Genomic DNA, 144179 nt, shown 5'->3' with positions numbered 1-144179 from the left:
CCACCTTCTCCTCGTCTTCTTCTTCCACCGTCTTCTCCTCCACCTTCTCCTCCTCTTCTTCTTCCACCGTCTTCTCCTCCACCTCCTCCTCCTCAGACTGGGTTTCTGGTGAGGAGCTGACAGGAGTGAGATGGACGGTGAAGGTCACGACCTCTGGTTTCTCTGTGGAGTCGATCGTCTGAACGTCTGCAGCTGAAGTGACATCAGTTTATATTTTTACACATTTTCATGTTTCACTTTGAGTTCAACGTAAACATTTTAGTGAAGTTACAGGCTTTTATGAGTGAAGTCCAACAAAAACCTGAAGAACATCAGAGGACATTTGTTTTCAGACTTTTCAGCTTCTTAAATGTGAATATTTTCATGTTTCTGTCATTTTTCAGCTTCTTAAATGTGAATATTTTCACGTTTCTGTCATTTTTCAGCTTCTTAAATGTGAATATTTTCATGTTTCTGTCACTTTTCAGCTTCTTAAATGTGAATATTTTCATGTTTCTGTCATTTTTCAGCTTCTTAAATGTGAATATTTTCATGTTTCTGTCATTTTTCAGCTTCTTAAATGTGAATATTTTCACGTTTCTGTCATTTTTCAGCTTCTTAAATGTGAATATTTTCATGTTTCTGTCACTTTTCAGCTTCTTAAATGTGAATATTTTCACGTTTCTGTCATTTTTCAGCTTCTTAAATGTGAATATTTTCACGTTTCTGTCATTTTTCAGCTTCTTAAATGTGAATATTTTCACGTTTCTGTCATTTTTCAGCTTCTTAAATGTGAATATTTTCATGTTTCTGTCACTTTTCAGCTTCTTAAATGTGAATATTTTCACGTTTCTATCATTTTTCAGCTTCTTAAATGTGAATATTTTCATGTTTCTGTCATTTTTCAGCTTCTTAAATGTGAATATTTTCATGTTTCTGTCATTTTTCAGCTTCTTAAATGTGAATATTTTCACGTTTCTGTCATTTTTCAGCTTCTTAAATGTGAATATTTTCACGTTTCTGTCATTTTTCAGCTTCTTAAATGTGAATATTTTCACGTTTCTGTCATTTTTCAGCTTCTTAAATGTGAATATTTTCATGTTTCTGTCATTTTTCAGCTTCTTAAATGTGAATATTTTCATTTTTCTGTCATTTTTCAGCTTCTTAAGGGTTAGGATTAGTAGTACAAATCTATTTTATGGATGTCTAGATGAGAAGATGACGTAGCTCATTTCTTCAGTACATGTTTAATAAAAAGTGATTTGTATTCACGTCACACCTGTGATGTCGGGGAGTTTCAGCGTCGCAGCCGGAGGAGACGCTGATTCGCTGCAGGAGAAAAATAACATTAATATCGGACTGAAACATAAAAGTCTGCATTTACAACGCGAGCACGGAGGCGTGTCTTACCGTGACGGCGGCCTCCGGTCTCTCAGTCGACTCATCCTCTGTGCACAAAAACACAAACAGCAGCAGTTTGTCTCTTGTTTGTTTGTTTATTTGTTTCTCCCACACCAAAGCCCATAGAGAAAACCAGCGATTTTAACATCACAGAGACACAGGAGTTCACAGGAGTTGTTGATCCACTGCTGCCTCCATCACTAACTTACAATGACTGATTTAGTGAATTCGGCTTTTGAAAATCTTAATTTAGATTAACTTCAGTGACACAAAGTGACCACACGAGGCAGCAGTAGACCAGCAGCTCCTGTGTCCACTGTGAGCTAAAATCACTGGTTTTCTCTATGGGCTTTGGTGTGGGAGAGTGAGTGGTTTACAAACTTGAGTTTCCTGTTGTCTAACAGTGAAGACAAAGACGTCTTTACCCTCTGGACTAATCTCACGTGCTCCTCAGAGCCGCTGAAGTTCTTGGCGATGTCGGAGATGCAGAGCGACTCGTGCTGACACGTGTGAACCCATCGCTGGTACTCGGCCGTGCCGGGAATCCTGTCCATGAAGATCCTGAAGGCCTCCCACACCGCCTCCTGACAAACTGAGCACACACACACACACACAGGGTAAATAAAGACACCAGAGTGTGTGTGTGTGTGTGTGTGTGTGTGTGTACCTCTGAGCTGGTAGTACGCCTGGTGGCTGGCGAGCACTTCGCTGAGGCTCTCCTCAGGACAGATCTTCACTCCGGGTTGAATGAATATCGACCTCTTGGCTCGAGGTTTCGCGACGTCGGAGTGCGAATTCTGGGCGTACGTCGACGCCCTCAGGAGCTCCACCAGGCGCGCGGAGGTGGAGGTGGCGGCGTCCGCCGGGACGGCCGAGCGCAGCCTCGCGCCGTTCTCTGAGCAGGAGAAACGAGAACCGTGTGGAGTCAACGTGGAAGCAGAAGAGAGTTAACTGTGTTTACAACGAAATATGACAACAAATATGACTACGATACACTGTAAGCCCCGCCCACCTTGCACAACAAGTGAACGAAAACAAACAGACCAAGGAGACAGAGAGAAAGTTAATAATTTTCATTGTGGCATGAGCGCCCCCTGCTGCCGACAACTATCCTGAGTCACCGAGGCTGAGGTTTTCAGTGAAAACATGGCTACCGGCAGAAAAATAAAGAAAAACATTGGTTTTAGCGCCAAAATAAAAGACCTCACCTTATTAAATCCGCGTCAGTTTAAGTCTACGATATCTTTAAGAAAGCGCTCCCTCTGCCACACCAAAGCCCATAGAGAAAATCAGTGATTTTAGCTCACGGGGGCCCAGGAGCTGCTGGTCTACTGCTGCCTCATGTGGTCACTTTGTGTCACTGAAATAAGTCTGAGTGAAAGAATTTAAATGATGAATAATACAAAATAAGACATTTGAGGTTAGTGATGGAGGCAGCAGTGGATCAACAACTCCTGTGTGATTAGGGTTAGCTGTGATGCTAAAATCACTGATTTTCTCTATGGACTTTGGTGTGGGAGAGTGAGTGGTTTATAAACTTCAGTTTTTAGCCACTTAGCGGAAATATATGCAATTAAATCTATGTCAGTTTAACTCTACGATATCTACAGAACACGCTCACGTCTTTATCTCACTGTTAGACTTTTCCAACAGGAAACTGAAGTTTGTAAACCACTCACTCTCCCACACCAAAGCCCATAGAGAAAATCAGTGATTTTAGCATCACAGCTAACCCCGACCACACAGGAGTTGTTGATCCACTGCTGCTTCCATCACTAACTTCAAATGTCTTATTTTGTACAATTCGGCTTTTGAAAACCTTCACTCAGATTAACCTCAGTGACACAAAGTGACCACACGAGGCAGCAGTAGACCAGCAGCTCCTGTGTCCTACTGTGAGCTAAAATCACTGATTTTCTCTATGGGCTTTGGTGTGGGAGAGTGAGTGGTTTACAAACTTGAGTTTCCCGTTGTTAAAGTGTGTCTTACAGTGAAGATAGAGACGTCGTAGACTTTGTCAGATTTTATTAGCTAGTTTTCCACTGACCCGCGGACGTGAGTTTGTCTAAATTTAGATCTTTCAGCAGCAGAAACTCTGTCACGTCCGCGAGCTTCACATCAGTTCCGCGCGTCACGACATTGACGTATCGACGGAACGAGTCGAGAGTCTGAGGAAAATCGCTTCACGTCCAGACTCAGAGTCAGGCGGTGCGACTGTAAAATCGACCGGACGTCTGCTGCCGGAGAACAAATCTGTTTGTTTGAGATGTTCCTGTTTGTGACGGCGGCTCCTCCTCCTCCTCCTCCTCCTCCTCCTCCTCCTCCTCCTCCTCATCTTCATCAGCAGCAGGTGTCCTCTCCCATTTACGCTGCACTTATTCAAACCGTCCTCTCCCTCACTGTGTTCTCTGAGAAAAGCTTCACGAGCAGAAGGACATTTAAAAAATAAATAAATAAATAAAAAATAAAAAAATGAAAAATCAAATGAATCAGGTGAGAAAAACCCAACAATATAGGGAACAGGAGCCGTCTCCATGGTAACTGCTTAACCTCAATTCACCCTGGCTTTTCAAAGAGATGGCTTTTTCAAGTGTGAGTGTGTGTGAGGTTCTGACAGACTGAGTGAGTGTGTGAGTGTGTGTGAGTGTGTGAGTACTGTCAGGATTAAACATTCAGATTTGACATCATCTAATAATCAGATCGTTATCAGTCAGGATTACGTTGGTGTTTGGACACGAGCGATTGGATTAGGACACGATTATCGATGCATCTCCGTGTATGGGATTAGATTTACAATATTTTCACGAAGCAAATAAAATATCAATTTAATCAAAATAAATATCGTATTTTATTGTTTGAAAACACTTGCTCTTAGGACTCCCTCATTTGTTTTTTACGCTCCCTCATTTGTTTTTTACACTCCATTTGTTTTTTACACTCAATTTGTTTTTTACGCTCCCTCACTTGTTCCTCACGCTCATTCACTTGTTCTTTGCTCTCCCTCACTTGTTCCTTACGCTCCCTCATTTGTTTTTTTGCGCTCCCTAACTTGTTCTTGGTGCTCCCTCATTTGTTTTAGCGCACCTTCACTTCTTCTTTGCGTTCCTTCACTTGTTCCTTACGCTCCCTAATTTGTTCCCGACGCTCCCTCATTTGTTCCTTACCCTCCCTCATTTGTTCCCGACTATCCCTCATTTGTTCCTGACGCTCCTTCACTTGTTCCTTACGCTCCCTCATTTGTTCCTTACGTTCCTTCACTTGTTCCTTATGCTCCCTCAGTTGTTCCTTACGCTCCCTTATTTGTTCCTTAAGCTCCCTCATTTGTTCCTTACGCTCCCTCATTTGTTCCTTACGTTCCTTCACTTGTTCTTTATGCTCCCTCATTTGTTCCTGACGCTCCTTCACTTGTTCCTTACGCTCCCTCATTTGTTCCTTACCCTCCCTCATTTGTTCCCGACTATCCCTCATTTGTTCCCGACGCTCCCTCATTTGTTCCTGACGCTCCTTCACTTGTTCCTTACGCTCCCTCATTTGTTCCTTACGTTCCTTCACTTGTTCCTTATGCTCCCTCAGTTGTTCCTTACGCTCCCTTATTTGTTCCTTATGCTCCCTCATTTGTTCCTTACGCTACCTCATTTGTTCCTTACGTTCCTTCACTTGTTCTTTATGCTCCCTCAGTTGTTCCTTACGCTCCCTTATTTGTTCCTTATGCTCCCTCATTTGTTCCTTACGCTACCTCATTTGTTCCTTACGTTCCTTCACTTGTTCTTTATGCTCCCTCATTTGTTCCTGACGCTCCTTCACTTGTTCCTTACGCTCCCTCATTTGTTCCTTACGCTCCTTCACTTGTTCCTTACACTCACTCACTTGTTCCTTACGCTCCTTCACTTGTTCCTTACGCTCCCTCATTTGTTCTTTGCACTCAGTAACTTGTTGTTGGTGCTCCCTCATTTTAGCGCTCCATCACTTGTTCTTTGCACTCCCTCATTTGTTCCTTACGCTCCCACACTTGTTCTTGGTGCTCCCTCATTTGTTTTAGCTCTCCATCACTTGTTCCTTACGCTCCCTCACTTGTTCCTTACGCTCCCTCATTTGTTCCTGACGCTCCATCACTTGTTCTTTGCGCTCGTTCACTTGTTCCTCACGCTCCCTCATTTGTTCTTTGCACTCCTTCACCTGTTCCTTACGCTCCCTCATTTGAAAAGACCGGGTTTAATCTGTGCTTCCTCAGGATTAAAAAATCACATACAAAGTTCATTGTGTCAGATTTAGAAAATCCTGACTTTAAACCTAAGTTGTTTTTTTGGCTCAGATGTCATTTTCCTCGTGTCCTGGCGTCGTCGTCATCCCTCTGATCCACGACTGCGAGGCTTAAGTCCATCTGGACGTCTGTCTGTCAGAGTTCAGAGTTCACGCTCCCTCCTTATTCCCCACTCACAGTAAAAATAAAAGCACTCAGTTGGCCTCGAAGTGCGGCTGGAATAAAAGCATCCAAACGGCGGCGTGCGCTCTGCGTTCGTGTTTCTTTGGTCGTCGCAGACGGCGGCGGGTTCTGAGTGGGAGGTGTAGCTCAGCGGGCAGCCCACTCACTCAGTGCTTTTAGAATAAATATATGTTAGACGAAATGTTTCTGAAGTGACGGTGAAGCTCAGCCACTCCGCGGCCACCTCAGACTTCTTGTTTTAGCCACAGATCTTTTTCTTTTTTAACCCCGACAGTCGTCGTCAGCTCGCCTCCGTCTGAAAGAAAGCTGTAATTCAACTTGTCAAGCTGCCATCACTTTGGCAGCAAATCCTCCAAAGTGTGCCATTATCCGCTTTTATTTTCTATTTCTATTGTTTGCATATGTTTGCACATATTCGGCGCCTCCATCTCTGAACCACTAATTTCAATTTGGCCGCGGGATCCGTAAAAGACTGAGAGAAAGTATTCGCCCAGCTCTTTGTTATCTGGGGGTGTTTTACATAATTCCACTGGCTCAGAGGGAAAGGGAAAACAACAAAATATGCTACTACTAAGGATGGAACAGATCACACTTTAAAAAGCCATTCAAAGTTCAAATGGTACAGCCTAAAAACACCATCACCCTGTCTGCAGTAATCACCATGTGGTCCAGCAGTAGTAGGACTAACATACCTGAATAATGTGATTCATAGTCTAATAACTAACTTAGTCAGACTAAGACAATAATTCATTTTTCTAAATGTTAAATAAACGCATTAGTCCGACTAAAATGGAGCTAGTCTTAGTCGGACTAACGTACCTGGATCATGCGATTCATAGTCCGATTACTCACTTAGTCAGACTAACACTAACCCTTAAATAAACGCATTAGTCTGACTAAAATGGAGGTAGTCTTAGTCAGACTAACTATCTGGATCATGTGATTCATAGTCCGATTACTCACTTAGTCAGACAAAGTCAGTAAATAATTTGACTGAATGTCAAATAAACGCATTTGTCCGACTAAAATGGAGCTAGTCTTAGTCGGACTAATGTACCTGGATCATGTGATTCATAGTCCGATTACTCCTGCATGTATACTTAGTCAGACTAAGACAATAGTTCAGTTTTCTTAATGTCATGTAAACGTGTTAGTCCGACTAAAATGGAGCAAGTCTTCGTCGGACTAATGTACCTGAATAATGTGATTCATAGTCTGATTACTCCTGCATGTTCACTTAGTCAGACTAAGACAATAATTCAGTTTTCTTAATGTCATGTAAATGCGTTAGTCTGACTAAAATAGAGCTAGACTTAGACTAATGTACCTGGATCATGTGATTCATAGTCCGATTAATCCCGATTCCCATACCTATGTTTTTTTGAGCTTTCGAAATAATTTGCAAAAACCTTTAGTTTTAGACTCTTTGTCTTTGGGTTTGCAGTCGTCCAACTTTACCAGGTGTTTTGGTCATATTTTTAACAGTAAATCACCGTGAGCTGCCACACAGACACATTAGCCGTGCTTTTAAAACGGCGACAGCGGCGCGTCCTCTTTAATCATTCTGCAGTCAAGTGCTTATGCAATCATAATAGGCTTTGGATTCCCCACTGCCAGCAACTTTACTTCATGTGTTCAGACACTTTTTTACCCTTTAAATCCTCATTCCTGAACGCTCCCGTTCACCCAGCGCCAACTTTATTCCCCCTGTGAGGAATAAAAATACAGAAACAGGGCTCACCTTTAATTCCAGCGGCGCGCGGAGCTAGCGTAGCGAGGAACAACACGAGTCCAGGGCCCCAGCAGAGCATCGTGGAGGAAGACTTTCCCCAAATGTGAAGGTCAAAGTCAATCCGGCAGGGGGACGGGGGGAGGTGGGAGGAGCTGGGAGGAACTGGGAGGAGCTGGGAGGACGTGGGCGTCGTCTCTCCGTCTCAGGTGGAGGCCATGACGTGGGTCGTCGGGGTGGTCTGGAGGACGGTGGATCCTTCAGGCCCGGCTCAAACACTCAAACACTGAACGATCGGCGGTGACGGCGTCGTCCTCGGTCCAGGGAGGCGCAGGTGAAGTGCGGTGTGAAGAGTGACGAGGTTAAAAAGGGCGTAATCTGATTACGCAGCGGTCAGACGTAATCCGTCTTTACCGCGCGGCCCTGGCAGCGCTGCTGCTGCTGCCGTCATCCTGTTAGTGGCTTTTTTTTGCGCCTCCTCCTCCTCCTCCTCCTCGTCGGTGAGGTGTGTGATGGTCTCAGCAGGCCTGCAGAGCAGCATGAAGAGGACGTGACCCCTCACCGTCACCCGGTCACTTGTTCCTGTTCGTTACACCGACACGTCCACCGCTGTGACAGCCCCTGCTGGTCGTCCATGAGCGGTGGACACGTCGCCCTGCGGGCAAAAACATGTCGGCAGTGTGACAGGACTGTTAAAGGCTCCACTTACACTTATTTATTTATATACCCCCCCCCCATCTGTCATTGTTGCTGTTTTTATTCCCCAACCTCTTATTTTGAAAATTTAATTTAATTTAATTTAATTTAATTTAATTTAATTTAATTTAATTTAATTTAATTTTATTTTATTTAATTTAATTTTATTTAATTTAATTTAATTTAATTTAATTTGTCGATTTTCTCTTTGATGTGGTGTGTTAAAAATTAGGATTTTAACCACTTAATTAAAGACTCATGGAATAAAATCTACGGAACAAGTTCACGTCTTTATCTCACTGTTAGAACAACAGGAAACTGAAGTTTGTAAACCACTCACTCTCCCACACCAAAGCCCATAGAGAAAATCAGTGATTTTAGCTCACAGGGACACAGGAGCTGCTGGTCTACTGCTGCCTCGTGTGGTCACTTTGTGTCACTGATTTAGATCCAAATGAAGTTTTTCAAAAGCCGAATTCACTAAAATCAGTCATTGTAAGTCAGTGATGGAGGCAGCAGTGGATCAACAACTCCTGTGAACTCCTGTGTGCTGTGATGTTAAAATCACTGGTTTTCTCTATGGACTTTGGTGTGGGAGAGTGAGTGACTTTGGTGTGGGAGAGCAAACTTTGCTCCGTTATAACTTTTTCCACCTACATTGAATTGTATTTTTAATTTCATTGGCTCTTTAAATATATATGATGTTTATTATCAGCTTCATTACTCAACGGTGTCATTGCTTTCACTTTTATATTATTTTATTGCCTTGTTATCTTCATTGTTGTCATCATTTTAACTTTCATTTAATTGCCTTTTCTGTAAACAGTCCTTCAGAGCCGTTCATTTATTTATAATTAGTGTTCTACTGTATCACTGCGTCAGACTTTAACAACTTAAATCCTCTGTTGTATTTAGTTTTTGTGCGTATGTTACTAATCCGACGAATGATTCCATCCCATGGGTTTGAGTCACAGTGAGATTCAGGCGGAGGATGAGAGGAAAATAATCATCTAAAGATGAATCTAATACAACAACAACACAATCTGTGATCACACAACAGGACATTTTCCCATTTTCCTACCTTTTAAAGAAATTATCTGATTAAATCACCAAAAATAACAGTTAAACAAATGTAAACAAATACATTTATCACATGAATGAAAACAAACCAGGTGCAATACTTACTTTGATTACTTTTTAATCATTAAAACTAAAAGATTCTGTGATTGTTCATCGTCTTCAGCAGATAAACTCGCTGATGATCTCTGTGGACTTTGGTGTGAGAGAGTGAGTGTTTCTGTCTCTGAGACAAAGACATCAACGCGTTCTTAAAGAGATCCTAGACTTTAACAGATGGAGATTTTAGCTTGTGGCTAGGTTTGAGTTGGACAGTGAGTGTCTCCTGCGTCTCTTGTGTCTCTTGTGTGTCTTATGTTTCTCTTTGTCTCTTGCGTCTCTTATGTCTCTTGCGTCTCTTGTGTCTCTCTTGCGTCTCATATGTCTCTCTTACATCTCTTGTGTGTCTTATGTTTCTCTTTGTCTCTTGTGTCTTTTGCATCTCTTGTGTCTCTTATGTCTCTCTTGCGTCTCTTGTGTGTCTTGCGTCTATTGTGTCTCTTATGTCTCTTGCATTTCTTTCGTGTCTCGTGTCTCTTTCATGTCTCTTGTGTCTCTTGTCTCGTGTCTTTTGTCTCTCTTGTGTCTCTTGCATCTCTTTTGTCTCCTGCATCTCTTGTGTCTTTTGTGTCTCTTGTGCCTCCTGCGTCTTTTGTCTCTCTTGCTTCTCTTGCGTCTCCTGCGTCTCTTGTGTCTCCTGCGTCTCTTGTGTCTTTTGTGTCTCTTGTGTCTCCTGCGTCTTTTGTCTCTCTTGCTTCTCTTGCGACTCCTGCCTCTCTTGTATCTTTTGTGTCTCTTGCGTTTCTTGTGTCTCTTGTGTCTCTCGCGTCTCTTATGTCTCTCGCGTCTCTTGTGTCTCCTACGTCTCTTGTGTCTCTTGCGTCTCTTGTGTCTCTCACGTCTCTCGCGTCTCTTGTGTCTCTTGCGTCTCTTGTGTCTCTTTTGCGTCTCTTGTGTCTCTTACGTCTCTTGTGTCTCTTTTGTGTCTCTCGCGTCTCTTATGTCTCTTGTGTCTCCTACGTCTCTTGTGTCTCTTGCGTCTCTTGTGTCTCTCACGTCTCTCGTGTCTCTTGCGTCTCTTGTGTCTCTTTTGCGTCTCTTACGTCTCTTGTGTCTCTTGCGTCTCTTATGTCTCTTGCGTCTCTCATGTCTCTCAGGTCTCTTGCGTCCCTCGCGTCTCTTATGTCTCTTGTGTCTCTTGTGTCTCTTGTGTCTCTTGCGTCTCTTGTGTCTCTTACGTCTCTTGCGTCTCTTGAGTCTCTTGCGTCTCTTGTGTCTCTTGCGTCTCTTGCGTCTCTTATGTCTCTTGCGTCTCTTGCGTCTCTCATGTCTCTCAGGTCTCTTGCATCCCTCGTGTCTCTTATGTCTCTCGCGTCTCTTGTGTCTCTTGCGTCTCTTGCGTCTCTTGCGTCTCTTATGTCTCTCGCGCCTCTTGCGTCTCTTATGTCTCTTGCGTCTCTCATGTCTCTCAGGTCTCTTGCGTCCCTCGTGTCTCTTATGTCTCTTGTGTCTCCACAGAAGCAGCTGCAGGTTAAACTGTGAACGTAAACATGTTCAGGGCTGATAATCTGTAAATAATCTCGTGATGAAGTTCACGTAATCAGTCACACTAACTGACACACACAGACGTGTGTGTGTGTGTATTTTAAGACAAAGGATTATCAGGATTAACAGCAGCACATGGAATAAATAAATAGTAGATTCCGGATTCTTGGATTTCCTCCGTAAACGTGCCGCGGCTGACCGTGTCGTTGCCGTGGGAGACGGAGCGTAAGGCGTAAGATTATTTTTAGCGGTTAAAGGTTAAACCGAGACACTCGACAGACCAAATTAACGGGATTATGTCTGAGACACAATCACCTGGTGTAAAAATAAGATTTATAGAAATGAGTTCTATCAGTGAGCCACAAAAAGTACTCCTGTAAAAGTAAAAGCACCACGTTACCACAAAGTAAAAAGTACTACAATAAAAATACCAGAGAAACTATTTTTCTTCTGTGTCCATGAACATTTATAATCTAAATTATTTTCCATCATTGCTACTTCTACTATTACTACTACTACTACTACTATTACTATTACTACGTTTACTATGAGTACTACCACCACTGCAAGTAGTTGTAGTAACTTAGCATCATAACCATCTTAGCATCTTTGACAACAACAGCTGCTCCTGCTACAGCAAGTAGTGCTTGGTACTACTTCTACTACTATTATACCACCACTACTACTTCTACTACTACTATTACTGTGACTTGTACCACTGTTACTAGTACTGTGATTACTGTCTACTGTATATCAACAAAAATACTGGTACATAGTTCAAATACCAGCTCAAATGTACTTCTACCATTGGCTAAGGCTGCTAATACTAAAAGTAGTAACAGTATACTGCTACTGTAGTGCTAGTACATGAATGACCACGTGTACTTCATTTTAAGATACAGTATACCTGTGATGACATTAGTAACATAATCACATTGTTTACTCCTTATAGTATTACAACAACTAACTACTACTAATCCTACTGCTGCTAATCCTGGTCATAGTACTACTCATACTACTACTACTGCTACTGCTACTGGTACTACTGTAGTTATCAGTACTTGTTTTTCCGAGGCAGCGGTAAAAACAAACGGAGGCTGCACAGAGAAACAGCCGCGGGATTAGAGATTAAAAGAAATGTCTAATCTGCTTTTCCTGGACTCTGAAACGTCCAAACTCACTGAAGTCTGAGCTTTAGCTGACCCACAATCTCTCATTCACTCATCAAAGAGAGACGTCATCGTCATCATCATCATCATCATCATCATCTTCATCATCATCATCATCATCATCACGTTCTTCTTCACCTCTCAAACAAACCAGACCCAGACTAAATGTCTGGATGTCTTTTTAATCCGTGAAACTGCAGCAGAGACGTCGCCGGCTGATCAAATCCACCGTCTAATCCTGCTCAGGCTTTTATTCTGGAGCTGTAACCCGACGATTATTCTCATCATCAATTTATCGGACAATTATTTACTACATTTGTAAACAAACAAAATCCACAAAAATGACAGAAACTTGAAAATATTCACATTTAAGAAGCTGAAAAATGACAGAAATGTGAAAATATTCACATTTAAGAAACTGAAAAATGACAGAAACATGAAAATATTCACATTTAAGAAACTGAAAAATGACAGAAACATGAAAATATTCACATTTAAGAAGCTGAAAAATGAAAGAAACATGAAAATATTCACATTTAAGAAGCTGAAAAATGACAGAAATGTGAAAATATTCACATTTAAGAAGCTGAAAAATGACAGAAACGTGAAAATATTCACATTTAAGAAGCTGAAAAATGACAGAAACATGAAAATATTCACATTTAAGAAGCTGAAAAATGACAAAAACGTGAAAATATTCACATTTATGAAGCTGAAAAATGACAGAAACATGAAAATATTCACATTTAAGAAGCTGAAAAATGAAAGAAACATGAAAATATTCACATTTAAGAAGCTGAAAAATGAAAGAAACATGAAAATATTCACATTTAAGAAACTGAAAAATGACAGAAACATGAAAATATTCACATTTAAGAAGCTGAAAAATGAAAGAAACATGAAAATATTCACATTTAAGAAGCTGAAAAATGAAAGAAACATGAAAATATTCACATTTAAGAAGCTGAAAAATGACAGAAATGTGAAAATATTCACATTTAAGAAGCTAAAAAATGACAAAAACATGAAAATATTCACATTTAAGAAGCTGAAAAATGACAGAAACATGAAAATATTCACATCAAAGAAGATGAAAAATGCATTTAAGAAGCTGAAAAATGACAAAAACGTGAAAATATTCACATTTAAGAAGCTGAAAAATGACAGAAACATGAAAATATTCACATTTAAGAAGCTGAAAAATGACAGAAACGTGAAAATATTCACATTTAGGAAGCTGAAAAATGACAGAAACATGAAAATATTCACATTTAAGAAGCGGAAAAATGACAGAAACATGAAAATATTCACATTTAAGAAGCTGAAAAATGAAAGAAACATGAAAATATTTACATTTAAGAAGCTGAAAAATGACAGAAACATGAAAATATTCACATTTAAGAAGCTGAAAAATGACAGAAACATGAAAATATTCACATTTAAGAAGCTGAAAAATGACAGAAACATGAAAATATTCACATTTAAGAAGCTGAAAAATTAAAGAAACATGAAAATATTTACATTTAAGAAGCTGAATAATGACAGAAACATGAAAATATTCACATTTAAGAAGCTGAAAAATGACAGCAATGTGAAAATATTCACATTTAAGAAGCTGAAAAATTACAGAAACGTGAAAATATTCACATTTAAGAAGCTGAAAAATGACAGAAACTTAAAAATATTCACATTTAAGAAGCTGAAAAATGACAGAAACATGAAAATATTCACATTTAAGAAGCTGAAAAATGACAGAAACATGTAAATATTCACATCAAAGAAGCTGAAAAATGCATTTAAGAAGGTGAAAAATGACAGAAACGTGAAAATATTCACATTTAAGAAGCTGAAAAATGACAGAAACATGAAAATATTCACATTTAAGAAGCTGAAAAATGACAGAAACATGAAAATATTCACATTTAAGAAGCTGAAAAATGAAAGAAACATGAAAATATTTACATTTAAGAAGCTGAAAAATGACAGAAACATGAAAATATTCACATTTAAGTAGCTGAAAAATGACATACACATGAAAATATTCACATTTAAGAAGCTGAAAAATTACAGAAAGTAGATTTAGTTCTTTAGCCGATTCACAAATGAATCCATGAGCTACTTCAAATAAATACAATTCTACAAAAAACAATTTTTAGGTGGAGATTAAAGTTTTCTTTAACTATTTCTAAGTAAATTTGAGATATTTTGACAGGTTTCATTAAAGAAATGATTATGTATAAATGACTTCTTTTAAACATCAGCTCATGGAGTTGTTTATTTGATATAAAAATGACTATATTGTAGTTGTGCACTAAAGTTTATAATCAATCAGATTAGAGACGGACGTTGTCCATCATGTGAGTCCACATTAGTTCACATTAGACCACATTAGTCCACATTAGTCCACGCTGCTGATAAATATCTCATATTAGAAAAGTGCTGAGGCGTCACTCTCTCACTCTGACCTCATTAAGACTTCATCATTTCTCATTGACACGCTGCATATTTACAGTCACGGTCATTAAGTTTCATTAAGAGGAAAATCAAGAAAATAAACAGTTTTTACAGCCAGAAATTTAACAAAAACAACAAGTGACAGACGATCGTCCTCTAACTTTAACTTTAACTTTAACTCATCAGTACTTCTTACTTAATTTCATATCCATGTATCTATCCATCTATCACAACGTAAAGCTCATCAATATGTACTTAGCATTACATAAATAATCTGTGTATTTTTATCCCTTAACATCAACACTTTTCCCTTAACGTCCCGTCCTTGTTTTCCCCTTAACTTCCGTTTTGTTTGGTGTCATTTTGGGATGGAGCTCATTATCATTATAATTTAAAGGCTTTAGCCACCATTTGACAGTCATTATGGTGTGTGTGTGTGTGTGTGTGTTAATATGCAGACATGGTCCCTAACGTCTCACACACTTTTTTCAACTCAAGCTCAATTAAAGCAAGAAAAAAAGAGAAGAAATCACCCAACAAGACGTGCTAACGCTAATGAGAGTCAGTTCCATTAGCACAAGATTAGAGCCTTTTATTACTGTGTTAAGTGTGATGAATGGACTCAGTGCATTAGTGATGACTGATAATAAACTCTTCTCCTGTGACATGGTTTTCACTTTAAATATGGAAGATTTTATAATTTCTCTGAGTTTTCAGCTTCTTAAATGTGAATATTTTCACGTTTCTGTCATTTTTCAGCTTCTTAAATGTGAATATTTTCACGTTTCTGTCATTTTTCAGCTTCTTAAATGTGAATATTTTCACGTTTCTGTCATTTTTCAGCTTCTTAAATGTGAATATTTTCACGTTTCTGTAATTTTTCAGCTTCTTAAATTTGAACATTTTCACGTTTCTGTCATTTTTCAGCTTCTTAAATGTGAATATTTTCACGTTTCTGTCATTTTTCAGCTTCTTAAATGTGAATATTTTCACGTTTCTGTAATTTTTCAGCTTCTCAAATGTGAATATTTTCACGTTTCTGTCATTTTTCAGCTTCTCAAATGTGAATATTTTCACGTTTCTGTCATTTTTCAGCTTCTCAAATGTGAATATTTTCAAATTTCTGTCATTTTCAGCTTCTTAAATGTGAATATTTCCACGTTTCTGTAATTTTTCAGCTTTTTAAATGTGAATATTTTCATGTTTCTGTCATTTTTCAGCTTCTTAAATGTGAATATTTTCACGTTTCTGTCATTTTTCAGCTTCTCAAATGTGAATATTTTCACGTTTCTGTCATTTTTCAGCTTCTCAAATGTGAACATTTTCACGTTTCTGTCATTTTTCAGCTTCTAAAATGTGAATATTTTCATGTTTCTGTCATTTTTCAGCTTCTTAAATGTGAATATTTTCATTTTTCAGCTTCTAAAATGTGAATATTTTCACGTTTCTGTCATTTTTCAACTTCTTAAATGTGAATATTTTCCAGTTAATGATGAAAAAGCAGCATGAAAGTCTAAAGGTTAATGTAATATATACTATATAAGTATATATGTACTTTAGATCAAACGTTATCCAGCATGAACTAGTTGTGGTTGAACTGCTAATCTTTACCTTTGTGCTGTTAATCTGATCTGGAATAATCCAGACAGTTACAGTATGTAAACATAACATATATTATTACACTATTAATTTTTTCTATGGATTTAACAAACATTCAGTGTAAATGATTGAACTTAAAACAACAACAACAACAGCTGAGACAAACAAACGATCAGTGAATAAATCAATGTTTACTTTTAAGCTAACTGTCGAATGAGAAGCTAACTTCCGAGACTTTACACACACATACATGCACACAGAGAGAGAGGTAAAATAAGACATTTTAAACTTCTACCTTCTGATAAAAGTCATAAAAACACACCAGCGACATGTTAGAGAGCGGTAACACCGCAAAAACAAGGTGAGAAAAACAAACTCACCGAGAGAAGAGGAGGAGAAGGAGGAGGAGAAGAAGACGGCGGCGGGAGACAAAATGGCGGCGGAAGAAAAACGAATAAACGTCCACAGGAAAAAAATAATAATCCATAAAAGAGAAGAAACTTCCAGTTGTTATAATCCAAACGTCCGCCATCTTGTCCACGAAAAGTAAACACACAAACAGAGTAAACCCGTGTTGCGCCACCTGTCGGTCATTAGGCTTGTTCAGGTGAACTGCAGGTGCTTTTAATGACTCGGTTTGTGACGTCATCGGGACGTCACGGTTGTCCCCGATCCAATCCAACTTTATTGATAAAAACAACAGCAGCTGAAACAACGTGCTGTACATCAGAGATGAATGAATAAATATATAAATAAATAAATAAATAAATAAATAAATAAATAAATAAATAAATAAATAAATAAATAAATAAATAAAGGGTATATCCTAATAGACCTAAGAATAAACAATAAAACAATAAAAAAAATACTGTAGAAAATATAAAAACAACACAAATAAACAGGTCATACAATAAAAAAAAGTGGGTTTTAAAGGTTTTTACACGTGATGCATAACGTTAACTGAATAATTCCATTTAATTGACAGCTCCAACAATATCTGCGCTGGATTAGGAAAATAATCTGAAAAACAAACGTGTGTGTATGTGTGTGTGTGCGCGTGTGTGTAAGATCATTGTTTCACACACAGTCTGCAGAGTGTTCTTTCGTCCTCATTCATATTCAGCGTCACATTCTTCGTCACCTTTTCAGAGAAGTTTCTGCTTGATTTATTCACTGATACATGAGTCAGGGATTATGGTATTGAAATGTGTTTTTATGAAGTATTTACATGAACTCTCACACGTGTGTAGGTACATGTTTTTAAGATATCACAGACATAAACTGATGTAGAGGGTTGTTTTAAGACCCAAATAACAGGAAAGTGAAGTTTGTAAACCACTCACTCTCCCACACCAAAGCCCATAGAGAAAACCAGTGATTTTGAGCTCACAGACACAGGAGCTGCTGGTCTACTGCTGCCTCGTGTGGTCACTTTGTGTCACTGAGGTCAATCTGAGTGAAGGTTTTCTAAAGCCGAATTGACAAAATAAGATTTTAGAACTTAGTGATGGAGGCAGCAGTGGATCAACAACTCCTGTGAACTCCTGTGTCTCTGTGATGTTAAAATCACTGGTTTTCTCTATGGGCTTTGGTGTGGGAGAGTGAGTGGTTTACAAACTTCAGTTTTTAGCCACTTAGCGGAAATATATCAAATTAAATCGATGTCAGTTTGAGTCTACGATGTCTTAAGAACATGTTTGCATATTTATTTCACTGTTAGACAGACTTTTCCTTGTGTAAACTGAAGTTTGTAAACCACTCACTCTCCCACACCAAAGCCCATAGAGTAAACCAGTGATTTTAACATCACAGCACACAGGAGTTCACAGGAGTTGTTGATCCACTGCTGCCTCCATCACTAACTTACAATGTCTTGTTTTGTCAATTCGGCTTTTGAAAACCTTCACTCATACTTTCTTTAGTGACACAAAGTGACCACACGAGGCAGCAGTAGACCAGCAGCTCCTGTGTCCCTGTGAGCTAAAATCACTGGTTTTCTCTATGGACTTTGGGGTGGGAGAGTGAGTGGTTTACAAACTTCACTTTCCTGTCTAACAGTGAAGATAAAGACGTGAACGTGTTCTTAAAGACTTAAACCGACGTAGATTTTATGAACTGATGCTTTTACTCAGTGGATGAATGAGTAAGTGAATGAGTGAGTTTTCTCGCTAAAAAGGCCTTAAACAGCAGAACATAACAGTGAGTTGATATTATGTGAAGTTCTCTCGTGCAGCTGTGAGTTGTGGAGTCTCAGTGTTTTGAACTTTAATGGATTTTTTACCTCTCTGTGTCTTCAGCGTCTGTAACTGCTGCTGTTTAAACTTGCAGAAGAACAACGCTGCATAATTCAGAGAGCGTGTAGAGACACGACGAGCAGAGTCTGCTGCTCACTCTCAGGACATCAGCATCACTAACACACACTCGTTTATATTCAGGTGCAGTCGCTGCTCTTGTGTAACATATACATATCAGTGTGTGTGTGTGTGTGGCAGAGAGGAGGCTGTTCATGTGTAGAACACCTCAACGTCCACTCAGCTGATCGACAGCTGGTGGTGGTTACTGGGATGGTTTGGAGAAAGTGCTGCTGCACCAGGAACCAGGAACCAAGAACCATCTACATCTACATCTGTCCATCTACATCATCTACAACATCTACAACTTCTACATCGAGAACGAGGGACGTGAGACAGAAGACGTGAGGACGTGAGACAGAAGACACAACTCATGAGTGTTTGTCTCTCTGACATCTGTTGACCTCTACACACACACACACACAACTCTAAAACCACACCTGAGAATCCTCAGAACATCATCAACGTCTTCTGGTGGACGTCCAACATCGTCCAACATCGTCCAACATCGTCCAACATCGTCCAACATCGTCCAACATCACCTCCTCCTTCTCCTGGTGAGACACTGATGGATAGATGTGTCTCCAGAATCATAAAATATGATCACAGTCACACACACAAGCAGCAGGACCAGGACCAGGACCAGGACCAGGACCAGGACCAGGACCAGGACCAGGACCAGGACCAGGACCAGGACCAGGACCAGGACCAGGACCAGGACCAGGACCAGGACCAGGACCAGATGTGAAATGTGTTTCTTTCGCTCCCTCTGATTTTATCGCCCGGGCAACGGTGGTCAGGAGAGAAACGTGGTGCATGACAACGATGTTTGAGAACATGGAGGAGGAGGAGGAAGAGGAGGAGGAGGCGTTCAGACACTTTGTTACCACACACACAAACACACACACACACACACACACACACACACACAAACACACACAAACACACACACACACACGCACATACACACACACTCTTTCACATCCTACAATAACACTCAGTCACACTATGATCTCTGTCCATCATGCTGATTCACCTAACTCAATAACTCACTCACTCACTCGTTCAATAACTCACTCATTCACTCACTGCTGTCTTAGTCAGACTAAGGTCTTAGCTGTCTTAGTCAGACTATGGTCTTGGCTGACTTAATCAGACTATGGTCTTAGCTGTCTTAGTCAGACTATGGTCTTAGCTGTCTTAGTCAGACTATGGTCTTAGCTGTCTTAGTCAGACTATGGTCTTAGCTGTCTTAGTCAGACTATGGTTTTAGCTGTCTTAGTCAGACTATGGTCTTACCTGTCTTAGTCAGACTATGGTCTGAGCTGTCTTAGTCAGACTATGATCTCAGTTGTGTTAGTCAGACTAAGGTCTGAGCTGTCTTAGTCAGACTATGATCTCAGTTGTGTTAGTCAGACTAAGGTCTGAGCTGTCTTAGTCAGACTATGGTCTCAGTTGTCTTAGTCAGACTATGGTCTCAGTTGTCTTAGTCAGACTAAGGTCTTATTAAAGGTTGCTCAGTGTCACCAGCAGCAGCAGCTCTTTGTCTCTCTCTCTTTAATGATCTTGTTTTCTGCTCATCTTCTTACGTCTCCTGTCTCTGCAGTCATTTCCACACACACACACACACACACACACACACACACACACACACACACACACACACACACACAGCTTTAATAAAGTGTCCACTTGTCCGTCCCCACGTCTCTGTCCCTGAGTGTATTCATTTTCAAACGCCTCTCTGCATAAATGAAGACAGAGAGGACACCTGAACACACACACACACACACACACACACACACAGTAATGATCTGACAGACACGTCATTCATCAGTTCATCACGTCTCACTCCAGAGAATTCACCCTGCACTCACTCTCCCACACCAAAGTCCATAGAGTAAACCAGTGATTTTAACATCACAGCACACAGGAGTTCACAGGAGTTGTTGATCAACTGCTGCCTCCATCACTAACTTACAATGACTGATTTTAGTGAATTCGGCTTTTGAAAACCTTAATTTCGACATTCGTCAGTGACACAAAGTGGCCACACGAGGCAGCAGAGGACCAGCAGCTCCTGTGTCAGCTCAAACTCTCACTCTTTCATGTCTTTAAATGAACTGTATCATGTTCACATGAAGGTAAATGTCACAGAAAAATGACTCAAGCTGTTTTCAAACATCACTCACTTTAAAGATTCAGGAAAATGACGATCAGCGTCTGAGTGAACTGTCTCTGTTCATTCACTCACTCACTCACTCATTCACTCACTCACATTCATTCACTCACTCACTCACATTCACTCACTCACTCACTCACGCACTCATTTACTCTCTCATTTACGCACTCACTCACATTCACTCAGTCATTTGCATTCACTCACTCACATTCACTCGTTCATTCACATTCACTCACTCACTCACATTCACTCACTCACATTCACTCGTTCATTCACATTCACTCACTCACTCACATTCACTCGTTCATTCACATTCACTCACTCACTCACTCACTCACTCACATTCACTCACTCACTCACATTCACTCGTTCATTCGCATTCACTCACTCGCACTCACTCACTCTCATTCACTCACTCACTCACATTCACTCACTCGCATTCACTCACTCACTCACTCACATTCGCTCACTCACTCACATTCACTCAATCACATTCACTCGTTCATTCGTATTCACTCACTCACTCACATTCACTCACTCACTCACTCACATTCACTCACCCACTCACATTCACTGACTCACTCACTCACTCACATTCACTCACTCACTCATTCACTCACTCACATTCACTCACTCACTCATTCACTCACTCACATTCACTCACTCACTCACTCACTCACTCACATTCACTCACTCACTCACTCAGTCACTCACTCACATTCACTCACTCACATTCACTCACTCACATTCACTCACTCACTCACATTCACTCACTCACTCACTCACTCACATTCACTCACTCACATTCACTCACTCACTCACATTCACTCACTCACTCACTCACTCCCACACTCACATTCACTCACTCACATTCACTCACTCACTCCCTCACTCACTCACTCACTCACTCACTCACTCACTCACTCACTCACTCACTCACATTCACTCACTCACATTCACTCACTCACTCACATTCACTCACTCACTCACTCACTCACTCACTCACATTCACTTGTCTTGTCTCAGTGTCAGACTTTCACAGACTTTCACAGATCATGTGACAGGGTTAGGCCACATTTTATATCATTGTGTCACAATGTTTCTTCTTCTCTGCTGAAAAGAAAACAGTCAGACAGACACAGAGACACAGAGACACAGAGACATGTCTCAGTGTCTCTGTGTCTCTGTGTCTCTGTGTCTCTGTGTCTCTGTGTCTCTGTGGGAAAGACATCGTCCGTCACATTTTCAGATCGATGCCGAGGACAGAGTGAAATGACACGAGACGACAGGAAGTCCATAAATGGACGGAGCATGAAGTGACTTGTCCGTCTCACACACACACACACACACACACACACACACACACACACACACACACACACACACAGACGGACGTCTTTGTTGTGTTTCAGCTGCACAACGAGACGACGCTGGGTTAGTTTTGTCGTTAAAGTGCGACGAACAAATCGACCTCAGTCAGTCACACGTTCATCTGACATGAAATCATTATTCTGTGTTTTAAATGACTTTAGAGTGAATTAAAACACCAGAATAACACCAGCATCAGTGACACACACACACACACACACACACACACACACACACACACACACACACACACACACACACACACACACACACACACACACACACACACACACACACACACTATAGTGTATTTATGTGTGTGTGTGTTTCCTCTTTATTGCTGTTGTCGTCTGCAGTAACGACTTCACAACAGCAGGAGCATCATCATTATTATTATTTTGATCATAATCATCGTCGTTGTTGTGAAGCTGAAGATCAAAGCTCTGCAGACGAGGAACGTCCTGACCTTCACTGACACTGAGGTCTACAGGGGGCGCTATACACTCATTTACACGCAGGACATGTTCTATGTGTGTGTGTGTGTGTGTGACGGAGAGAAGCTGCAGTCAATGCATACGTCAAATACCAAAGTCCATAGAGAAAATCGGTGATTTTAGCTCACAGGGACACAGGAGCTGCTGGTCTACTGCTGCCTCGTGTGGTCACTTTGTGTCACTGAAGAAAGTCTGAGTGAAGGTTTTCAAAAGCCGAAAAATGCAAAATTAGACATTTCACCTTAGTGATGGAGGCAGCAGTGGATCAACAACTCCTGTGAACTCCTGTTGTGCTGTGATGTTAAAATCACTGGTTTACTCTATGGGCTTTGGTGTGGGAGAGTGAGAGGTTTACAAACTTCAGTTTCCTGTTGGAAAAGTCTGTCTAACAGTGAAGATAAAGACGTAAACGCGTTCTTAGCATATCGTAGACATGTCCTGATGTTATTTTATCAAATAAAAAGGGATTAAGTAACAGGAAACTGAAGTTTATAAACCGCTCACTCTCCTACACCAAAGCCCATAGAGAAAATCAGTGATTTTAACATCACAGCACACAGGAGTTCACAGGAGTTGTTGATCCACTGCTGCCTCCATCACTGAGTTCAAATGTCTTATTTTAGTGAATTTGGCTTCAAAAATATTTAATTTAGACTCAACTCAGTGACACAAAGTGACCACACGAGGCAGCATCTCCTGTGTCCCTGTGAGCTAAAATCACTGATTTTCTCTATGGACTTTGGTGTGGGAGAGTGAGTGGTTGATCACTTATCATCACTCCAGATAAAAAAAACAACCTTTTCTTCAGAATCTCAGTTTAAAGTCTATCAGAACCTCGTGAATCCATAGACCTTTTGTTTTATTGATATCTTTTAGTTTTCCAGCGTTCACATCAGCAGCAGGTTCTCCAGGTTCTCCAGATCCTCCGGAGCAGAGCAGAGTTTACAGAGCAAGAAGCGTTTTACAGCAGAAGCTAAACGTCCGTGAAGGATTTACACAGTTTCACATCAATATTGTCCACAGAGGCCACCGTCCATGGTCACCGAGCCGAGCAGCGTCACAGTGTCGGCGTCCAAACGAGACGCTCATCAATCACGACCTCCGGCAGCCATCTTTGACGCAGCCACTTCCTGCAGCGACATGCGTTTGTTTTTTAAAAGTCTTCTTCTTCTTCTTTGATTTGGCTGAAAATCCTCTTTTTTTTGTACATTTCAATACAGTTTTTTCGTGGAGAAACAGTTTGTTATTTTTCACTTTCTCGCTGAGAGTGAGATGAAGCCGCTTTGTTTCATTCTGGCGTGACCTTTGTGCCTCTTTTATTTATTTATTTTTCCTCTGTGGTTGTTTTAAAGTGCTTTACGAAGAAAGTTGGACCGGATTGAAACCCTAAAATAACGATCTCTGAATGTAAATAAAGATTTGAATGGAGCGACTGTCGCATCAGACTCTCATCGAGACAAGGAAACAACGATGGATTCATCAAAACAAAGCCTTCAAAAGTCATAAAACAGCTCCTACGTCGCACTGAAGGAGAAAAACCACGAGTTTGTGAAGTGAAATCACCGCAGATTAAATATGACATTTGAATGTGTTTTAATCCCAATTCTGTGACATTTAAAAAAATAAATAAGCCGTTAATCTGCGTGAGGACGACAGTAGGAGTTCTGTTTTATCACAACTGATGTTTAACGTTCACAATCCAGGAAAAATCTTTGTTCTGTCAGAGTCTCAGAGTCCACAAGAGTCCACAAGAGTCCACTATTCAGACTCAGGATCATACTGTGGGTCTGGATCATACTGTGAGTATGGATCATACTGTGGGTCTGGATCATACTGTGGGTCTGGATCAGACTGTAAGTCTGGGTCTGGTCATACTGTGGGTCTGGATCAGACTGTGAGTCTGGATCAGACTGTAAGTCTGGGTCTGGTCATACTGTGGGTCTGGATCAGACTGTGAGTCTGGATCAGACTGTGAGTCTGGGTCTGGATCATAATGCGGGTCAGGGTCATACTATGAGTCTGGGTCTGGATCATAATGTGGGTCTAGGTCTGGATCATAATGTGGGTCTAGGTCTGGATCAGACTGTGAGTCTGGGTCTGGATCAGACTGTGAGTCTGGGTCTGGATCATACTGTGAGTCTGGGTCTGGATCATACTGTGGGTTTGGATCATACTGTGGGTCTGGATCAGACTGTGAGTCTGGATCAGACTGTGAGTCTGGGTCTGGATCATACTGTGAGTCTGGGTCTGGATCATACTGTGGGTTTGGATCATACTGTGGGTCTGGATCATACTGTGGGTCTGGATCAGACTGTGAGTCTGGGTCTGGTCATACTGTGGGTCTGGATCATACTGTAAGTCTGGGTCTGGGTCAGGCTCACAGTCTGGGTCTGGTTCAAGTGTTTTAGGCACCATGATTTCTCGTCACTGAGTCAGGAAAAATAAAATAAACAACAACAAAATAAATTGTTGTGGTTTTGTAGGTTTTTTTTTCGCCCACGGGGCTAACGTTAGCTTAGCGCTAAACTGTTTGTGCTTAAAATCCCACTGTGTGTGTGTGTGTGTGTATAACAACAACAACACAAACATCATCATCATCATCATCTTCATCGTCCACTGATGTAATAAAGGGATAGTTCAGGTTTTTTCTCCATCATAGACTCAGGGCCGTGACCAGGGGGGCCCCCCCAAATAATATGTGGAGAATTATTTTATTTTTTTTCATAGTAAAGAAATATATCTTTACATATATTTAAATATATAGTGTTGATCTTAAGTCATTTGGTTTTGTTTTGTATTTTTGTGCTTGTCTTTAAGTTACTAAACTGTTTAATTCCAGTTTAGCATCAACACACTTTGTGCTTCTCTTTGAAAATGAAAGTGCTAATTAATGCGAGGACACTTGTGTGATTTTATTGCCCTCTAGTGTTTGAAAAACAACAACACACGCCCAAATCAAATGTAGCTGTGGGGGCCCCATAAAGGCTTGTGCCGGCCCTGCAGAGACTGCATATCAAAAATGGATGTTGTCTTCTGAGTGAAATTACATTAAATATCCACCAGGGGGCGACTTTCTAATGTCATACATCATTTTCCTGAGGAGTGAAAGTGGACGACAGTGTGATTGACAGCTGCAGTCGTCCAATAGGAGCCTGGTTGTGAACTTCCTGTTTGGAAGACCACGCCCATTTTTAACATCCAGTCCAATTTTGCCGCCATTTTGATGCTACGTCCACACTGACACGTTTTCATTCAACACAATGTTTTCACATCAAAACAACCGACGGTTTTAGCTCCATTAGCGTTAGCGTTAGCGACCACACTAACATGCCTGACAACGTAAATCACACGAGCGTTCAGCTACACTGGGCGTGTCTGTGTAAAAACAGGAAGTTGGCTTTCTGCTCTTTAGCTTTTCAGTTTGTTCGTTTTTACCAATTTTTTTAACAACTTTTGGAACAGAATTTGTGCGTTTTCAAACGAAAACAAATTAGTGTGGATGTAGCTAACGTAAACGCATCTGGAGCGGAATTTGTGCGTTTATAAACGTAAATGTCGAGCGTGTGAATGTGGCACAAAGAACCTTAACATTAAAAACAAAACATACAGTCCTGCTGAATTACTCTTATGTGCCACAAGAGGGAGCTGCATCATTGCTGTGATTCTCAAAGATTTTATTTAACATTTTTTTTTATTTTTCACTTAAAATATTTTTTGTAACATTAAACATAAACATTTGTTTTTGTTCAATATTCAGATCAACAACATTCTTACTTTTCATGACGTTGTTGCATATATTTATTTATATATTTTTTTGAGGTTTGACCTCAGAGCCCTTTTTCAAAAAATCAACATCAAACAAAATAAATCTTTAACTTTTAAAATGCAAAAATAAAATAAAAACTATCAGCACAAAATCAGACAAAAAAAAAAGAACAAAAGTTTGTCATTCTCTCTGAAAAAAATGCTAAGCTAACTATGTAGTAAAGTGCATACTCACACACAGGATTTTTAAGTGAAAAAAACAAAAAAAAAACTAAATAAAATCGTTAAAAATCACGAGACAAACAGATGCAGCTCCCCCTTGTGGCACTCAGGTGAATTAGCTCAGATTATTACAGATTATTAAAGAGGTGAACACCTGTACCTTTAAATGAAAAAACCCGAACTATGCCTTTAAAGGAACTCCACAGGCTCAGGAAACGGCAACAGCACAGTCTGACCCAGGGTCAGTCATTATTTCCCACAATCCTCTGCTCCATCGCGGCGACATTGTCATGGCGTAATCCTCAGGTCGGCCTGTAGAGGGCGATGTGGCTCAATCCAAGTTTGAGAGGTCAGTGCTGACCAGCTGCGGTTAGTTAGTGTTAGTTATGGCCAGTTACGGGTCAGTTAAAGGTCAGTCGACTCAACTGTGGTCAATTATGGATCAGTCCTCGTCAGTTATTGGTTAGTTCTGGTCCGTGTTGAGTTAGTTCTGGACTGGTCAGTTGTTGCGATGAGATATTAGTTAGTTCTGGTCAGGTGTGGGTCAGTTAACTCAGTTTTGGATTAGCTGAGGTCAGTCCTGGTTAGTTCTGGTCAGTTTTGGATCAGTTGGGGTCAGTCCTGGTTAGTTCTGGTCAATAATGGATTAGTTGAGGTCAGTTCTGGTTAGTTCTGGTCAGTTTTGGATTAGTTGAGGTCAGTCCTGGTCAGTTCTGGTTAGTTATGGTCAGTTTCGGGTCAGTTGAGGTCAGTTCCGGTTAGTTCTGGTCAGGTTTGGATTGGTTGAGGTCAGTTCCGGTTAGTTCTGGTCAGTTTTGGATTGGTTGAGGTTAGTTCCGGTTAGTTCTGGTTAGTCTTGGATTGGTTGAGGTCAGTCCTGGTTAGTTCTGGTCAGTTTTAGATTAGTTGAGGTCAGTTAAGGTTAGTTCTGGTCAGTTTTAGATTAGTTGAGGTCAGTTCTGGTTAGTTCTGGTCAGTTTTGGATTAGTTGATGTCAGTCCTGGTTAGTTCTGGTCAGTTTTAGATTAGTTGAGGTCAGTTCTGGTTAGTTCTGGTCAGTTTTGGATTAGTTGAGGTCAGTTAAGGTTAGTTCTGGTCAGTTTTGGATTAGATGAGGTCAGTTCCGGTTAGTTCTGGTCAGTTTTGGGTCGGTTGAGGTCAGTCCTGGTCAGTTCTGGTTAGTTATGGTCAGTTTTAGATTAGTTGAGGTCAGTTCCGGTTAGTTCTGGTCAGTTTTGGGTCGGTTGAGGTCAGTCCTGGTTAGTTCTGGTCAGTTCTGGTTAGTTATGGTCAGTTTTGGATTCAGTTGAGGTCAGTTCTGGTCAGTTTTAGATTAGTTGAGGTCAGTTCTGGTTAGTTCTGGTCAGTTTTAGATTAGTTGAGGTCAGTTCCGGTTAGTTCTGGTCAGTTTTAGATTAGTTGAGGTCAGTTCTGGTTAGTTCTGGTCAGTTTAGGATTGGTTGAGGTCAGTCCTGGTTAGTTCTGGTCAGTTCTGGTTAGTTCTGGTCAGTTTCGGATTAAGTTGAGGTCAGTTCTGGTTAGTTCTGGTCAGTTTCGGATTCAGTTGAGGTCAGTTCTGGTTAGTTCTGGTTAGTCTTGGATTGGTTGAGGTCAGTCCTGGTTAGTTCTGGTCAGCTATGAGTTAGTTCTGGACTGGTCGGTTGTTGTGATGAGTTATTTGTTAGTTCTTGTCACTTGTGGTCAGTTAACTCAGTTCTGGGTCAACTACGGATCAGTTGAGGTCAGTTTCTAGCCCGGTCAGCTGGTCGGTCAGGTGTCTGAGCGGTGGGCGGGGCCGAGCGCGCGGTGGGCGGGGCCGAGCGCGCGGCGGGCGGGGCTCAGACTCTGCAGCAGCGGAAGCGCAGCAGTTTGTGGAAGGCCTGTTTGAAGTCCTCGTTGGACATGGTGTAGATGATGGGGTTGATGAGCGAGTTGAGGTAACCGAGCCACGTGAACACGTCGAAGAGTTCCGCGTGGAAACACGCGTCGCACACGGGAACCAGCAGCGTGTAGATGAAGAACGGCAGCCAGCACACGATGTACGCGCCCAGGATGATGCCCAGGGTCTTGGTGGCCTTCTTCTCTCGGGCGGCGCAGATGCGCTTCTTCTCCAGCAGGGCGTCGCTCACCGTCACCTTCACGTGGCCCGCGTTGGCCACGCAGGACGACGACGACGAGGAGGCGTGGTCACAGCAGGGGGAGGAGTTGGCGTCGTTGGTGCCGTAGTTGAGGGAGGAGCTGGAGGCCACGGAGCCCGGGGAGTCGGTGATGAGGTGCGCGGACGTGAGCCGCTTCCCGGGCTTGTTGCTCGACTGCTTGAGGATGCGCTTGCGCGCCTCCACGTAGATCCTGCCGTACAGCGCGAGGAGCAGCAGCGTGGGGATGTAGAAGGCGCCGAAGGTGGAGTAGACGGTGTAGAAGATGTGGTCCGTGTTGACGTTGCAGCTCGTCACCTCCTCCTCCGCCTTCACCTGGCGCCAGAAGAACGGCGGCAGCGAGATGGAGATGGCGATGACCCACGCGGTGGCGATCATGGCCGCGGCGCGCGCCGGCGTGCGCTTCTTGGAGTACTCCACCGCGTCCGTGATGGCCCAGTAGCGGTCCAGCGCGATCACGCACAGGTGGAGGATGGAGGCGGTGCAGCAGGTGATGTCGGAGGAGAGCCAGATGTCGCAGAACACCTGGCCCAGGGTCCACGTGTGCGTCACGGTGTAGAGCGCGCTCACGGGCATCACCAGGATGGACACGAGCAGGTCCGTGAGCGCCAGGGACGCGATCAGGAAGTTGGCGGGCGTGTGCAGCTTGCGGGACTGGTAGATGGTGGCGATGACGAAGGCGTTCGAGAGCGTGGTGGCGAAAGTGATGAGCGCCAGGGTGAGCGCCACTCCCGCCTGCAGCGCCACCTGGCTGTCCGCGGACGTCAGGTTACCGCCGCCGCCGCCGCCGCTGGAGGTGTTGAGCAGCTCCGCGTCCGGCACCGGTGTCTCCATCCCTCCGCCGTCCCGCGTCACATCCACGTCCGCCCGCAGCCGCAGCAGCAGCAGGTGTCATGGAGCGGGGGGGTGGGGTGGGGGGGGGGGGGGAGGAGGAGGAGGGGGCGGGGCCGCAGGCACGCGCGCACACACAGACCCGCAAGTGACGCGTTTCTCTCGCGCAACGATGATAAAGAGATTAAGACGCGTCTTCATTGTCCGGGAGTCGGCGCGCGCGCACGGACACACAATCGCACACACACTTCTGCCTCCTCTTCCTCATCCTCCTCTTCTTCACTTCTTCTTCACGCGCAGCATCTTCTTCTTCTCTCTTTCATCAACTTACAAATCCAGCAGATAAAAAGCAGAAGATCCACTCATCTTCATCTTCATCTTCATCATCCTCACATCTGTCACAGCTGTGACGTCACAACCAGCTCCACATCTGTGCTCCTCCGCAAAGAAAAGAAGAAGAAAAAAAGCTTTTATTCCGCTCTTTGTGAGTGTGTGAGTGTGTGTGTGTGAGTCTGCGCTCACAACTTCACTGCTGCTGCTTTTATACTCTCTCTCTCTCTGTGTGTGTGTCTCTCTCTCTCTCTGTGTCTCTCTCTCTCCGCCCATCCTCATCATCATCATCATCATCACTCTTGATTTGCACAGAACAGAAAAATCACTTTATTGATCTTCAGCAGCAGAAAAGTCACATTATTTTATGTATTAATAATATTATAGTATTATGTTAGAACATAACACACACACACGTATTTCATCCTTATATATTGTTTGTTCCGTTCACATGTCAAAATAAAGCCTTCATTCATTCATTCATTCATATATTGATATTTGTTTAAAATATAATATATAATGTCTATAAAATTATTATAAAATTGCTCAATTATGTGAGAACACAATGTTTTTACAGTGTAAAAGTCAATTAGCAAAGTGCCCCCTGGTGGACAATTGACTATTAATGATACATACATAAAAAACAAACAAACAAACTTGTAGACAAACTGCATTTAATCATTGTTGACAACAATCTTTTATTTTTTATTAAAACAATTTTTACATTTGAAAAACAAACACGCCCCCTGGTGGACACACTTTTAATTCTGAATAATATAACATGAAAAACTCACTCACTCACACTCACTCACATTCACTCACTCTCATTCACTCACTCACACACATTCATTCACTCACTCACTCACTCACATTCACTCAGTCACTCTCACATTCACTCACTCGCTCACTCACTCACATTCACTCACTCACTCACATTCACCCACTCACTCACATTCATTCAGTCACTCACTCACTCACATTCACTCAGTCACTCTCTCACTCACTCACATTCACTCACTCACTCACTCACATTCACCCACTCACTCACATTCATTCAGTCACTCACTCACTCACATTCACTCAGTCACTCTCTCACATTCACTCACTCGCTCACTCACTCACTTTCATTCACTCACTGACTCACTCACATTCACCCACTCACATTCATTCACTCACTCTCTTACTCACATTCACTCGCTCACTCACTCACATTCACTCACTCACATTCATTCAGTCACTCACTCATTCACATTCACTCACTCGCTCACTCACTCACATTCACTCACTCACTCACTCACTCACTCACTCACATTCACTCACTCACTCACTTTCATTCACTCACTGACTCACTCACATTCACCCACTCACATTCATTCACTCACTCTCTTACTCACATTCACTCGCTCACTCACTCACATTCACTCAGTCACTCACATTCACTCACTCACATTCATTCATTCAGTCACTCACTCATTCACATTCACTCACTCGCTCACTCACATTCATTCAGTCACTCACTCACATTCACTCACTCACTCACTCACTCACTCACACTCACTCACTCACTCACTCAGACGAGCAGAGTGTGGAATTGCCTGTTACTTAACTAATAACTTAAGTAATAAAAAAGTGACTTTAACTTCTACCAAAGTCATTTTCTTGTAACTTAACTTTTACGCAAGACTGCTCGTGATGTTCGTGTGGAGAGTTTGCAGACGTAAGACGACACAGACGACGATGATGATGAAGACTTTTCGTTTTAAAGTTTAAATTCAGCTGAGACTCGGTTCACAGTAAAAAAAAAGGTGAATTATTTTACATGAATCATTCATCGCGCTTCGTTTCACCCTCGCTAAAGTTTTTATGGTCGTTCTATTATGAGTCACAGAGTCACAGAGCCGAGCTGGACGACCTCTGCCTGACCTTTACCTGTCTGCAGGCTCCGCCCCCCTCCTCCCCTCCTCTCGCTGACCCCACTGCGACTATTTTACTTTTCTTCAAAACCACTGGAGACATTTTATTTTTGAGTTTTTGAGAAGTCTGAGTGGAGACTCAATGAGGATGAACAAACCATGATCTTTTCTATCACCTCTCACCTCTCACCTGTGACCTCTAATCAGGTGTGTTTAAAGCCTGACGAGAACAGGAATTGAACCTACAACCTAACTCACTCTACCACTGAGCCACCATAGCTCAATCCTTTTACTACTCTACTTTTGATACTTAAGTACAGTAAATGTCATATACTTTAACTTTTACTGAAATAATATTATAAAACGTGACTTAAATTTTATACCAAAGTCCTTTTCTGACGTAACATACTTGTACTTTTACTCGAAAAGTATCACTTTGAGGTACTTTTATGCACAGACTGTCCAAGTACAGTGTTGTGTCCTGCTGTTCTGTGTATTTGTTATCAATAAAGTTTGTACAAATTGAAAAACCCGGGTCCAGGCTAACTTAATTAGCTTCAACAATGACGGAGGCGGAGAATGACGCAGCTCATTTAACAGCTAAAGCTACACGGCTAACAACAGCTGACAGCTAACGAGTGCTAACCTGTGATTAGTTTGAATATAATTCGGAATAATAGATAAACACGGACGGCAGTAAAAGTAGTTATCAATAAAGTTTGTACAAAACACGCGCGCGCACACACACACACACACACACCTGAGTCCAAATGAGCGCTGATGACGACGATGATGATGACGGAGCAGGAGGAGAATGACGCAGCTCATTTAACAGGTACAGCGTTAGCATGGCAGCTAAATCTCCACAGCTAACACACAAGTGTCGTGGTGTGGTGTCGGCGTGTGTCGCGCTAATTGTTAGCTCGCCGCGCTAAGCTAGCTGTAGCTCTGCAACAACAAAACAACATTAATTCATCACGACTGTTTTAAGCTAACGGCTAACGAGTGTTAACGTGTGCGATTTTTGTGTCAAAACCAAACCGTTTTATGTTTAATAATAAATCTTAATGATGTTTCTGATAGAGAACACAGGCCTGTTTGAACAGTAAGTATTTTTATATAAGTATTAATATTTTTCCTTTATTTTTAGATTATTGTATTTGGTGTGGGAGAGTGAGTGGTTTACAAACGTCAGTTTCCTGTTGGGAAAAGTCTGTCTAACTGTGAGATAAAGACGTGAAACGTGTTATTAAGATATTTTACACTTTAACTGACGTTGACTGATTCAACTCAAAGGTGTCATATTGATAAATTTATGGTAAAAAGTGTATATTTTCCACTTTAAATTAGTCATTAATCACTAACTGATGTTCCAGCCCGAGTCTATTGACAAGACCTAATTAATTAATTCATATTCTAATAAAAAGTGAAGTGGTTTGATGAAACATATTTAATTTTCACAGTTGTGGATGTTTGGTTTGTCTTTTAAAAAGAATAGATGTATTTGTGTGTGTGTGTGTGTGTGTGTGTGTGTTACATAATGACCTTCATGATGTTGCAGTGATTACACTGACTGATGAAAGTGGTTGAGTCCTGAGCAGAGGTGGAGATCGCTCGGGTGATAAATCGTGGGATGATGCCTCCCTTTGCTGCCGTTAACCCCATCGACCTCCACCTGAAATAACCGCCGTCATCTTTTATTTATTTATTTATTTATTTATATTCTTCATTTTGTACTTTGCCGTCGTAAAAATAATTAAAAAAAAAATCTGTCTCTCTCGACAGGAACGAGCAGTCAAGTAGCGTGGTTTCTGACACGAGTCAGAGTGGCCCTGGCCGTGGCCATAATAAAGAGCAAGCCTGCGGGGATGAGCGGCCGCGGGCACGCCGAGGCCGTGGCCTGCACGCTGAAGAGGCAGGACGAGAGGTGGAGGGAGCGAGCCCACGAGCTGCAGCAGGAGGTGCTGAGGCTGCGACAGGAGCTGCTCGTCACCCGGGTGACGTCGACTGCCCAGAGCAACGCCGACGCATCAGGTAGGAAACACCGCAGATGCTTTAGGAACAATGCAAATACTCCAGGAACATCAACGACGCTTCACTCACTGTTGTTGTAAAACTCAGGGATTGCGATTGAATGCTTTTTGAGGTGCGTTTATATTTAAGAACTGGTACAATTCAGAGAAACGCATGCCGTGTTACTGGAAACATGGCTGCCAGAGGAGACGCCAGGAAAAAGAAATGATTTTAGGCACTTAACAAAAGACTTGGCTTATAAAATTTACTGTCGGCTGAAGTCTACTATTTCTTAAGAACATGTTTGTGTCTTTATCTCTCTGTTAGACACTTAACTTTACAACTTTAACAACAGGAAACTGAAGATTGTAAACCACTCACTCTCCCACACCAACGCCCATAGAGAAAATCAGTGATTTTAGCTCGCGGCGACACAGGAGCTGCTGGTCTACTGCTGCCTCGTGTGGTCACTTTGTGTCACTGAGGTCAATCTGAGTGAAGGTTTTTAAAAGCCGAATTAATGAAATAAGACATTTGAACTTAGTGATGGAGGCAGCAGTGGATCAACAACTCCTGTGAACTCCTGTGTGCTGTGATGTTAAAATCACTGATTTTCTCTATGGGCTTTGGTGTGGGAGAGTGAGTGGTTTACAAACTTCAGTTTTTAGCAATTTAGCGGGAATATATCAAATTAAATCTATGTCAGATTAAGTCTACGAAATCTACAGAACATGTTCACGTCTTTATTTCACTGTTAGACAGACTTTTCCTTGTGTAAACTGAAGTTTGTAAACCACTCACTCTCCCACACCAAAGCCCATAGAGTAAACCAGTGATTTTAACATCACAGCACACAGGAGTTCACAGGAGTTGTTGATCCACTGCTGCCTCCATCACTAACTTACAATGTCTTATTTTATTAATTCGGCTTTTGAAATCCTTCACTCAGACTTCCCTCAGTGACACAAAGTGACCACACGAGGCAGCAGTGGACCAGCAACTCCTGTGTCACCTCGAGCTATAATCACTGATTTTCTCTATGGGTTTTGGTGTGGGAGAGTGAGAGGTTTACAAACTTCAGTTTCCTGTCGGAAAAGTCTGTCTGTCAGTGAGCTAAAGACGTGAAACATGTTCGGTTGAGGCGAGTGAATGAAAGCCTCTACTCGCGCAGCTGTAACATGAAATAAGATGTTACATTACGTGATGATGATAATTGAAATTGTGGTGTTGGTTGCTGAAGAGTATAAAAAATAAAACATTGACCTGCAGTGGAGGTGGAGTCTCTAATTGCGTTTGTGCAGTTGAGGATGTGTTTTTGTCGGGATGGATCGGTCTGGATGTGATCAGAACTCTGAGGACCAGGTCTGAACGCGGTCTTTGCGTCAATCAGCGGCGTCTCTTTAATGTCAGCGATCTCGTGTCAGAACTCTGAGCGTCTCTTTGCTGATGCCATCGCTCTGAGGACGTTTCAAGGACAGACGGAGGTCTGATGTGAGTCCTCAGGGAGACGCCGAGTCCTCGGAGTCCTCAGAGTCCTCAGAGTCCTGCTGCCTGTCAGGCCGTGTCCGTGTGTCACGCTCACAGCTGCAGGATGAGCTTTTACACATTATAGAAACAACGTAGCTGTACTTCAGCCTCTGAAAACAGACAAAACTATCAGACCTGACTTGAGGGAGCGTTTGTGTGCATACAGCAGCAGAGCAGGAACAGGCGTTTGTCTCGTCGAACCGCTGAACCACCCGGTGTTTTTCTCGCAGTATCTTTCCGTCGTCTTTTACAGTCGTTTCGCGTCACGTCGCACATGCCTCCATCTGTCTCCACGTGAAACAAATCACTTCCTGTGTGCAGCGTGGGAATGTCAATGGAGCTGATGGCACATTAGAGCTGCTTATTTTTTAACAACCCATGCGTCTGACAGTTGGACATTTAGTCGTTTAGAAGATGTTGATCCGTGTTTGTCAAACCTGGAAATGATGATGTTGTCTTTGGTTTTTGTCCACAAACACAAAAATATATTAAATATAATATATATATATACTATAATATAATACAATACTAAATGTCACACTGAGAACATAGAAAGAATTTACCACAACTTCTTTGGACACGGATGTGATACAATAACGTTTCCTCAGTCAATTTATCAATGACTAAACCAACCCCCAATTAATTGATAATCAATTAATCAGTCTGAGTGGTTTTTAATGAAATCAGGTTTGTGTGATTTTGTTTTTCAGCTTCTTAAATGTGAATATGCTCTTGTTTCTTCGCTCCATAAAACTAAGAAATCATTCAAACTGAATCGTTTTGCCACAGTTTGACAAACACCGATCAACATTTTTCAACTTTTTCTGACGTTTTATGATCCAAAAGACTCGTTGATTAATGGAGAAAACAGTGAACACAAAATTATAACGACAAATATCTGCTAATGAAACTAATGACAAACTTTTAACGACAAATATCTGCTCATGAAACTTATAACGACAAACTTTTAACGACAAATATCCGCTCATGAAACTTATAACAACAAACTTTTAACGACAATATCTGCTAATGAAACTTATAACGACAAACTTTTAACATCAAATATCTGCTAATTAAAAAATGTGAATGTAGTAGCTGGTGTTTGACCAGAGAGGGCAGTAGACGGGTGGTAAGACAGTGTGACCACACTCGGAAGTCCACAGGGGGGCGACGCTGAGGTGTTTAGAGCTTCGACCGTCACTCACGGCTCATTCTGAGGCGTGTGTTTCACAGCTGAGGCGTCGCACACACACACACACACACACACACACACACACACACACACACACACACACACACACACACACACACACACAGAGCTGTAAATGGCATCGACTTTATGACGACACATTTGTTTCAAGGCGAAAAAGAACGCGTCGTCTCGGTGAGTCTGAAAGCTCAAGGCTGCGATGAGGAGACCGCGGTCCGGCTCGTCTCAGATTTATGAGGCGAACTCTCCGCTCATTTTAATATTCACACGTGCAGAAAAGCATCATGGTCCTCCTTCACCTTCACGCCTCAGCAGACACACGGCTCTGTGTTCTCCACATTCTTTTTTTTTTTTACGACCTCCTCGTCGCTCCTGCTCCCACTTTCTCTGACACGGAGAGATTAAAAATAAGCTCCGCCCTCACAGTGATTATCCCGCTGAATGATTGACTGTAATTATGACCTTTTAATAGCTGTGATATTTTCATGTTAATTTATGATTATGAGATTATTTTTTCCTCCTCTGTGATGAGCGCGGTTTCTGCAGAGCTGCAGTCGCTCAGACCTGTGTCAGTGAAAACGATACTCTGAGAATAACTGTCGCTCAGGTGAACCTCTGTGATTAGTGATTAGAGCTCATCTGCAGCAAGAAGATGAAGCAGCAGCAGCTTGTGAGGAGACCAGGAGAAGAGAGTGGGCGGGGAGTAAAGAGCGGGAAGGGTGTTAATCTGTTAATCTGTCCCGCAAACAGATGGCGCTGTGGCCGCGCTGGAAACCACCACCGTCCTCTCACGCTTACACATGCTAACGCTGAAAAACAGACGGACTGTTTGCTTCAGATTTGGCACAAACTCAGCTTCATCATCATCATCATCATCATCATCAGTTCATCTGCTGAAATCATGATGATGATGATGATGATGATGATGCTTCACAAATGTCTGGGTTTTTGTCCGCTAACCAAAATTTTTGCAGAATTCTGACTTTAATCCCAGAATTCAGACTCTAATCTCAAAATTCAGAGTCTAATCCCAGAATTCTGACTCTAAACTCATCAGAATTCTGACTTTTTTTCTCCAGAATTCTGACTATAATCTCAGAAGTCTGACTAATCTCAGAATTATGACTAATCTCAGAATTCTGACTGTAATCTTATAATTCAGACTTTTTTTCTCCAGAATTCTGACTTTAATCTCAGAATTCCGACTTTTTCTCCAGAATACATTTTTTCCCATCCAGAATTCTGTCTTTAATCCCAGAATTCTGACTCAAATCTCAGAATTCTGACTCTAATCTCATAATTTAAACTTTTTTCTTCAGAATTATGACTCTAATCACCGAATGTTGACTCCAATCTCAGAATTCTGACTGTAATCTTATAATTCAGACTTTTCTCCAGAATTATGACTCTAATCACCGAATTTTGACGTTAATCTCAAAATTCAGAATTTTTCTCCAGAATTCTGTTTTTTTTCCCATCCAGAGTTCTGTCTTTAATCCCAGAATTCTGACTCTAATCTCAGAATTCTGACTTTAATCTCTTTTTCCGTAGCTCTTTTTAAACTAAATGTGTGGGTGAGTTTTAGGCATGTTTTTTTATGGCGTGTTTTCAGTGGAGTGATATTTTCGGTGTGTTAAAAACCCTGCAGGTCATGTGATATAACGTGTGTGTGTGTGTGTGTGTGTGTGTGTGTGTGTGTGTGTGTGTGTGTGTGTGTGTGTGTGTGTGTGTGTGTGTGTGTGTGTGTGTGTGTGTGTGTGTGTGTGTGTGTGTGTGTGTGTGTGTGTGTGTGTGTGTGTGTGTGTGTGTGTGTGTGTGTGTGTGTGTGTGTGTGTGTGTGTGTGTGTGTGTGTGTGTGTGTGTGTGTGTGTGTGTGTGTGTGTGTGTGTGTGTGTGTGTGTGTGTGTGTGTGTGTGTGTTAAAAACCCTGCAGGTCATGTGATATAACGTGTGTGTGTGTGTGTGTGTTAAAACCCTGCAGGTCACGATGACAGCCTGGTGGTGGTGGACACTTCTCAGGATCTCTTTGCTTCTTCAAACCCTCCAGCCGACTGCGACGATGACTCAGCGACTCCTGATCTCCTTCTCCCAGACTCTCAGGGCGTCCTCTCCGAGCTCCGGCCTCCACCTCCCTCCACTCACCACCACCACCTCCTCCTCCCTCCACAGGAGGCGCTGCGTCCTCACGTTCACTTCCTCCGCTCGCTGTGTTCGCTGCACCGAGTCTCACGGACCAGCAGGGGTCTGGAGGCTCTGTGGTTCGGCCCCGACGGCGGCGGTGCCGGCGCCGGCTCCGTCCTGGCCGACACCGTGTGCCACCTTCTGGAGTCTGTGGTGGCGGCGTGCGTGGCCCCGCCCCCTCCGGGCCCCGGTGACCTGGTGCAGCAGGCGTGCGGTGCGGCGGCGCAGGCCATGGACGTGTTCTGCCGTCACGGTCTGCCGTCAGCGGAGTTCAGGAGGCGTGTGGAGGCGTCGCTGAGGGAGATGACGACCATGTTGCTGCGCGGCGAGGTGAGTCATGTGATCCACGGGGAGGGGGGGGATTTTTTTTAAAAATGTGACCAGGAACAGACCATCTGTTGTTTATTATCGTCTGCCTGGTTTTAATGCGAGTGGACTGAAGATTTAGATGCTGTGAACATTATTTCCCCAGTAAACCGCTCACTCTCTCACACCAAAGCCCATAGAGAAAATCAGTGATTTTAGCTCACGGTGAAACAGGAGCTGCTGGTCTACTGCTGCCTCGTGTGGTCACTTTGTGTCACTGAAATAAATCTGAACCAAGCTTTTCAAATGCCGAAGTGACAAAATAAGGCATTTAAACGTATGGTAGTAGGTACTTTTCCTACTGTTATTCAACAACTCCTGTGTTGTGTTTTGTTAAAATCACTGATTTTCTTCATGGGCTTTGGTGTGGGAGAGTGAGTGGTTTACAAACTCTAAAAGTTTTTAGCCACTTCGCAGAAATATATCAAATTAATCGATGTCGGTTTAAGTCTGCGATGTCTTTAGAACATGTTTCACGTCTTTATCTCACTGTTAGACAGACTTTAACAACAGGAAACTGAAGTTAGTAAACCACTCACTCTCCCACACCAAAGCCCATTGAGAAAATCAGTGATTTTAACATCACAGAGACACAGGAGTTGTTGATCCACTGCTGCCTCTATCACTAAGTTACAATGACTGATTTTGCATTGTTCGGCTTTTAAAATCTTACACTCCACGACCACACGAGGCAGCAGTAGACCAGCAGCTCCTGTGTCCCCGCGAGCTAAAATCACTGATTTTCTCTATGGGCTTTGGTGTGGGAGAGTGAGTGGTTTGCAAACTTCAGTTTCCTGTTGGTAAAGTCCGTCTAACACTGCGATAAAGACGTGAACGTGCTCTTAAAGACGTCGCAGACTTGAACCGACGTTGGGCTTTTGTCGGCTGGTGACGTCTTGAGAATTGTCTGTTGTTCGCTGGTGGACGTTGATAAATGGATGTTTGTGAAGAGAGGAAAAGGTTTGAGGCTCTTTTTCCTTCTGCTGCCGGTGGTTTTTGAAGAGAGTTTCACTGCAGCAGAGAGGAAAATAAACTCTGGTGTTTTTGTATTTCGGCTAAATGTTGAATATATGAACATGTTAAGGGTTTTTACGTCCGTGAATTTTTCATTTTTATTCCGTTATATCACACGTGGACGTCGGTGTGAGTCGTCTGCATGTAGATGACCTTCCCATCAAAATGTACATTTTTATTTCCCTGCTCAGACTTTAAAGGATTCCTCCTCGTTAATGAACTCTTTTGTGGGTTTTTTTTGCGACGGCGCTCTGTTGAAGGCGTCGTCACTGTCGCTCAGGCTGATTGTCTGAGACGGTCCGAGACGCCGCCGGGACAACGTCGGAGATGAAGAGCTGCGCTAATTACTAAACCCGTCACCGCCGGGACACCGTTCTAAAACGTCCTGACACCAGATTAATCCGTTAAACCCGCCGTTCAAAAACAATTTCGTATTTGTGGCGAGACGAGGTTGTTTTGAGATTCAGTTTCCTCACCAAAAACCGCTGAGGTCCTTTAATCCCACTGACAATATGATGGATTATTAATTGATTACTAAATTAACCGTCAACTTTTTTCCCCCCCTTTGATTATTTCAGCTTCTTAAATGTGAATATTTCCTGGTTTCTTTGCTCCATAAAACAAAGACATTTGAGAACATTGTCATTTCCAGAGTTTGATCAATATTTTCTGAACCAAACGAGTAATCAATTAATCAAGAAAATTGTCAAATGTCTGCCAGTGAAACGATGAGGGAAGTTTTTTAGGTGGAAAATAAAGTTTTGTCGCCGTCATTTTGAAGCTTAAAAAACAGTTTCACGTCTCTGCTCTAAAACGTATGATTAGAGCTGCAACTAACGATTATTTTCTCGAGTAAAAGTAATTGCTCCATAAAATGTCAGAAAACGTTGAAATATGTTCTTGTGTTACGTCTGTTTTTGTCCACAAACAGTTTTAACCATTTCTTTGTTTCATGGAGCAAAGAATCTAAGAAAATACTCGCATTTAAGAAGCTGAAACAGTCACAAATCTTGTTTTAATCATGAAATTTTTGAATCGATGATCAAAAATATCAAAAGAGTAATTGAGTAATTGCTTCAGCTCTGGTATAAATCATGTATCGTCTGCATAGAGAGTGACTTTTGACAGTGACAGTGAATACGAGTGCACTAGAGCGCCGTGTTTTGAGATTTTCCCACTCTGGCAAAAAAATAATTTCGGTGTCGATAAAACGCTGATAGGGCAAAGAAAACAAACTAGATTTGGTATAGTTGGTGTTTTGTTTCACAATAATACAAACTACGATTGTATTTCTGCCAATAAGCTCGTCACACATTAGTCCTTCAAACCCAACGTTTCCCTCGACAAAACCACCTGTTAAGCACGAGTCACAGATGGGGAGTTGCTGTTGTTACCATGGGAACGCCGACACTCGTCCTCTGCTCTTGCTCTTCTCCAACTCTTTGGCTCCGTATGAAATGAAAAACTGAACAATGAGAACCTTTCGCATCACAAGCGGCTGCAATTTGGGCAGGAGGACGAAGACGAGGACGAGACGAAGAGGACGGACCAGACGAAGAGGTCCAGACGGTGAAATTGTAGAGTGTGAATCCTGAGTGGCGTCGTTGAAATGTCACACCGTCGCCGTCGTCTCCGTGTGATGGAGTCTCAGAGGAGAGGGAGCGCTTATCAACGCCGCGGCCTCACGACGCCCTCAAACCCTCCCGCGTTTCGCCGCCGAGGAACTTTTATTATCTCCTCCTGCTGCTGCTGGAGTGGCTCCTGTGTGTCTGATGTGTTTCAACCTCAATCACAATCTCAAGCACCACCTTTTTATCGCCCTCTCCGTCCAACTCTTCACACCAGACCCAGTCTGGCTTTACTGCAGATTTAAAAAAAAATCAAAAAAACACACAAATTATAGACTTTTGCTCTGTACGACGTGGAAAGAAAACCACGTAAAGCTGCAGTATGTAACCTTTAAGTATAGGATTTTAGACAATAATTCAGTTTTCTTCATGTCAATGTAAACACATTAGTCCGACTATAATCCAGCTAGTCTTAGTCAGACTAACAGACCTGGATCATGTGATTCATAGTCCGATTAGTCCTGCATGTAAGAACTTAGTCAGACTGGAATCAGACTTGTCCAAAATGTCCTCCCCAGTAGATGGAGACGACGCATATATTGTGGAACTGTTGGTAGACATCACACGATGGCAGCGTCCATCTCACGTCCACCTGACCGTCCATCTCATGTCCACCTGACCGTCCATCTCACGTCCACCTGACCGTCCATCTCACGTCCACCTGACCGTTCATCTCACGTCCATCTCATGTCCATCTCACGTCCATCTGACTGTCCATCTCACGTCCACCTGACTGTCCATCTCACGTCCACCTGACTGTCCATCTCACGTCCACCTGACTGTCCATCTCACGTCCATCTCACTGTCCATCTCACGTCCATCTGACTGTCCATCTCACGTTCATCTGACTGTCCATCTCACGTCCACCTGACTGTCCATCTCACGTCCACCTGACTGTCCATCTCACGTCCACCTGACTGTCCATCTCACGTCCATCTGACTGTCCATCTCACGTTCATCTGACTGTCCATCTCACGTCCACCTGACTGTCCATCTCACGTCCACCTGACTGTCCATCTCACGTCCACCTGACCGTTCATCTCACGTCCATCTCATGTCCATCTGACTGTCCATCTCACGTCCATCTTACTGTCCATCTCACGTCCATCTGACTGTCCATCTCACGTCCACCTGACTGTCCATCTCACGTCCACCTGACTGTCCATCTCACGTCCACCTGACTGTCCATCTCACGTCCATCTGACTGTCCATCTCACGTCCACCTGACTGTCCATCTCACGTCCACCTGACTGTCCACCTCACGTCCAGTTGAATGTCCATCTGACCGACCATCTCATGTCCACCTGACCGTCCATCTCACGTCCACCTGACCGTCCTTCTCACGTCCAGCTGACGTCCACCTGACGTCCACCTGACCGTCCAGCTGACGTCCACCTGACCGTCCATCTCACGTTCAGCTGACGTCCACCTGACCGTCCATCTCACGTCCACCTGACCGTCCATCTCATGTCCAGCTGACGTCCACTTGACAGTCCATCTCACGTCCAGCTGACGTCCACCTGACCGTCCATCTCACGTCCACCTGACTGAATTTTAGCCACTTGACAAAGCCGTGGTTTCACTGAGACTGAGCCTCCTGTGTCTCACGCTGGTTCTCAGCAGCAGGGGGCGCTCTCAGCACAGTCAGTACTGACTTAACACGTCAGTGCTTCATACAACCAACACTTACCAAAGTAAGTGCACAAACCTCTCAAACGTTTGCTCCGAGCTCTTGAAATTTTTTTTAAAAATGTTTTATTTCCGCTGCTGTGAAGGTGAAAAAAGGCAGATTTTTAACAACGAGAGAAGTCACAAAGAAAAATGTAAGACGACGTGAAGAAGAAGAAGAGGAAGAAGAGACACTGACGACCCCGGAATCCACAGACACGTTTGTCAACAACAGCCGTCAAGGCTGCAAGGAAAATCTCAGCAGACGCTTTGTCTCCGTCACAAATTCAATTTAAAATTAATGGATTCTGCCGCTTCAGTGTCAAGTCTGGAGTTCTTTTTTTTCTCTGAGCGACTTCAACGTCAACATGGAGCACGATTCCCTGTGTGTGTGTGTGTGTGTGTGTGTGTGGGTGGGGGGGGGTTTAACCGTTTAAAACACACGCAAGGTCAAACGGGTCAAACCGCCATCGTCGTCATTAAACATCACTCTGAGGTTAATCAACACTTTTTCTGCCACAGTCGGACACCGTTTTCAGTGGAGTTGAATTCCCCCTCACCTCACCCTATGAGGTGACGGTGTTTACTCTGCCCTTGAGCCAAACAGTTCATCCGTCCCCAGCTGCTGCTGCTGCTGCTGCTGCTGCAGAGGATCTGCCACTGTCCATGTACGGAGCTGCTCACAGTTAAACATGAGAGAGAGCAGGGTGTGATGTGGTGAATGTGAATGAGCTCAGACAAACAGCCCTGCAGCAGCAGACAAATGAAAACCTGCCCCGCTGCAGCTCCACAAAGATGTGAGAACATTCTCTTCCTCTTCTTCCTCTTCTTCCTCTTCTTCCTCTTCTTCTTCTTCTTCCCTCTTTTCTCTTTTCTCCACAGCCGTGAAAGAAAAAAGTAAAACTCATTTTCTTTCTAAACATCTCTGCTGCTGCTGCTGCTGGAGAAATCAATAAAATATGGAGTTAGCCGTGCAGGGGAACAAACCTCTGAATAAATGTGTTTAAAGAGAAGACGCTGGAATTACATTTATTTACAAGGAGTCCCTGGAAGATGAAGAAGATGATAAATATTGGCTTCAGACTTTCAACATGATGTCAAATTAATATTAGGGCTGAAACGGTTAAATCAATTAATCCACGACGACGTTGAAAAACACAAATAACCTTAAACTAAATGAGACTCTGCTGCTCCTAAAACAATATCTTTAAGAACACGTTCACGTCTTTATCTTCACTGTTAGACAGACTTTGGAAACTGAAGTTTGTTAAACCACTCACTCTCCCACACCAAAGCCCATAGAGAAAACCAGTGATTTTAGCTCACGGGGACACAGGAGCTGCTGGTCTACTGCTGCCTCGTGTGGTCACATTGTGTCACTGAAATAAGTCTAAATGAAGGATTTTAAAAGCCGAATTGACAAAATAAAACATTTAAACCTAGTGATGGAGGCAGCAGTGGATCAACAACTCCTGTGAACTCCTGTGTGCTGTGATGTTAAAATCACTGGTTTACTCTATGGGCTTTGGTGTGGGAGAGTGAGTGGTTTATAAACTTCACTTTCCTGTTGTCTAACAGTGAAGATAAAGAAGTGTTCTTAAATTGTCATAGACCGTGTCCCACTCTGTTTTTGCTGAGTGACTTGACTCAGAAATCAATAGAAAGGATGAATCTCTGTGTTGTTTGGTCCATAAAATGATGATGTTCTCAAATGTCTTGTTCTGGACAGTTATACGGTGACGTTGCTTGCGTTTATAGATCATTTGATTGTAGATTAATAATCTGTTGATGTTCCTCAGTGATGAATCTCATGTTTGTGTGTGTCTGTTGTTGTTGTTGTCGTTCAGCTGCAGACGGCAGACACACTGAGAGAATACCTGGTTACTCTGGGCAACAGCAACATGACAAAGTCCTTCCTCATCGGTCACATCCTCTCACACATCAGCGCTGTGGCCGATCAGCTGTGGCAGCTGCTGCAGGTAACACAACAACACAACATCAACAGCACAACAACAAAAACAACAACACAGCGATACAATGCCATCAACAACACATCACCAACATTACACAACAACAACACAATACCAACACAACACCAGCACCTGACTCCTCCACCTCTTTGAGCTGGAGGTGTGTCAGAATTCTGACATTAAATCAGAATTATTATATTATATATTCTTTTTAGAGATTCTCAAATTCTTGGATTTAAGTCAGAATTCTTAGAAAATCTAAGATTAGATAGATTAAGGCTGAATCCCAATTCTACCCCTTAGTATATAGCAGTTTTCTTGGTCTGTGGTCTGTTGACTTTGTTATTTCCTTATAGTCTTTGTATACATATTTACATACATATACATACATATACATATATATATACAGTATATAGCAGTTTTCTTGGTCTGTGGTCTGTTGACATTGTTATTTCCTCTCAGTCTTTGTTGCTTCATCTCTTAAAGCGTAGCTTTATCGAGCGGTTGCCACGGTCACTTGTGAAGCTCAGTGATCGATAACGTCCAGCAGCTTCCTGTCTCTCTCTCTCTCCACACCCTTCACTCAGCCTCGCTCGCCCTCTGCGTCAGTGTGGAGTCAGAGGATTGAGATGAAACGTGGAAAACGTGGAAAAAAGAAAAATCATTCACACACATTAACATTTAACTTTCTCTCACGTTGTATCGGCCGAGTCTTTTGTTTTCATCGGCAGTGCTGGTTCTTAACAGCAGGGGGCGCTCACTCGGCTCTATATAAATGTCAGTACACTTTTTTTGATCAAAAATTGATCAAAATTCACCTTTTCTAGCTAAGAATGAGCAGCTTTTATTACAGTTCATTCAGTTCATGAGGACCTGGTTCCAGATTACTTAATCTGTGATTATCAGTCGGTAAATCAAAAGCGCTGAGGTCGAAGTCGAAGTGAAGAACAACAACAGCAGCTCGTCCTCCCTCCATCTGTCCGTCCATCTGTCCGTCAGAGGACGCTTCACTCAAATCGCTGACTCAGCACTTTTACCTTCCAGAGGTTGAAGCGACCACGAGTGAAGGACGCGGCGTCTCACTCGCTCGTCATCGACGTAATCTCCTCGTTATCATTCGTGTCAGAGCGGCGGGCGGCGCGCGGGCACCGGAGAAGGCCACGCCTCCTCCTCCTCCGCTCGTGTGCATAAATGTATTAAAGAGTTAAATATTAAATAATCCAAACTAGAGCTGCAACGAAGCATTGTTTTCATAATCGTGTTTGATTCTACTAACTACATTAGTAATCTCAAGTAATCTGATTCAAACCACTGAATTAATCTGATTTCGCGAACATAAAAAGTCTCATTGTACCCACGAGTAATCTGCGGTAATCTCTTTTCATCCAGCAAAGTAATCGAAGCCACTCCAATAATCTGATTATTTCAAATTTTATAGTTTTGTTTTTATTTATATAAGATTTTATACAGAAATCCTGAGATTAAATTTTTTTTTTTTTTTTTTTTTAAATGATTGCAATAATCCGGTGAATTTCAATCCTGTTTTCCAGGATAATCTGAATGAGATCAAGTTTTTTTTTTTTTTTAATTTAATTTTTTTTTTTTTTTAAATAAGATTTTATACAGAAATCCTGAGATTAAACTTTTTTTTTTAAATTATTTTTTTTAAATGATTGCAATAATCCGGTGAATTTCAATCCTGTTTTCCAGGATAATCTGAATGAGATCAAGTATTTTTTTTTTTTAATTAAATTTTTTTTTTTTTTTAAATAAGATTTTATACATAAATCCTGAGATTAAACTTTTTTTATTTTTTTATTTTTTTTTAAATGATTGCAATAATCCGGTGAATTTCAATCCTGTTTTCGAGGATAATCTGAATGAGATTAAGTGTTAATTTTTGTGTCCATGGTGTTTATTTGACAGGTTGAGCTCAGCTTGTTTGTGTTGTCGTCGTCGTCTCATCAGTGATGTGATGAACGTCTGCGATCGTCGTCTTTAACCACGTTAACTTTGGCTCCAGGACGTTAATCCCGGCTCTGGGACTAGGGATTAGTTTCCGGGCGGAGGAGACGAGCGTCTCACAGCTGATGCTGCTCAACCTCAAACAAACGGCGGCTCTGTGTTTACGCTCAAAACAAAGCGATTGTTTGCTTTCTAAAGATTGATTTCAGCGTGGATTAATCATCTGATTCACAGATTGTCAGAAAAAGTTTTTCCCAAACCTGAAAATTATTTTATTTTAGTTTACAATGCGCTGAATAATAATCTGAATGACACGGTCAAACTCTGCTACAACACAAGTTATAGTCATTGTGATGTCATACCGCCATGTAATCTGATTACAGCGCTGGAATAAACCGATCCAGATTCCACTGAATTAATCTGATCATGTAAACAAAAGTTATCTGATTGGGCCTAATGAAGTCTAATCAGATGGTAACTGCCGTTTCACTCAGCGAGGTAATCTGAATAGATTCACTGGATTGTGTCCACTGACGTAATCTGATTATGTGTATGAAAATCACAAAATTTAGATGCGATCAATAATCTGATTAAAACCACTGAATTAATCTGATTTTGTTGTCATAAAAATGTGTTAACTGCATCTGTAATCTCTTTTCATCCAACAAGTAATCTGAATACATACACCAACATAGTCTGGTTACACCAGTTGTTGTAATCTGAATACTTTCCCAGAGAATAATCTGACTGAGCTCACTGAAATAATCTGATTATTTGTACTAAAATAACTGAATTAGATAGATTAAAATAATCCGATTTAAAACCACCGAATACATACACCAAAATAATCTGATTACACCAGTTGAAGTAATCCGAATACATTCCCTAGAATGTTCCAATCGTGCCCACTGAATAATCTGGTTATGTATACTGGAATAGGTAAATTAGGCACACTGAAATAATCTGATTAAACCCGCTCAAGTCATCAGATTTCAGTGTTTTGGTGGAGTTGTGAGTGATGATCTGATTGACAAACTGATGACACACCTGTCACTCTCACAGTGACTCAGCATCTGTGGAAACAGACACACACACACACACACAGAGGAAATCATTAAAATCATCATTAAAGTGTTTATTATTCCTTTGATGTAGTGTAAGGGTGCAGATTATTCACATTGTTGTCGTCTGCCTCACAGACAGATGCTGCTAACTCGGCCTGACGTGACGCTCACAGTCAGAACACGTCGTTTGACTCTGAGAATAAATAATCTGGCAGACGTGAACACAGTTTGGACTCGGATTTCTTTTTTTGGCAGTTAATCAATTTTCCTTCTGGGCCCAAAATCCTTCTCTTTAAACAAACTTGGCATCGGAGCGGATTTGGTTTAAATGTTGGCTCAGTTACATCGCAGCCGTTTGGCAGACGTCAGCTCGACTGAGCTCGTCTCCTCCTGAGTTCGTCTCCTCCTGAGTTCGTCTCCTCCCGAGCTCGACTCCTCCCGAGCTCGTCTCCTCCTGAGCTCGTCTTCTCCCGAGCTCGACTCCTCCCGAGCTCGTCTCCTCCCGAGCTCGACTCCTCCCGAGCTCGTCTCCTCCCGAGTTCGTCTCCTCCCGAGCTCGACTCCTCCCGAGCTCGTCTCCTCCTGAGCTCGTCTCCTCCCGAGCTCGACTCCTCCCGAGCTCGTCTCCTCCCGAGCTCGACTCCTCCCGAGTTCGTCTCCTCCCGAGCTCGACTCCTCCCGAGCTCGTCTTCTCCCGAGCTCGTCTTCTCCCGAGCTCGTCTCCTCCTGAGCTCGTCTTCTCCCGAGCTCGACTCCTCCCGAGCTCGTCTCCTCCCGAGCTCGACTCCTCCCGAGTTCGTCTCCTCCCGAGCTCGACTCCTCCCGAGCTCGTCTTCTCCCGAGCTCGTCTCCTCCTGAGCTCGTCTTCTCCCGAGCTTGTCTCCTCCTGAGCTCGTCTCCTCCCGAGCTCGTCTCCTCCTGGTCCTCGCACCATCACCATGAGGTCGTCTCCTTGTGAGCTCGTCTCCTGGTCCTCACACCATCAGCTCATCTCCTCCTGGTCCTCGCGCCGTGAGCTCGTCTCCTCGTGAGCTCGTCTCCTCCTGAGCTCGTCTCCTCCTGGTCCTCGCACTGTGACCTCGTCTCCTCGTCTCCTTCTGGTCCTTGCACTGTGACCTCGTCTCCTCGTGAGCTCGTCTCCTCGTGAGCTCGTCTCCTCGTGAGCTCGTCTCCTCGTGAGCTCGTCTCCTCGTGAGCTCGTCTCCTCCTGGTCCTCGCGACATGACCTCGTCTCCTCGTCTCCTCCTGGTCCTCGCGCCGTGACCTTGTCTCCTCGTGAGCTCGTCTCCTCCTGGTCCTCGCGCCGTGACCTCGTCTCCTCCTGGTCCTCGCGACATGACCTTGTCTCTTCGTCCCCTCCTGGTCCTCGCACCGTTACCTCGTCTCCTCGTCTCCTCCTGGTCCTCACGCCGTTACCTCGTCTCCTCCTGGTCCTCGCGCCGTGAGCTCGTCTCCTCCTGGTCCTCGCGCCATGAGCTTGTCTCCTCCTGGTCCTCGCGACATGACCTTGTCTCCTCGTCTCCTCCTGGTCCTCGCGCCGTGAGCTCGTCTCCTCCTGGTCCTCGCACCGTGACCTTGTCTCCTCGTCTCCTCCTGGTCCTCGCGACATGACCTTGTCTCCTCGTCCCCTCCTGGTCCTCGCGCCGTGAGCTCCTCTCCTCCTGGTCCTCGCACCGTGACCTTGTCTCCTCGTCTCCTCCTGGTCCTCGCGCCGTGAGCTCGTCTCCTCCTGGTCCTCACGCCGTGAGCTTGTCTCCTCCTGGTCCTCGCACCGTGACCTTGTCTCCTCGTCTCCTCCTGGTCCTCGCGACATGACCTCGTCTCCTCGTCTCCTCCTGGTCCTCGCGCCGTGACCTCGTCTACTCGTGAGCTCGTGACCTCGTCTCCTCCTGGTCCTCGCGCCGTGAGCTTGTCTCCTCCTGGTCCTCGCACCGTGACCTTGTCTCCTCGTCTCCTCCTGGTCCTCGCGACATGACCTCGTCTCCTCCTGGTCCTCGCACCGTGACCTTGTCTCCTCGTCCCCTCCTGGTCCTCGCACCGTTACCTCGTCTCCTCGTCTCATCCTGGTCCTCACGCCGTGACCTCGTCTCCTCCTGGTCCTCACGCCGTGACCTCGTCTCCTCGTCTCCTCCTGGTCCTCACGCCGTGACCTCGTCTCCTCGTCTCCTCCTGGTCCTCGCACCGTGAGCTGGTCTCCATGTTAGCTCATCTCCTCCTGGTCCTGGAGATTGTAAGTCAAACTAAAACAGCAGAGTGGTTGTGACCGTGTCTGAGCGGCGTTTGTAGCCATTACTCAAACTTACAGCTTCCGTTTGTGTGCAGTCTGATAAAAGTGATCGTACATGACATGAAATTATGTTTCTGTCCATTGAAAAAAAACGTCTCCGTGAAGAGAAATGGAACATTTTCCACCGACCTGTGATTCACCGCCGACGGCCTCTGCACAAGAGGACCTACAGGAGGAGGAGGATGATGATGATGATGATACGTGTGTCATGTGCTGTATAGAGCAGATCTGTGGGAGTCGACAGACGAAGACGACGAAGACGACGAGTGATAATTAATGAAGACGTCACCGCAGAAGACACAAGAGACAGGAAGGAAGAGAATAACAAGAGCTGCAGCCACAGATAAGACCTGAAATACACTGCGGCCTAAAGGCACAGTTCACAAAACACACATTTTACCCTCTAAATAAGTCTCACACCACTCACTCTCCCACACCAAAGTCCTTAGAGAAAACTGTTGCCTCCATCACTATCTTACAACGTCTTATTTTGTCAATTCGGCTTTTAAAATCATTCGTTCAGACTTCCCGCGGTGACACAAAGTGACCACACGAGGCAGCAGAGGACCAGCAGCTCCTGTGTCCCCGTGAGCTAAAATCACTGGTTTTCTCTATGGGCTTTGGTGTGTGAGAGTGAGCGGTTTACAAACTTCAGTTTCTCTGTTGGAAAAGTCCGTCTCACAGCGAAGATAAAGACGCGAACGCGTTCTTAAAGATGTCGTAGACTGGAAATGACGGAGATTTTATGATGCGAGTCTTTTTTGCGAGATGGCACAAGTTCTATTTGTAAACCGCTCACTCTCCCACACCAAAGCCCATAGAGAAAACCAGTGATTTTAACATCACAGCAACACAGGAGTTCACAGGAGTTGTTGATCCACTGCTGCCTTTGTCAATAAGTTCAAATGCTTTATTTTGTCAATTCGGCTTTTAAAAATCTTAATTTAGACGTATCTAAGTGACACAAAGTGACCACACGAGGCAGCAGAGGACCAGCAGCTCCTGTGTCCCCGTGAGCAAAAATCACTGGTTTTCTCTATGGGCTTTGGTGGGGGAGAGTGAGCGGTTTACAAACTTCAGTTTCCTGTCTCACGGTGAGATGAACACATGCTTAAATTGACGTAGATTTTATTCGTACAGTCTCACGTCTTCTTTCGTCTCTGAAAAGCTGGACCTCGCGATTTGCGTCGATTGATTTTTCGCTGGCGAAGAATTCCCACGATCCCACGCTGCGTTTCCCAACGCTGCGCGTTTAAGTCCGACGCAAAATATTATTGTCATCGATTCATCTGACGATTATTCTAATCTCTTCTTCTAATCCTAATCTGGGATTCTGTGCGAGTGTAATGTTTTGTTTTTGGGTGGTCAAAAACGAGGAGCTGCGACCTCGGAGAGTCGGACGAGAGCAGATTGATTTTCTGTCAGTCGTCACAGAGTCGACTGACAGACGAAATAAAACACTGACACACGCAGAGACAAAAAAATCAATTTCTGTGTGTGCGTGTGTGTGTGGTCTTTGATTCTCTGCAGCTTTAAAGGGAGACTTCAGTTTTCAGGCTTGTTTGAGGCTCTGACCATCGTCTGTGTTTGTGTTTGTGTTTGTTTGTACAAATACATAAATTGACGATGTCGACCAGCGCTGACACTCATCAATTATAATCATCATTGATTCATCTGTCACTTCTCCTCTTGATTCATCGATTAGTTGTTTGCTCCATAAAAGTATCGATCGGTGTTTGTCAGACCTGGAAATGATGATGTTCTCAAACGTCTTATAAGAGAAACCAGAAAATATTAGCGTTCTTGAACGCGTCATCGAAACGCTCCTCTAAACTGAAGATGACGCAGAAGTGATGGCATTTACGAGATTTCTTGAATGCATCTCTGAGACGCTTCTCTAAACTGAAGGTGACGCAGAAGTGATGGCATTTACAAGGTTTCTTGAACGCATCGTTGTGCCACTTCTTAACTGAATATGTTGCAGAAGTGATGACATTTACAAGGTTTCTTGAACGCATCTTCGAGCCGCTTCCCTGAACTGAAGATGTAGCAGAAGTGATGACATTTTACGCGGTTTCGTGAACGCATCTTTAAGTCGCTTGTCTAAACTGAAGATGATGCAGAATTTGCCATTAACAAGGTTTCTTGAACGCATCTTCGAACCGCTTCTCTAAACTAAAGATGTCGCAGAAGTGATGACATTTACGAGGTTTCTTGAACGCATCATTGAGCCACTGTCACAGAGGTGATGCCATTTACGAGGTTTCTTGAACGCATCTTTGAGCCGCTTCTCTAAACTAAAGATGTCGCAGAATTCATGACATTTTACGAGGTTTTTTGAACACATCTTTAAGCCACTCCCCTGAGCTCAGCACGCTGAAGATTTTGCAGAAATTATGACATTTACGAGGTTTCTTGAATGCATCTTTTAGCCGCTCCTCTAAACGGAAGATGTCGTAATAAGTGATGACATTTACGAGGTTTCTTGAATGCATCCTCGAGACGCTCCTCTCAACTGAAGATGTCGCAGAATTTATGACGTTTACGAGGTTTCTTGAACACATCTTTGCGGCGCTTCTCCAAACTGAAGTTGTCGCAGAAGTGATGACATTTACGAGGTTTCTTGAACGCATCATTGAGCCACTGTCACAGAAGTGATGGCATTTACGAGGTTTCTTGAACGCATCTTTGAGCCGCTTCTCTAAACTGAAGATGTCGCTGAAGTGATGACATTTGACGAGGTTTCTTGAACGCATCTTTAAGCCACTCCCCCGAGCGCAGCACGCTGAAGATTTTGCAGAAGTTATGACATTTACAAGGTTTCTTGAACGCATATTTGAGACGCGCCTCTTTACCGAAGATGTCGCAGAAGCGATGACATTTACGAAGTTTCTTGAACGCACCTCGTTAGCTGCTCTTGTTGCGAACTCTGCTTGGTTTTTATTCGCTCTCGTGCTCTGGAGTTGAGATTATTCAGTGAATAATCCCGTCCTCAGTCGTAGCTCACTCTGTTGTTGGTGGAGGTCACAGTGACTTCAGTGGAGCAGGAACTGCTGAGTCACTGTGCAGCGCTTCAAAGACATGAGTCATGATCACGTCGATGATGAAATCGGCAGCTCCGCCGTTTGAAAACAATAACGTTTGGTGTGTGTGTGTGTGTGTGTGTGTGTGGTTTGGACCTGAGGCACAGGGGGAGACGCGGTGGTGCAGCGGACGCTGGTGCAGAGGTTAATCTGTTTGGATGCTGTCACTGTCGGCCTGTGAGCCAATGAAATCCCTGAGGAGAGCTAACGAGCCAACAAACAACTCTATCAGTCACTGCTGCTGTTTTTCATCCTCTCACTTAGAGGACACACACACACACACGCACACACACACCTACACACACACACACACACACACACACAAGGGTCATGCTGTTACTTTGGTCACTTCCACCTCCTGATTTTTGTCATTATTTCAGTTTCCAGCCGTTTTTGTTTCCTTGTGTCTTTAACACAAATTTAAAAAAACGCACATGTGTGATGCCGCAGTTCTCCTCTAGGGGCAGCAGCAGAGCCCCAGTCTGGACCAGTACCAGAAGAAGATTTTGCAGGTGATGACATTTACGAGGTTTCTTGAACACATCTTTGAGATGCTCATCTTAACTGAAGATGTCGCAAGTGATGACATTTACGAGGTTTCTTGAACGCATCTTTTAGCCGCTTCTCTAAACTAAAGATGTCGCGGAAGTGATGACATTTACGAGGTTAATTGAATGCATCTTTGAGCCAATTCTCTAAACTAAAGATGTCGCAGAAGTGATGACATTTACGAGGTTACTTGAATGCATCTTTGAGCCGATTCTTTAAACTGAAGATGTTGCATAAGTGATGACATTTACGAGGTTACTTGAACACGTCTTTGAGATGCTCATCTTAACTGAAGATGTCGCAAGTGATGACATTTACGAGGTTTCTTGAACGCATCTTTGAGCCGCTTCTCTAAACGAAAGATGACGCAGAAGTGATGACATTTACGAGGTTACTTGAATGCATCTTTGAGTCGATTCTCTAAACTAAAGATGTCGCAGAATTTGACATTTACGAGGTTTCTTGAACGCATCTTTGAGCCGCTTCGCTAAACTAAAGATGTCGCAGATTTTAACATTTACAAGGTGTCTTGAACGCATCTTTGAGCCGATTTTCTAAACTAACGATGTCGCAGAATTTGACATTTACGAGGTTCCTTGAACGCATCTTTGAGCCGCTTTTCTACACTGAAGATGTTGCAGAATTTGACATTTACGAGGTTGCTTGAACGCATCTTTGAGCCGCTTCTCTAAACTAAAGATGTCGCAGAATTTGACATTTACAAGGTTCCTTGAACGCATCTTTGAGCCGCTTTTCTACACTGAAAATGTCACAGAAGTGATGACATTTACGAGGTTTCTTGAACGCATCATCGAGCTCCTGACTTTTGGTAATTTTCATTTCCAGCTGTTTTCTTGTTGTCAATTCTTTAACACAAATTTAAAAAAACGCACGTGTGATGTCGCTGTTCTCCTCTAGGGGCAGCAGCAGCAGCAGAGCCCCTGTCTGGACGCGTTCCCTCTGGACCAGTACCAGAACTGCTGCCACCTGCTGTGGGTGGCGCAGCAGCTCCTGCAGACGTCGTCGCTCAGGGTGGACGCGGCGTCGGAGCACACGGGTTTCCTGCGTCAGCTGGAGCGCCGCGTCTTCCTGCTGTCAGATGAGTTCCCTCTGTTTTCAGTCTACATGTGGACGCTGGGACGTCTCCTGACCTCGGAGACGTGACGGCACACTGTGGCGTCGCTGCGGCGTCGCTGTGGCGTCGCTGTGGCTTCAACCGTGGCTTCAACCGTGGCGTCACGTCTCCTCTGAACCTAAGAAACACAGACTTAAACCAACAAAGAGTAGAGATTTTTACTTAATCAGTTATGAAACAATTTAAGAAGCTGAAAAATCACAGAACTGATTTGATTTTATTTAAAAAAAAGGTCAAACTGATTAATTAAATATTGTAAAATGAACATTTGTTTCTCTGATTCTGTTGTCGTTTAAACAACACAATATTTAAGTCACGCTAAGATATCACGATATTTAAGTCACTATAAGATATTATCATGATATTTAAGTCGAGATAAGATATCACGATATTTAAGTCACAATAAGATATCACAATATTTATGTCACGCTAAGATATCACAATGAGATATTATGATGATGTTTAAGTATCATGATATTTAAGTCAAGATACGATATACCGATAATTAAGTCACGATAAGATATCTCGGTGTTCAAGTATCATCTAATTTAAGTTAAGTAAGTCATGACATTATCACGATGTTTAAGTCAACGTACGATATTATCACGATGTTTAAGTCAACGTACGATATTATCACGATGTTTAAGTCAACGTACGATATCACGATGTTTAAGTATCACGATGTTTAAGTCAACGTACGATATTATTACGATGTTTAAGTATCACGATGTTTAAGTCAACGCACGATATTATTACGATGTTTAAGTATTACGATACTTAAGTCAACGTATGCTATTATCACGATGTTTAAGTCAACGTACGATATTATCACAATGTTTAAGTCAACGTACGATGTTATCATGATGTTTAAGTATCATGATGTTTAAGTCTAGATACGATAACATCACGATATTTAAGTCACGATATATTATTACTGGCTTTGATGCTGTGTGTGTGTGTGTTGCTGCTACGTCATAAATTAGTGGCTCACACACACACACACACACACACACACACACACACACACCCCCCCCCCCACACACACACACGCACACACGTCCGGGCTGAGCTGATAATCATCACTGCTTGTGTGACAGCTGTGAGTCTGTGGTTCTGTCTGTGATCTCCTCATCTTTCATATCCTGTCCACAGTAGAGAGGGGGGCGGAGCTTCAGCACATAAACACAGACGCAGCTTCACACGTACGTGTGCTGATGATCAATGAGCTCTCGGTGCCACATCCAGCGCCCCCTTCAGGCCTCCACTAGGCGTTATTTAAACTCAGTTTTTCTGTAAACGTGATCATTTTAACGAGTTGTGTGTCGTTCAGTGGAGCTCATACATATTTATGATGGGATGGATGAGTTTGTGGAGTTTGATGATGATGATGATGATGAGACTGATTTGATTTTCCATCATAAAAGTTCTGCAGTCGTCTGCTCATGATTAATTGTAAATATCGTCTTGATTTTTCGTGATTGAAATGTTAAACGAGTGCAGTGCCCGTAGGAAGTATGTATTCCTGTATTTCAGTTATGGTAACGGATGATAAGGAGCGTAAAGGCTAACATAATACAAACACTGTGCAACCTCATTAGGCACAATGCAAATGTGCCTAATGTTTTTGAGAAAAAAGTCAGCTCACTGTCAAAGTGCATCAGGGCAAATGGATCATTTCCTGATTTTCAAAAATTCAACAAAATTATTCCTTAAGAGATATGCAAATATTTTCAACAGATCCTTGTTCAGGGCGATGCCGACTATTATGATGGTAAATTTCAAGTCATTCCAAGATACTTTTTGTTTTTGAGAAGAAACTCAGCTCACTGTCAAAGTGCATCAGAGCAAATGGATAATTTCCTATTTTCAAAAATTCATTAAAATTATTCCTTAAGAGATATGCAAATATTTTCAACAGATCCTTGTTCAGGGCGATGCCGACTATTATGATGGTAAATTTCAAGTAATTCCGAGATACTTTTTTTTTGTTGATGAGTCGCCTGTCTGATGCAGCATGATAAATCAGTGAAAATCAAAATTATAGGAAAAGAGCAGCGCTACAAATAACCAGTGTACCTGTGTACTGCGTATGTGTGCCTTTTAAACGTTAGCGTTACTTTAGAGACTCATTATAACAATCAGGAGTCACGTAAACATGACGTCACTCGCGTCTTTTTCCGGTCAGTCGTCATGGAAACGCAGGATTAACCGTCGTTAGCGTGCCCAGCGCTAGTTTAAACAGGTGCTGCAGCTGAAAGTGGAGTTGTTAGCTCGTAGCTGAGCTCTCTGTGGCGTCCTCTCTCTGCTGGCTCGAGGATCCGAGTTCTTCATCACAGTTTGACGTTCCCTACCGCCTCAGAAAGTCTCCAGCATTTTGTCTTTGTCTTTTTAGGAAAAGATAAAAAAAAGATAAGATTCTCTCCTGAATCCGCGGCTCCACAAACACAGAGACGTTTAATCCTCTTCTGACTCTCACTCCTTTTTAAAAAAAAAAAAATCAATTCTCCGGCTTGTTAAATTTGGGCGAAAACAAAGCTGAGAAATATTCACCGTCAGCTTCTCCTTTTGTCTTTTTCTTGTACTTATTAGAACACAGAGAATAAGAGGAAGAGGAGGAGGAGGAGGAGGAGGAGGAGGAAGTGTCTGCTGAATTTATTATCAAGCAGATGTTTCTGCTGCTCTTTTTCCCCAAAGTCGTCCCTCGTGACCTTCACTCGCTCACGGACGGCGCTGACCTCGACAGCCACGACGACGCAAAAACTCAACATATGGAAAATTAATTATATCAATCAACATGCAGCAGATTTAAAGAGCCACTGCACTCATAAATCATCACCACTGTCAGCACAGTGTGTGTGTGTGTGTTTGCCTGAGTCCAGCATTATTTACACATTCTGCTCTGGTTTCTGCAGCCTCTGCACACTAAGCTGCTCCACAGCGTCGCTGATTTATGTCCTCGCTCCTTATTTTCGTGCTTTTCATTACGACTGTGGTATTTCACGGTCAGGTGGTTCAACACGGCGCCGGACACTGGCTTTTTTTTTTCCTTCTTATCTCCAGCTGAGAAAACTCAGTTTGAATGTGTCGTACAAAGTTTTCTAACACATGTTTTAACGCTTTTAACATTATTAATTAAAGCCGGTTTAGCCGTGAATATTCTCAAGTATGTTGTCTGTTGTCCCGCTGTCCATTCAGTCACTGTTCGTTGTGTCGCTGTTCGTTGTGTTGTTGTTGTCGTCCGTTGTGTAGTTGTCAGTTGTGTCGCTGTCCGTTGTGTTGTTGTCCGTTGTCATTGTCCATTTTGTTGTTGTCCATTGTGTTGCTGTCCGTTGTGTCGTTGTTCATTGTGTCGGGTCGTTGTGTTGTTGTCCGTTGTGTCGTTTTGTCGTTGTCCGTTTTGTCGTTGTCCGTTTTGTTGTCCGTTGTGTGGTTGTGTCGTTGTCCGTTGTGTCGTTGTCCGTTGTGTCGTTGTCCGTTGTGTTGTTGTCCGTTGTGTCGTTGTCCGTTGTGTCGTTTTGTCGTTGTCCGTTTTGTTGTTTCGTTGTCCGTTGTGTTGTTGTCCGCTGTGTTGTTGGCCGTTGTGTCGTTGTCCATTGTGTTGTTTTGTCGCTGTCCATTTTGTTGTGTTGTTGTCCGCTGTGTTGTTGTGTGGTTGTCCGTTTTATCGTTGTCCATTGTGTTGTTTTGTCTTTGTCCGTTTTGTTGTCCGTTGTGTTGTTGTCCGCTGTGTGGTTGTCCGTTGTGTTGTTGTGTCACCGTCCGTTGTGTTGTTGTCCGCTGTGTCGTTATGTGGTTGTCCGTTTTATCGTTGTCCATTGTTTTTGTTTTGTCGTTGTCCGTTTTGTTGTCCGTTGTGTTGTTGTCCGCTGTGTTGTTGTGTCACCGTCCGTTGTCTGCTGTGTGGTTGTCCGTTGTGTCGTTTTCTGCTGTTTTGTTGTGTTGTTGTGTGGTTGTCTGTTGTGTTGTTGTGTCACCGTCCGTTGTGTCGTTGTCTGCTGTGTGGTTGTCCGTTGTGTCGTTGTCTGCTGTTTTGTTGTTGTTGTGTGGTTGTCTGTTGTGTTGTTGTGTTGCTGATGCTGTGCTGAAGTGCAAAACAACATCAATTCAAGGTCTTTGTTTTGAATATTTATTTAACACCTGGTTAAATATTTAAATCTTATATTAAACACGCTGTTCAAATATTAAATGTAATATGTATAAATATCTTAAATATTCTTAGATAACACACACATTCATCACATTATTCTAAACTAAATGATAAATAAACAATGAAAACATCATGAATTAACCATAAACTCTACTTTAACACTCGTCTTTAACTGTGACGCAGTGAGCTCCGTCTCCCCCTGCTGGCGGCTCTGAGAAGTCACGCTGATGAATGGATTCTGCTTCAGGAAAGTTGTAAATCAGCAGAGACTCGTGCTCGTTGGTCTCACTCCGTCACCGTGGAGACGACGACATTCTCACGTCTGAGTGAATGTGTGAAAATACACTGAGGAGACGTCCATCAATCTTCATGTCCAACATATTCCCTCTTTTCCTGCAGGACTCAGTCGACTGAGCAGCAGCTGCAGGTGGATGAAGTCGTGTTAATGAGAGAGAGAAAAAAACTCCCTTCACCTCATCTGCTCTCTGTGTTTCCACCTGGGATGTTTGAGAAGAAAAGTGAAAGATTGATAGATAATATTTACCCTTAAGAATTTAAGCAACTTTGGACTGCGTTGAAAGAACTTTGGACTGCGTTAAAGGAAGGAACTTTAGACTGTGTTGAAGGAACTTTGGACTGCGTTGAAAGAACTTTGGACTGTGTTGAAAGAACTTTGGACTGCGTTAAAGGAAGGAACTTTGGACTGTGTTGAAGGAACTTTGGACTGCGTTGAAAGAACTTTGGACTGCGTTGAAAGAACTTTGGACTGCGTTAAAGGAAGGAACTTTGGACTGTGTTGAAGGAACTTTGGACTAGGTTAAAGGAACTTTGGACTGTGTTGAAGGAACTTTGGACTAGGTTAAAGGAACTTTGGAGTGTGTTGAAAGAACTTTGGACTGCATTGAAGGAACTTTGGACTACGTTGAAGGAACTTTGGACTGAGTTGAAGGAACTTTGGACTGCGTTAAAGGAAGGAACTTTGGACTGTGTTGAAGGAACTTTGGACTGCGTTGAAGGAACTTTGGACTGCGTTGAAGGAACTTTGGACTGCGTTGACAGAAGGGACTTTGGACTGTGTTGAAGGAACTTTGGACTGTTGAAGGAACTTTGGACTGTTGAAGGAACTTTGGACTGCATTGAAGGAACTTTGGACTACGTTGAAGGAACTTTGGACTGAGTTGAAGGAACTTTGGACTGCGTTAAAGGAAGGAACTTTGGACTGTGTTGAAGGAACTTTGGACTGCGTTGAAGGAACTTTGGACTGCGTTGAAGGAACTTTGGACTGCGTTGACAGAAGGGACTTTGGACTGTGTTGAAGGAACTTTGGACTGTTGAAGGAACTTTGGACTGTTGAAGGAACTTTGGACTGCATTGAAGGAACTTTGGACTACGTTGAAGGAACTTTGGACTGAGTTGAAGGAACTTTGGACTGCGTTAAAGGAAGGAACTTTGGACTGTGTTGAAGGAACTTTGGACTGCGTTGAAGGAACTTTGGACTGCGTTGAAGGAACTTTGGACTGCGTTGACAGAAGGGACTTTGGACTGTGTTGAAGGAACTTTGGACTGTTGAAGGAACTTTGGACTGTTGAAGGAACTTTGGACTGCATTGAAGGAACTTTGGACTACGTTGAAGGAACTTTGGACTGAGTTGAAGGAACTTTGGACTGCGTTAAAGGAAGGAACTTTGGACTGTGTTGAAGGAACTTTGGACTGCGTTGAAGGAACTTTGGACTGCGTTGAAGGAACTTTGGACTGCGTTGACAGAAGGGACTTTGGACTGTGTTGAAGGAACTTTGGACTGTTGAAGGAACTTTGGACTGTTGAAGGAACTTTGGACTGCATTGTAGGGAGGAGCTTTGCACTGCATTAAAGCGACTCTGCACTTGTTGAAGGAAGGAACTTTGGACTGCGTTGAAGGAACTTTGGACTGCGTTGAATGAACTTTGCACTGCGTTGAAAGAACTTTGGACTGCGTTGAAGGAACTTTGGACTGTGTTGAAGGAACTTTGGACTGTGTTGAAGGAACTTTGGACTGTGTTGAAGGAACTTTGGACTGTGTTGAAGGAACTTTAGACTGCGTTGAAGGAAGGAACTTTGGACTGCGTTGAAAGAACTTTGGACTGTGTTGAAGGAACTTTGGACTGCTTTGAAAGAACTTTGGACTGTGTTGAAGGAACTTTGGACTGCGTTGAAAGAACTTTGGACTGTGTTGAAGGAACTTTGGACTGCGTTGAAAGAACTTTGGACTGTGTTGAAGGAACTTTGGACTGCGTTGAAGGAACTTTGGACTGCGTTGAAGGAACTTTGGACTGCATTGTAGGGAGGAGCTTTGCACTGCATTAAAGCAACTCTGCACTTGTTGAAGGAAGGAACTTTGGACTGCGTTGAAGGAACTTTGGACTGCGTTGAAGGAACTTTGCACTGCGTTGAAAGAACTTTGGACTGCGTTGAAGGAACTTTGGACTACGTTGAAAGAACTTTGGACTGCATTGTAGGGAGGAGCTTTGCACTGCATTAAAGCAACTCTGCACTTGTTGAAGGAAGGAACTTTGGACTGCATTGACAGAACTTTGGACTGCATTGACAGAACATTGGACTGCGTTGAAGGAACTTTGGACTGCGTTGAAGGAACTTTGGACTAAGTTAAAGGAACTTTGGAGTGTGTTGAAATAACTTTGGACTGTGTTGAAATAACTTTGGACTGCGTTGAAGGAACATTGGACTGCGTTGAAATAACTTTGGACTAAGTTAAAGGAACTTTGGAGTGTGTTGAAAGAACTTTGGACTGTGTTGAAGGAACTTTGGACTGTGTTGAAGGAACTTTGGACTGTGTTGAAGGAACTTTGGACTGTGTTGAAATAACTTTGGACTGCGTTGAAGGAACTGCCCATAAAAAAACCTCCTGTATAAAATGCCATATAATTACAAGTTTGATCATTTTCTGAGTTAGTTTGGCAAATCAATCAAACTGTAACGTTGCTTTATTCTAAATCTGTCCGACAAACAGATGAGTTTGTGTCTGACTGTACGATAATTAAGATTCTCTCCTCACACCTCTTCATTTCTCAGAGCCAGACGGTGAACACTGAAACATATGGTGTCGTCTCCGCTTCATTATTCCCAAACTAAATAAACGTGTCTCGGTGCGGCGACGACTCACCTCGTGGAGTGATTTCCTGTCCCGTGGCTCCTCCTCCTCCTCCTCCTCCTCCTCTTCCTCCTCTTCCTCCTCAGCAGAGTCTCTCCACACCGCTGATCTTCAGTGAGCAGCTGTTTATCCTCTCACTGTAATTTATGTATCTGTGAACACTGTTGTTGCTTCGCGAGAAGACGATGAGCATGCTAATCATCTTCTAAACCATGTGTTTATCCTCAACACCTGTACTGTAGATTTTAAAGACCATGACCTGGTTCATGACATCATGTTCTCACCTGGAGGTGAATTCAGACTGAGCTGTGAGCGCCCCCTGCTGCTGAAAGCACGTATCCACTTAACAATACGTGATAAAATCTAGGTCAGTTTAAGTCTACGACATCTTTAAGAACACGTTCACGTTTTTATCTTCACTGTTAGACAGACTTTAACAACTGGAAGGTGAAGTTTATAAACCACTCACTCTCCCACACCAAAGCCCATAGAGAAAACCAGTGATTTTAACATCACAGCACACAGGAGTTCACAGGAGTTGTTGATCCACTGCTGCCTCCATCACTAAGTTCAAACGTATTATTTTGTCAATTCGGCTTTTGAAAACCTTCACTCAGACTTCCCTCAGTGACACAAAGTGACCACACGAGGCAGCAGTGGACCAGCAGCTCCTGTGTCCCCGTGAGCTACAATCACTGATTTTCTCTATGAGGTTTGGTGTGAGGGAGAGACTCGTCTTAAAACGGCAGCGTACACAAAGTCAAGGTCATTATATGTAAGAATTGTAGTAGAACATCTGCTGATTCGATGGTTTTTAATACATATTTTATTCATGTTATTCCACAGAGGAAAAGAACACCTTGACACTCGGTGAACGTGTGAATTTAAAAACCCTTTTTTTGTGTTTGTGCTGAGACAAACTGTCCTCTGGTCCTCAGTGAAGAATCCTCTCAGTATTCTGGACGAGTGTTTGAGCGAGCGACCGGGGCAGAAGGTCTGCTCTTCTGACAAACGTCTGAAGTGTGAAATCTCTGCTAAATCTGCAGCTGCACCCTGAGCCACAGAGACACTGTGAAGACACTGTGAAGACACTGTGAAGACACTGTGAAGACACTGTGAAGACACTGTGAAGACACTGTGAAGACACTGTGAAGACACTCTGAAGACACTGTGAAGACACTGTGAAGACACTCTGAAGACACTGTGAAGACACTCTGAAGACACTGTGAAGACACTCTGAAGACACTGTGAAGACGCTGTGAAGACGCTGTGAAGACGCTGTGAAGACACTGTGAAGACACTGTGAAGACACTGTGAAGACACTGTGAAGACACTTGGAAGACACTGTGAAGACACTTTGAAGACGCTGTGAAGACGCTCTGAAGACGCTGTGAAGACACTCTGAAGACACTCTGAAGACACTTTGAAGACGATCTGAAGACACTGTGAAGACGATGTGTAGACGTTCTGAAGACACTCTGAAGACACTGTGTAGACGCTTTGAAGACACTGTGAAGACACTCTGAAGACACTGAAGACGCTCTGAAGACACTGTGAAGACACTCTGAAGACACTGTGAAGACACTGTGAAGACGCTCTGAAGACACTGTGAAGACACTCTGAAGACACTGTGAAGACACTGTGAAGACACTCTGAAGACACTCTGAAGACACTGTGAAGACGCTCTGAAGACACTGTGAAGACACTGTGAAGACACTGTGAAGACACTGTGAAGACACTCTGAAGACACTCGGAAGACACTGTGAAGACACTCTGAAGACACTCGGAAGACACTGTGAAGACACTGAAGACACTGTGAAGACGCTCTGAAGACACTCTGAAGACACTCTGAAGATACTGTGAAGACACTCTGAAGACGCTCTGAAGACGCTCTGAAGACACTCTGAAGACGCTCTGAAGACACTCTGAAGACGCTCTGAAGACACTCTGAAGATACTGTGAAGACACTGTGAAGACACTCTGAAGACACTGTGAAGACACTCTGAAGACACTGTGAAGACGCTGTGAAGACGCTGTGAAGACGCTGTGAAGACACTGTGAAGACACTGTGAAGACACTGTGAAGACACTGTGAAGACACTTGGAAGACACTGTGAAGACACTTTGAAGACGCTGTGAAGACGCTCTGAAGACGCTGTGAAGACACTCTGAAGACACTCTGAAGACACTTTGAAGACGATCTGAAGACACTGTGAAGACGATGTGTAGACGTTCTGAAGACACTCTGAAGACACTGTGTAGACGCTTTGAAGACACTGTGAAGACACTCTGAAGACACTGTGAAGACGCTCTGAAGACACTGTGAAGACACTCTGAAGACACTGTGAAGACACTGTGAAGACGCTCTGAAGACACTGTGAAGACACTCTGAAGACACTGTGAAGACACTCTGAAGACACTCTGAAGACACTGTGAAGACGCTCTGAAGACACTGTGAAGACACTGTGAAGACACTGTGAAGACACTGTGAAGACACTCTGAAGACACTCGGAAGACACTGTGAAGACACTCTGAAGACACTCGGAAGACACTGTGAAGACACTGAAGACACTGTGAAGACGCTCTGAAGACACTCTGAAGACACTCTGAAGACGCTCTGAAGACACTCTGAAGATACTGTGAAGACACTCTGAAGACGCTCTGAAGACGCTCTGAAGACACTCTGAAGACGCTCTGAAGACACTCTGAAGACGCTCTGAAGACACTCTGAAGATACTGTGAAGACACTCTGAAGACGCTCTGAAGACGCTCTGAAGACGCTCTGAAGACGCTCTGAAGACACTCTGAAGATACTGTGAAGACACTGTGAAGACACTCTGAAGACACTCTGAAGACACTCGGAAGACACTGTGAAGACACTCTGAAGACACTCTGAAGACACTGTGAAGACACTCTGAAGACACTCTGAAGACACTCTGAAGACGCTCTGAAGACACTCGGAAGACACTGTGAAGACACTCGGAAGACACTCTGAAGACACTCGGAAGACACTCTGAAGACACTCTGAAGACGATCTAAAGACGCTCTGAAGACACTGTGAAGACACTCTGAAGACACTCTGAAGACACTGTGAAGACACTCTGAAGACACTGTGAAGACACTCTGAAGACACTGTGAAGACACTCTGAAGACACTGTGAAGACACTTGGAAGACACTGTGAAGACACTTTGAAGACGCTGTGAAGACGCTCTGAAGACGCTGTGAAGACACTCTGAAGACACTCTGAAGACACTTTGAAGACGATCTGAAGACACTGTGAAGACGATCTGAAGACACTTTGCAGACGATCTGAAGACACTCTGAAGACGATGTGTAGACGTTCTGAAGACACTCTGAAGACACTGTGTAGACGCTTTGAAGACACTGTGAAGACACTCTGAAGACACTGTGAAGACGCTCTGAAGACACTGTGAAGACACTGTGAAGACGCTCTGAAGACACTGTGAAGACACTCTGAAGACACTCTGAAGACACTGTGGAGACACTGTGAAGACACTGTGAAGACACTCTGAAGACACTCTGAAGACAATCTGAAGACGCTCTGAAGACACTGTGACGACGCTCTGAAGACACTTTGAAGACGATCTGAAGACACTGTGTAGACACTCTGAAGACACTCTGAAGACACTTGTTCTTCATGTTCTAGTTCTTGATGTCCTTGTTCTTGTTCTTCATGTTCTTCTTGTTCTTAGTCTTGATCTTGTTCTTCATGTTCTTGTTCTTCATGTTCTTGTTCATGTTCTTCATGTTCTTGTTCATGTTCTTAGTCTTGATCTTGTTCTTCATGTTCTTGTTCTTAAAGTCTTGATCTTTTTCTTGATGTTCATGTTCTTCATGTTCTTAGTCTTGATCTTGTTCTTCATGTTCATGTTCTTGATCTTCATGTTCTTGTTCTTAGTCTTGATCTTGTTCTTCATGTTCTTGTTCTTAGTCTTGATCTTGTTCTTCATGTTCTTGTTCTTAGTCTTGATCTTGTTCTTCATGTTCTTGTTCTTAGTCTTGATCTTGTTCTTCATGTTCTTGTTCTTAGTCTTGATCTTGCTCTTCATGTTCTTGTTCTTAGTCTTGATCTTGTTCTTCATGTTCTTGTTCTTAGTCTTGATCTTGTTCTTCATGTTCTTGTTCTTAAAGTCTTGATTTTGTTCTTGTTCTTCTTGATGTTCTTGTTCTTAAAGTCTTGATCTTCATGTTCTTGATGTTCTCATTCTTCTTGTTCTTGCTCTTTTTGATGTTCTCGATCTTGTTGTCGATCTTCTTGTTCTTGATGCTCTTGTTCTCTTCCTCTTCTTCCTCCTCTTCGTCGTCCAGGCGACACAAACACCGACGTCTTCACACGTTCATGTTCCTGTGGTCACAGAGACGAGCGTGTGACTCTACTGCCCCCTGCTGTTCAGACGTCTCAGTGGACGCTCAGAGCCTGGAAAAGCATCAACTCTTAGAACACAGAATCACAAGTGAACAAACATGATTTAAAATGAATCATATCATCATGTGACCTATGAACACACACACACCCCTCAGAGCAGTGCTGCATCATGTCAGTCAGTTGACCTCCACTGCCACCTACTGGCCGTGCTCAGCAATCAGTCATTATTTTTTATTATTTATTATTATAAACAAATGTCTGATTATTTTGACTGATGTTGAAAACATCACAAAAACATGATGAAGGTGAGAAAAAAACACGTGAGTATAAATTCAGTCCTTAAGAGTTTTTATTTTTTGTTTCCATTAGATATAAAGTGTGTAAAATCCACTGTGGATGAAAACACAGTAAAGAGCGCCCTCTGCTGTCATGTCTTACAACTGTGTCGCCCTCTAGTGGAAGAGCGCCGTAACTCTCTGAGAGCTGCTGATTTACACTTTAATAAAAGGAAGCAGCAGGAACATGATGGTGGAATGTGTTCATGTGTCAGGAGGAGGAAGAGGAGGAGGAGGAGGAGTAGGAGGAAGAAGAAGAAGAGGAGGAGGAGGAGGAGGTTCAGTTGGAAAAGTCTCCTCCTCCTCTTCTTCTTCCTCCTCCTCCCCGTACTCCTCCTCACTCCTCCCTCCTCTCCTCTTCCTCCTTCTCGCTCCTTCCTCCTCACTCCTCCTCTCCTTCCTCCTCCTCACTCCTTCCTCCTCTCCTCTTCCTCCTCCTCTTCCTCCTTCTCGCTCCTTCCTCCTCCTCTCCACCTCTCCACACTCCTCCTCTCTTTCCTCTTCCTCTCCTCTTCCTCCTCCTCCCTCCTCTCCTCTTCCTCCTTCTCGCTCCTTCCTCCTCACTCCTCCTCTCCTTCCTCCTCTCCTCTTCCTCCTCTCCTCCTCCTCACTCCTTCATCTTACTTCTCTCCTCACTCCTCCTCACACCTTCCTCCTCTCCTCTTCCTCCTCTCCTCCTCCTCACTCCTTCATCTTCCTCCTCTCCTCACTCCTCCCTCCTCCTCCTCTTCCTTTGTTTACTCGTAACTTAAGAACATTGTGTGAGTTGAGTGTAAATCATTTATTTTGACACTAATGTTTTCCAAATGTTCAGTCTGTTTATGAAGAAGAATAAAAGCCAGAGTATATTTGCATATATGTAAATGATGTTCAGACTTAGTTCCTGTTTTAATGATGATAGGGTGAACAAGCCCCGCCCCCTCCTCCGCAGCCCCGCCTCCTCCAACTGTCTCTCTGTGTAAAGTTCATGTCTCACAGTCTTCAGACACTCTGAAGTCTATCCCTGGTCCTCCTGTTCTCCTCTCTCCTCCTCCTCTTCTCCTCTCTCCTCCTCCTCTTCTCCTCCTCTTCTCCTCTCTCCTCCTCTCTGAAGATGGAGGTGGTGAACAGCGCCCCCTGCCTTCACCTCCTCCTCCTCCTCCTGCTGCTCTCCTGCTCCTCCTCATCCTCCTGGGACCTGGTCCTGCTCCACACTAACGACGTGCACGCGCGGGTGGAGGAGACGAGCAGACTGTCCGGTAAGTGCAGCGGCAGCGGTTCCGGTTCCGGTGCCGGTTGTTTCGCGGGTGTCGCGCGCAGAGCCGCGAAAGTGCAGGAGATCCGCAGCTCAGAGCCGCACGTGCTGCTCGTGGACGCCGGAGACCAGTTCCAAGGAACGGTTTGGTTCAACTATTACAGAGGAGGCGAGGCTGCGCACTACATGAACCTGCTCAACTATGACGTCATGGTGAGACACGCGCGCACACACACACAAACCTGGTTCTAAATCAAATAAAGACTCTGTTGACAGTTATAATTTAAATATTATAAGAGGCTTAAAAATGACAGAAACATGAAAATATTCACATTTAAGAAGCTGAAAAATGACAGAAACGTGAAAATATTCACATTTAAGAAGCTGAAAAATGACAGAAACGTGAAAATATTCACATTTAAGAAGCTGAAAAATGACAGAAACGTGAAAATATTCACATTTAAGATGCTGAAAAATGACAGAAACGTGAAAATATTCACATTCAAGAAGCTGAAAAATGACAGAAACGTGAAAATATTCACATTTAAGACGCTGAAAAATGACAGAAACGTGAAAATATTCACATTTAAGAAGCTGAAAAATGACAGAAACGTGAAAATATTAACATTTAAGACGCTGAAAAATGACAGAAACGTGAAAATATTCACATTTAAGAAGCTGAAAAATGACAGAAACGTGAAAATATTCACATTTAAGATGCTGAAAAATGACAGAAACGTGAAAATATTCACATTTAAGAAGCTGAAAAATGACAGAAACGTGAAAATATTCACATTTAAGACGCTGAAAAATGACAGAAACGTGAAAATATTCACATTTAAGAAGCTGAAAAATGACAGAAACGTGAAAATATTCACATTTAAGAAGCTGAAAAATGACAGAAACGTGAAAATATTCACATTTAAGAAGCTGAAAAATGACAGAAACGTGAAAATATTCACATTTAAGATGCTGAAAAATGACAGAAACGTGAAAATATTCACATTCAAGAAGCTGAAAAATGACAAAAACGTGAAAATATTCACATTTAAGAAGCTGAAAAATGACAGAAACGTGAAAATATTCACATTTAAGAAGCTGAAAAATGACAGAAACTTGAAAATATTCACATTTAAGAAGCTGAAAAATGACAGAAACGTGAAAATATTCACATTTAAGAAGCTGAAAAATGACAGAAACTGAGTTTAATGGTTAAAATAAATCAGTCAAACTGATTAATCAATGTTTTCAATAGTTGACGATGATGAATTATAATAATCACTTAATTGACTAAGTGTTCCAGAATTGATCACGTGACTCTGACCTCACAAGAAAAGAGGTTTTATAATTTGCTTAAAAGCATCAGTGTTTTTTCTGCAGCTCTTTAATCAGCACATGTAAAAGAACAGTTCTGTTCTTTAACAGCAGCTAATGCTTCAAAATAATCCAAATCTGCAATAATCTGATCAAGAAAAAATGTGACCCCCAAAAATCCTGCTTTTCATTCAAGTATTTTTCCATTTATTTTCATGACTTTATCGCGATATTTGTCAAAATAAATAAGTAAACGTTACGTTTTTAGCGATTTCTGTACGTTGGCGTTAACGTTTTTTCATTCAACGTCCGTCTGTTTTTTTTCAGGCTCTCGGGAACCACGAGTTTGACAACGGCGTGGAAGGTCTCATGACGCCGTTCATGCAGGAAGTCAAGTTTCCCGTGGTCAGCGCCAACATCAAAGCCGACAAAACTCTGGCTGCGACGTTCGGGATCTCGTACTTGCCGTACACGATACTGAAGGTGGGCGACCAGAAAGTGGGCGTGGTCGGATACACGTCGCAGGAAACGCCCGCTCTGTCCAAACCTGGTACGTGGTGAACGCCGCCGTCGTCCACCGCCGCCGCGCGCGTCTTTATTCTGCTGTCGTTTTTTTTCCCCGACGCTAACCTGTGAACCCGTCGCTGCCCCCTACAGGACAGCACCTGCGCTTCGAGGAGGAGGTGGCGGCGCTGCAGCCGCAAGTGGACAAACTCCACGCGCTGGGCGTGGACAAAGTCATCGCTCTGGGTCACTCGGGTTTCATCAAAGATCAGGAAATCGCCAGGAGAGTTCGCGGCGTGGACGTGGTCGTCGGAGGACACACCAACACCTTCCTCTACTCAGGTGGGCGTGGTCACTTCTGTCACATGACCAGGTCACGCACGGCTTTATCGGAAACGGCTGAACGTAACGAGCGAGTCGAGGCGTTTAACTTCCTGCTCTGACGATGCTAAAGCGTGATGTCATCAGACTGAAGGCTCTGATTGGTCAGAGAGTGTCGTCACTGAAGAGTCACGTGACAAAGACGACAATGTCCAACTGTAGATTAATGTTAAAAAGACTTAAAAATACTGCTTAAAGTTCCAAATCTACTTTAAGTTCCAAATTCAACTTAAAGTTCCAAATCTACTTAAAGCTCCAAAATCTTAAAGTTCCAAAATATACCTAAAGTTCCAAATTCTACTTAAAGTTCCCAAATCTACTTATACTTGCAAATTGTTCTTAAAGTTCCAAAATCTACTTAAGGTTCCAAAATATACTTAAAGCTCCAAAATCTTAAAGCTCCAAAATCTTATTCCAAAATCTACTTAAAGTTCCAAATTCTACTTAAAGTTCCAAATTCTACGTAAAGTTCCCAAATCTACTTATACTTGCAATGTATTCTTAGTTCTAAAATCTACTTAAAGTTCCAAAATCTTCTTAAAGTTCCAAAATCTACTTCAAGTTCCAAATTCTACTTAAAGTTCCAAAATCTACTTTAAGTTCCAAATTCTACTTAAAGTTCCAAATTATACTTTAAGTTCCAAATTCTACTTAAAGTTCCAAATTATACTTTAAGTTCCAAATTCTTCTTAAAGTTCCAAATTCTACTTTAAGTTCCAAAATCTTCTTAAAGTTCCAAAATCTACTTCAAGTTCCAAATTCTACTTAAAGTTCCAAAATCTACTTTAAGTTCCAAATTATACTTAAAGTTCCAAATTATACTTTAAGTTCCAAATTCTTCTTAAAGTTCCAAATTCTACGTTAAGTTCCAAAATCTACTTAAAGTTCCAAATTCTACTTTAAGTTCCAAAATCTACTTAAAGTTCCAAATTCTACTTTAAGTTCCAAAATCTTCTTAAAGTTCCAAAATCTACTTATAGTTCTAAAATCTATTTGGTTCCGAAATCTACTTAATTTCCAAATAATTACAGTTCCAAATTTTACTTAAAGTTCCAGAATATACTTTAAGTTAAGGTTCCAAATCTACCTAAAGCTCCAAAATCTTCTTAAATTTCCCAACTGTACTTAAAGTTCCAAATACGATTTAAAGTTTCCAAATCTACTTTATCTTGCAAATTATTCTTAAAGTTCCAAAATCTACTTATAGTTCTAACTTCTACCTAGTGCCAAAATCTACGTAATTTACAAATAATTAAAGTTCCAAAATCTACTTAAAGTTCCAAAATCTACTTAAGGTTCTAGAATCTCGTGGTGTGTCAGACATTCTAATCCCTATTGAACAGTCTGGTGTATTCAGAGTCACAGCTGTTGATCATGAGCTCAGTCATGACCACGTTCAGCAGTGTTTCACTTCACTGACTGATGTCAGACTGAGAACCAGATGAGGACTGTGTGGTGGAAAAGTGTCTTCTGTCACGTTGACGTTCTCTCTGTTCTCTGTTCTCTGTTCTCTGTGTGATGCAAAGCTCAGTCTGGTTTCCATCAGTGACTGTATAAATGTATACATTCCACAGTTTAAACAGTTTGAACAGTTGAAACAGTTGAAACAGTTGAAACAGTGAAGCTCAGTCACGTCTCTGAGTCAAATAAAGACCACAAACACCAGCACTGTTTTCATCTGCTGGATCGTGTGTGTCACACAAACGCTGAGTCATCGTTTGGAGAACGTTCCGCATGCATTTTTTCCATGATCTGATTTCAGTGTCTCAGGAACAGTTTATGTGAGTGAAAAAGAAGAAACGCTCCAACACCAAAGTCCATAGAGAAAACCACTGATTTAAAATCACAGCAACACAAGAGCTGCTGAATCACAATAACAACCATAACTTATCAACCATGAGTTTAGATAACTTATTTAAATGAAAAACTTAATTCAGGTTTATTTCAGTGACACAAAGTGAACACACGAGGCAGCAGTAGACCAGCAGCTCCTGTGTCCCTGTGAGCTAAAATCACTGGTTTTCTCTATGGGCTTTGGTGTGGGAGAGTTCTACTTAGTTCCAAATTCTACTTTAAGTTCCCAAATCTACGTAAAGTTCCAAAATCTACTTATAGTTCCAAATTCTACTTAATGTTCCCAAATCTACTTAGTTATACTCGACAAAATTATTCTTTAAGTTCTCAAATCTACGTAAAGTTTCTAAATCTACTTAAAGTTCCCAAATCTACTTATCCTTGAAAATTATTCTTAAAGTTCTAAAATCTACTTACTTGACAAATCTACTTATAGTTCCAGAAAACAAATGTCCTATTTAAGGACAAATAAACTAACTGAACAGAATCTACTTAAAGTTCCCAAATCTACTTAAAGTTCCAAATTCTACTTAAAGTTCCCAAATCTACTTATACTTGCAAATTATTCTTAAAGTTCTAAAATCTACCTAGTTCCCAAATCTACGTAAAGTTCCCAAATCTACGTTAAGTTCCAAATTCTACTTATACTTGATGATTATTCTTAAAGTTCTAAAATCTACTTACTATCGAAATCTACTTATAGTTCCAGAATCTACTTAAAGTTTCAAATCTACTTGAAAATGATTCTTTAAGTTCCCAAATCTACTTAAAGTTCCAAATTCTACTTATCCTTGACAATTACAATGACAAATTCTACTTACTTTCCAAATCTAGGTAGTTCCAGAATCTCCTTAAAGTTCCAAATTGTACTTGATGATTATTCTTAAAGTTCTAAAATCTACTTACTTGACAAATCTACTTATAGTTCCAGAAAACAAATGTCCTATTTAAGGACAAATAAACTAACTGAACAGAATCTACTTAAAGTTCCAAATTCTACTTAAAGTTCCAAATTCTACTTATCCTTGACAATTACAATGACAAATTCTACTTACTTTCCAAATCTAGGTAGTTCCAGAATCTCCTTAAAGTTCTAAAATCTACTTACTTGACAAATCTACTTATAGTTCCAGAAAACAAATGTCCTATTTAAGGACAAATAAACTAACTGAACAGAATCTACTTAAAGTTCCAAATTCTACTTAAAGTTCCAAATTCTACTTATCCTTGACAATTACAATTACAAAATCTACTTACTTTCCAAATCTAGTTAGTTCCAGAATCTCCTTTAAGTTCCCAAATTCTACTTATACTTGATGATTATTCTTAAAGTTCTAAAATCTACTTACTTGACAAATCTACTTATAGTTCCAGAAAACAAATGTCCTATTTAAGGACAAATAAACTAACTGAACAGAATCTACTTAAAGTTCCCAAATCTACTTAAAGTTCCAAATTCTACTTAAAGTTCCCAAATCTACTTATACTTGCAAATTATTCTTAAAGTTCTAAAATCTACCTAGTTCCCAAATCTACGTAAAGTTCCCAAATCTACGTTAAGTTCCAAATTCTACTTATACTTGATGATTATTCTTTAAGTTCTAAAATCTACTTACTATCCAAATCTACTTATAGTTCCAGAATCTACTTAAAGTTTCAAATCTACTTGAAAATGATTCTTTAAGTTCCCAAATCTACTTAAAGTTCCAAATTCTACTTATCCTTGACAATTACAATGACAAATTCTACTTACTTTCCAAATCTAGGTAGTTCCAGAATCTCCTTAAAGTTCCAAATTGTACTTGATGATTATTCTTAAAGTTCTAAAATCTACTTACTTGACAAATCTACTTATAGTTCCAGAAAACAAATGTCTTATTTAAGGACAAATAAACTAACTGAACAGAATCTACTTAAAGTTCCTAAATCTACTTAAAGAGAGTGAGTGTTTTACAGAGTTGATTTTCCTGTTGTTAAAGTTCTGTTTCCCAGTGAAGATAAAGACGTGAATTATGTTCTTAAAGATAATCTTATCTCTTATTTCTCTCATACTTGAGTGAAGCAGAGCTGAATGTTGTTGTTGTTGTTGTTGTTTTCCTTATCTCCTCTGGCAGGAAAACCTCCCTCCTCTGAGGTTCCTGCCGGTTCTTATCCGTTCATGGTGAAGTCTGACGACGGGCGTCAGGTCCCTGTGGTTCAGGCCTACGCCTTCGGCAAATATCTGGGTTATCTGAAGGTGACCTTTGACGAGGCGGGAAACGTGGTGAGGGCGACGGGAAACCCCATCCTGCTGGACAGCAGCGTCCCTCAGGGTACGGACGGACTTTGTCTCTATTTGTGATTGTGATTGTATTGTGATTATATATATTTTATATATTTATATTTCAGACCCAGTCGTCCGTGCAGACGTGGACGAGTGGAGGAAGAATTTGGCCAATTACTCGTCGCAGGTGATCGGACGAACTCTGGTTCTACTGGACGGGGAAACGGAGCAGTGTCGTTTCCGTGAGTGTAACCTGGGAAACCTGATCTGTGACGCCATGGTGAGTCACTCTGTTCAGACACAGAACGTCCAGATTAAGCTTTATTTATACACGTTATTCATCTAATCCACGTCTGACTCTAACTCCACAATAAGCTTTATTTATACACATTATTCATCTAATCCACGTCTGGCTCCTCCCACGACAGCACATGTAGCCACTTGATGAGTCTGCGATGTCTTTGAGAACATGTTTACGACTTTTTCTCACAACTTTACACCTTTAATATTACGATTTTTCCTCATCATTTTACATATTGCAACTTTTTCTCCTCATTTTACGACATTCACATTACGACTTTTTCTCACAATTTTACGACTTTAGCATTCCGACTTTTTTCCTCATCATTTTACGACTTTAATCTTACGACTTTTTTTTCACAATTTTACGACTTTAATATTAAAACTTTTTTCTCATAATTTTACGACTTTAATATTAAAACTTTTTTCTTTTCTAACAATTTTACGACTTTCATATTGCAACTTTTTTCCTCACCATTATACGATTTAAGTATTCCGACTTTTTTCTCATCGTTTTACGACTTGAATATTACGACTTTTTTCTCATAATTTTACGACTTTAATATTAAAACTTTTTTCTAACAATTTTACGACTTTAATATTCCAACTTTTTTCTAACAATTTTACGACTTTCAGATTGCGATTTTTTCTCATCATTTTACGACTTTAATGTTACGACTTTTTTTTCATAATTTTACGACTTTCATATTACGACTTTTTTCCCTCATCATTTTACGACTTTCATATTACGACTTTTTTCCCTCATCATTTTACGACTTTCAGATTACGACTTTTTTCTAACAATTTTACGACTTTCATATTACAACCTTTTTCCTCATCATTTTACGAATTAAGTATTACGACTTTTTTCTCATCGTTTTACGACTTGAATATTACAAATTTTTTCTCACAATTTTACAAATTTAATATAACGACTCTTTCCTCATAATTTTACGACTTTAATATTACGACTTTTTCACATAATTTTACAACTTTATTACGACTTTTCCTCATCATTTTACGAATTTAATATTATGACTTTTTTTCCTCATCATTTTACGACTTTAATATTACGACAATTTTGCATAATTTTACAAATTTTATATTACGACTTTTTCCTCATCATTTTACGACTTTAATATTCCGACTTTTTCGCATCATTTTACAAATTTAATATTACGACTTTTGTCCTCATCATTTTACGACTTTCATATTACGACTTTTTTGCATAATTTTACAGATTTAATATTACGACTTTTTTCTGTATCATTTTACGATTTTAATATTCCAAGTTTTTTTCCATAATTTTACACTTTAATATTACAACGTTTTTCTCACAATTGTACGACTTTTTTCCTCATCATTTTACGTCTTTAATATTACGACTTTTTTTCATAATTTTACGACCCTTTTCTAATCATTTTACGACATTAATATTATATAAGAGTAGAACGTCAACGACATCTTTAAGAACATGTTCACGTTTTTATTTCACTGTTAGACAGACTTTTCCAACAGGAAGCGGAAGTTTGTAAACCACTCACTCTCCCACACCAAAGCCCATAGAGAAAACCAGTGATTTTAGCTCACAGGGACACAGGAGCTGCTGGTCCTCTGCTGCCTCGTGTGGTCACTTTGTGTCACTGAGGTAAGTCTAAATTAATTATTTCAAAAGCCGAATTTGACTAAATAGGATGTTGTAAGTTAGTGATGGAGGCAGAAGTGGATCAACAACTCCTGTGAACTCCTGTGTGCTGTGATGTTAAAATCACTGGTTTTCTCTATGGACTTTGGTGTGGCAGAGTGAGTGGTTTTACTAACTTCAGTTTGAATGATTTTCTTCGTTTTTATGGAGCAAAGAAACCATAAAACCTTCACCTTTAAGAAGCTGAACAACGTGTCTCTGATCCTCAGCTCGACAACAGCATCAGGTTCCCTGACGACGTGCAGTGGAATCACGTTAGCGCCTCCGTCTTTAACGGCGGCGGCGTCCGAGCGTCCATCGACGAGCAGAGCAGGAACGGTGCGTCGCCGTGTGTTTGAGTAAAGACGGAGCAGCAGGACGTCCGTCCGTCCTCTGACCGTCCACCGTGTTGTCTTTGTGTCCTCAGGGTCCATCACCATGGAGGACCTGATCTCCGTCTTACCCTTCGGAGGAACCTTCGACCTGGTGCAGCTCAGAGGTTCCACGCTGAGGAAAGTCTTTGAACACTCGGTCAAACGCTACGGTCAGAGCACCGGAGAGTTCCTGCAAGTGTCCGGTATTTAAACGCCGTCCTTCAAACGCCGCGTCCGCTCAGTCAGGAACCACCCGTGTGAATCACGCAGTTGATGCAGTTCCTGTTTTTGTCCACCAGGGTTCCGCGTGGAGTTTGACGTCTCCAAACCGGCGTGGCAGCGCGTCCGACGCCTCGACATCCTCTGCACGGAGTGTCGCGTTCCGCACTACGAGGCCGTCCAGGAGGAGGCGCTGTACGCGGTGGTGCTGCCGTCGTACATGGTGAGCGGCGGCGACGGATTCTCCGTGATCGCAGACGAGATGCTAGCACACAGCAGCGGTGAGGTTTGGTTACGACGGAGGCTCTGACGGCGCTGTGAGCGCCCCCTGCTGCTGCTACTGAGACACAAAAATCTATGTCAGTTTTACGAATTTAATATTACGACTTTTTTCGCATAATTTTAAGATTTTAATATTATGACTTTTTTCTCATAGTTTTACAACTTTAATACTACGACTTTTTCCGCATAGTTTTACGACTTTAATATTTCTACTTTTTTCTCAGTTTTACAACTTTATTGTAATAATTTTACGACTTAAATGTTACAACTTTTTTTTCACTATTTTACTATTTCAAGTTTACAACTTTTTTCTCATCGTTTTACGACTTTTTTCTCAAATTATTATTGCTTTAATATTACGACGTTTTTCCTCATCATTTTACGACTTTAATATTTCAACTGTTTTCTCATAGTTCTATGATTTTTTTCGCATAATTTAACGACTTTTCTGTTCATTTTTGAACTTTTTTTCTTCATAATTTTACAACCATTCTTGCAATTTTACGACTTTATTCTTGCAATTTTACGACTTTATTCTTGTAATTTTGCGACTTTATTCTTGTAATTTTGCAACTTTATTCTTGTAATATTACGACTTTATTCTTGTAATTTTGCAACTTTATTCTTGTAATTTTGCAACTTTATTCTTGTAATATTGCAACTTTATTCTTGTAATATTACGACTTTATTCTTGTAATTTTGCAACTTTATTCTTGTAATTTTGCAACTTTATTCTTGTAATATTACGACTTTATTCTGATAATTTTACGACTTTTTTCTCATAGTTTTACGACTTTTTTCTCAAATTTTTATCACTTTAATATATTACTTTTTTCCCTCATCATTTTACGACTTTAATATTACGACTTTTTTCTCATATTTTTAGGACTAATATTTCAACTGTTTCTGTTACGACTTTATTATCATCATATAACTTCAAAAAAACATATAACATTTTTTCTTTTAATTTTATGACGACTATTTACGACTTTTCTCGTAATTGTTCAACTTTTTTCTCGTGATTTTATAACCATTCTTGCAATTTTACAAGGTTCTCAGCAGCAGGGGGCGCTCACTGCACAGTCTGATGAAAATGTCACGTCCTCGTCACATTAAAGGCACAATTCCGTCCAATCACTGTCTCTCAAACGTCTCTCAAATGTCTCCCCTCAGGTGATCTGGACATTTCCGTCGTCTCCGACTTCATCGCACAGAGACGTAAAGTTTACCCGCCTGTCGAAGGACGAATTCGCGTCCTGAACTCGTCGTCTGGACTTCGGGGACAAATGTCTCTGCTGGCGTTAGCGTCTCTTCTGTGGAGTCGTCTGTGCCGAGTCATGTGACACTTTTGGACTTTTGTCCAGAAAAGACAGGAAAAGGACGGAGGGACGGCGTCCACCGGGGACAGGAAGACTTGTGTCGTCGCTCTGGTAACCAAACATTTCCCCCAGACAGAAGTTTTCAAATAACGTCGGAAACACCGAGATACTCTGGTCTGCGAAGTATTAGGACACGCCCACTGTCGTTAAAGCGTTCATTAGCGATATCGCACTATTTTTTATTATAAACGGCAGCTTTGTAAATACAACTGTGAAGGTTTTTTTTTTTTACGATCGTCAAACTTCATCGTCGCCGTCTCACTAACGATAAATTCAGCATCTGTCCGTCACGACAAATTCATTTTAAAGCAAAATTTTTACGCTAAAGCTGAGTATTTTTAAATCAGTAAAGCAGACGTTTCTAACGGGTTCATGTTCACGTTTAAATTAAACCAATCACCACTTCATTTTTCTGCTTGTGTTGTTTAAAAAAAAAAAAAACTCACGTAAAAGAAGAAAAATGTGTGTCCTTTTGACGGCCAGTAGGGGGAGCTGGAGCGGTGAATATAGAGGGAATTTCTTCTTAAGATATCCTAGATGATGAAAAGATGAACTGAGTCTTTTATAAAAGTGGATAAACTGAATCAGTATCTTCAATACAAAAAAATGTGTTAATTTAGATTTATTTAAGTGACACAAAGTGACCACACGAGGCAGCAGAGGACCAGCAGCTCCTGTGTCCCTATGAGCTAAAAATCACTGGTTTTCTCTGTGGGCTTTGGTGTGGGAGTGTGAGTGGTTTTCATTTAGTCTGCACTGTCCCTTTAAGGCGTGAGAGCGCAGTGACCTCATGTGTTCAGGAATATCTTCCAAGCGTTTGAGACGTTACCGTGGAGACGATCAGCGAGACGTTCAAACTGTCCACGGGAGACTTTTCTGTCCACAGGAGACTTTTTCTGAGACACTTTCTGATCCAAACTGATTCCTGAACGTCAGTGAAGCTGAACTCTGAGCTCAGATGTTTGGACTGAGACGATGTGTGAAGTTCACAGTGACCTCTGTGGAGAACAAAGTGTCCTCTGTGAAACATCCACATGGAAACATCTGTGTGTTCACGTCTGCAGCTGACAGCTGTCAGTGCTGTGAGCTCACGTCTGACTGTTTTATCATCGTTTAACGACTTTAATATTACAGCTTTATTATCATCGTTTAAGCTTTAAACTTTAATATTAACCCTTTATTATCATCGTTTAAGCTTTAAACTTTAATATTAACACTTTTTTTCTCGTCGTTTTACGACTTTTTTCTCATTGTTTTACTACTTTAATATTCTGACTTTTTACTCAGTTTCATGACTTTAATATTACGACTTTTTTCTCATAGTTTTACAACTTTTTTCTCATTGTTTTACGACTTTAATATTCTGACTTTTTACTCAGTTTCATGACTTTAATATTACGACTTTTTTCTCATAGTTTTACAACTTTTTTCTCATTGTTTTACGACTTTAATATTCTGACTTTTTACTCAGTTTCATGACTTTAATATTACGACTTTTTTCTCATAGTTTTACAACTTTTTTCTCATTGTTTTACGACTTTAATATTCTGACTTTTTACTCAGTTTCATGACTTTAATATTACGACTTTTTTCTCATAGTTTTACGACTTTTTTCTCATTGTTTTACTACTTTAATACTACAACTTTTTTTCTCATAGTTTTACGAGTTTTTTCTCATAATTTTACGACTTTAATATTCTGACTTTTTTCTCAGTTTCATGACTTTAATATTACGACTTTTTTCTCATAGTTTTACGACTTTTTTCTCATTGTTTTACGACTTTAATATTACGACTTTTTTCTCATAGTTTTACGACTTTTTTCTCATAGTTTTACGACTTTAATATTATGACTTTTTTCTCATAGTTTCATGACTTTAATATGACTTTTTTCTCATAGTTTTACGACTTTTTTCTCATAATTTTACAACTTTATTATTACGACATTTCTCATATTTTTCCGACTTTTTTCTCATACTTTTACTACTTTAATATTACGACTTTTTTCTCATAGTTTCATGACTTTAATATTACGACTTTTTTCTCATAGTTTTACGACTTTAATATTACGACTTTTCTCATCATTTTCCGACTTTTTTCTCATACTTTTACTACTTTAATATTACAACTTTTTCTCATAGTTTCATGACTTTATTATTACGACTTTTTTCTCATCATTTTACGACTTTAATATTACAACTTTTTTCTCATAGTTTTTATGACTTTTTTTCTCATGTTATGACTTTAATATTACGACTTAAATCAATGAGAAAAAAGTCTTAAACTTTTTTCTCATTTACTTTAATATTTCAACTTTTTTCCTCATAATTTTACAACTTTATTCTCATACTTTTTTTGACTAATATTACGACTTTTCTCTTAATTTTACAACTTTATTCTTGTAATTTTACAACTCTACTATTACAAATATTACGACTTTATTCTATAAATTATGTTACGTACTCTTGGTCTTAATTGCGGTCTCTAAAAGTCCTGATACTCTGGTCTCAGTCTGTGTCCACACTGATCTTGGTTTAGGACTCAAAGAACTGGTTCTTGTTCTCTCTGGTCTCGGTGTCGACTCATTCTTGGCCGATTCTCAGTCTGCGTCAGTCGCTGTTTCCTTGACGACCACTTGTTGGCGCCGTGCTCAGTGGTTTTGTCCTGTGGCTGCTCGCTCAGTGTTAACCGTCTGCTCACTGACTGTTTCCCTGAACGCATCACCACACACACACACAGTCACACACTCTGTCTGTGCGTCAGTGAACGCACCGCGATCACAGAAAAGCGTAAAACGTTGATTTCAGACGCGTTTGATTTTAAAAATGAAGACAAAAAAAACCTTTTCCTTCAATAAATATGTTTTTATTTCTTTGTGTGTGAACACAGAGGAAAGTGGAGATTTTATTGCACGTTTGTCAGGATGTGGTTTGTGGCGCTGAGGTCACATGACGGTCGATTCCATCACTTCCTGTTGAATCAAACACCTGCTCAGAGTCCACTTCTCTTTTTTTTAACGTTTGTCAAACTTTAAAAAAAAAAACACACACTCACCTCGCCGAGTTCGGGGAAAAGCTCGCGGACGGCGACGTCGAGCAGGACGTACGTCATCTGTTTGTTGAGCAGCGGCTGCTGAAAACCGTCAAACAGAAGTCGGATTCCTTCGTATTTCGCCTCCTCGCCGATCCATTTTTCTACAAAGTCTGAAAACAAACAGACGGTTGTTTTCCTCCGTTTGTCTCTGTATGAACACAAGGTGGCGCCGTCTTCACACTCACCGGGTAAATATCTCATCATCTCGTCAAACGCCTTCTTGGCTCTGGCCTTTTTGTCGTCGTCGCGTCGCTGCTCGCTGTTTTCGCAGAAGACGGCGTCTGAGGGGGGAAACGGCGCCATTTAATCCCAGGGACCCTGAACGCATCATTTCATCACAGCGACCCTGAACGCACCATCCCTTCACAGCGACCTTGAACGCATCATCCCATCCCAGAGACAGCTGAACGCATCATGCCTTCACAGTGACCATGAACGCACCATTCCTTCACGGCGACCCTGAACGCTTCATCCCTTCACAGGGACCCTGAACGCACCATCCCTTCACAGCAACCCTGAACGCACTATCCCTTCATAGTGACCCTGAACGCACCATCCCATCCCAGCGACCCTGAATGCACCATTCCATAACGGTGACCCTGAATGCATCATCCCATCCGAGCGACCCTGAACGCATCGTCCCTTCACAGCGACCCTGAACGCACCATCCCTTCACAGCGACCCTGAATTCATTAGTGACCCTGAACGCATCATCCCTTCACAGCGACCTTGAACGCAACATCCCATTCCAGTGACCCTGAATGCATCATCTCTTCACAGCGACCCTGAATTCATTAGTGACCCTGAACGCATCATCCCTTCACAGCGACCTTGAACGCAACATCCCTTCACAGCAACCTTGAACGCACCATCCCATTCCAGTGACCCTGAATGCATCATCTCTTCACAGCGACCCTGAACGCATCAGTGACCCTGAACGCTCCATCCCATCATGGTGTGACCCTGAACGTATCATCCCTTCACATCAACCCTGAACGCTAGCTGTTCTGCTACTGTTAGCTGTCATGTTAGCGTTAGCTGTTCTGCTACTGTTAGCTGTCCTGCTAGCGTCTGACGTCATGCCTGTCATCGTTCAGCGGTGTGAGCATTAGGAGCATGAATAATTCATGCGTTCACCTCCGAGTTGCGTGATGAGCGTCGGGAACATGAATAATTCACGCGTTCACCTCTGAGTTGCGTGATGAGCGACACCAGTCGATGCTCCTGAAGAAGCTGCTCCAGCTTCATCTGCATGTTCTGGTCCATGAACGCCTCAAACGTGTGTTTGAAGAGGATCCTCCCCGCGGCGAGGAAGTGGTGCAGTCCGTCCGACACGTGGAACACCAGCCGACCTGCAGGGGTCAAAGGTCAGGACGCGTCAGTTGTACGAACGTTTGATTAAAGTTACATTTAACTAAGTTCCAGGTGACGGAGTTCGCGGTTCGATCGCAGTCACTTACCGACGTACATCGCGTAGTCGTACATTCCGTGGACCCGCGGGTCCGGCGAGGCGTCGCGGTCGCCGCTCCGCTCTGAAACCTGCGACGGGTTTACGTTGTTTTTGTAGAGGTCGTTGGAGAGCTGAAATAAAAAAAATAAAATAAAATAAAAAAAACGTAGAATCAGTCGCGAAGTTAGCGAAAAAAAAAAAAATGCAACAACTCCCTGTGCTTTTTTGGAGGAAGGGGCGGGGCTTATGTTACATTTTGTCAAAAGTGAAACTCTACGTTAACTTTAACGTCAGAATGATCCCGACGAAAATAACTGGAATTCGTTATATTGCGATAATTGTAGGAAGGAATGGGACACAGGGGCTGCTGGTCTACTGCTGCCTCGTGTGGTCACTTTGTGTCACTGATTTGAGTCTAAATTAAGATTTTTAAAAGCCGAATTCACTAAAATCAGTCATCAACCATTCCTTCACGGCGACCCTGAACGCACCATCCTTTCACGGCGACCCTGAACGCACCATCCCTTCACAGCGACCCTGAACGCATCATCCCTTCACGGCGACCCTGAACGCATCGTCCTTTCACGGCAACCCTGAACGCATCGTCCCTTCACGGCGACCCTGAATGCATCGTCCCTTCACAGCGACCCTTAACGCATCCTCCCTTCACAGCGACCCTGAACACACCATCCCTTCACGGCGACCCTGAACGCACCATCCCTTCACGGCGAACCTGAACGCACCATCCTTTCATGGCGACCCTGAACACATCATCCCTTCACAGCGACCCTGAACGCACCATCCCTTCACGGCGACCCTGAACACACCATCCCTTCACGGCGACCCTAAACGCACCATCCTTTCACGGCGACCCTGAACGCACCATCCCTTCACGGCGACCCTAAACGCACCATCCTTTCACGGCGACCCTGAACGCACCATCCCTTCACAGCGACCCTAAACGCACCATCCTTTCACGGCGACCCTAAACGCACCATCCTTTCACGGCGACCCTGAACGCACCGTCCTTTCACGGCGACCATGAACGCATCGTCCCTTCACAGCGACCCTGAACGCACCATTCCTTCACAGCGACCCTGAACGCACCATCCCTTCACAGCGACCCTGAACGCATCATCCCTTCACAGCGACCCTGAACGCACCATCCCTTCACGGCGACCCTTGAACGCATCATCTCTTCACAGCGACCCTGAACTTATCAGTGACCCTGAACACATCATCTCTTCACAGTGACCCTGAACGCATCATCCCATCTGATGTTGTGAAGTTGGCCAAAAAAAAAATGTGCAACAACTTCCTGTGCTTTTTTTGGAGGAAGGGGCGGGGCTTATGTTACATTTTGCCAAAAGTGAAACTCTACGTTAACTTTAACGTCGCAATGATCCCGACGAAAATAACTGGAATTTGTGATATTTGCGATAATTGTACAAAAAAAACTCTGTTTTCACTTAAAATAAATAAATAAGAACCTTTAATTTGAAATCAGCTCCCCCTTGTGGCACTTTAAGATAATGATTATAATCCTCCTCCACAGTGTTGTGTGTTTACATGAAGATAATCCCGTTAATCCCCCGCATTTCACTTGATTTACTGTTTAAAGTGACGATAAAAGTGATGTTTGTCGTCCAAACACTGAAGCCACAGTGAAAACAGACACGCCCGAGGTATTTTTAATACCCGGGCGTGTCTGTTTTCACTGTGTCTGACCCCAAACCCCTTATTTATCCTCACGTTACCACGGCGACAGAGTTTCACTATAAATACAGACGGAACACGAGGAAACTCCTCTCACTGCTCACATTTGACTTCTTAAAAACAGCCGAGAGGAATAAAATCAATGTGACACAAACCTTGTGTTTCACAGACGACTCCCTCACCAAAGTCACTCACTCTCCCTCACCAAAGTCACTCACTCTCCCACACCAAAGTCACTCACTCTCCCACACCAAAGTCACTCACTCTCCCACACCAAAGTCACTCACTCTCCCTCACCAAAGTCACTCACTCTCCCACACCAAAGTCCCTCACTCTCCCACACCAAAGGCCTCCATCACGAACTTACAATGACTGATTTTAGTGAATTCGGCTTTTGAAATATTTACTTTAGACTTAACAAAGTGACCACACGAGGCAGCAGAGGACCAGCAGCTCCTGTGTCCCTGTGAGCTAAAATCACTGGTTTTCTCTATGGACTTTGGTGTGGGAGAGTGAGTGACTTTGGTGTGGGAGAGTGAGTGAACAAAGGATTTTTAACACTGAAGTTTGTAAACCACTCAGAGTGTGTGTGTGTGTGTGTGTGTGGACTCAAACAAACAAAAGCTTGCAGCTGCTGCCACCTTGTGGTAAATATTTTTAGTACAATAATGAACCGTCAGTTGAAAGTGTTCAGTTTTTATATCATGTTCATCCTGAGTGTGTTGTTGTTGCCGTTTTTTTTGTTGTTGTGTTGTTTTTGTTTGTGTAGTTGTTGTTGTTGTTGTGTAGTTGTTGTTGTACCTTCTTGTCGTTCTCTGCTGTCGGGCTCAGGATGATCAGTTCTGGGCGACTGGGTTTAGGTTTGGGCGACTCACAGGAATTAAAGAAGGACTGAAGAAACTGATCCAGGTTCTGTCCTCGCTGCACACACACACACAGTGTTCTTTAATTCAGGTCATGACCATGACCACTCACTCATTCACTCACTCACTCATTCACTCACTTACCCACTCACTCATTCATTCACTCATTCATTCATTCACTCACTCACTCCTCATTCACTCACTTCTCACTAATTCACTCACTTCTCACTCATTCACTCACTTCTCACTCACTCATTCATTCACTCATTCGCTCACTCATTCACTCACTTCTCATTCATTCACTTCTCACTCATTCACTCACTTACCCATTCACTCACTCATTCACTCACTTACCCACTCATTCACTCACTTACCCACTCCTTCATTCATTCACTCACTCATTCACTCACTTCTCACTCATTCACTCACTCATTCACTCACTCACTCATTCACTCACTTCTCACTCATTCACTCACTTCTCACTCATTCACTCACTCATTCATTCACTCACTTCTCACTCATTCATTCACTCACTTCTCACTCATTCACTCACTCACCTATTCACTCACTCATTCACTCACTTACCCACTCATTCATTCACTCCTTCATTCATTCACTCATTCACTCACTTCTCACTCATTCACTCACTTCTCACTCATTCATTCACTCACTCACTCACTTCTCACTCATTCACTCACTCACTCACTTCTCACTCATTCACTCACTTCTCACTCATTCACTCACTTATTCACTTCTCATTCATTCACTCACTCATTCTCTCACTCATTCACTCACTCACTCACCTCTTTGATCAGTTTCCCTGGAACAGACTTAAAAATCTTCCCTGTGAAACAGAATGAATGAATGAATGAATGAATGAATGAAGGAGAGGGTGAACTGGCACAGATTCAGTGTTATTACCACAGACAGAGTGTAGGGGGCAGCAGTGAATCAGTGTATTACCACAGACAGAGTGTAGGGGGCAGCAGTGAATCAGTGTATTACCACAGACAGAGCGTAGGGGGCAGCAGTGAGTCAGTGTATTACCACAGACAGAGCGTAGGGGGCAGCAGTGAGTCAGTGTATTACCACAGACAGAGCGTAGGGGGCAGCAGTGAGTCAGTGTATTACCACAGACAGAGCGTAGGGGGCAGCAGTGAGTCAGTGTATTACCACAGACAGAGCGTAGGGGGCAGCAGTGAGTCAGTGTATTACCACAGACAGAGCGTAGGGGGCAGCAGTGAGTCAGTGTATTACCACAGACAGAGCGTAGGGGGCAGCAGTGAGTCAGTGTATTACCACAGACAGAGTGTAGGGGGCAGCAGTGAGTCAGTGTCAGGGTGGACTCACCCAGGTTGACGTCAGGTAACATCCTGTCCAGAAACTGTGACTCCATACTGTGAGGAGACAGGAAGTCTGCTAACAGCTGACTGTTGCTGAGCTCTGGATACTGAAGGAGTCTCTGCAGAGGGACACGTTGTTAAGGATTAACACATAACCTGGATTACACAGATTATAATCTCATAATAATCCCGTGGATTTACCTGCAGATATTCCTCAAACTCCTCCCTCTTTGAAGCCAGAAATTCAAAATTCTTCGGTCCGATGATGCGTTTGGACGGAAGCTGAGCGTCTGCGAATGTGCCTGAAACAAACGATACACCGAGTCACCACCAGGGGGCGACGCTGCTCGTCGTGTGTGTGTGTGTGTGTGTTCCTCAGACCGTGGAAAGTTTACCGTGGAACTCTGTGAGTTTGGACTCGAGGACGTAGAACTCCAGGTATCTCCTGTAGACGAGCCAGCGCTCCGTCTCGTGACCGACGGCTGAGAGACGGAAAAAAAAAAAATGAACGTCAAGTTTACGATGGCGAGAACCTGGTGGCGGCCGCCAAGTCTCCGCCCCCTCGCTCGCCCCCTCACTCGCTCACCGTCCCTCCTGTCCTTGCGTTCCACGTCGATGCAGAAGACGGGAACTTTCTCCTTCTTGGCCTCGTCGTCGCAGGACTCGATGTACGGGATGGCGATGGTCCACGCCGACAGGTTCCTCGCGGTTCCTGCGGCGGAGACGAGCTCGGCCGGACAATCGTCCTCCAACACCACGGTCGCCTCCTCCACCTGCAGCCGACCAATCACACGCAGGCGCTGTTAAAGGGTCTTTATCTTCACCGTTAGAACAGGAAGCTGACGTTTGTAAACCACTCACTCTCCCACACCAAAGCCCATAGAGAAAATCAGTGATTTTCGCTCACAGGGACACAGGAGCTGCTGGTCGACTGCTGCCTCGTGTGGTCACTTTGTGTCACTGAGGGAAGTCTGAGCGAAGCCGAATTGTCAAAATAAGACATTTGAACTTAGTGATGGAGGCAGAAGTGGATCAACAACTCCTGTGTGCTGTGATGTTAAAATCACTGATTTTCTCTATGGGCTTTGGTGTGGGAGAGTGAGTGGTTTACAAACTTAGTAGTAGCAATAAAGACGTGAACATGTGATGTTGTAGACTTAAACTGACGTGGATTTTAAAATGATGAGGAAAAGTAAGGGTTAGGGTTAGTAATATTAGAGTTGTAAAATTACAAGAATAAAGTCGCAAAATTACAAGAATAAAGTCGTACAAAATTACAAGAATAAAGTCGCAAAATTACAAGAATAAAGTCGCTAAATTACAAGAATAAAGTCGCTAAATTACAGGAATAAAGTCGCAAAATTCCAAGAATAAAGTCGCAAAATTACAAGAATAAAGTCGCTAAATTACAGGAATAAAGTCGCAAAATTACAAGAATAAAGTCGCAAAATTACAAGAATAAAGTCGTAAAAATTACAAGAATAAAGTCGCAAAATTACAAGAATAAAGTCGTAAAAACTACAAGAATAAAGTCGCTAAATTACAAGAATAAAGTCGCAAAATTACAGGAATAAAGTCGCAAAATTACAAGAATAAAGTCGCAAAATTACAAGAATAAAGTTGCTAAATTACAGGAATAAAGTCGCAAAATTACAAGAATAAAGTCGCAAAATTACAAGAATAAAGTAGTAAAAATTACAAGAATAGTCGCAAAATTACAAGAATCAAGTCGTAAAAATTACAAGAATAAAGTCGCAAAATTACAAGAATAAAGTCGTAAAATTGCAAGAATGGTTGTAAAATTATGAGGAAAAAAAGTTGTAAAATTACGAGAAAAGTCGTAATATTAGTCATAAAATTAAAAGAAAAGAAGTCGTTAAATTGGGAGAAAAAAGTCGTAAAACTATGAGAAAAAAGTCGTAATATTAAAGTCATAAAATAATGCGAAAAAAATCGTAATACTAAAGTTGTAAAATTATGCGAAAAAAGTCGTAATATTAAAGTCGTAAAACTATGCGAAAAAAGTCATAATATTAAAGTCGTAAAACTATGCGTAAAAAAGTCGTAAAATGATGAGTGAGTGGTTTACAAACGTGAACACGTTCTTAAAGATGTCGTAGACTTAAACTGACGTAGATTTTATGACACAGCTCTTTTTTTGAGTGCAGAGTGAAGGCCTGCGACTCATCGATAATTAACAATCCATAATTACGCAAGCTAACTGGAGCAGATCAGTGAATGCGATTCTCACCACGTCGTCGTCAAAGTCCATCATGGCACTAGGGGGCAGCATTGCGCCCTCCATGGTGGTGCTCCTGAACACGCCTTTGATTTTGCTGCCGATTCTGCTGATGCCAAATGTCTCTCCTCGTTTTAACGTGTTTCTGGAAAAATGCGGTAAAACGACAATCTGTCGTATCGTAAACTGTCAAAAATGTTTATTTTGTTACAAAAAACAACAGGAAACAGAAAAACAAACAATAAAATAACTCAAACCTGTTGGATTTGGAGTTCCTGGTCAGAGTCTCCGCCCCTCTCAGCAGGTGCCTGAAGTACTACACACACACACACACACATACACAGTGTCAGTGAACGCATCACAACACACTCATAGTTAGTCATAGTGAGCACTGTGAGCGCCCCCTGCTGCTGAAAACCAGTCACAGATGGACTTTTCCAACAGTTTGTAAACCACTCACTCTCCCACACCAAAGTCCATAGAGTAAACCAGTGATTTTAACATCACAGCACACAGGAGTTCACAGGAGTTGTTGATCCACTGCTGCCTCCATCACTAACTTACAATGACTGATTTTAGTGAATTCAGCTTTTGAAAATCTTCATTTAGATTTATTTCAGTGACACAAAGTGACCACACGAGGCAGCAGTAGACCAGCAGCTCCTGTGTCCCTGTGAGCTAAAATCACCGGTTTTCTCTATGGAGTTTGGTGTTGGAGAGTGAGTGGTTTATAAACTTCAGTTTCCTGTTGGAAAATTCAAAAAGTATTGAAATGTGTGTGTGTGTTCTTGTACTTGCGGCATACTGAGGACCAGTGAGGGTTTTTAACCAACAAAGTGAGGTAATTTTTACGGAGTGAGGACATTTTGGCCGGTCCTCACTTTGTTTTCATTGATATCACTTCCTTAGGTTGATATAACATGCTGTAAAAAATTTGGACGACCGTATAGTATGACGTTTTTGTAATATTTTAGACGAAAAATTTTTGGTCAATTTTTTTTTTACAATTTTGGTCGACACAGTAGTATGGCGTTTTTGACAAATTTGGACCAAAAATTTTGGGTAATTTTTTTTTTCAAATTTTGGATGACAGTATAGTATGACGTTTTTGTCAAATTTTAGACGAAACATTTTTGGTAATTTTTTTTTTTACAATTTTGGTCGACATAGTATAGTATGGCGTTTTTGACAAATTTGGACCAAAAATTTTGGGTAATTTTTTTTTTTAATTTTGGACGAAAAAAGTATAGTATGACATTTTTGTCAAATTTTAGACAAAAAATTTTGGGTAATTTTTTTTTCAGATTTTGGACGAAAAAAGTATAGTATGACATTTTTGTCAAATTTTAGATGAAAAATTTTTGGGTAATTTTTTTTTACAATTTTGGTCGACAGTATAATATGGCGTTTTTGACAAATTTGGACCAAACATTTTTGGTAATTTTTTTTTTTACAATTTTGGTCGACATAGTATAGTATGGCGTTTTTGACAAATTTGGACCAAAAATTTTGGGTAATTTTTTTTTTTAATTTTGGACGAAAAAAGTATAGTATGACATTTTTGTCAAATTTTAGACAAAAAATTTTGGGTAATTTTTTTTTCAGATTTTGGACGAAAAAAGTATAGTATGACATTTTTGTCAAATTTTAGATGAAAAATTTTTGGTCAATTTTTTTTTACAATTTTGGTCGACAGTATAATATGGCGTTTTTGACAAATTTGGACCAAACATTTTGGGTACTTTTTTTTTCAAATTCTGGACGACAGTATAGGTTGACGTTTTAGTCAAATTTGAGACGAAATTTATTTTGTCAATTTTTTTTTACAATTTTGGTCGACATAGTATAGTATGGCGTTTTTGACAAATTTGGACCAAAAAATTTGTGTAATTTTTTTTTTCAAATTTTGGACGACAGTATAGTATGACATTTTTGTCAAATTTTAGATGAAAAATTTTTGGTCAATTTTTTTTTACAATTTTGGTCGACAGTATAATATGGCGTTTTTGACAAATTTGGACCAAACATTTTGGGTACTTTTTTTTTCAAATTCTGGACGACAGTATAGGTTGACGTTTTAGTCAAATTTGAGACAAAATTTATTTTGTCAATTTTTTTTTACAATTTTGGTCGACATAGTATAGTATGGCGTTTTTGACAAATTTGGACCAAAAATTTTGGGTAATTTTTTTTTCAGATTTTGGACGAAAAAAGTATAGTATGACATTTTTGTCAAATTTTAGATGAAAAATTTTTGGTCAATTTTTTTTACAATTTTGGTCGACAGTATAATATGGCGTTTTTGACAAATTTGGACCAAACATTTTGGGTACTTTTTTTTTCAAATTCTGGACGACAGTATAGGTTGACGTTTTAGTCAAATTTGAGACAAAATTTATTTTGTCAATTTTTTTTTACAATTTTGGTCGACATAGTATAGTATGGCGTTTTTGACAAATTTGGACCAAAAATTTTGGGTAATTTTTTTTTCAGATTTTGGACGAAAAAAGTATAGTATGACATTTTTGTCAAATTTTAGATGAAAAATTTTTGGTCAATTTTTTTTTACAATTTTGGTCGACAGTATAATATGGCGTTTTTGACAAATTTGGACCAAACATTTTGGGTACTTTTTTTTTCAAATTCTGGACGACAGTATAGGTTGACGTTTTAGTCAAATTTGAGACGAAATTTATTTTGTCAATTTTTTTTTACAATTTTGGTCGACATAGTATAGTATGGCGTTTTTGACAAATTTGGACCAAAAATTTTGGGTAATTTTTTTTTCAGATTTTGGACGAAAAAAGTATAGTATGACATTTTTGTCAAATTTTAGATGAAAAATTTTTGGTCAATTTTTTTTTACAATTTTGGTCGACAGTATAATATGGCGTTTTTGACAAATTTGGACCAAAAATTTTGGGTAATTTTTTTTTCAGATTTTGGACGAAAAAAGTATAGTATGACATTTTTGTCAAATTTTAGATGAAAAATTTTTGGTCAATTTTTTTTTACAATTTTGGTCGACAGTATAATATGGCGTTTTTGACAAATTTGGACCAAACATTTTGGGTACTTTTTTTTTCAAATTCTGGACGACAGTATAGGTTGACGTTTTAGTCAAATTTGAGACAAAATTTATTTTGTCAATTTTTTTTTACAATTTTGGTCGACATAGTATAGTATGGCGTTTTTGACAAATTTGGACCAAAAATTTTGGGTAATTTTTTTTTCAGATTTTGGACGAAAAAAGTATAGTATGACATTTTTGTCAAATTTTAGATGAAAAATTTTTGGTCAATTTTTTTTTACAATTTTGGTCGACAGTATAATATGGCGTTTTTGACAAATTTGGACCAAACATTTTGGGTACTTTTTTTTTCAAATTCTGGACGACAGTATAGGTTGACGTTTTAGTCAAATTTGAGACGAAATTTATTTTGTCAATTTTTTTTTACAATTTTGGTCGACATAGTATAGTATGGCGTTTTTGACAAATTTGGACCAAAAATTTTGGGTAATTTTTTTTTCAGATTTTGGACGAAAAAAGTATAGTATGACATTTTTGTCAAATTTTAGATGAAAAATTTTTGGTCAATTTTTTTTTACAATTTTGGTCGACAGTATAATATGGCGTTTTTGACAAATTTGGACCAAAAATTTTGGGTAATTTTTTTTTCAGATTTTGGACGAAAAAAGTATAGTATGACATTTTTGTCAAATTTTAGATGAAAAATTTTTGGTCAATTTTTTTTTACAATTTTGGTCGACAGTATATGGCGTTTTTGACAAATTTGGACCAAACATTTTGGGTACTTTTTTTTTCAAATTCTGGACGACAGTATAGGTTGACGTTTTAGTCAAATTTGAGACGAAATTTATTTTGTCAATTTTTTTTTACAATTTTGGTCGACATAGTATAGTATGGCGTTTTTGACAAATTTGGACCAAAAAATTTGTGTAATTTTTTTTTTCAAATTTTGGACGACAGTATAGTATGATGTTTTTTGTCAAATTTTGGACCAAAAAAAAAAAAAAAAAAAAAAGTTTTACAGTCCTATTTGCTCTGGGGCTCCACCTGCAGACATTTTATGGTACTGCAAGCAGTAGTTCTTTGTAGATGTCATTCATGAAGCAGATATTTGTAATTGTGTTGATTCATAAAGTGGAAATGCTGGTCCTCACTTTGTCAGCAAGTACAAGAATGTGTGTGTGTGTGTGTGTGTGTGTGTGTTGACTGGTACTTCGTCGCTGTGACAGAACATAGGAGTGAAGACTCTCTCCAGCAGAGACAGGACGTGTTCGTACGCCTCGAACAGGCAGCGCATGGTCTGCAGTTTGACCACGCCCCCGTACGGACCTGCAGCGACTGAGAGGGAGGAGGAAGTGACACGAGACGCCGTCGTTACCAGGACGCCGCTCAACGGAAACGCCAACAACAACCGACGGGGCGGTGAGTTCTTACTGTTCCTGATCTCCTCCACGATGAACGGGTCAAAGCTGATCTTGTCCACGCTCTCGTCCAGACAGTACGTCTCGTAGATGTGAACAACCTCGCCGTGCAGACGCCGCAGCTCAGAGTCGCTCAGCTCCGGGACCAGGATCTTATCGTTAAACTCCTCTGAAAAAGGTACAAAAACAAACGTTACTGCGACGTTTAGACGAAACGATCGGTCTGAAGAGAGCCCTTTAACTGTTGTTGTTGATGTTGTTGTCGTTGTTGTGTTGTTGTCGTCGTCTCTTACCGACAGCGAGGCAGAACTGCAGCACATGAACGGCTCCTTCCTGCTTCAGGAAGTTCATGAACCTGAACAGAAGATCCTGCTGATCCCTGATCTGCTTCAGGTCCAGCTGTAGAACCTGAACATGGACATGGACACACACACACTGCTGGTTATTACACACACACACACACACACTGGTTATTACACACACACACACACACACACTCTCACACACACATACACTCACACACACACACACACACACACACACGCTGGTTATTACACACGCACAGCTGGTTATTACACACACACACACACACACACACTGCTGGTTATTACACACACACATGTACACACTCACACTCACACACACTCTCACACACACTCACATACACTCACACGAAGACACACACAGAGAGAGACACACACACGCACTCAAACACACACACACACAGACACACACCCTCACAAACACACACTCACAAGCACACACTCACACACAGAAACACAAACACTCACTCACACACACACTCACACACACGCACGCACGCACACACTCACACACAGAAACACACACCCTCACAAACACTCACACACACACACGCACGCACACACTCACACACACACTCACACACTCACACACAGAAACACACACTCACTCACACACACGCACGCACGCACGCACACACTCACACACAGAAACACACACACTCATTCACTCACTCACTCACTCACTCACTCTCACTCACACACACACAGAGACACACACACACACACACAGAGACTCACTCACACACTCACACAAACACACACACACACACAGAGACTCACTCACACACTCACTCACACTCACACTCACACACACACACACACACTCACTGAGGACTTCTTGTTGCTAACGTCAGCATACTTCTGTAAAAAAGGAACCAGATCAGACGGAGAATCTGAAGCTTCTTCTGGCTGAAAAACACACAGATGATATTTATTTAAATGAGCGACTCTTTATTCACTCTTTATTTAAATCATAATCATAATTATTATTTTTTTTTTTACCGGAGAGTCGTCGACAAATATGAGCAGCATGAGATTCACAGTGTCCTGAAAAACACAAGAATATCACAGTGATAAAAACACAACGTAACTTAACTGATTCTCTCTCGTGACGTTTCTGCGATAATCTTTCTTAAACGTTACAATCCACATAAAATCATCGTTATCGTCGCAGCAGATGATTCCGTTTCCGAGGGATTAATGACAAAATACGAGCGGCTAGCTTCTCCTGACGCCTTACTGCGTCAGTGAACAAAGGTGTGTTTATGGGACGATAGCGTCACAAACGTCCAATGACGAATCAGGACAGATCAGGACGCCTCAAACGAATCAGGACGAATTAGGACTTCTCTAACGAATCAGGACGAATTAGGACGCCTCTAACGAATCAGGACGAATTAGGACGCCTCAAACGAATCAGGACGAATTAGGACTTCTCTAATGAATCAGGACGAATTAGGACGCTTCAAACGAATCAGGACGAATTAGGACGCCTCTATCGAATCAGGACGAATTAGGACGCCTCAAACGAATCAGGACGAATTAGGACGCCTCTATCGAATCAGGACGAATTAGGACGCCTCAAACGAATCAGGATGAATTAGGACGCCTCTAACAAATCAGGACAAATCAGGACGCCTCAAAAGAATCAGGACGCCTCTAACGAATCAGAACGAATTAGTACGCCTCAAACGAATCAGGACGAATTAGTACGCCTCAAACGAATCAGGACGAATTAGGACGCCTCAAACGAATCAGGACGAATTCGGACGCCTCAAACGAATCAGGACGAATTAGGACTTCTCTAATGAATCAGGACGAATTAGGACGCCTCTAACGAATCAGGACGAATTAGGACGCCTCTATCGAATCAGGACGAATTAGGACGCCTCAAACGAATCAGGACGAATTAGGACTTCTCTAATGAATTAGGACCAATTAGGACGCCTCTAACAAATCAGGACGAATTAGGACGCCTCAAACGAATCAGGACGAATTAGGACTTCTCTAATGAATCAGGACGAATTAGGACGCCTCAAACGAATCAGGAAGAATAAGGACGCCTCAAACGAATCAGGACGAATTAGGACTTCTCTAATGAATCAGGACGAATTAGGACGCCTCTAACGAATCAGGACGAATTAGGACGCCTCAAACGAATCAGGACGAATTAGGACTTCTCTAACAAATCAGGACGAATTAGGACGCCTCAAACGAATCAGGACGAATTAGGACTTCTCTAATGAATCAGGACGAATTAGGACGCCTCAAACGAATCAGGACGAATAAGGACGCCTCAAACGAATCAGGACAAATTAGGACTTCTCTAATGAATTAGGACCAATTAGGACGCCTCAAACAAATCAGGACGAATTAGGACGCCTCTAACAAATCAGGACGAATTAGGACGCCTCAAACGAATCAGGACGAATTAGGACGTTTCAAACGAATCAGGACGAATTAGGACGCCTCTATCGAATCAGGACGAATTAGGACGCCTCTATCGAATCAGGACGAATTAGGACGCCTCAAACGAATCAGGACGAATTAGGACGCCTCTATCGAATCAGGACGAATTAGGACGCTTCAAACGAATCAGGACGAATTAGGACGCCTCTATCGAATCAGGACGAATTAGGACGCCTCAAACGAATCAGGACGGATTAGGACACCTCTAACAAATCAAGACAAATCAGGACGCCTCAAAAGAATCAGGACAAATCAGGACGCCTCTAACGAATCAGGACGAATTAGTACGCCTCTGACGAATTAGGATGCTTCTAGCGAATCACAACAAATCAGGACGCCGCTAACGAATCAGGACGAGTCAGGACGCTTCTAACGAATCAGGACGTCTCCAACGAATCGCAATGAATCAGGACGCCTCTAACGAATCACGGCGAAAACGACGAGCTTCCGATTTATCGCGTTTCTACTCACAGGATCAGCCATGAAGTCCATGGTCGGCAGGAAGACGGATCCGGCCATCACCTCCCGCAGCAGCAGAGCCAGAGACCTGAAACACCAAGAGAAAAAAAAGTTTACGCAACTTCAGAGTCAGACCTGAAGGGGGCGCTGCTGCTGCTGCTGCTGCTGCTGCTGCTAACACTGACCTGCAGTCTGTGGCTTTAGGAGGCATGACGTAAGGAAACAGCAGCTCGGTCAGTTTCCTGAGGTAGAGAAGCTCGTCTTTACGACTGCGCATAGCGACGTGAAGTTCGGCGCCGTACTCCTGCAGCGCCACCTGCTGTAAACTCTCCACGTCGCTCACTGCGGACAAAATCACGTGGTTCACGCACAACGGGACTTCACTTAAATCCCGTCAACGTGACCTTGCGCTGGTTTTACCTTTTCCTCGAGCCTTCGCGATGACTTCAATGTGTTTCATCGCAGCTTTCATGACTTTGTTGGCAAACACGGCGGGGATGTCCACCTGACAGCAAACAAACAAACAAACAAACAAAAAGTTCGGAAAGTTGAGACGTGAGATGAAAACTTCGCAAAGAGCAAAGATCGACAGAAGTCGCGATCCGAGCGTCACCTTCTGAGCTCGACGCACGAGCACGGACGCGAAGAATCGGAACGTGGTCCTCAGTTCGTCCGTGCACGCCTCGTCGTCCGTGATGTCCCTGAAATAAACAGAGAGGAGGACGTAAACAACAACAACAGACAACTGCAAATAAAAAAAACAGAGGACGTAAACAACAACAACAGACGACTGCGAACAAACAAACAGAGGACGTGAACAACAACAACATACGACTGTGAACAAAAACAAACAGAGGAGGACGTAAACGACAACAACAGACGACTGTGAATTAAAACGGAGGACGTAAACAACAACAGGAGGACGTAAACGACAACAAACAGGAGCACATAAACAAAACTGCTAACAAACAAACAAAATGGAAGAGGATGTAAACAACAACAGATGACTGCTAACAAACAAAAAAATAGAAGAGGACGTAAACAACAACAACCGACGACTGTGAATAAAAAAACGGAGGACGTAAACAACAACAAACAGAGGAGGACGTAAACAGCAACAGACTACTGCGAACAAACAAACAGGACGTAGACAACAACGACAATAACAGACGACTGTGAACAAACAAACAAAGGAGGATGTAAACAAAAACAGCAGATGACTGCTAACAAACAAACGGAAGAGGACGCAAACAACAACAACAGACGACTGCTAACAAACAAACAAACAGGAGGACGTAAACAACAACAACAACAACAGACGACTGCTAACAAACAAACAGAGGAGGACGTAAACAACAACAACATTAACAGACGACTGAACAAACAAACAAGAGGACGTAAACAACAACAGATGACTGCTAACAAACAAACAAGAGGACGTAAACAACAACAGATGACTGCTAACAAACAAACAAGAGGACGTAAACAACAACAGATGACTGCTAACAAACAAACAGACAGAGGAGGACGTAAACAACAACAACAGACGGCGGCCAACAAACAAACAAATGGAGGACGTAAACAACAACAACAACAACAGACGGCTGCTAACAAATAAACTAAGTGTGTTCAGACGACAGATCTTCTTACCTGTACCAGGGGTAAACAAAGTTCTCCAGCACTAACTCAAACACCTGCAGGTGGCGACGTGGAGACAGAGGACGCGTTAGAGGACGTCACTTTTCTCCGCTAAAGGTTCATTCTGTGTTTATTTGTTGTTGTTGTTTTTTTGTAATCACCTCTGCGATGGACGCGTCCACTTTGGAATGAACCTTCAGGTCCAACCACGGCTGGTAGTTTTCAAGAAGCAGCGTCGGCCTGGAGACCATTCAACATTAAAGGGATAGTTTTAGATTTATATATATATATATATATATATATATTCATTTTTTAATTATTAGACGTACCGGTGACGTTTACACTTGATCTTCCCACAAACAGCACAGCTGTGACCCAGAGGAAACAGCTCCTGCTGCTGCTGCTGCTGCAGGAGGAGGAGGAGGAGGAGGAGCAACACACCGTCAACAATCACACCACAGAAGAAGAACTCCAGTGTGTGTGTGTGTGTGTGTGTGTGTGTGTGTGTGTGTGTGGGTGTGTGTGGGTGTGTGTGTGTGTGTGTGTGTGACACCTACCCTGTTTCTGGGTTTGATGGTGAACAGGATGTTTGGGAGAAGAGACTCTGGTCCCAGTGAACAGTAGAAGGTGACCACTCCAGCCAGGAAAGACCAGAAGACCATGAGGACATGGATGTACCTGCAGACAGGTGAGGACACACACACACACACACACACACACACGGTTTTCATAACTAACACTAAAATTACCCTAAACCTAACCTTGAAAACCCATCTCATAAGTTATCCTAGCCTCTTGTAGTAATCTTATATATATATAGTCTTTATTCTATCTTAATTTACACTATTAATTTATCTGTTGTTATTACATCTGATGTATTATTTTGCTATGTTACGTATCGATTATAATTAATTTTGAGTAGTATAAGCTATAAATGCTTTATCCCTCCTCCTGCACCTGCTTTTATCTATTGTGTATCGCATTATATATTATGTATTTTTTGTTGTGCAAATAAATAAACAAACAAACAAACAAACAAACCTTAAAACATTTCTTCACCTTAAAATGTAGTCATTTACATTGTGGGGGATTTGATTTTTGTCCCCACAGAGCAGACGAGTCCCCACAATGTGACTGTGTAAACAGTTTTAGGTCCCCACAACATTAGTAACACACACACACACACACACACACACACAGGTGTGTCGTGACGTCACTGAGGCTCACCTGTTGAGCAGCAGAGTCACTGTCGCCATGGTGACGAGCAGGAAGCAGAGCAGCGGGTAGTGACGCACTGCTTCCGTCATCTCCCGCTTCACGTCCCGCAGCGAGCGTAACAGCGCCGCCATGTTGTCACGAGACAGAGCGACACCTCACTGACATGACGTTGTTGTTGTTGTTGTTGCTGCTGCTGTTTGTTGTTGTTTGTTTTTCTTTCACGTGACTCTCCGTGGAGTTTCAGCCTCAAACACGGCTCAATAACCCGGGCTAGGTTTAAGCTAACGGAGCTCGCTGTTGTTGACGTAGCTTCTCTACGTTTAAACTTACGTTCGTGACGTTAAAATAAAAAACAAACAAACAAACAAACAAAAAATGTGTCGCTGTGAAACTAGAACAGCGCGTGCGTTCAATCCTGACGTCATCCGTTCGTTTTGGTTCGTTGAAGTTAGCGCAGATTTAACTTTAGCGTCTCTCTCTCTGTGCGCTGTGTTGTCTGTGAATCAGGTCACTTCCGCACAGGGAGTGTCGGCTAATCCCGGGTTGCCAGGTCCGTTCACGGAAACACGGAGAAAGAGAGAGAAAGAGAGAGAAAAACAACTCTTATTGTTTATGTAAATACAATAAAACCGTGTTATCGTGTTTGAACACCGCGTGACAATAATGAGATTATAAAGCAAACTATACCAGGGTTAATCCGATTAAGTGTTTCAGTGGCTAAGACTTTTGACTCGCTTTTATTTTGAAAGAGACCAGATTAAGGAATGTTTGTTTTCGTGGTCACTTCCGATAATTTGTTATAATCTGGATTCGTTTGTTTGGTTAAAAAAAAAAGGGCAGAAAATGTGATAAAAAAAAACAGGGAAGAAAAAGGATTTATTTAATTTTTTGCAAAAATAAGACACTGCATCACAATCAAACTTTATTGATACACACACACACAGACAAAAAATACATTTATAAATTAAAATAGTAAAGCAAATTAAATCAGTGTTCTAATTTGAGCGGTTTATATTTCACAGATCCATTTTTATTAAAGATAAATTAGATTTTAAATCCCTTGTTATTTTAATTTATGTCATTTAAATGCAGTTCTGGTAGAGTGAAGTAAAATACAAATATATATGTATGTGTGTATATATGTATTCATATATATACGTAAATTGTTTATTTCAAATCTATTTACACGTGGCACTAATCCTCCTCCGTATGTTGCATGTTTAATGCTAATATTCAATTAAATCTGATTATTGTACATAACTGATCTTAAATAGAATTTTATGTTTTTATTTTTTTAAACCACATTTTATGGCGGTAGCTTCGTCGTGATAGACAGAATATTTTAGGTCCCATTAAAAATAAATGGGATTTTCATAAATTATTCCAAAGGGAAACGTGAGGAGAATAAAGTGAGAGATTAAATCCTAAAAAGACGGATTTGTTTGAATAAAAAAAACATTAAAAACAACGTTACATTTGGTTCAAAGTCAATAACTTTATTTATTAAAAATAGTCTGACCTGGGCTCACTGTACAGTATAAAACAATTCATTTACAAGAAACACCTTAGCAAAGAAAAGTCACCTTTAAAAAAGACTTAAAGTCTATACAGGAACAAACAAACAAACAAACAAACATGTGGAACCACGACACACTGATCCACCGCGTCACCTCTCGTCTGATTGATTCCGTCATCGCCTACGTTACCCACAATGCCTTTGGCCGCGACTAAAAGATGTGAGTGCAGTTCAAACATCATTTAAAGGATAAGTCACTGTAACGTCAAAATAAAAGCATAAACATTTGAAACGTTTGTGTTTTGAATTAAAAACATTGGAAAAACAAGGTTTTTAGTAGAGAATAAAAAAGTTTCCTGATTTTATTTAACCTTTTTCTTACGTGTGTTTTTGTAAAAATATGAAATGAAAAAGTACTAAAAGGAAACAATAACAGAGTCAACAACAACAACAACAAGAAGTTGAAACAGTGTTTTTTTTTTTCCTTTTAAACAAACTCGACACAATTTCACTGTAAAAAAAACAATTAGTTTAACGTTAAAAATAAAACCTTTTCTACGTCAGAGCCTCGTTTCCACCACGAGCTCCAGTTCAGTCCAGTCCGGTCCAGTCTAGGCCAGTTCAGTCTAATCCACCCTAATCTGGTCCAGTCTGGCTACACTTAGTCTTGACCACTCCAGTTCAGTTTAGTCCACTTTCCACTTAAGTTCACCACAGTCCAATCTGGTTCAATTCATTCCAATCCACCCAAATCTGGCCCAGTCTAGTCCAGTCCAATCCACCCTAATCTAGTTCAGTCTAGCTACCTTTAGTCTAGTCCACTCCGGTTCAGTTTAGTCCACTTTCCACTTAAGTTCACCACAGTCCGGTCTGGTTCAATTATTCCAATCCACCCTTATCCAGTCTAGTCTAGTCCAGTCCAAATCCACCCTAATCCAGTCCAGTCCAGTCCAAATCCACCCTAATCCAGTCCAGTCCAGTCCAGTCCAAATCCACCCTAATCAAGTCTCGTCTAGTCACTTTCATCCACCATGGTCCAGTGTGGTTCGGTTCAGTTTAGTCCAGTCTCGTTCACTTTCTACTTATGTCCACTCTAGTCCAGTCCACTTACCACTTAAGTCCACCCTAATCGGATCCAGCCTGGTTCCGTTAAATCTAGCCCAGTTAAGTCCAGTCCAGTCCAGTGACCACCTAAATCCACCCTTATCTGGTCCGGTCTGGTTCCATTTAGTCCAGTCCAGTCCACTTAGTCCACTTTCCACTGAAGTTCACCCCAGTCCAGTCTGGTTCAGTTTAGTCCAGTCCATTGTCGTCCACTTATGTTGACCAAAGTCCCGTTCGGAGCATGGTGCGGTTCACAACCTTTCCATGCTGCACCAACAGAACAGTAGGGGGCAGTACAGAGCACTTATTTTGGTAACATTCTGAATGTTTGACAGTGGAAATTAACTGAACTCTGGACTGGACTGGACTGAACTGAACTGAACTGAACTGGACTGGACTGGACTGAACTGGATCACATGATGAAAACAAGGATGTGGAAACTAAGAAATAAAAGACAAAAAGCTCACAGACTCTAAAGTGAAAAAATTGGCAGCGTAACTAGACGTCGTTACTCGTCCGCGACACGAAACGAGGACAAATTAAAGGCAACAGTTGTAAGACGGAGCGCCCCCTGGTGGTTAAAAACATGGCTTATAAAAGCAGACATTTTAGCCTCTTAACAGAAGACTCGTTGGTCTACGATATCTACGTGACACTTTCACGTCTTTATCTTGTTGGACGGACTGAAGTTTGTGAATCGCTCACTCTGCCACACCAAAGTCCATAGAGAAAACCAGTGATTTTAACATCACAGCACACAGGAGTTGTTGATCCACTGCTGCCTCCATCACTAACTTACAATGACTGATTTGAGTGAATTCAGCTTTTGAAAATCTTCATTTAGACTTATTTCAGTGGCACAAAGTGACCACACGAGGCAGCAGTAGACAAAGCAGCTCCTGTGTCCCCGTGAGCTAAAATCATCAGCTTTTCTCTATGGGGTTTGGTGTGGTTTACAAACGTCAGTTTCCTGTCATAAATAAAGGATGAGACTTTTGTTAAGTGGCTAAAATGTGTTGCCTTTTACTTCAAAAATCCTGAACTGGACCCCCCCCCCCCACCCCACAGTGGAAGACAAAGGATGACTGACTGGTTTTTTTTTGTCCATCGACTCCCGTCTGATGACGCTTTAATTATAATAATAATAATAATAATTACAATAGGGTTCTTGCACAGTCGTGCTCGAACCCTAATAATAATAATAAGTGCTCTTCGTTGTTGCTTCTTCTTCTCCTCGTGCGGCGTTCCTTTCGTCGATGGAGTGGGCGTGGCCTTGAAAGTCCTTGAATAGTGAGGTAGTTCACAAGCGTCGCGTCACATCAGAAGAGAACTGTTATCCTGGAATGTCCAGCTTTTGCTTTAGCAACGATCGTCTCGCGGCGTCGGGCGACACGATAATCGCATTATCGCGTCGAGTCCGTCACACATAAAAATAAGAAAATAATAATAAAAAAAAAAAAAGTGCTTTTCCAGCAGGACGACGACGACGACGACGTCCGGGGTTAAAAAAACAGACAAAAAAAACGTGATCGACTCCAAAGTCACAACAGCTCCTGTTTTTCCGATTATCTTCTACAGCACGGCAGCTTCAGAGGAGGACAAGACCAACAAAAACAAGGGGGGGGGGGGGGTGGGGTGGGGGAGTATGAGTGGACCACTGAGTCAGGTGACCTTACCATTCCATCCACCAGTGACGGCCTGCAAGCGTGACAACGCCGGGACGCTGGTTCCGGTCCTCATAGTGACACGTCAGGACCAGCCTGGACCTCTTTCACCTGCTAGTCAGGTAACAAAAGGGAAGCAGATTAGAGAATGGAAACAAGGGGGTCGGATTACAACGTCACACACACACACTCACACACACACACACTCACACACATAGACTTATCCATGGAACATGAGCACGCACACTTTAGCGCTCGCTAACGCACATGCACGTACTACGACAGAGCGAAGGACAAATTCACGATATGGGTTATTTAAAAAAAGAGATCGATCAGGTTTTTTTTTTTTTTTGTGCGATTGCAAGCTGCTGTGAGCGCCCCCTGCTGGTCAGGACCGGCCCGGGACGCGGTCGGTAAAAAACGTGGCTGCGAGTCGAGACGCAGAGACAGATTTTTTTTTTTTTACTTTTCCAACAGGAAACTGACGTTTGTAAACCACTCACTCTCCCACACCAAACCCCACAGAGACACAGGAGCTGTTGACTAACAATAACAAAAAGTAACTTAACTACCGTACGTTCAAACGTCTTATTTTGTCAATTCGGCATTAAAAATAAATCTTAATTTAGATTATTTAAGTGACACAAAGTGGCCACACGAGGCAGCAGCAGACCAGCAGCTCCTGTGTCCACTAAAGTGAGCTAAAATCACTGGTTTTCTCTATGGGCTTTGGTGTGGGAGCGTGAGTGGTTCACAAACGTCAGTTTCCTGTCGGTAAAGTCTGTCAAACAAGACGCGAACGCGTTTTTAACGACATCGTAGACTTCAACGGACGACGTCGTCGCGGCCACGTTTTCGCCGAGCACTTCGTACAAACGCACTCTCGAAACGGGGGGAAAAAAATAATCTGAACGGTCACTCGCGTTGGGAGGTGCAGCAGGTGGGAAACGTGAGCGGGGAAAGGGTGAGGGGTTGAGAGGGTGAGAGGGTGAGGGGGCGGCCATTTTGACTTTGAAAGCAGAGGGAGGAGTCATGCACAGCAGCAGCAGCAGCAGCAGCACAACATCAAACCTCCAGAGAGAAACATGCAAGATTAGTAATCCAGGCCTTCAACAGCGACTAGATCCTTCTGGGACAAGGAAAAAGCTTCACGCTCAAGCTAAAAATTGATCAAATTGTGCTTTTTTTTTTTATTCCCCTCCACCACGAGAGAGGCGTAGGGGGGGGGGGGTGGGATGCTAACTCTGGATGCTGCGCTGACGGTGAATTTCAGACCGAATCGTGAGACATTTATGGGTTTTTGTGGTTTTGTTTGGACATGGACTGATGGAGTATGTCACTGCACATACAGAACACACTGGCTTGAATTTGATGGCATGCAGAGGTGACACTGTAGCACGTGGCCAACACTGGCAAACCTTTAATCCATTTCCTTCCACAATGGAGCCGTTAAAAATTAGTTTGAAGGCAATTTGAAGAGAGAATTTCGCCGAAACATGAATTTGCAAACACAATTTGAAGTTTTTTTGTACACGTGTGCGTGTATGTTTATTAAAGCAGACAAACAGCAAAGGATACAAGCCAAAATGTAAAGCCAAAAAAATTGGACGACGACGGTCCTTTTTTTTTTTTTTCTTTCTTTCTTTCTTTCTTTCTTTCTTTCTTTCTTTCTCAATAACAAGACACGCATTAACTTTGTGACAATACAAATTGTATTTTTTTTTTTTTTTCATTTGTTTTTAAATACATGTTTAGGAGAGACATATGCTTTGTTGCTGTTAGCTACTCGGAAACATAACCGGAATTCCTAAAACATACATAAAGCTATAGCCAAATAGACAGCTCGACCACATAATTGCATCTAAAAATTGTTTTCACTTTTCATGATGGAAAAATCTTTTAAAACGACCCTTTTTAAAAAAAAATAAAAACAACAAATAAAAAGAGAGGGGAAGAGAAGGGGGGGGGGGGACCAGTCGGCCATAAACAGGTGGGAGTGCGACTACGGTTCGAGTCCAAGCGAATTAATAAAATATGTACAAAAAGATAAGATCTTGCCAGATGTCACCAATTTGAGGGAGAAAAAACTGCAGGCAACCGCGTGGGACTGAGGGCCAATCAGATCAAAGTCTCTACGTAAAAAAAACAATAAAGGACACCAACAAAAAAACCAAAGACGGAACGGTTATCAAAGCCCTACGATGTGGGGGGGGGGGGGTGGGGGATAGGGGGGGGATTTACTTCCACTGTTGCCCAAAAGAATCCTGATAAAATTCCTGGTTGTCAGATTTGTAACCGGAATAGTTACCAGAATGATCACCACCTTGGAGCGGTTGCTGAGCAATGGGTTGAGAGCCCCAGTTCTGATTATTGGTCTGGCGACGCTTGGAATCTGGCTGGTTGTACCCGTCAGCTTTGCGCTTTCCTCCTACATTTCCACCGCGGCCACCCCGTGCACCACGTACCCCTCCGCGCCCTCTCGGCAGCACTCCTCCTCCTCCAGCTCCGCCTCCTCTCATGCCCCGTCCGCCGCGGCCTGGTCCCGGTCCGCCTCGCTGGGGGAAGCTGGATCTGCCTCTGGGTGCGCCGCCGCCGCCGCCGCCGCCTCCTCCACCACCGCCGCCACGTCCTCTGCCCGGGGAGGAGCCGCCCCGCGGGCCTCGACTGCCGCCGCGCCCTCGGCCCATGCCCTGGTAGTCGTCGTAACCGTAGTAGGGGTCTTCGTAGCCACCGCGGTAGTTGTGGTAGTCGTAGCCGTAATAGTCGTAGTAGTCCTCGTAACCACCGCCGTAGTAGTCCTGGGGGTAAGAGGAATAGCTGCCCCCGCCCCGGTTACCGCTCCTGCCCCTGCCTCTCGCAGGCGGGGGCATCTGCTGAGGGTAGTAGTAGTAATCGTCATACCTGATTTAGACACAAGACAAGAGCAAGTGATGTCAGAGAGCAACATCCTGACTGGACCCACACCAAAGCCCAGAGAGAAAATCAGTGATTTTAACATCACAGCAACACAGGAGTTCACAGGAGTTGTTGATCCACTGCTGCCTCCATCACTAACTTACAATGTCTTATTTTGTCAATTCGGCTTTTAAAATGCTTTCTTCAGACTTATTTCAGTGACACAATGTGACCACACGTGGCAGCAGTAGATCAGAAGGGTCTAGGTCTGGCCTCAAATCAATATCACGATATGTTAAGCAGCTCACCCCGATAACGATAAATGAACGATAGGTTCTACGTTGCTAAATGACGTCATCACCAAATTTGATAATTGACCATTTGCCTGATATAAGTGTCTGATTGTCTTAAAGGGACATGAACATACAGGTAGCCTGCCTACCTACACACACAGCCAAAAACAACTTTTATTTATTTATTTTGAATTATCGGATGTATCGATAATGACAAAATGACGTCGATTATTGGCGTAAATTTCGTAAAAAATTGCTGATTTTCTCTATGGGGTTTGGTGTGGGAGAGTGAGTGGTTTACAAATGGAGATAAAGACATGAAACCTGTTCTGAAGATATCGTAGACTTAAATTTACATAATAATATCGACCTGTTTAAAGCCTGTAAACAACAACAACAACAACAACAACAACAACAACAACAACAACAATTCCCTGCGTTGCCATCAGAAGACGGTTTGAGACGTTTCTTACATTTGCGTTTTGGCCGCCTGTCTCTGGGCTTTGCGCTCCTTCCTCTTCTGATCCGGTGGTTTGGCAAAAACGATCTCAATAGGTTCTCCCTCCAGCTCTTTCCCGTTCATTTCCTTTAGCGCCTGAGAAAAAAACAAACAAAGAAACAAAAACACGTGTTTTTAAAACACTTTTTAGTTTCAGACAAAGGAAGTGACACGCATAAAATTAAAAACCAGCAAACAAAAACTCTGTACCCTGACTGCGTCGTCCCGCTCCTCAAAGTGGATGAAAGCGTAGTCTTTGGGCTTCTTCACTCGCTCCAGTTTTCCAAACTCACCGAAGGACTTCTCCAGGATCTCCTCTGTGACGCCGTTGGCCAGATTTCGGACGAATAAAACCTTCACCTGTGAAACACGAGCCAAGCGGTTAATAACGTGGTCGCGGCGGTCCCGTTTACTTCAGCGGCGTCTGAGCGGTTGTCCTGAAGCTGACCTTGGCCATGACCTCTGGGTCCGGGTCCTCGATGGGATCGGCCCACTCCACCGTCACCACGTTGCCCCACACCTTGACTTTCCCGCTCATTAGCCGGCGCCGGGCCTGGGCCGCCGTTTTGTGGTCTTCGTACTCCAGGAAACAGAAGCCGCGGTTCTTCTTCTTGTCGTCGGGTTGGTGGTACAGTATGACGTCGCTGAGTCCCTCTGGTGGCGGACACACAGACGAACGCGGGTTTGAAAACAAAACGGCGGCAGAGGGAGCGTCCGCGGACGGGAGTTTTTTTTTTTACCTGTGACTTTAGCGAACTCGTCTACGATCTGCTCCTTTGTTTTACTCTTGGGGATGGAGCCGACAAATAGCCTGTTGTTGGCGACGGATATACACACACCGATCTGCTTTCCGGGGCGGATCTCGTAGTTATTACACTGTAAACAAAAACGAGAATCACGTCAAGATTGACCACGATGCAGGAGATCGACATCACAAAATACCACCAAACGTCAGAGCTGACAGAAACGCACCAGCTTCACCGCCTCCTGAGTGGCTTCTTTCGTACAGAACGTGACGAAGGCGTAGCCTCTGTTCAGACCGGTCAGCGGGTCCATCATTAGCCGCAGGTCCCAGATCGGCCCGGCCTTCTCAAAGAGAGGAACCAGCTCGTCTTCAAACAGGTCGCGGGGGATCTTCCCGACAAATATCTACGGGGGAAAAGAAGAACGTGAGCATAAGCACAGACCCCCCCCCCCCCAAAAACATTCCTGATAATAGCCAGATGGACGTCGTTGAAGTTCACCTCCGTTCCAATAGTGGGCTGAGAACCCGTGTAGACCGACTCAGGCGGCGGGCCGCCGTACTTCCTCTGTCCGGTCGTTACGTCGAGCGTGTACTCGGTTCTGTCCAGGAGTTCTTTGATTTTGGCTTCGTCCGGTCCTTTGGTGGAGTCGGCCACTTTAGTCCCTTGTTTCTCCCTCTGCCTGTAGGTCTTCATCACTCCACAGAGAAAGGCACTTTTGTTCTGCAAGAGACAGTGAAGCGCACGACTTATTACACACTCGCATTGTTTTCCATCATTGATTCATCTGTCGATTATGTTCTTCATGATCAATGAGTTCCTTTGGTCCATAACGTGTAAACAGTTTCAATTATAGTAACCGTAGCAGCTTCAATAGTTTCAATTAGTGTTGCAAAATTGCACTTGTATTCACGTAACATTTTAATAACGTAACGTAGGACGACAAACAGCGACGCGAGGACTCACCTGCACGTGCGACAGGTCGCTGTCTTTGAACTGCGACAGCACTTGCATCGCCCCCTCCTCGTTGAATTCTTTCAAAGCTTCAATCGCCCTTTCGTCGAGATCACTGTGCGCTAATAGTCCTATAAATCCATTAATAATAATAAAAAAAGGTTAATCAACAAACTTAACATGAAAATCTCAGCAGGTGAACACGCAAACGAGATGACGCGTTAAGGAAATAACGGATTGGTGATAAATACTTGCGTTTTTAATTAAAAGACTAATTGATTGTGCTTTCAGCAAAGATCCTGAACGTCCTTAAAGCTAACATTTTCATTATTGATTTTCCTCCAGCATCACGACAGCTGCTTCATTGTTCCTGATCGTCACAGCACCAGCTGCCTTCAATCTACCTTCCTTTAACCATTCGTGGCTCCACACAGCTCCACCTCCACCACTCAATCAAGCCGAAGACTTAAAAGCACGTTAGACAGACCCGAGGCAACAAACTGAGAAGGTACGTATCACGAGATGTTTTATTTTAACTTATTATTCGTCTGCTCTTCAAATGATTAGTTTAACTAATTCTAATTAAACAGCTGATTATATTTCAGAGACTGATTAACGACTGGTGTTATTTATCAGCTAAAACGGATGTCAGAACTTCACATTTTGTGTAAAAGTAGTAAACAAACCGTCACGGTGAGACGAGACGTGTGCTTTACCTGCTACATAAAGTTCGTCCAACTTCTCTGCGACCTGCTGAGGTAATCCAGCCTCCAGTAAAGCGTTAAAGTGTTCAGAGTGGCTCTCCTCCTCAGCCGCCGCCGCCGCCTCCACCACCGCCGTCGCCGCCGTTGCTGTAGTGTCGGTGTCCATCGGCTCCTCTGTGCCGTTCCCGTTTACATGATCGGTGGCCATGTCTCCAGACATCTGTGGGGAACACGTTCACAGACGATCAAACATCAAGGACGGTCTTCAGTAACGTGCACCACGGAATCATCACAACAACGGTCTATTTCATGATGTTTAAGCTAGTCCTGTATCTGAACTTGTTTTTACTTTAATCTAATGTGTTTCAGGCGGCTGTATCCACACAAACAGTTTGACACGTATATCGTTATCATACAGATTAAATGTCAGTTTTCTTGATCCAGTAATCTCTACAAATGTCTTGCTGTCCAAACTAAAATGACTCCCTTTCAATAATCACATTTAAGGAGCTGAAGAGACATGCATATCACTTGTGTGACATTCAAAATGTTGAGATTAGGATTGCTCTAACTCCTCAAAGCTCTCTTTATAGAGAGCATTCATTTAGCCTAAAAAGTGTGTTTCTGCAGCTGCTTTTTAACCCACTGTTCTGTGTGTGTGAGGGGCAAAATAAAGTGTGTTTTTGAGAGTTATTGCTGTGGTTTGGCGCCAACGTTCAAGCTACTTTCCAGGCTGTAGTGTTTGTGTGTGTGTGTGTGTGTGTCTCCTGTGCTCACATGTTTTTAAGCGTTACGAAGACCCGAAAAGCAGCGTAAACACACGTTCACAAGACATGAATACAAACGTAAATGTGGCTGTAATAAACACTATAACCTCCTGCTCCAGTTTACTGTTTAATGTACACACACATCCACCACGCCTGTTAGTTTAGCTAAGCTAGGCTAACGCGCCCGGCTCGGCAGGCACCACAGGCCGCATCGATACCACACGCGTGCAGCTGCGAACAAACCGGAGCTAAAAACCGCGATCAAAACAAACCTCTCGTTTAATCTTCCGAACACAGTGTATTTAAATGAATTTTTTGCTCATATTTTCGTGAACACATTTCCCTTTTTAACGAGTCTCCACATAAAAGGAGGACGATTTATTTCCCAAAATGCCGGCTAGCAGCTATCAGTGTACGGTGCCGTTGCTAACACTGTGCTCGGACCAGAAAGACAACAACAAAAACCACCGCAACACCCGCTCCGTAGACCGGCGCCGAGCTCCGCGCCGGTGTGCGTACGTACCATGCGAAGTCAAAGGCGGGTGCACGATGCTGCTGTGCCGTGATGACGGATGGTTCTGTGGAGAAAAAGGGAGAAAAAAAAGAACCGCGCCGCTGCTGCTCCGGTGGCTTTCTTTACTCCCGGTGAAACAAAATGGCGGGGGCGTAACGTCGCGAGCTCTGCTCCTCTCCTGCACAACAGGGGCTTCCCGGGCCGCGTCGCACGGGCTGCTCGGTGTTCAACCTTTATCCGACAGGTGGCAGCACCGAGTCACTGTATTTTACAGTTTGTCTTATCGATCATCAATAATGATTGATAATCAGGAATATTTCTGACACATGTATTTAAAATAGAAAATATTATGTTGTAATGTGCATTTTATTGAGATGACGTAATATTAATGAGTTTATCAGAAACCATTTGTTTATATATCTTAAAGATTAATATTTTTAATAAGATAAAATAGCTTTATTTATAGATAAAATAGATAAAAATCATTATATATATATATATACACACACACCATGTATATGTACTTTATACAATAATAGAATATATACATATATAAAATATAACAATATAGAATAGCCGTTAAATGACAGTTATCGATTTTTCACTTGTGTTTTGTCTGTACATTTACATTTTGAGATTTTTTTTTTTTAAATGACCACACAAAGAGATAATCCATGTTAGATGTTTCCTTTTTGAATAAATAAATATATATTTTATATATATAAAAAAAAGATTGTCCATATCGCATTTTTATCTGTTTTTTTTTATAGAAGAGGATTATTGTCCCATGTGTACCTTTTTCTTAAACAAAATTTAGAAAAGAAAGCCATCATTTATTTGTACACAAAAATAATAAAGTATAGTATAAAAGTATCATGAAATATTCGTATTCTATAGTATGCTATAATAATAGTATAATAAACTGTTATAATAAAGTATAATAAAACAATATGGAAACAACATTTTGAAAATTAAGTCTGGGGAAAAAAAGCTATAATTTATTTTGTACACAAAAGTAATAAAATATAGTGTAATATAATATGCTATAATAATATTATAATTAAGTATAAGAAAACAATATATATATATGTATGTATATACACACACACATTCATTTATACATATACTTAAAGATGAAAATCTTTAACGCCTTTGACAGTTTGACAATTTGACCCTAATCCTCTTCCGTAGTTCTTTGTTTGAATATTGCACACGCGCCGTTACGTCACACTCGTGTGGGCGTGGTCATCGTTTCTATTGGCTGAGCGCATATTTTTAAACGAAGGAAGGAACAGCAGATAGCAGCGGCTCGAGTTCAGGCACCGCACACAATCATAACAACGGGTTTAACGAGTTTTGAGCGAACAACTCAAATTAAATTGAATAACAAGCGTTAATCTTCTGTGCTTTTAGGTGAAAATAGAGTCGGTATTTTTTTGTTTAAAACCGGAACCAAATGGATATCAACACGTATTTACAGTAAGTCAACACGAAACACTCAAGCTAACCGACTGCTTGAGTGTTAGCTTGAGTCGGTTAAGCTAACACTCAAGTTTTACTGCAAAATAGCTAAAAAAGCTGTTTTTAGCCAAATTTAAGTAGTTTTTTTTTAACGTATTTAAATAAGACAATAGACGTAACGTCACTTGACATAACTCTGTATATATAATTTGTTCTTTTAGATGTTTTCAAAGCAAGTTAAGCTCGTACACCGGAGACGATCCTCTGGATGCATGGGTCAGGTGAGTGCTCTTCACTTTTTTAATCATTATTGTTTTTATTTATTTATAAAGATTATGACAGTGTATTCATTTTATTTTATGTTTTTATTTATTTATTCATGTTGCACCTGTGTTATCTTTCCACATACTCAGTCTTGTATAAAGTACCTCAAAGTGATACTTGAGTAAAAGTACAAATGTCAGGAAATCACAAATAAAGACGTGTTATTATAAGTCACCTTATGTTCACCTATAATTTCTTATATATCTAACTTTATACTGATATAATATTGTTGGACACAACTATGTTTAAACAGGACATGTGTCAAATATACTATAATAAAGTATATCGCAGTTTAAAAGGTGTTAAATCACTGTTTAGATGACACTAAAAGGCTGCAACTAGTAAGTACTCAATGACTAAATTAATTTATTAATGGGTTTCTGTGTTTTTAAGGAATAAAAACAAGTTTTCTGACATTTTTCAGCTTCTTAAATGTGAATATGTTCTGGTTTCTTTGCTCCGCCAAACGGAGAAATCATTAAAACTCAATAGTTTTTGGACGACAACAAGACATTTGAGAACGTCATCCTTTCCAGGTTTGTGTTGTTGACAAATGTTGCGTCTTCCAGGTTTGTGGAGTTCCTGGAGCAAAGGTCGCAGGGGGACGGCGGCGCTGGGATGTCGGTGGTGTTCGACGCGCTGGTCCAGAGGTTTCTGAGCGACGAGCGATACGCAAACGACGTCAGATACGTCGACTACTGCGTCAAATGTGTAAGTCTGACTCAAATGTTTCACACACACACTTGGGCGTGTCAAACATACAAACCAGAGTTCCTCTCTCCTCTCACAGGCCAGTTTCTACTCCGACCCCGTGTCGCTCTACAGCTACGTCTTCAGTAAAGGCGTCGGCACCAGGACGGCGGCGCTCTACGTGGCGTGGGCGCGTCAGTTTGAGCAGAGGGGTCTGAACGAAGAGGCCGACGCCGTGTACCAGAAAGCAGCGGAGAACCAGGCTCAGCCGGCGGACGACGTTCTCCAGGAGTACAGGTACGCGGGAACCTCGGAAAAACGTCTAATTTGTGGTCGTCGTCGAGAAAAACGGTTGATTATGAACGGTATAGGTTTTTGGAAATGGTTCCTAGATAGATGACGTGAGATTCCCTGCAGAACAACGTGGACGAGGACGCTCTTACAAGTCGTCCTCCCGTCTTAGACCGAGTCGGCACATTCTGGGCCTTGAATTCGAGGGAATCGGTCCTGGAAAGTCCTTGAATATGATGTCAAAACGTCATTGCATCAGTTTCGATTGGCAGAGTCTGTTTCATGTCTGTTGTCTGTGGTTAATCCTGTTGACTGTGAGAGTTTGACTGTTTCTTCTGTGTTTTAAAAAAAAAAAACTGATCTGCAGACAGTTTCAGTCCAGAACCAGGAGCCAGACACCAGGATCAGGTCAGACGATTCGCCCTCTTTGTTCTTTTTGTTTCCTCTGAAAATGTTCGGTGTTATCGGAGACTAACTTTGTTTTTTTTGGGGGTAAAAAGCAGAAAGTGTGGCTCCTTTACAGACGTCACATTTAACCAATCAGATGTCGTCTCACAGAGAGCCAGTCGCTCAGAGCAAGGTGTGTGTGTGTGTGTGTGTGTGTGTGTGTGTGTGTCACCCAGATGATCAATGCTTTAACTCCATGTTTGTCTTTTTGAAAGTGTCTCACACTCTTCTTTTTTTGTCTTCCTGCTCCAGACGTCTGTGGACTTTCTGGCCAAACCGGCTGCTGTTATAACGGTCGTAACGTGAGTAAAGACAAACTTTTGCTGCACAGTTTCTTTTAGCTCACAGGGACACAGGAGCTGCTGGATCTCTGCTGCCCCGTGTGGTCACTGAAATAAGTCTGAGTGATAGATTTTCAATGCCGAATAATGCAAAATTAGGCATTTAAGCTTAGTGATGGAGGCAGCAGTGGCTCGACAACTCCTGTGTCCCTGTGATGTTAAAATCACTGGTTTTCTCTATGGGCTTTGGTGTGGGAGAGTGAGTGGTTTACAAACTTCACTTTCCTGTTGCTAGAGCCTTTTTTATTTGATTAAAACAACACCAAGACAAGTCTACGTTATGCTAAGAACGTGTTTACGTCTTTATCTCGCTGCGAGACAGACTTTTCCTTGTGTAAACTGAAGTTTGTAAACCACTCACTCTCCCACACCAAAGCCCATAGAGCAAACCTGTGATTTTAACATCACAGGGACACAGGAGTTCACAGAGGTTGTTGATCCACTGCTGCCTCCATCACTAACTTCAAATGTCTTATGCTAGTAAATTCGGCTTTTAAAATATTTAATTTCGACCTCCCTCAGTGACACAAAGTGACCACACGAGGCAGCAGTAGACCAACAGCTCCTGTGTCCCCGTGAGCTAAAATCACTGGTTTTCTCTGTGGGCTTTGGTCTCGTGTGAAAACATGGACTTTTTCGTACATTAACCCCGCGTGTGTCGCTTCCTCTGCAGAATCTCCCGCTCGGAGAATTCCGGCGTGACTCGCTCAAAGCAGGACGCCGGCGCTCACACCGTGTCGCAGTATCTGAAGGACAAGCTGCTCTGCGACGGCACGGAACTGTCCTTCGAGGAGGTTCGGGCAGAGCGATACTTCCGCCACCTCCGCGAGCGACAGGAGAGGGAGCAGAGGGAAATGGGTGAGTCTGCGGCGGCGCGGCGCGATAAAATACAAATATATTTGTTCTAACGTGCGTTTTTATTCCCGCGTTGAAGTGGAGAAGCTGCTGATGGAGCACGAGGAAGGCATACGCAACATCAAGTCCAAGTTGGAGAAGATCGATCACAACCTGCAAACACGTGGAGTTCTAACTAACCAGCGACAGAAGGTCAGACTTCAGAATTTATTTATTTTGTCATTAATCCACGTGATTTGATTTCATGAAGTGAAAGTTTAGGGGGTTTTTGGTCTTTTCACTCTCACACACCAAAGCACATTGAGAAAATCAGTGATTTTTTAGCTCACAGTGGACACAGTAGCTGCTGGTCTACTGCTGCCTCGTGTGGTCACTTTGTGTCACAGAGGAAGGTCGGAATTAAATATTTTAAAAGCCGAATTGACAAAATAAGACATTTGAAGTTGGTGATGGAGGCAGCAGTGGATCAACAACTCCTGTGTGCTGTGATGTTAAAATCAGTTAAAATCACTGATTTTCTCTATGGGGTTTGGTGTGGGAGAGTGAGTGGTTTGCAAACTTCAGTTTCCCATAGGAAAACCTCTTTAAATCTACGTCCGTTTAAGTCTACGATATATATTTAACTCCACGTTCACGTCTTTATCTCACTGTTAGACAGACTTTTCCAACAGAGAAACTGAAGTTTGTAAACCACTCACTCTCACACACCAAAGCCCATAGAGAAAACCAGCGATTTTTAGCTCACAGGGACACAGGAGCTGCTGGTCTACTGCTGCCTCGTGTGGTCACTTTGTGTCACTGAGTTAAGTTTAAATTAAATATTTTAAAAGCTGAATTCACTAAAATCAGTCATTGTAAGTTAGTGATGGAGGCAGCAGTGGATCAACAACTCCTGTGAACTCCTGTGTGCTGTGATGTTAAAATCACTGGTTTACTCTATGGGCTTTGGTGTGGGAGAGTGAGTGACTTTGGTGTGGGAGAGTGAGTGACTTTGGTGTGGGAGAGTGAGTGACTTTGGTGTGAGAGAGTGAGTGAGTGACTTTGGTTTGGGAGAGTGAGTGACTTTGGTATGGGAGAGTGAGTGACTTTGGTGTGAGAGAGTGAGTGACTTTGGACTGGGAGAGTGAGTGACTTTGGTGTGGGAGAGTGAGTGACTTTGGAGTGGGAGAGTGAGTGACTTTGGAGTGGGAGAGTGAGTGAGTGACTTTGGAGTGGGAGAGTGAGTGACTTTGGTCTGGGAGAGTGAGTGACTTTGGTGTGAGAGAGTGAGTGACTTTGGTGTGGGAGAGTGAGTGACTTTGGTGTGGGAGAGTGAGTGACTTTGGCGTGGGAGAGTGAGTGACTTTGGTGTGGGAGAGTGAGTGACTTTGGTGTGGGAGAATGAGTGGTTTGAAATGAAGGCGTGCAAATGTCTTTTTTTAAAAAATTTAAATCACTGTTTATATTGTAACTAGGTAGTAAGTGCTAGCTGAAGCGGCGCCACACACAGGCCTGGCATATGTACTGCAGCTGTAAACGGTGGTCTCTGGTGGTGTGTTTTTAAAACATCGTGACTTCCTGTGTTTCCAGGCGTGTGTGGTCGAAGCTGCCGCCGCCGCCGTCGCCGCCACCGTGGTCGGTCCCCCCCCCCAGCAGCCGCTCGGTCGCCCCCCTCGGCCCTCGAACCCTCTGGGCAGCAGACGCTCTCTCGGCCTGACGTTGCTCGCCAAACCGACCTTCATGCAAGACGCCGCCGCCGCCGTCGTCGTCCACGAAGAGAACCGCGCCAGACCTGCTGACACGAGCGTGGTTCCGAGCGCGGAGGTCTCCCAGCATCCCTCCTCTAGCCTCCCCGACGAGAACACGCGTTTACCAGAAGCGGCGCCGACGCGGCCCGCGTGTGTCCGGACGGAGCAGGAGAACCAGCCGCTCTACAGACCCGCGTCTGCTGTGGTTCAGCCCGGCAGCTGGGAACACAGCCACCCGCACCAGTGAGTACTTTACTGTTTATTATTTTATATGTAAAACAGATGAGGATATAGTTCCAGATTTGTGTTGTGTGGTTGTATGAGGTACTGAAGTTTGTAAACTCACTCGCTCTCCCACACCAAAGCCCATAGAGGAAAATCAGTGATTTTAGCTCTGCTGGTCCACTGCTGCCTCTTGTGGTCACTTTGTGTCACTAAAATAAATCTAAATGAAGATTTTTAAAAGCCGAATTGACAAAATCAGACATTGTAAGTTAGTGATGGAGGCAGCAGCGGATCAACAACTCCTGTGAACTCCTGTGTCCCTGTGATGGTAAAATCACTGATTTTCTCTATGGGGTTTGGTGTGGGAGAGTGAGTGGTTTAGACATTTCAGTTTACACAAGGAAAAGTATGTCTCGCAGTGAGATAAAGACATGAACGTGTTCTTAAGATATCGTAGACTCAAACTGACGTAGATTTTAATACACAAGTCTTTTGTTAGATAGCAAAATGTCTGTTTGAAATCCACTCACTCTCCTCACACCAAACCCCATAGAGTAAACAAGCGATTTTAACATCACAGGGACACAGGAGTTCACAGGGGTTGTTGATCCACTGCTGCCTCCATCACCAGCTTACAATGTCTTATTTGGTCGATTCGGCTTTTAAAAACCCACACTCGGACTTATTTCAGTGACACAAAGTTGCCACACGAGGCAGCAGAGGACCAGCTGTGTCCCTGTGAGCTAAAATCACTGATTTTCTCTATGGGCTTTGGTGTGGGAGAGTGACTATAACATTTTTTTTTTATTTTTTTTTTATGTGGCTTTGTGTGAACCCTCCACCGTCTCTTCAGTGTCTGAGTTTTTTTTTTTTTCTCCTCCTCAGTGACGTCAGTCAGCTTCAGGAGCCTGAAGAGAAACTGAACAGTAAGTGAAGCTGGAGCCGAGGGGAGCGTCCACCACCACCTCAACCCCTCTGTGACCTCCTCAAACCTTCTCTCTCTGTGTGTGTGTGTGTGTCTCAGTGTCACAGGGAGGCTCGGTCAACCTTTCTCACGTCACTCCTAACACTTCACTGGGCTTTGTTCAGGCCACACCGTCCAGGGTGCTGCCGTCACCCACAATCAACACCAGGGAAGCACTGGGTGAGAAGAAGAAGAAGAAGAAGAAGTGTTCTCCTCTTCTGTCCTCTCTGGGTTTCTGTCTTTGTTTGTGTTTGTGTGTGTGCGTAGACATTTCTGTGACTTTACTGACTTTACTGTGACTTCCGTGTCCAGATTTCATCATGGACATGTTCCAGTTTCCCACGCTCTTAGAAGATCCCTTTGACGACTCGCCGGTTCTCCACGCCGCGGAGAGAGCATTTGAGAGCAGGTTCCAAACAAATGGTGAATATGATGGAGATGATTCAGACGTCTGATGATTATTAAAAAAAAAAAAAAAAACGACATTTTCCTTTGTTACCTGAATGCAGCTGGGGCGTTCACTGACACGCTGTGTTTTTAAGGCTCCGTGTCACTGTGCGCAACAAAGGAAAGCTCTCAGAGGTTTAATCGAGTTAAAAAGTCTGAAGGCATAATCCTGACATTAAAAATCCATGTTCCCAGGTTTAATCCTGACATTAAAAATGCATGTTCCTGGGTTTAATCCCGATCCCAGGTCTTATCCTGTCATTAAAAATACATGTTCCTGGGTTTAATCCTGATCCCAGGTCTTATCCTGACATTAAAAATACATGTTCCTGGGTTTAATCCTGATCCCAGGTCTAATCCTGACCTAAAAATCAAAGTTCCCGGGTTTAATCTAGAACATGGATCTTTAATGTCGGGATTAGACCTGGGATCAGTCCCAGGTCTAATCCCGACATTAAAGATCCATGTTCTAGAGTTTAATCCTGACATTAAGAATACATGTTCCCAGGTCTCATCCTGACTTTAAAGATCCATGTTCCTGAGTTTAATCCTTATCCCAGGTCTAATCCTGACATTAAAAATCCATGTTCCTGGGTTTAATCCTTATTCAAGGTCTAATCCTGATGTTAAAGATCCACTTTCCCAGATTTGTATTACTGATTTAATAATCCACATTTCTGAGTTTAATCCTGGAGTTAAACATCCATTGTTCCTGCTTTAATCCTGACATTAAAAATCCATGTTCCTGGGTTTCATTTTTAACGCGACACAGTGTCACATTCCCGGAGGTTAATCCTGAAGTTGAATATCCCCGTTAACGGGTTTGATTTTGATGTTAAAATTCCACCTTCTTGAGTAATCCTGACCTTAAAAATCTTATATACCTGTGTTTAATCCCAACACGAGAGAAGCTTGTATCTGGATTTTAATCCTGAAGTTAAGAGTTAACTGTATGTTTCTGATCGTTTCCAGGAGGCTCGTCCAGGTCTCCAAACCCTCCGGCTGTCTCTCCGTTCACCATCTTCCAGGACGACAACAACAAAGAAAATGCCAGGTGAACACGGAGCGCCCTCTTGTGTTGGTAGTGGAAATAAAAGCTTTGTGTTAATGTGAATTATGTTCCTGTTGTTGTTCAGTGCTCCTGCTCCTGCTCCTCCTGCTCCTCCTGCTGCTCCTGCTGTGGTGGAGAAGCCTAAACCAGTCCGAGCTCTGGCTGAAATCCCAGTGTCAAAGCCAGAAAAACCCAATGTGAGCGTCTCTATTGACTCTAATGACTGTGTATTTATTCTTATATTCAAAAGTAACTTTGACTTCAGGTTGTTTATTTACCCTGAGAAGGAAGGGTCGGTGTTTTTGTTCTCACTCTCCCACACCAAAGCCCATAGAGAAAATCAGTGATTTTAGCTCACGGCGACACAGGCGCTTTCTGGTCCTTTGCTGCCTCGTGTGGTCACTTTGTGTCACTGAAATAAATCTAAATTAAGATTTTTTTTTAAAAGCCGAATTTTACGAAATAAGACATTTGAAGTTAGCGATGGAGGCAGCAGTGGATCAACAACTCCTGTGAACTCCTGTGTCTCTGTGATGTTAAAATCACTGGTTTTCTCTATGGGCTTTGGTGTGGGAGAGTGAGTGGTTTACAAACTTCAGTTTCTCTGTTGGAAAAGTCCGTCTAACAGTGAAACAAAGACACGAACGTGTTCTTAAGATGTCGTGGACTTGAGATGACGGAGATTTTATGACACAAAACTTTTGTGAGATGGCAAAAGTTCTGTTTGTAAACCACTCACTCTCCCACACCAAAGCCCATAGAGAAAATCAGTGATTTTAACATCACGGGGACACAGGAGTTCACAGGAGTTGTTGATCCACTGCTGCCTCCATCACTCTTACAATGTCTTATTATGTCGATTCGGCTTTTAAAAATCTTAATTAAGACTTATTTTAGTGACACAAAGTGACCACACGAGGCAGCAGTAGACCAGCAGCTCCTGTGAGCTAAAATGACTGACTTTCTCTATGGGCTTTGGTGTGGGAGAGTGAAACTTCAGTTTCCTGTTGTTAAAGTCTGTCTCACAGTGAAGATAAAGACATGAATGTGTTCTTAAAGACATCATAGACTTAAATTAAGTAGATTTTGTGATGCAAGTCTTTTTATTGAGTTGCTAAAAACGAGTTTTAACAAACTGTCCCCTTCTTCTTCTTCTTCTTCTTCTTCTTCTTCTTCTTCTTCTTCTTCTTGTCGTCCGATCAGGAGACTCCTCCAGACCTGACGCCGGACGAGAGCACCATGTGGGGAGCTCGCTACAACTCCCTCAACTCTCTGGCGGCGTGTCCCAACAGCACCAGCGACTTCGCCATGTTGGCACAGTGCGTCTCCACGCCCTTCGCCCACAAGACGCCGTTCAGCGGCAGCTTCTACCCAGACCAAGGTACCTGCACCTGCTGCACCTGCTGCACCTGCACCTGCACGTGCACCTGCTGCACCATCACCTGCACCATCACCTGCACCATCACCTGCACCATCACCTGCACCATCACCTGCACCATCACCTGCACCATCACCTGCACCATCACCTGCACCTGCACCATCACCTGCTCCACGTCCTCGTCTCCACCCACGCATCGCCATATGATCATTACGTCTATTTTCTTCTCCCCGTTTCAGAAAACACCTGCATCGGCAGCGACGCCGACGACGACGCGTTCATCAGACATCATCCCAAAAAACTGAGGTATCTGCTCTGTCGTGTTAGAGTTGTTGTTGTTGTTGTTGTTGTTGTTGACGACGTCAAGATCTGGTCCCAGATCTAATCCTGACATTAAAGATGCATGTTCCCGGGTTTAATCGCGATCCCAGGTCTAATCCTGACTTTAAAGATCCATTTTCCTGCGTTTAATCCTGATCCCAGATCTAATCCTGGCATTGAAGATGCATGTTCACGGGTTTAATCCTGGTCCCAGATCTAATCCTGACATTAAAGATGCATGTTCCCAGGTTTAATCGTGATCCCAGGTCTAATCCTGACTTTAAAGATCCATTTTCCTGCGTTTAATCCTGGTCCCAGATCTAATCCTGACATTAAAAATCCATGTTCACGGGTTTAATCCTGGACCCAGATCTAATCCTGACATTGAATATCCATGTTTGTTCCTGGGTTTAATCCTGATCCCAGGTCTAATCCTGACTTTAAAAATCCATGTTTGTTCCTGGGTTTAATTCTGATCCCAGGTCTAATCCTGACTTTAAAAATCCATGTTTGTTCCTGGGTTTAATCCTGATCCCAGGTCTAATCCTGACTTTAAAAATCCATGTTTGTTCCTGGGTTTAATTCTGATCCCAGGTCTAATCCTGACATAAAAAATTACATGTTCCTGGGTTTGATCCTGATCCCAGGTCTAATCCTGACATAAAAAATCCAAGATCCCGGGTTTAATCCTGATCCCAGGTCTAATCCTGACTTTTAAAATCCATATTCCCAGGTTTAATCCTGATCCCAGGTCCAATCCTGACATTAAAAATCCATGTTTGTTCCTGGGTTTAATTCTGATCCCAGGTCTAATCATATGAAGTTAAAAGTCCATTTTACCGTATTTTAAACAAAGATCTTAAAAATCCACCTTTCTAAAAAAAAAAAAAACCTTACAAACTTTAATAATCCAAATTTCTGAGTTTAATCCTGCACTTAAACATCCATTGTTCCCGGTTTAATCCTGACATTAAACTTAAATAACCACAGCTGCCTGAGACGTTTGTGTTGTTTTTTTCCCTCCTTCAGTCCCATCATCGAACACAGTCCGTCAGAGGAGAAGCTCTCGGAGACGGACGCCAGTCGCCTCGACGCGTCCTCGCTGAGGAGCGGCACCATCGTCGCCGCCGCCGGCCGACTCTGTCTGACCGGCTCGTCCATCACCATGGTGCAGCCTCCTCCTCCTGCTGTGCTGTCCTTCAGAGACAACACACTGTGTCCAACTGAGACGTCCAACACCAGAGGACTCTGCACTGGACCAGGCTGGGACGTCTACACCAGCCCAGAGCGCTCCACACTGCCCCCGCAGGTAGGAATGAGATGACGCGTATACACGTTACACGTCATGGGCAAGTTTCAGCTTAGAAACATGAAAATATTCACATTTAAGAAGCTGAAAAATGACAGAAACGTGAAAATATTCACATTTAAGAAGCTGAAAAATGACAGAAACGTGAAAATATTCACATTTAAGAAGCTGAAAAATGACAGAAATGTGAAAATATTCACATTTAAGAAGCTGAAAAATGACAGAAACGTGAAAATATTCACATTTAAGAAGCTGAAAAATGACAGAAACGTGAAAATATTCACATTTAAGAAGCTGAAAAATGACAAACGTGAAAATATTCACATTTAATAAGCTGAAAAATTACAGAAACGTGAAAATATTCACATTTAATAAGCTGAAAAATGACAGAAACATGAAATTTTCACATTTAAGAAGCTGAAAAATGACAGAAAATAAAAAATATTCACATTTAAGAAGTTGAAAAATGACAGAAAATAAAAAATATTCACATTTAAGAAGCTGAAAAATGACAGAAACGTGAAAATATTCACATTTAAGAAGCTGAAAAATGACAGAAACGTGAAAATATTCACATTTAAGAAGCTGAAAAATGACAGAAACGTGAAAATATTCACATTTAAGAAGCTGAAAAATGACAGAAATGTGAAAATATTCACATTTAAGAAGCTGAAAAATGACAGAAATGTGAAAATATTCACATTTAAGAAGCTGAAAAATGACAGAAACGTGAAAATATTCACATTTAAGAAGCTGAAAAATGACAGAAAATATAAAATATTCACATTTAAGAAGCTGAAAAATGACAAACGTGAAAATATTCACATTTAAGAAGCTGAAAAATGACAGAAACGTGAAAATATTCACATTTAAGAAGCTGAAAAATGACAGAAACATGAAAATATTGACATTTAAGAAGCTGAAAAATGACAGAAAATAAAAAATATTCACATTTAAGAAGCTGAAAAATGACAGAAACGTGAAAATATTGACATTTAAGAAGCTGAAAAATGACAGAAAATAAAAAATATTCACATTTAAGAAGCTGAAAAATGACAGAAACGTGAAAATATTCACATTTAAGAAGCTGAAAAATGACAGAAACGTGAAAATATTCACATTTAAGAAGCTGAAAAATGACAAACTGTTTAATTATTAAAAGTATAATCCTGTGTTATATTCTGTCGTTCTCTCAGGAAACGTCTGAACAGACTTCAGTTCGATCTAAAGCGGAACCGTTTCAAATCATGGAAGATGAAGAGGAACCAGACCAGAACCAGAACCACAAACCAGTCTACGATGTTCCCATGAGTCCGGACTGCGCCCTCAAACCGGACTGGACGAGCGTCAAAAGTCTTGAGGCCACGGTCCAGCCGGATCCGGATCAGGACCTGGACCTGGACGCCTTCCTGAGTCCATGCAGAGCCAGGAAGGCCGACAAAACCCAGGACGTCCCCATGAGTCCAGACCCGGTCTGGTCCGACGCGGATGAACCCATGAGTCCGGACCGCGCTCCGGAGCGCGGCGCCGACGTGTCCATGAACGCGGAAACGGCGAGGAGCGTCGTGGAGCTGCGGCTGGTGTCCGACCCCTGGGACGACGACCTGATCCGCGACCTGCTGACCTCGCTGACTCCGCCCCTCGCCGCACACCCTCGCTGCGTCACCTGGCAGTGCAACTTACCCAACATCAGCCCCAAGATGACCATCAGCATGGGTGAGAAGACCACGACCACGACCACGACGACTCACGCCCGACTGACCGTGTTCTGGTTTCATCGCGGCTAAATCTAAAAATGTTTTCACGTCTGCAGGAAAATCCTCGCTCAGAGTCGACTGTGTCCTCGGTCAAGGAGCCTTTGCCACAGTTTACCAGGTCACTGACCCCGTGACCTCTGAGAGGATGGTCCTCAAGGTCAGGACCACCATGATGATGATGATGATGATGATGAACTTCTTTCATTGGATTTGTTTGGATCTTCTTCACTCTTTTCTTCTGCTCTTCACCGTCTCAGGTGCAGAAACCGGCCAATCCCTGGGAGTTTTACATCCACACTCAGCTGGAAGCTCGTCTGTCGCCCGACGTCCAGCGTCTTTACAGCAGCGTCCGCTCGGCTCATCTCTTCCACAACGGCAGCGTCCTGCAGGGGGAGCTGCACAACTACGGCACCCTGCTGGTACTGTGTCTCCGCCTCCCTCTGTCTTTGTCTCCGCCTCCCTCTGTCTTTGTCTCCGCCCCTCTGTCTTTGTCTCCGCCTCCCTCTGTCTCCGTCTCCGCCTCTCTCTGTCTTTGTCTCCGCCCCTCTCCGTCTTTGTCTCCGCATCTCTCCGTCTTTGTCTCCGCCTCCCTCTGTCTTTGTCTCCGCCCCTCTGTCTTTGTCTCCGCCTCCCTCTGTCTCCGTCTCCGCCTCCCTGTCTTTGTCTCCGCCTCCCTCTGTCTTTGTCTCTGCCCCCTCTGTCTTTGTCTCTGCCCCCTCTGTCTTTGTCTCCGCCTCTCTCTGTCTTTGTCTCCGCCTCCCTCTGTCTTTGTCTCCGCCTCCCTCTGTCTTTGTCTCCGCCTCCCTCTGTCTTTGTCTCCGCCTCTCTCTGTCTCCGCCTCCCTCTGTCTTTGTCTCCGCCCCTCTCTGTCTTTGTCTCCGCCCCTCTCTGTCTTTGTCTCCGCCCCTCTCTGTCTTTGTCTCCGCCCCTCTCTGTCTTTGTCTCCGCCCCTCTCTGTCTTTGTCTCCGCCCCTCACTGTCTTTGTCTCTGCCTCAGCCTCCCTCCGTCTTTGTCTCCGCCTCCCTCTGTCTCCGCCCCTCTGTCTTTGTTTCCGCCTCCCTCTGTCTGTCTCCGCCCCTCTCTGTCTTTGTCTCCGCCCCTCTCTGTCTTTGTCTCCGCCTCCCTCTGTCTTTGTCTCCGCCTCCCTCTGTCTTTGTCTCCGCCTCCCTCTGTCTTTGTCTCCGCCTCCCTCTGTCTTTGTCTCCGCCTCCCTCTGTCTTTGTCTCCGCCTCCCTCCGTCTTTGTCTCCGCCTCCCTCTGTCTTTGTCTCCCTCCGTCTTTGTCTCCGCATCTCTCCGTCTTTGTCTCCGCCTCTCTCCGTCTTTGTCTCCGCCTCCCTCTGTCTTTGTCTCCGCCCCCTCTGTCTTTGTCTCCCTCTGTCTTTGTCTCCGCCCCTCTCTGTCTTTGTCTCCGCCCCTCTCTGTCTTTGTCTCCGCCCCTCTCTGTCTTTGTCTCCGCCCCTCTCTGTCTTTGTCTCCGCCCCTCTCTGTCTTTGTCTCCGCCCCTCACTGTCTTTGTCTCTGCCTCAGCCTCCCTCCGTCTTTGTCTCCGCCTCCCTCTGTCTTTGTCTCCGCCCCTCTGTCTTTGTTTCCGCCTCCCTCTGTCTGTCTCCGCCCCTCTCTGTCTTTGTCTCCGCCTCCCTCCGTCTTTGTCTCCGCCTCCCTCCGTCTCCGCATCTCTCCGTCTTTGTCTCCGCCTCTCTCCGTCTTTGTCTCCGCCTCCCTCTGTCTCTCCGCCTCCCTCTGTCTTTGTCTCCGCCCCCTCTGTCTTTGTCTCCCTCTGTCTTTGTCTCCGCCCCCCTCTGTCTTTGTCTCCGCCTCCCTCTGTCTTTGTCTCCGCCTCCCTCTGTCTTTGTCTCCGCCCCTCTCCGTCTTTGTCTCCGCCCCCCTCTGTCTTTGTCTCCGCCTCCCTCTGTCTTTGTCTCCGCCTCCCTCTGTCTTTGTCTCCGCCTCTCTCCGTCTTTGTCTCCGCCTCTCTCTGTCTTTGTCTCCGCCCCCCTCTGTCTTTGTCTCTGTCTCCGCCTCCCTCTGTCTTTGTCTCCGCCTCTCTCTGTCTTTGTCTCCGCCCCCTCTGTCTCCGCCTCCCTCTGTCTTTGTCTCCGCCCCCTCTGTCTTTGTCTCTGCCTCCCTCTGTCTTTGTCTCCGCCCCCCTCTGTCTTTGTCTCTGCCTCCCTCTGTCTTTGTCTCCGCCTCTTTCTGTCTTTGTCTCCGCCTCTTTCTGTCTTTGTCTCCGCCTCTTTCTGTCTTTGTCTCCGCCTCTTTCTGTCTCTGTCTCCGCCTCTTTCTGTCTCTGTCTCCGCCTCTTTCTGTCTCTGTCTCCGACTCTTTCTGTCTCTGTCTCCGCCTCTTTCTGTCTCTGTCTCCGCCTCTTTCTGTCTCTGTCTCCGCCTCTTTCTGTCTTTGTCTCCGCCTCCCTCTGTCTTTGTCTCCGCCTCCCTCTGTCTTTGTCTCCGCATCCGCCTCTTTCTGTCTTTGTCTCCGCCTCTTTCTGTCTTTGTCTCCGCCTCCCTCTGTCTTTGTCTCCGCCTCCCTCTGTCTTTGTCTCCGCCTCCCTCTGTCTTTGTCTCCGCCTCCCTCTGTCTTTGTCTCCGCCTCCCTCTGTCTTTGTCTCCGCCTCTCTCCGTCTTTGTCTCCGCCTCTCTCTGTCTTTGTCTCCGCCCCCCTCTGTCTTTGTCTCTGTCTCCGCCTCCCTCTGTCTTTGTCTCCGCCTCTCTCTGTCTTTGTCTCCGCCCCCTCTGTCTCCGCCTCCCTCTGTCTTTGTCTCCGCCCCCTCTGTCTTTGTCTCTGCCTCCCTCTGTCTTTGTCTCCGCCCCCCTCTGTCTTTGTCTCTGCCTCCCTCTGTCTTTGTCTCCGCCTCTTTCTGTCTTTGTCTCCGCCTCTTTCTGTCTTTGTCTCCGCCTCTTTCTGTCTTTGTCTCCGCCTCTTTCTGTCTCTGTCTCCGCCTCTTTCTGTCTCTGTCTCCGCCTCTTTCTGTCTCTGTCTCCGACTCTTTCTGTCTCTGTCTCCGCCTCTTTCTGTCTCTGTCTCCGACTCTTTCTGTCTCTGTCTCCGCCTCTTTCTGTCTCTGTCTCCGCCTCTTTCTGTCTCTGTCTCCGACTCTTTCTGTCTCTGTCTCCGACTCTTTCTGTCTCTGTCTCCGCCTCCCTCTGTCTTTGTCTCCGCCTCCCTCTGTCTTTGTCTCCGCCTCCCTCTGTCTTTGTCTCCGCCTCCCTCTGTCTTTGTCTCCGCATCCGCCTCTTTCTGTCTTTGTCTCCGCCTCTTTCTGTCTTTGTCTCCGCCTCCCTCTGTCTTTGTCTCCGCCTCCCTCTGTCTTTGTCTCCGCCTCCCTCTGTCTTTGTCTCCGCCTCCCTCTGTCTTTGTCTCCGCCTCCCTCTGTCTTTGTCTCCGCCTCCCTCTGTCTTTGTCTCCGCCCCATCTGTCTTTGTCTCCGCCTCCCCTCTGTCTTTGTCTCCGCCTCCCTCTGTTTGTCTCCGCCTCCCTCTGTCTTTGTCTCCGCCTCCCTCTGTCTTTGTCTCCGCCCCTCTCCGTCTTTGTCTCCGCCCCTCTCCGTCTTTGTCTCCGCCTCTCTCCGTCTTTGTCTCTCCGCCTCTCTCCGTCTTTGTCTCCGCCTCTCTCCGTCTTTGTCTCCGTCTCCAACAGTGTCTCTTGTCCCCACAGAGTGTGGTGAACATGTACAAGTGTCTCAGTGACAAATTGATGCCTCAGCCTCTCGTCATCTACTTCACCGCCTGTATCCTCCACACGGTGGAGCTGCTGCACAGCGTCCACGTCGTCCACGCCGACGTCAAACCGGACAACTTCCTGCTCGGGGAGAGGTAAACTAAGTAGACCAGCAGCAGCTCCTGTGTCCCTGTGAGCTGAAATCACTGGTTTTCTCTATGGACTTTGGTGTGGCAGAGTGAGTGAGTGAGCTTATAAAAGTGGTCGTGTTTCAGGTTCCTGGAGAACAAGTGCTTCGACTCGGACAGCGTGGACCACGGCCTCGTCCTCATCGACCTGGGACAGAGCATCGACATGGAGCTCTTCCCCGCAGGCACCGCCTTCACCGCCAAGTGCCTGACGTCGGGCTTCCAGTGCACGGAGATGCTGAGCGGGAAACCGTGGAACTACCAGGTAAACCACGCCGTGACATCATCATCATCATCGGGGGGGCGCGCGGCGTCGCCGTAGAAGAATCTGCAGGTCGATTACACGTGTGTGTGTGTGTGTGTTTGTGTTTGTGTGTTTTCCAGACGGACTACTTTGGAATCGCAGGGACCGTTTACTGCATGCTGTTTGGAACGTACATGCAGGTGACCAATGAGGGCGGAGTCTGGAGAACCAACGCCGTCTTCAGGAGGTACGTCCTTCAGTCTCCGCCCCCTCCTTTAGTAATCAAATTAAAAAGAAAAAGAAACGCTCCCACACCAAAGCCCATAGAGAAAACCAGTGATTTTAGCTCACAGGGACACAGGAGCTGCTGGTGTGCTGCTGCTGCCTCGTGTGGTCACTTTGTGTCACTGAAATTAAGATTTTCAAAAGCCGAATTGACAAAATCAGACATTTGAAGTTAGTGATGGAGGCAGCAGTGGATCGACAGCTCCTGTGAACTCCCGTGATGTTAAAGTCACTAGAATCGCTGATTTTCTCTATGGGGTTTGGTGTGGGAGAGTGAGTGGTTTTCAAACTTCACTTTCCTGTAACTTAAGCCTTTTTTATTTGATAAAATCAACATCAAGACAAGTCTACGACATGCTAAGGACGCGTTCACGTCTTTATTTCACTGTGAGACAGACTTTTCCAGCAGGAAACTGAAGTTTGTAAAACCACTCACTCTCCCACACCAAACCCCATAGAGAAAATCAGTGATTTTAGTGATTTTAACATCACAGGAGTTCACAGGAGTTGTTGATCCACTGCTGCCTCCATCACTGAGTTCAAACGAACTATTTTGCCAATTCGGCTTTTGAAAATCTTAATTTAGATCGACCGCAGTGACACAAAGTGACCACACGGGGCAGCAGTAGCCCAGCAGCTCCTGTGTTTTCTCTGTGGGCTGTTGTGTCGTCCATGTTCTAATTTTCTCTCTTTAAAAACCTTCGTCCCGTGACAGGAACCCTCACAGCGCCCTCTGGCTGCACTTCTTCCACTCGCTGCTGAACATTCCAGACTGCGGCTCCCTGCCGAGCCTACGCCTCCTCCGCGCTCAGCTGACCGACGTCCTGCAGCAGAACTACAGCAGCAAACTGTCCACGCTCAAGAGTCGCCTGGTGGTTCAGCTGCTGGAGAACCGCAAAATCAACCGCAGGTGACCGTGACACCGGTTTACTCCTCCTCCTCCTCCTCCTCCTCCTCCTCCTCCTCTTGGTCTTATTTTTATTTACCTTCTTGTTTTTAAAACAGATACAGGGAAGTGAGTCTAAGTTTAGATTCAAACGAGTGTTTTTAGTGTGGACTGAATTTGTAAATAATGAAAAATGTTATTATTGTTATTTGGTTTTAACTTTATCTGCTTCTGCACTGTAAAAACTTCTCAAAGTGAAAAATGTTTTGTTTTTTTCTGGAAAAGAATAAACTTTGTGTTGAAGTATTAAAACTTTTATAAACTCGCTCATGGTTTAAAGTCGTGTTTAATATCAACTGTGTTTGAGACGTTGAATTTTTGGAGACATGAATTTATTTTTTGTGTTAAATTTTTTTTAATGCTTATTTTTTTAGGTTGAATTTTTTACAAAAAAAAATTTCAAAAAAAATTTATAGGTCAAAATTTTTTAAATGCTGTTTTTTTTCAATTATTTTTTACACTGACTTTTTGAGGTTGAATATTTTTTTACACAGAATAAAAAAAATTGAGGTTGAATTTTTTTGAAACCAATTGTTTTAGGTCAAAACATTTTATGCTGATTTTTTGTTGAACTTATTTTTTTTTAATTAGTATTTAATAATTTTTTTGAGACCAAATTATTTTTTTAGGTAAAACTTTTTGATGCTGAATTTTTTTCTTGGAGACTTTTTTTCTTTTCTCTTTCATTTTTTACACTGAGTTTTTTGAGGTGAACTTATTTTGACATGAACAATTTTGAGTTGAATTATTTTGAGGTAAAAACAAGGTTTTTTTGTACTGAATTTTTTTAGGGTGAATTTCTTGAGACCGATTTTTTTTTTTTTTACACTGTATTTATTTTAAAGATGAAAAAAACAAACAAAAAAATTCCAGTGCTTAAAATTTGAGGGATTTAAAATAAAATCAAGGTCTGATTTGTTAAAATTTCAAATTCAAATGTCACAGATTTACTTCCACACTCGTCTGAACACACTCACCTGTTCAGACCTGCAGCTGCATTCCTGTGCTTCACACACGCCCACTGTGTGTGTGTGTGTGTGTGTGTGTGTGTGTGTGTGTGTCACCTGTGCTGTGGGCGTGGTTGTTGTGACGCGGTGCGTTCGCTGTCTGTCGGACGAATCGCAACTCTGACCAAACAAACTGGTCCTGAGAACGTTCGCTTCCTGGTGACGTGAGAGTGTAACGAGCTGCACCTGAAGGCAGCAGCAGACTGTGTGTGTGTGTGAGTGTGTGTCTGTCTGTCTCTGTCTCTGTCAGTCATGGAGGGCAGAGGTGGACTGTCGGACCAGGCTGCGTCTGATGTCTGCACAGACGGTGACCCCATCACCAAGGTAACGACAACGTGACTTTATATATATGTATATATTATATATCTGTACTTTCAGTGGATTAGACGTGTGTGTGTGTGTGTGTGTGTGTGTGTTGTAATGCGGTCAAACCTGTTGGCTCTGAGCCGACTGTGTCTCCAGGTGTGTGCAGCAGTTACCTGAAACGCTCGCAGACTGTGAAGAGCAGGAGGTTTTGGTTTTATTGTTAAATACAAGAAGAAGAAAAACACCCACACACCAAAGTCACTCACTCTCCCACACCAAAGTCCATAGAGTAAACCAGTGATTTTAACGTCACCGAGACACAGGAGTTCACAGGAGTTGTTGATCCACTGCTGCCTCCATCACTGACTTACAATGACTGATTTTAGTGAATTCGGCTTTTGAAAAACTTCATTTTTATTTACCACAGTGACTCAAAGTGACCACACGAGGCAGCAGTAGACCAGCAGCTCCTGTGTCCCTGTGAGCTAAAAATCACTGGTTTTCTCTATGGGCTTTGGTGCGTTCAGGACGTCTTTTGTCTCCTCACACAGCTGACGGTCTTTTAAACTGTTTTAAACTCTTTTTAAAGCTCTGCGTCTCGTTGTCATGACGACTGTGTCTCCTCAGGATTACATGATGCAGCAGACGATGCTCAGGGTCAAAGATCCAGTCCGATCTCTGGACTTCTACACCAGAGTCCTGGGAATGACGTGAGTCTGTGGACCGATCCGCGTTTAAAGGGACGGGTTCTTTTTCTGTGCGACGAGTGGAATTTTAACGACATAAAAAGATGTAATTTGACGTCATGAAAGGACTTAATTTAAGAACGTATCACGTCGTAAAACCATGTAATATAAGAAGGTTAAATGACACCATTTAGCAACGTAGCTTAACAACATAAAACAACGTAATTTAAAGATTTAATTTAACAGCGTAACACATTGTAAAACCATGTAATGTAAGAACGTCAAATGACGCAATTTAACGTCGTAATTTAGCAATGTTAAACTATGTAATTTAACGATGTAAAAGGATGTAATGTACGACACAAATCGACGTGATTCAAGAGGTAATTTAACGTTACACGTCGTAATTAAACAAGGTAAAACTACGTAATTTGACGATGTAAAAGGATGTAATGTGCGACGCAAAACGACGTAAATCAAAGAGGTAATTCAACAATGTAACGCATAGTAAAGCGACAAAATTTAACAAGGTAACGCGATGTAGTTTAACAACGTGAAATGATGTCATTTAAAGACGTAATTTATACAATGTCCAACTACGTAATTTGACGATGTAATATGTGACGCAAAACCACGTAACTTAAAGAGGTAATTTAACAACGTAACATGTCATTTGAAGACGTAATTTAACAACGTAATGATGTAATTTAAAGACGTAATTTAACAATGTCAAACTACGTAATTTAACGTTGTAAAAGGATGTAATGTACGACGCAAAACGACGCAACTTAAAGAGGTCATTTAACAACGTAACATGTCATTTGAAGACGTAATTTAGCAACGTAACACGTTGTAATTAAACAAGGTAAAACTACGTAATTTAACGATGTAAAAGGATGTAAATTAAAGAGGTAATTCAACAATGTAACACATCGTAAAGCGACAAAATTTAACAAGGTAACGCAATGTAGTTTAACAACGTAATGATGTCATTTATACAATGTCAAACTACGTAATTTAACGATTTAACGTAAAAGGATGTAATGTACGACGCGAAACGGCGTAACTTAAAGAGGTCATTTAACAACGTAACACGTCATTTGAAGACGTAATTTAGCAACGTAAAACAATGTAGTTTTACAATGTAAACCGATGTCATTTAAAGACGTAATTTAACTATTTCAAACGACGCAATTTAACGATTTAAAAGGATGTAATATGCGACGCAAAACGACATAAATTAAAGAGGTAATTTAACAATGTAACGCATCGTAAAGCGACAAAATGTAACAAGGTAACGCGATGTAGTTTAACAACGTAAAATGATGTAATTTATACAATGTCAAACTACGTAATTTAACGATTTAACGTAAAAGGATGTAATGTACGACGCAAAACGAAGTAACTTAAAGACGTACTTTAGCAACGTAAAACAATGTAGTTTAACAACGTAATGATGTAATTTATACAATGTCAATGACGCCAAACGGCGTAAATTAAAGATGTAATTTAACAACGTAACACGTCGTAAAACAAGAACATTTAACAACGGAATTTAATGACGTAGTTTAACAACGTTTTTACGACGTAAAGCAATTTAACGACGTAAAACAACATCTTTTAAAGACGTCATTTAATAATGTAACACGTCGTAATTTAACAACATTACACGATGTCATTTAATTTGAAACGATGCCATTTAAAGACGTAATTTAACAATGTCAAACAACGTAATTTAACGACACAAAACGACGTAATTCAAAGGAGTAATTTAACGTCGTAAAACGACAAAATGTAACAACGTAACACGACGTGATTTAAGAACGTAAAACGATGTCATTTGAAGACGTAATATAACTTTGACGTGATTTTTTTAACAGTAACAGTCGGTGATACTCACACGACCAGTAGAGGGCAGTACAGCTTTTGACTTTGTTTTTATTCACAAAACTCTGTGCTGCGCCCCCTGGTGACGGTGCAGGCCGAGTGCTACGGCAAACGTTCAAACAACGTGAGTCATTTCGTTCAAACAGGAAGTGAATCTCCAGCACACACACTCTGACGCCCCCCTTGTGGTGTTTCCAGGTTACTGCAGAAGATCGACTTCCCCTCGATGAAATTCACGCTTTATTTCCTGGGCTACGAGGAAAAGTCGGACATTCCCGCCAACGTCAAAGACAGGACGGCGTGGACTTTCTCTCGCCGAGCGACCGTCGAACTCACGCAGTCAGTGGCGATAAAAAAAACACACACACACACACACACGCATTCTTGTACTTGCTGCATACTGAGGACCAGCATTTCCACTTTATAAATCAACACAATTATAAATATCTACTTCATGAATGACATCTACAAAGAACTACTGGTTGCAGTACCATAAAATGTCTGCAGGTGGAGCCCCAGAGCAAAAAGGGCTGGAAAACTTTTTCGATTTTATTTTATTTTTAAAATTTTTGGTCCAACATTTTACAAAAACGTCAAACTATACTATGTCGACCAAAATGTAAAAAAGAATTTGACAAAAAATGTTGGTCCAAAATTTGACAAAAACGTCATACTATACTATGTCTTCCAAAATTTTAAAATAAAATTTGACCCAAAATTTTAAAATAAAATTTGACCCAAAATTTGAACAAAAATGTTGACCCACATTTTGAACAAAAATGTCGTCCAAAATTTGAAAAAAAAAAAAATACCCAAAATTTTTGGTCCAAAATTTAAAAAAAAAAATTTGGTCCAAAATTTGAAAAAAAAAATTTGGTCCAAAGTTTGAAAAAAAAAATTTGGTCCAAAATTTGAAAAAAAAAATATGGTCCAAAATTTGGGAAAAAGTCGTCCAAAATTAAACATTTTGACAAATTGAGTATAGCATGTTATAGCAACCTAAGGAAGTGATTTCAATGAAAACAAAGTGAGGACCGGCCAAAATGTCCTCACTCAGTAAAAATTACCTCACTTTGTTGGTTAAAAACCCTCACTGGTCCTCAGTATGCTGCAAGTACAAGAACACGCACACACACACACACACACACACACACACACACACACACACACACACACACGCACACACACACACACAGTCTTTGTTGTGTGATGATTTTAATGTTTGTGTGTTTTCAGTAACTGGGGCTCAGAGTCCGACGAAGATCTGTCGTTTCACAACGGAAACAAAGCACCGCAGGGGTTTGGTGAGTGGCCACACGAGGCAGCAGAGGACCAGCAGCTCCTGTGTCCCTGTTTTCTCTATGAGCTTTGGTGTGGCAGAGTGAGTGAACTGTCCCTTTAATCTCAGGTCATATCGGCGTCTCTGTTCCCGACGTTTCTGCCGCCTGCCAAGTTTTCGAGGAGCGCGGAGCGACGTTTGTCAAGAAGCCAGACTCAGGTCGGTTTTCACAATAAAAGTCAATTTCTGTTAGTCCATGCTAAAACGCAACCTCACAGATTTCAAAATAAAAGTCTTAATTTCTGTAATTCAATGATAAAACACAAATACACAGATTTCAAAATAAAAGTCAATTTCTGTTAATCCATGCTAAAACACAACCTCATAGATTTCAAAATAAAAGTCTTAATTTCTGTAATACAATGATAAAACACAAGCCCACAGATTTCAAAATAAAAGTCCATTTCTGTTAGTCCATGCTAAAACGCAACCTCACAGGTTTCAAAATAAAAGTCTTAATTTCTGTAATACAATGATAAAACACAAGCCCACAGATTTCAAAATAAAAGTCAATTTCTGTTCGTCCACGCTAAAACGCAACCCCACAATTTTCAAAATAAAAGTCCATTTCTGTTAGTCCATGCTTAAACGTGACCCCACAGATTTCAAAATAAAAGTCCATTTCTGTTAGTCCATGCTGAAACACAACCTCACGAACTTCAAAATAAAAGTCTTAATTTCTGTAATTCCATCTAAAAACGCAACCCCACAATTTTCAAAATAAAATTCAATTTCTGTTAATCCATGCTAAAACACAACCCCACAGATTTCAAAATAAAAGTCCATTTCTGTTAGTCCATGCTGAAACACAACCTCATAGATTTCAAAATAAAAGTCTTAATTTCTGTAATTCAATGATTAAACACAAGCCCACAGATTTCAAAATAAAAGTCTTAATTTCTGTAATTCCATCTTAAAACGCAACCCCACAATTTTCAAAATAAAACTCAATTTCTGTAATTCCATGGTAAAACACAAGCCCACATATTTCAAAATAAAAGCCATAGTTTCTGTTTGTTCATGATAAAATGCAACCCCACAGTTTTCAAAATAAAATGTCTTTGTCTTCTTTGGTTTGCTTCACGAGTTTCCACCAGCAGGTGGCGCTCTCTCTCGCTGTGTGTGCGTGTGTGTTGACTGTGGCCCGTTTTCTCCTCCTCAGGTAAAATCAAAGACCTGGCCTTCATTCAGGATCCAGACGGATACTGGATCGAGATCTTAAGTCCAGACAACATGGTCACGCTGATGTCGCCTTAAAGAAGGAAAGAAAGAGCTTCCTGTTCTGTTTTTCAAAATAAATCTTCACACATTAACATGCTTAAATATGCGTTATAATCATTATTATTATCGTTAATAAGAACTCAGGCTTCAACAGCAATGACATGTGTAGATTATTTTATTTATTTATTTTAGTTTCTAAACCACTCACTCTCCCACACCAAAGCCCATAGAGAAAACCAGTGATTTTTAGCTCACGGGGACACAGGAGCTGCTGGTCCTCTGCTGCCTCGTGTGGTCACTTTGTGTTCTCTATGGGGTTTGGTGCGGGGAACATCTACATCGGTTTAAGTCTAACGATAAATCTGTAAGAAAGTGCTCTGAGCAGCAGGGGGCGCTACTGCGAGTAAACGACACAACAAAAGCGTCTCGGGTGGAGGTTTTTGGGTTAAACTGCGGGTTAGTTAGCAGAGGTCAAAGGTCAGAACGCTCCGACCTCGGTTCCCCACGGCCTGTAGGGTTTAGAGCTGTGAGTCTGTGAGGAAGAGGAGGAGGAGGATGAAGAGGAGGAGGAGGAGGGAGGGAAGAGCGGGAAACCTCCGTGGAGCGCGATGGGAAACGGCGTTGCTGAGAGGGAGGCGGAGAAAGGGGCGGGGCCACAGGGGAGCAGCAGGGACGAGGAGGAGGAGGCGGAGTCTTGGTGTGAGGGGTAAGAGGAGGAGGTGACACCAGCTCTCTGGGGGGCTCCGCCTCCTCCTCCTCCTCCTCCGGCGTCTACCGGAACAGGAAGTCCACTCAGTCCGTAGGAGGCGGCGGTCGGCAGGTGTCGGTACGCGGCGGCCCAGTGATGAAGGTGGGAGGGGTTAGGGAAAGTGGGAGGCGGCTGGTGGTGATGATGATGATGATGATGATGATGCGGAGAGTGGGCGGCGCCGGCGGCGGCGCAGGAGGCGAGGTGGGAGAGGAGGCGGGAGCGCAGCGGGGCGTCGTCCGCGCCCTCGGCGGCGCTCAGGAAACGGGAAACCTCGCTCAGACACTCCCTGAAACCCAGAGACAGGAAGTCCAGGGCCAGAGCGCGGGCGTCGAAATAACCTTCACAAGAGGAAGAAGAAGAAGAAGAAGCTGTCAGTGTCTGCAGGGCTGGGGGGGCGGGGCTTAGTCATTGTCAATCACAGCATAGCCCCGCCCCAAAATCTGTTTGACGATAACTGGGACCGATTATTTTTTCGCGTTTGCGAATCATTTCCGTGTTTTTAATGAAAAAAGCCCCGCGGGCCCAGGACGGAACCCTGAGGAACGCCACAGGAAACAACTTCCTGTCCATTACCCAGTCTGTGCCTGTGGGGGGCGCTGTTTGTGCCACGTTTGTACCTTTCCCTCCGCTGAGCTGCAGCATCTTCAGGTGGTCCACGGTCATCTGCAGGATTTCTGCTTTCTCCAGCTTCGCTGAACCCTGAGGACGCAAAGGTCAAAGGTCAAAGGTCAAAGGTCAGCGTGTCCTCGTCAGCAGAGGTTAGTTGTTTCCTCCGAATACAACCCTGCAGTTTTCACAATAAGAGTCGAAGCTCTTGTTTGTACACGCTCGAATGTAGCTCCACCGTTTTCAAAATAATGGTCTCATTTTCTGGTCGTCCTCGCTATAATACATCCCCACAGTTTTCAAAGTAAAAGTCTCAATTTTTGTTCATCCAGACTAGACAATAAAAGTCTTCGTCCATGATAAAAAAAAACCCGCATATTTCAAAATAAAAGTCTCAGTTTATGTTCGTCCATGATCAAACACAAGCCCACAGATTTCAAAATAAAAGTCTTAGTTTATGTTCGTCTATGACAAAACACAAGCCCACAGATTTCAAAATAAAAGTCTTGGTTTCTGTAATTCCATGATAAAACACAATCCCACGTATTTCAAAATAAAAGTCTTAATTTCTGTTGGTCCATGATAAAACACAACCACAACATTTTCAAAATAAAAGTCTCAGTTTGTTTGTCCATGATAAAACACAAGCCCACAGATTTCAAAATAAAAGTCTCAGTTTCTGTTAGTCAATGATAAAACACAACCCCGCAATTTTCAAAATAAAAGTCTTGGTTTCTGTAATTCCATGATAAAACACAAACCCACAAATTTCAAAATAAAAGTCTTAGTTTTTGTTTGTCCATGATAAAACACAACCCTACACATTTAAAAATAAAAGTCTCAGTTTTTGTTCATCCACGATGAAACACAAGCCCACAGATTTCAAAATAAAAGTCTTAGTTTCTGTTTGTCCATGATAAACTGCAACCCCACAATTTTCAAAATAAAAGTCCATGATAAAACGCCACTCCGCAATTTTCAAAATAAAAGTCTCAGTTTTTGTTAGTCCATGATAATCCGCAACCCTGCAATTTTCAAAATAAAAGTCAATTTTTGTTTGTCAATGATAAAACGCAACCTCACAATTTTCAAAATAAAAGTCTCAGTTTTTGTTAGTCGATGATGAAACACAACCCCACAGATTTCAAAATAAAAGTCTTAGTTTCTGTTTGTCCATGATAAACAGCAACCCCACAATTTTCAAAATAAAAGTCCATGATAAAACGCCACTCCGCAATTTTCAAAATAAAAGTCTCAGTTTTTGTTAGTCCATGATAAAACGCAACCTCACAATTTTCAAAATAAAAGTCTCAGTTTTTGTTAGTCGATGATGAAACACAAGCCCACAGATTTCAAAATAAAAGTCTTAGTTTCTGTAAGTCCATGATAAAACACAATCCCACGGATTTCAAAATAAAAGTCTTAGTTTCTGTTAATTTAAAGATTAAAACCATGAATCACCTGCTTCTCAAACGCTGTGGGGACGAGTCGTCGTAACTCGGACAAACTGTTGTTGATTCTGTCTCTGCGTCTCTTCTCAATGATCTGATGAACGAATGAATGAATGAATGAATGAATCAAACAAAAGGACTAAACACGTCTTTTAAATAAATATCTTTACTCCTCTGCGTTTCTTTCTCGTCATCACTTGTGTCGTCGTCGTCGTCGTCGTCGGTGATGAAGAACATCTGATCATCGTGACCTTCATCAGCCTGGAAACAACCATTATAAGAGGATTTATCATGTGTTGTGTTAATATAATGTATTTTTTTAATTAAATTAAATTAAATTAATAACTCTATTATTATTTAAATGAGCGCATTTAGTCGTAAAATGTTAATTTCATCCAGAAAAAGTGACTTTCTCTGATATTACACACGTGGGTTTAATTAATCTAGTTCATTTAATCCCGCGTTTCATCCAGACTAGACAATAAAAGCCTGAGTTTCTTTTAGTCCATGATAAACCGCAACCCCACAATTTTCAAAATAAAAGTTTCTGCCGCTTCTCTTTTCCTTTAAATATCAAGATTTTTTAAAATGATTCACAGACAAAAACACATTTTAACCCAAAGAAACAGAATATTTATTTATAAATAATACATTTTATAAACAAACTAATAACACAGATGCAAAATGTCAATTTTAATCATTACAGTTTCAGTTTTATTCATTATTTTTCATTTCTATTCTAAACGATTGACTTTAAACGCTCATGTTTGTTTGTCATTAATTATATTAATATAAAATATAAATGTGTTAAGCAGAATGTCGTCTCCTCACCCTGGACAAACGTCCACGTCGCTCTCTGCTGAGCTGCTGTCTTCACACGGACGCTTCATGACCACGAGAACCTCCACAACCTGACGACAACAACAACAACAACGACAACAAAGGTCAGAGAAACACATGCAAACATGTGGAAAAACAACATTACTCAAACATTTACAGTCGTTTTTTTACTCAGTTTAATCCACAATTTGATGATTTTTTTCAATGGTTTTCTCTTGTGATTTTTATGTGGACGAATAAACAAACAAATAAACAAATGTCTACGTTTGACAGCGGTAAACAAAGTAAACAAACACCTGTAATGTATTCACCAGAGTTTCTCTGCTGAATAATCCTTCACCGTGGTCGAGACGAGACGACTGACGCTCCACCGCTGTGTGTGTGTGTGTGTGTGTGTGTGTGTGTGTGTGTGTGTGTGTGTGTGTTCGTGTGTGTGTGTGTGTGTGTCAGGCTCCGTGGGAAAACTCCAGCAGCAACACACACACACACACACACACACAGAGGACACGCCCACTTCAACTCAAATTTTGAGAGCGTTTAGTTTGGACCGGTTCTTCTCTCCTGATAATAACTCCTGTGTGTGTGTGTGTGTGTGTGTGTGTGTGTGTGTTCTTGTACTTGCGACATACTGAGGACCAGTGAGGGTTTTTAACCAACAAAGTGAGGTCATTTTTACAAAGTGAGGACATTTTGACCGGTCTTCACTTTGTTTTCATTGAAATCACTTCCTTAGGTTGATATAACATGCTATACTCAATTTGTCAAAAACATTTTTTGACGACATAGTATAGTATGACGTTTTTGTCCAATTTTGGACCAAAATGTTTTAGTTAAATTTTGGACCAAAATGTTTTTGTTAAATTTTGGACGATCATGTAGTATGACGTTGTTGTCAAATTTTGGACCAAATTTTTTGTCAAATTTTGGACCAATTTTTTTGTCAAATTTTGGACCAAATTTTTTTGGTCCACCGTGAATAATAACACCGTGTTGAAGTAGTTTTATAACTACAGAGTGTTTCACTCAATATGTACGATTTTGGACGATCATGTAGTATGACGTTGTTGTCAAATTTTGGACCAAATTTTTTGTCAAATTTTGGACCAATTTTTTTGTCAAATTTTGGACCAAATTTTTTTGTCAATTTTTTGACACATTTTTTTTTGTCAAATTTTGAAACCAATTTTTTTTGTTAAATTTTGGACCAACATTTTTTGTCAAAGATTTTTTCAAATTTTGGACGATTGGATAGTATGACGTTTTGTCACATTTTTGACCACATTTTTTTTTTCAATTTTTGGACGATCGTACAGTTTGACGTTTTTGTCAAATTTTGAATGACATAGTATATTATGACGTTTTTGTCAAATTTTGGACCAACATTTTTTTGTCAATTTTTTTTTCAAATTTTGGACGATCGTGTATAGTATGACGTTTTTTTAATCAAATTTTGGACCACATTTTTTTTTTCAATTTTTTTTTTCAATTTTGGACGATCATATAGTATGACGTTTTTGTCAAATTTTGGACCAAATATTTTTTGTCAAATTTTGGACCAAATTGTTTTTGTCAAATTTTGGACCAAATTTTTTTTGTCAAATTTTGGACCAAAAATTTTTTGTCAAATTTTGGACCAAAAATTTTTTATCAAAGATTTTTTTCAATATTGGTTGACATAGTATAGTATGACGACAAATTTTGGACCAAAAATTACACAAAAAAAGAAAACATCGAAAAAGTTTTACAGCCGTTTTTGCTCTGAGGCTCCACCTGCAGACATTTCATGGTACTGCAACCAGTAGTTCTTTGTAGATGTCATTCATGAAGTAGATATTTGTAATTGTGTTGATTTATAAAGTGGAAATGCTGGTCCTCACTTTGCCAGCAACCCAGTCCTCAGTATGCAGCAAGTACAAGAATGTGTGTGTGTGTGTGTGTGTGTGTGTGTGTGACACAGAGATTATATAAGGCAGCAGTTTTCAGACTGGACTCTCCCCTCAAATCCGATCATTTAAACTTGACTTTATTCGACTGTTTTTCCTCACTCACTCTCCCACACCAAAGTCACTCACGCTCCCTCACCAAAGTCACTCACTCTCCCACACCAAAGTCCATAGAGTAAGCCAGTGATTTTAACATCACAGCACACAGGAGTTCACAGGAGTTGTTGATCCACTGCTGCATCGCTCAGATTAACGTCAGTGACACAAAGTGACCACACGAGGCAGCAGAGGACCAGCAGCTCCTGTGTCCCTGTGAGCTAAAATCACTGGTTTTCTCTATGGGCTTTGGTGTGGGAGAGTGAGCGGTTTACAAACTTCAGTTTCCAGTGAAATAAAGACGTGAACGTGTCATAGACTTAATCGAGACACACATATGTGAATCTGTGTGTGTGTGTGTGTGTGTGTGTGATAATATCACAGGTTTATTGGTGTCAGAGGTCACAGAGGACAAGCAGGGCCATCCTATAGCAGGAAAACACACTGTGTGTGTGTGTGTGTGTGTGTGTGTGTGTGTGTGTGTGTGTGTGTGTGTGTGTGTGTGTGTGTGTGTGTGTGTGTGTGTGTGTGTGTGCGCAGAGAGAATGGAGGGAAGTGATGCATAATTCTCGGTCATACGGTGCTCGCCACACGTCCGTCCTCACGACGCCTGAGACCTCACACGACTCACAAGACAATACACACACACACACACACACACACACACACACACACACACACACACACACACACACACACACACACACACACACACACACACACACACAAACACACACACACAGAGAGAGTATTTAACACATATATTATTTTATGTCAGATATTCAGTGTTTATACAGTGTGTGTGTGTGTGTGTGTGTCAGTCGTTAATGCACTCTCCCACACACTCTATGAATGTGTGTTGTTTGAAGATAAAATGGTCCATTGTTGTGACAAAGGAAACGTGACAGTGACAGGCGACCGACCTGCAGGTGTCGCTCTACTCCACTTCCTTCCTGTCACCTGACCCTCGTTTCCCTGTGTGTGTGTGTGTGTGTGGTCAGTAAAAAACAT

At 42.4% G+C, this 144179-nt stretch overlaps 7 protein-coding genes across 8 annotated transcripts; 3 read left to right on the top strand and 4 right to left on the bottom strand.

The window, feature by feature from the left end:
• Nucleotides 1-28352: 28352 nt before the first annotated feature.
• On the bottom strand, nucleotides 28353-29504 carry LOC310934873 (5-hydroxytryptamine receptor 1B-like; the record flags this gene model as incomplete). Its single annotated transcript, XM_083898673.1, has 1 exon — nucleotides 28353-29504. One exon carries the CDS (start codon nucleotides 29502-29504, stop codon nucleotides 28353-28355), a length of 1152 nt encoding a protein of 383 aa, XP_083754799.1.
• Nucleotides 29505-68514: 39010 nt separating this feature from the next.
• nt5e (5'-nucleotidase, ecto (CD73)) lies at nucleotides 68515-79481 on the top strand (the record flags this gene model as incomplete). Its single annotated transcript, XM_083898672.1, has 9 exons — nucleotides 68515-68868; nucleotides 70297-70519; nucleotides 70627-70815; nucleotides 74823-75020; nucleotides 75097-75251; nucleotides 77186-77294; nucleotides 77383-77532; nucleotides 77629-77829; nucleotides 79004-79481. The coding sequence occupies 9 exons, from the start codon at nucleotides 68515-68517 to the stop codon at nucleotides 79171-79173; spliced, it is 1749 nt and encodes a 582-aa protein (XP_083754798.1). The 3' UTR covers nucleotides 79174-79481.
• Nucleotides 79482-82071: 2590 nt separating this feature from the next.
• LOC310935028 (sorting nexin-14-like) lies at nucleotides 82072-100956 on the bottom strand. Its single transcript, XM_083898853.1, has 27 exons — nucleotides 100481-100956; nucleotides 99811-99931; nucleotides 99583-99659; nucleotides 99415-99493; nucleotides 99266-99309; nucleotides 98229-98316; nucleotides 98036-98120; nucleotides 97801-97957; nucleotides 97628-97703; nucleotides 95690-95734; nucleotides 95516-95596; nucleotides 94658-94772; nucleotides 94378-94533; nucleotides 94157-94281; nucleotides 90170-90228; nucleotides 89925-90057; nucleotides 88260-88446; nucleotides 88069-88155; nucleotides 87875-87975; nucleotides 87681-87792; nucleotides 87134-87174; nucleotides 86269-86388; nucleotides 83762-83882; nucleotides 83489-83653; nucleotides 82487-82582; nucleotides 82263-82411; nucleotides 82072-82179 (listed from the first exon to the last, which is right to left on the bottom strand). Exons 1-27 carry the CDS (start codon nucleotides 100600-100602, stop codon nucleotides 82153-82155), a joined length of 2769 nt encoding a protein of 922 aa, XP_083754979.1. The 5' UTR covers nucleotides 100603-100956; the 3' UTR covers nucleotides 82072-82152.
• Nucleotides 100957-104610: 3654 nt separating this feature from the next.
• On the bottom strand, nucleotides 104611-112267 carry LOC310934618 (heterogeneous nuclear ribonucleoprotein Q-like). 2 transcript variants are annotated; one of them, XM_083898382.1, is made up of 11 exons: nucleotides 112134-112267; nucleotides 110856-111063; nucleotides 110152-110270; nucleotides 109687-109908; nucleotides 109415-109591; nucleotides 109183-109318; nucleotides 108891-109096; nucleotides 108653-108802; nucleotides 108417-108538; nucleotides 107064-107656; nucleotides 104611-104869 (listed from the first exon to the last, which is right to left on the bottom strand). In XM_083898382.1, the coding sequence occupies exons 1-11, from the start codon at nucleotides 112134-112136 to the stop codon at nucleotides 104841-104843; spliced, it is 1965 nt and encodes a 654-aa protein (XP_083754508.1). In that variant the 5' UTR covers nucleotides 112137-112267; the 3' UTR covers nucleotides 104611-104840. The 2 variants fall into 2 exon arrangements, with proteins under 2 accessions (XP_083754508.1, XP_083754507.1); XM_083898381.1 differs by lacking the exon at nucleotides 104611-104869 and having other exon boundaries at nucleotides 105878-107656.
• A 1313-nt stretch (nucleotides 112268-113580) lies between these two features.
• On the top strand, nucleotides 113581-131003 carry bub1 (BUB1 mitotic checkpoint serine/threonine kinase; the record flags this gene model as incomplete). The annotated part of the gene is made up of 25 exons (XM_083898671.1): nucleotides 113581-113603; nucleotides 113807-113866; nucleotides 114479-114620; nucleotides 114700-114896; nucleotides 115258-115298; nucleotides 115391-115470; nucleotides 115590-115639; nucleotides 116352-116536; nucleotides 116613-116725; nucleotides 118103-118503; nucleotides 119371-119411; nucleotides 119510-119629; nucleotides 119762-119872; nucleotides 120869-120950; nucleotides 121033-121144; nucleotides 122151-122328; nucleotides 122565-122631; nucleotides 123676-123955; nucleotides 125152-125671; nucleotides 125769-125869; nucleotides 125970-126131; nucleotides 129370-129527; nucleotides 129648-129825; nucleotides 129945-130051; nucleotides 130805-131003. The coding sequence occupies 25 exons, from the start codon at nucleotides 113581-113583 to the stop codon at nucleotides 131001-131003; spliced, it is 3708 nt and encodes a 1235-aa protein (XP_083754797.1).
• Nucleotides 131004-132263: 1260 nt separating this feature from the next.
• On the top strand, nucleotides 132264-137535 carry LOC310934528 (lactoylglutathione lyase-like). The gene is made up of 6 exons (XM_083898272.1): nucleotides 132264-132366; nucleotides 132976-133058; nucleotides 135120-135260; nucleotides 136158-136225; nucleotides 136330-136419; nucleotides 137423-137535. The coding sequence occupies exons 1-6, from the start codon at nucleotides 132295-132297 to the stop codon at nucleotides 137515-137517; spliced, it is 549 nt and encodes a 182-aa protein (XP_083754398.1). The 5' UTR covers nucleotides 132264-132294; the 3' UTR covers nucleotides 137518-137535.
• A 424-nt stretch (nucleotides 137536-137959) lies between these two features.
• hey2 (hes-related family bHLH transcription factor with YRPW motif 2) lies at nucleotides 137960-141179 on the bottom strand (the record flags this gene model as incomplete). The annotated part of the gene is made up of 5 exons (XM_083898668.1): nucleotides 137960-138570; nucleotides 138850-138931; nucleotides 140300-140383; nucleotides 140460-140550; nucleotides 141121-141179. 5 exons carry the CDS (start codon nucleotides 141177-141179, stop codon nucleotides 137960-137962), a joined length of 927 nt encoding a protein of 308 aa, XP_083754794.1.
• Nucleotides 141180-144179: the final 3000 nt, after the last annotated feature.

This window comes from Microchirus variegatus, assembly GCF_963457635.1.
Source record: "Microchirus variegatus genome assembly, chromosome: 12".
Lineage (NCBI taxonomy): Eukaryota > Metazoa > Chordata > Actinopteri > Pleuronectiformes > Soleidae > Microchirus > Microchirus variegatus.
The sequence above is the reverse complement of the archived record's forward strand: the minus strand, read 5'-3'. Positions and strand labels throughout refer to the sequence as shown.

Coding starts and splice junctions, on each gene's coding strand:
- LOC310934618 (XM_083898381.1), bottom strand. Junction 109,592..109,686: donor AGCCCACTATTGGAACGGAG/GTGAACTTCAAC, acceptor TTTCCCCCGTAG/ATATTTGTCGGGAAGATCCC. Junction 108,539..108,652: donor AGCGGGACGACGCAGTCAGG/GTACAGAGTTTT, acceptor TTTTTTTCTCAG/GCGCTAAAGGAAATGAACGG.
- LOC310934528 (XM_083898272.1), top strand. CDS start 132,295: ATGGAGGGCAGAGGTGGACTGTCGGACCAGGCTGCGTCTGATGTCTGC. Junction 133,059..135,119: donor ACCAGAGTCCTGGGAATGAC/GTGAGTCTGTGG, acceptor TGGTGTTTCCAG/GTTACTGCAGAAGATCGACT. Junction 136,420..137,422: donor TGTCAAGAAGCCAGACTCAG/GTCGGTTTTCAC, acceptor TCTCCTCCTCAG/GTAAAATCAAAGACCTGGCC.
- LOC310935028 (XM_083898853.1), bottom strand. CDS start 100,602: ATGGCGGCGCTGTTACGCTCGCTGCGGGACGTGAAGCGGGAGATGACG. Junction 97,704..97,800: donor CCTAAAGCCACAGACTGCAG/GTCAGTGTTAGC, acceptor TTGGTGTTTCAG/GTCTCTGGCTCTGCTGCTGC. Junction 94,282..94,377: donor CGTGGAGGAGATCAGGAACA/GTAAGAACTCAC, acceptor CCTCCCTCTCAG/TCGCTGCAGGTCCGTACGGG.